Here is a 144,179-nt window from a genome sequence, read left to right as displayed (position 1 = left end):
CCTCTGGTACTCCGGTCTCCAAAGATTTTCTTCTCCTTTTTTGTTAGACTATATATCTAGCCTCCAAAGGGCCATAATATCTTCCAAGAGAGAAGATAGGTCAGACCTCAAATACTGTAGGAAGTTATAGAAGGGAAGAAGATAAATAAGATTACTGGCTTTGTGTTTAACCAGTGGATTTCAATCTTCCTAATGCTGTACCCTTTAATACAGTTCCTCATTTTGTGGTGACCCCCAACCATAAAATTACTTTCATTGCTACTTCCTAACTGTAATGTTGCTAGTGTTGTATGCCTATAACAGGTGCTTTACATCTTATTTCCCCAGCTCCTCTGCTAGAGCTGGTGACAAGTCAGGCTCTCTAACAGTACACATGAATTACAACCTCTGTTAGCAGACTTAGAGTGCAGCTAGACCAGTGGTTCCATTTTCCATCACATTATCACTGAAACATAATTGGGTGGCTTTGGCTTGAATGGCATCTTGGAAAATATCTGGTCTGCTGGGACAGCCACCTTGTTGGTAGACACTTGTAACTGTCAGAAAGTTTTCTCTTATATTAAGGTTCCTTCTCACCTACAATAGTTACTGAATTGATCATAGTTCTATACAGCCATTAAGGAGTAGACAGTATCGTTATACCTCAAGGAAAACAGTAATGAAACTAGTGTCTTTCCATTGTGGACATTGCCCTCATCAAGGAACATGGTAAAAGACTTCATGTGATGGAGTTATACCATAGCACAGAGAGGCAGGAGTCATTGTCACTAAAGGCTGCTCTGGGCAGAAAATGCTGAGGTAGCAAGCACATCGACTGGGTTCATAATGGACAATCAATTTGGTTGATGAATGGATTGGACAGGTCTTAGGCAGCTTGCTGTCTAAATGTGATTCTGCTAATCACAACGCCTGATTACTTCTGATTGATCATGACACAAAACCCAGATGTGGAAATTCACCCAAGGTGGTTAATAACTAATTTTTTTGCAATCTGGAGAAGAACTCCAGGCTCAGCAAGCCTTGGGCCACTGTTTCACACTTCTGAGCGTGCCCTGGGGAGCTGCTGATTTGGACTTGTAAGATCCTGATTGCTGAGTAGTCCCGTCAGTCAAGGCTGCATAACAGGGCAAGGTGTAAATAACAAATTACAGACTTGTATCCAACTTAGAAAAGCCCAGTCCTTACAATGATCATAAGAATAATGGGAAAAGACTATTAATGAAAATGCTTAGGAAGGACTTCGCTATTGTCAGCATACAGTGCTTTTAACTCAGACTCACTTGACACTCCTCATATGAGTAGAAACTCACAAAAGTTAATGAAACATCAATAAATGCCAGATTTGACCCCAGAGTTCAGGAGTAAGTCTAGAAGCAAAAATGAAAAATGATAGTGTTTCCTCTGTGCCCTTAAGGTCTTTGCATTTCCCCTATATACAAATTGCATCTCAGTCATAATAGTTTGGGGCAAGAAAAATGGCTCAGCAGGTAAATGTGCTTGCTTCTAAGACGAAAATCTGCGTTTGATCCCTGAGCCCTACAGAGTAGAAGGGAACAGTCTCCCAGCTTGTCCTTTGATCTCTACTCCTGTGTTATGGCATGAGTGTGTCCACACCCCTTATGCATATAAAGTAATAAATTAATTAACGCACACAAAGTAATAAATTAATTTCAAAAACACACCTTGATAACAGCCATAAGGAATTGATAGAAGGCCTTGTAAAAACTAGTGGCACATGGCACATCCATCTCTGCTGCTCTTCCTCCTCTGGACCCTGTGGACCACTTTTGTGGAGGTCAGAGGGCAACTTTCAGGCGATGATTCTCTCGTTCCACCTTGATACAGGACACGATGTTTCTGTTGTTGTACCTTGTACTACAGTATATCTGGCCTGTGGGACTCCAGGAGAGTCTCCTGTCTCCACCTGTCACGTCCCCCACAGGAGAACTGGTGTTACAATTGAAAACCACTACATCCCCTTGTTTGTGAGTTCAGGAATAGAACTCAGTTTACCAGGATTAAGCGGTGAGTATTTATATCTGCTAAGCCAACTCACTAGCCTGAAATTTGAGGTTGTCTTTTGTTTTTGACAAGATCTACCTCAGAGTCCCAGGTTGCTCTCTATTTATTATGTTGCTCAGGCCTCACCAAAGCCTTCAAGCTTCAGTTCTCAAGTGCTGGGATTACAGACGTGAGCTACCACATACTATCTGAAGGTTTAACAATAAATGTATTATAGTGTAAGTCAGAGAACAGAGATGGCACCCAGATTAGGCTTTGACTCAAAGTCTTTTCAGAGATGGCTGGTGTATGATCACATGCTTACTCCAGTGAGGAGGAGTATAACCAAATACATAGAGAGAGAAGCTTCTGGGAGAAAAATTGAGTTGAACTCTTAGGAAGGTGGGAGAAGAACACAGAAGGTAGGACTGCAGTTAGCTGCTTCCCCTATTGAAAGTGGAAGGAAAGCAGCTAAGAAGAAAAGCTTGAGTGTGTTGTTTGGTAGGTACACAATGTTCTGCTCTGACGCCCCATGTTATCAATGAAGCATACACGAATGCTATCTGCTAAGAGCAGGCAGGTACAACAGCTCACTAGGCTGGGGATGAGCTCCCACCTCTGTTTACAGCTAAGAACTTTGATCCGGAGTTTTCCTGGAAGAAGCCACTGACAGACTCTTTTAGTAGAAGAGAAGTAGAGGGTGTTGTTGATTTCTTTAGAGCTAAAAGATAGAAGGGTTAAAGGGACTCCGGAGACTAATTTTAGGCTTTTCTCTCAATAAAAGACACCATTTAAAAATATTTTATCCGGTATATCAACATCTCATCCCATCAGGACACAAAAAACTGTGGGCTCAGAACCCAGATTCCCTAGAGATGTGGCAAATAGGAGATGACTGGGCATCTCCTGGGCTGGAACTCTTCTTTAGGACTAAGAATGACCATAATATGAACACTGGGCACAAAACAGTGAGGCACACTTCCAACCCTCCTGCATCTTCTCTGTTTCAGCATCCACAGGTGGGTGAGAACCAGAATGCTGTCCCTACATACCTCTACTAATAGATAATATCATCAAAGCCCCTAGTAAAAAGAAAGTGAAAACAAGAATGCAAAGCCAGGCACGGTGGCACATGCCTATAACCCTTGCAGGACAGGCAAAAGGATCAAGAAATTGAGGCTAACTTTGACTATACAGGATGTTTATGACCAGCTTGGCCGATAAGTGGGAACTATTGCAAAAACAAACAAACAAAGATCACAGAAACAAGAGCAAATGGGACAGATGGAAGGATCTGTCTCTACCTGTTTCAGAATCTGCAGTGCAACCTCCCCATGCTTTCCTGGGTCAGAGGTTCTCATTATTTCAGTAATGATGATCGGATTCTCTTCCACAGCTGGTGTGTAAGGGGGAGCAGTCGGACACATGGGTTGATGGTGAGACACTCCTGGATTTACTCACTGGGAAAATATAAAAGATTCTCATCAGAATATGAGTCTCACATTTGAAGTTCTGAATAATATGCCTAGTTAACAAATGCAAGTAGGTATTATAAGAGAGGGTTAAGATTTCCATTGTGCCTCTTGTTCTTGCTCTTGTTTTATGAGCCAGAGTCCCACTGGGTTAGCCTGGAAATCTTGATTTTCTTACCTCAGCTGCCGGGTGCTTGGATTACAAGTCATAGTGACTCAAAGTTGAATGGTGTTCAACAACTCCAAGGTCATGCTGACAGGAACCCAGAGACTTATTTAAAGGCTCAGTTGGGGCCAATGATTTGCCATGGAAAATGCTGCCTGTGATTCTTTTATAAGAATCTGGAGCCCCGTGGCTCCAGAGCAATGACTGTGGCTCTGGGCATGTTAACACAAAGTCTGTTCCTTCCTAAAGTTCCAGTCAAATTTCTCAGGTGGAACTACTGAACAGCTCAACAACTCTCTGTGTGAGCAGAAATGGGCAATCTTTGCAGAATTGCCTATTAGCCTCAGTTCTGCCTGAACAATAAAGAAGATGGTAGCAATGGCCGACAGCCCACATCTGATCAAGGATGTGTCATACTAGTTCCTCTTCATAGGCAAAGGGAACGTGTATCCCTTTAATGCTTTTTCCCTGTTAGTGCTTTGAAAATCCCATTTTACTCTGAAATAATATAGTGCTTATATGGGTTTATAATAAAATACTTAAGTATAGGTTTTTCTCTAAAAACATATAGCTTTTACTTCTCTCCCTGACAAAGACTGTATAACTGGTTGTTCAGCTACCACCCTCACCATTAGGTATATATACTTGTGTTCAATTCATAATGGCTAAAAAGCATAAGCATATTTCATACGATTTCTTGCTGTGTGGGCTTATTTGTTTCCTACTGCAAACTAACAGAATCCGGTGTAATTGGAGTCAATGCTGAAAGAGATACAGTGCTATAGCCCTGTATGTCACTAATGCGCTCTGTGACCTAGAGCAGATGACTCACCCTCTCTGGGCTCCAGTTTCTTTCACTAATCAAATACAGATCCCTTCAACTCTCCGCTGCTTCCACCATGCATCACCTGGTCTACTGCAGGAGGTTGCAGGTCTGCTCTTGAAGCTCTGTTCTCAGTCCAGTTGTTGCCCAAACCTAAGTTCTCATGGATCCCATCTTCAGCATTTCCTGACAGAACACAGCACCCAAGCTTCCCTTTAGGATCAGGAAGCCCTTCTAACTGGTCTCAGTTCACTTCACTTGAAAAATCCTAAGGATGTAGGTCTCACCTGACATCTCCTAGGATATAGGTCCAGCCTGGCATCTCCTGGAATGTAGGTCTCATCTGGGATCTTTCAGGAAGAAGGTCTGACCTGGCTGGCATCTCCTAGGATATAGGTCTGGCCTGGGATATCCTGGGGTGTAGGTCTGGCCTGGGATATCCTGGGGTGTAGGTCTGGCCTGGGATATCCTGGGGTGTAGTTCTTACCTGGGATGGGATCTCCTTGGATGTAGATCTGACCTGCAATCTCCTTTCCCTTCACCTTTGAAATAGTTATTCACTCCTTAGATTCTATTTTCCTACACACCTATAAATTGAACCAGGAAAATTTCATAGAATATTTTCTAATCTATTTTCTTTTTTAAATTTTTATTAGATTTTTTTATTTACATTTCCTAGTCTCCCCTCCAAAAATTCCCTATCCCTTCCCCACTCCCCCTGCTCCCTAGCCTACCCACTCCCATTCCCAGTCCTGGCAGTCCCCTATACTGGGACATAGAACCTTCACAGGACCTAGGGCCTCTCCTCCCATTGATGACCGACTAGGCCATCCTCTGCTACATATACAGCTAGAACTACAAGTTCCACCATGTGTTTTCTTTGTCTAATCTATTTTCTAAGGTACAATCTTTATTTGGACTTTGTATTTCTCCCTAGGGCAACAGGAAAATCGGCTTTTTTTTTTTTTTTTTTTTTTTAGATTTTCCTTTCCTCTCCTCTTGTCTCTGAACTTCCTGATGGGAAAATCATTGCTATCAAGTAAGTGAACAGCACGACTTTATGAACATAGTCCTTCCTTTTAGTTCTGTGACACAGGAAGTAATTTCTAACTATGAAATAACTTAATAATATTGTGCATTTATAAAATACGATAAACTATAAAACATTCGTGCTAATATAAGGAAGGATCTGTCATTTTTAAATCATAGGTAAATATGTACTACTGGGTTTTATTTCCTGTGCCTGTATGGTAAAGGCAACGGCAGTTTGTATAAATGACAACAAAACTGAGTATCAAAGATGCATTTAACATTGTACTGCTTTAAATAAAACCAGAATAATCTTTAAAAAGAAAACATTTGAGTCATTTCCAAAAGCATTTGATTTATGTAGGAGTTCTGACTTGATTTATGGCTGTTAAGCAGAAAAGAAAGATAAATAACAGAGAAACAGTACATTGCTGCTTTAATAAAAATGTATGAACTACTTTCCATATTAATCACCTATTTCATGGATCAATGACCCTGAAAACAATAGCTAAAATATTCAATTATTAAAATGCAGCAAAAAAATATTCATTCAACGTAGTTTTTCTTCTTCCCAAGTTTGTTTGGTTTTGGTTTTGGTTTGTTTGGGGTCCATCACTGAGCACACCCTGGCCAATTAGCATGCTTTAAAAAGGCTTGTTTGTATAAGCTAAGCCTAATAAATCAGGCATCCTATGCTATTAGGTTTATGAATCTTGTGTAAAAATTATTGGGTTCTTCATTTACATGGTTATATTCCCCATGAACCAATACAATTAACCTGTATAGGCATGATGGAATTCACTCAGTATGTATGTGTTGAGAGTCACTAAGTGCCTGTGTTATTCTGAATTTTGAGTGTGACAGAGAATAGCATGGAGCAATACAAACTCCTGGGAAGCCCACACTCTATTGAGAGAGACAGAAAATAAATTGATACTAAGATGATTTCGCAAAATGATAAACACTATGGAGAAATGAAAGGGAGGTGGTGTAGAAGGGAGAACAAGGAGCTGTTTCCTACTAGAAACTGTCAGTTACATGACAAGAGTCAGCCATTGGGATATCTGAGAGAACATCACTGACTTAAGAAATAGTGGCAGGGTTACCTCACTCAGGATGATATTTTCTACATCCATCCATTTGCCTGAAAAAAGTCATGATGTCCTTGTTTTTAATGGCTGAGTAGTATTCCATTGTGTAGATGTACCACATTTTCTGTATCCATCCTTTAGTTGAGAGGCATCTAGGTTGTTTCCAGTTTCTGGCCATTATAAATAAAGCTGCTATGAACATAGTTGAGCAAGTGTCCCTGTGGGATGGTGGAGCATCTTTTGGGTATATGTCCAGGAGTGGTACAGCTGGGTCTTGAGGAGGACTATTCCAAATCTTCAGAGAAACCTCCTAATTGATTTCCAACAAGGTTGTACAAGTTGGCACTCCCACCAGCAATGGAGGGCTGTTCCTTTGCTCTGCATCCTCCCTGTCCTTTGTGGTTTTAATCTTAGCCATTCTGATGAGTAAAATGTAAGAATCGGTTTGATTTGCATTTCCCTGATGACTAAGGATGTTGAAGATTGCTTTTTTTTTTAATTATAAAATGTCTTTATTTTTGTTCTGCTTATAGATGAGGTGTCAAATTTAAATAGTGGTTTAATAATTATTTTTTACACTCTACATTTTATTCCCTCCCCCATCCACCCTATGGCTATTCCACATCCCACACCTCCTCCCCGGTCCACCCTGTCTCCACATGGATGTCCCCACCCCCCACCCCACCTGGCCTCTAAACTCCCTGGGGCCTCCAGTTTCTTGAGTGTTAGGTGCATCATCACTGAATGAACACAGACCCGAAGCCCTCTACTGTGTGTGCCTGACACTATTACTGAGGCTATGGAACACTTGTAAAAAGGGACCTAGCATGACTGCACTCTGGAAGACCCAACAAGCAACTGAAAGAGTCAGATGCAGTTATTTGCACCCAACCAATGGACAGAAGCAGCTGACCCCTGTTGTTGAATTAGGGAAGAATAAAAAAATCTGAGCAGAAGGAAGATCCTGTAGAATATTTCTTTTAAGTCTTTTTAGCCATTCAAGATTCTGCTGTTGAAAATTCTTGGTGTATATCTATACCCCATTTTTTAATTGGGTTGCTTGGATTGTCATTATCTAACTTCTTGAGTTCTTGATATATTTCTAATATTAGCACTCTATCAGATGTAGGGGTAGTAAAGATCTTTTCTCAATCTGTTGGCTATAGTTTTGTCCTGATAATGGTGTCCTTTGGCTTACAGAAGCTTTTCAGTTTCATGAGGTCCCATTTATTAGTTGTTTACCTTAGCCTGAGCCATTGGTGTTCTGTTCAGGAAGTGCCTCCCCATACCAATGCATTCAACGGTATTTTTCACTTTCTCTTCTATGAAATAAAGTGTGTCTGGTTTTATGTTGAGGCCTTTCATCCATCTGGAATTGAGTTTTGTGCAGGGTGATAAAAATGGATCTGTTTGCATGCTTCTACATGCAGACATCCACATAGACCAGGACCATTTGTTGACCATCTCCCTATTCCATTTGGCTGCTTTGTCTAAAATCAAGTGTCCATAGATGAGGCTACCCGGACTTAAAAGGCCATGCATGGTATGTACTCACTTATAAATAGATATTAGCCATAAATTACAAGATAACCATACTATAATCAACAGGCCCAAAGAAGCCAAATAACAAGGAGAGCACAAGGGTGAGTGGTTGAATCTTTCTCAGAAGGGGAAACAAAAGAGATATGGGGTTTGACATCCAGAGGGGCTTCCCAATGCCTGAAGGACTTACATGAGGGGGTACAGGGAGGAGTAAAGGGCTGATATTCGGGTGTAAAGCAGTGTGGAGCCTGTAGCCAGGGGACCTCAGGAAAGGAGCCTGATGACTCTGTGTGTTGACCATACTAAGGGAGTTTCAATTTTGTTGGGATTTGTTTGGGTTTTGTTTTGTTTGGACTGTTATCACTAAGCATACCCTGCCTTATTCTCACACTTTTAAAATGATTGTTTGTATATGCAAGACCTGAAAAAACAGGTATCCTACGCTAAACAACCTTAATCAAGAGCATATAATCTATCTGTGTTGTTGGCAAAGGACATTTTGGATATTGAAAGGAAAGAAGATTGCAGGGGGAAGAGCAGGAATAAAAACAATTCCAAGGCTAGCTTCAGATGAGCTGAATAGAAGCAGTGGGCACAGTGAGATGCTGTCAGATCGGGGCTCTCTGCTTGCCTGGGATGAGTCAGATCTAAGGTTACCAGCATAACTATTAAGTGAATAATGATGTTCTTTGCTGAGAAGATTATGAAAGGATATGATTTCGGAAAGGGAGAAATCAAGGATTGTACTGTTGGTAGGCAAAGCTTCAGGGAGTTATTAGACAGCCAAAGGGAAAAGTGATCAATCAGCCAAAACTATGAGAATTGCACTCTAAGAGTACATATGATTGACAGTTCATTTAAGACCATGTATACTACTTTGCCACAGATATTTAACTGTGTTCCCATTATTTTCTGTTAATCTCCTCCCAACACCACTAGCAGAATCTCTTCAGAGAAAGGCACAGCTCTTTCTTCACTACATTCATCTCCTCCCACCAATGACGCTAGGTAACAGTGATCAACCACAAATTCTTTTGGCTTCTTGAAATAGAGACATGTCTAATTAAAAAAAAAAAAAAAAAAGAAATAGAGACATGTCTTCATTGTCACTGATAAATGAATCTGAGTCTCCTGCTGTGCTCATCAACTCACCTTGATTAACTCCTTGCTGGTTTTTAAGGCATCTCTCCCTTTACCCAGGAAAGTGGGAAAGGGGGTGGCACTGTAAATCACACATCGAGGATCACAACAGAGCGAGCAGACAGCACAACTGGGACAGCATGCACAAGACTTGCTCAAGTTCCTGACAAACAACATCCCAGCATGGAGCATGGAAGGTAAACATGCAATCCCATCCCTAGCTAAGCAGCTACTGGCATTTGATAGCTTCTGGGCAGAGGGATGGTCAGTTTCTTCAATTATGTGACCCCTGATAGGTCAACCACATGCCAGGGCAGGCCCCACTTCCAAGGACAAGCAGTAGGAGAAATCTCAAAGTTGGATGGGAAAGGATGGGAGAGTGGAAAGGGTAGTTACAAAGGAGTTGTGGAGGTAATATATCGTTGTGTTCAAAATATATCGTATAAAATTCTTAAATAATAAATAAAATATTATTTTAAAACATAGAGTGTGTTTACATTATCACTACTTACCACAGAACTTAAACTGTATCAAAGTTAAATAAATACTAGTAGAATTAATGAATCAATGACAATATATTTATATGTATTTTTAAATCAAGTTTATTATCATGCAAATCAACCATTTTTCACAGGTCAAGCTGCACAAACGTGTGTACTTAATTAGGTAAATAAGGTGTGTGATGCTCATTGGGTAAATGATGGTCAGTCACTGGGTATATTGCTTACCTCTGGCTTACACAATCTGAAGCTTAAGTGAGCAAACGCGGCTTCCCTCCAAAACGACAGCTTTCTATAAACAACTGGAAATGGAGAATTTAAACCTACCTGAAAGCTCAGATGCGTAGAAAAATATGAAAGGGCTAGAAAACCATGTCTGGACCCACGCTGACCTTGCCCTTCTTGTCTCTGGTAGATGACTTACGTGATCACACTTCAGTACTCAGTAAAACACAAGAAAGGGGAAGGCTGAACAGCATGTCTCTTGAGCAACGGGATTCAAGCCCGTCCCGTGACAGAGCAAGTGAGAACATGTCATCCTGCCTCTCCAGCATTGCTTAAAGAGGCGGGCAGATGTGAGAGACAGAGGACCATCTGTGGAGCTGACTGTTGTGTGGTGTGAAAGGTGGGAATGAGTCTGGGCAGCAGTGAGGACAGACTTGGTGCGTTCCTCTGACAAACCGATGGTTTTCTTTCCTTTGAGGAAAACCCTCCATTTACATGGCCCCTGCTTTCCCAGCGTATACCTCTGTTCATAGTTCCTTTCTCCGCACTGTGAGAATAACATCTGGCCCAAGCAGTTTTGAAAGAGAATCGTTTATTTAGCTCACAGTTTCAGATGTCTGTGGCCAGGAAGGGCTCAGCATAGCGGCACACACCATATATAGGAGGAAATGTTCTGCAGGTTCTTTTGACATTGTAGTAAGATTCAAACGTGTGACTCGTTGAGATGATCCGCTATGAATTTACCCAAATCAACCATCCCACATAGGCTGTTAGCCCATGACAAGCCAGCGGGGCTTGAGTCTTTTAAAATTCTATTGCACAAGATTCCTCCTTGAAAATAAAACTGAGCCTGTTATTGTGAAGTACATTCATAATCTCAGTACTCGGAAAGGAAGGCAAAGGAATAAGAATTCAAGGCCAACCTCAGGTAAATAGTGAGTGTCCAAGTGAGCCTGGGCTATATATACACGACTTTGTTACAAAAAAATAAAATAATTATACATATTTAGAATTAAGCTGGTTTTGAAATGTAAGAACAAGTAAGTAATAAAATACTTCAACAATAAGGACCTGCTCTTCTTCAGTTTTTTATGTTCACAGCCCTGAATGGATAAATGAGTGAACAGTCTACATTAAATCCTGCTGCCTTTTAGATTAGAATTTAAGAATTACTTTTAAAAAGGCAGAAGCAAGAGACTGAAGGGATTTTATTTTGCCCTTTCAAGTATGGAATGTATTTACAACTGAATCTTGCTTAGACGGGAAATGTCTTCACCTGTGCAGAGGCCGTTTTAGAATCCCATGGAAATGGCCTTGCGTGAATCACCAGGCCTCGCTTCCACCTAGACTGCTGCAGCCCAGGAAGAGCTGTAAGTGGTACCAGTGAGCAGAGGCATAGTTATTATTATTATTATTTTTTACTGGAATTGAACAACCTTGTATTCCTGGAATTGCTAGGACAACATCTTTTTGGATTGGATTTTATTTTAAAGCAAAAGCAAGAAGAACATCATAGGCAGAGGCAGAAAGAGCAGAAATCATGTAAGACAGACAGCAGAGCTGGAGAGAACCAGACACGGTAATCACTGGAAAGTGGCTTTTCATAAAACCAAGGACAGAAGGCATTTAGCATATGCAATTCACTAAAATTTCTTGTTTTAAGTTTCCATAGCTTTGCCCATTTGTGCTCATTGATCAATATTCATTTCAATTATATCTACTTAATGCTTACAATGGGCCACAGTGCAAGGCTTTGGGCATACCAACGGCTCATAAATAAGACAGGCAGATATTTGATACAACATAATGAAAAATAAAGGCTCACATTGTCTTCTCCCATTTGTTATGTAACCCATTAAACTATATTTCATTATATATTGCCAGAATATACCATCATAAACATAGATTTTAATTTTCAACTAGCAACTGATACGTAATCTATAGGTGACTAATATGAAAAGCAGCACAATTTTTGACTGAGTAACTTGAATGAAGGGCTACACATTCTCTGCAGTCCCTTATTTTCAAAATAATAAGAGCACTCCATATGCTGCAAATCTGAGACCAGAGGAGCAAAAGCAGAGAGAAATAAGACTCCACTTCCAGCTAATGGGCCTTGTCAAAGAAGAAGAAACAAGTGTAAAATCAAATTCTAGTAAGCTTGGACATTTCCTACCTCAAAACAGAATTATCAGAAAATAAATAGTACAAGTGTCCCTTTTAGTTTAGATCCCCCTTGGGCCCAGGTCCTATCTTTTTTCTTCCTGGCTCCCATTAGGTGGGCGTTTTCTCCACCACACACTTCCCAGTGTTCAAGCTCAAAACCAAAGCCAACCAGCCAGGGGCTGCAACTTCTGGAACTGTAAACAGAGCAAACCAGGACCAAAATCAGACTACTGAAAGAAGTAAATAAAACAGAAGCAAGAAAGACAATGAGGAGAAAAGTGTGTATTTGATCTATAAATAATTCTATTAATGTTTTCTACATATATGTATATGTGCTGTGTGCAGGAAGTACCCACACGGGCCAGAAGAAATGTCCAGTACCTATGGACAGTAATGAGCTCCCATTTGGATGCTGGATACCAAACCCAGGTCTTCTGTCAGAGCAGGGAGGTTTTTAACTGTGCTGCCATCTTTTCAGATACCAGCCTGGAGGGGCTTTAAATGTCCATTTTACTGTGCATGCTTCCAAGGAGTTAGATAGCATTGCTACCTAGCAGAATCGTCTAAGACCAGTTTTCTATGCTGCCTACTTTAAAATTCTGATAACAGTGACAGAACTAGATACACCTCCATTTTATCTACTACCAAGAGACCTACACTAAATAGGGAAATGTAACAAACTCCTGATGTAGATTAGACATAACCACAGACCTCTTGTGTGACGATGGGAAAGCCTTCTTGCTTCCCTCCATATTTGACGATAACAAATGTTATCAAGAGGATGGGAGCCAGAAGGTGGTGCTATCAGTATTGGTGACAGAATATCTAGACAGAGTAATAATGAGAGAAAGCCCTGGGGATATAACTGTCTAAAGTGGTTTAGAGAGAGGATGATCTCATGTGTAAGCTGCCAACTGACACATCTGTATCATTGGAGGGGTGAACTTTCTCAGTTAAGACTTGGCCTACAATTCCATCCAAGAGACCATAATCTCTAAAGCAAGTCCATGCTTGATGAGCCTGGGGGATGCATTATGAAATTGTAACAGGAGAGAATTTCTCTAAAAGCATTTGTCTTACTTCCACAAGTCCACTGAGTTCAGTGATGCAGCTGGAGAATCAATCATCTGCTAGGATGCTACGCAACTGATTCGAGGGAAAGACTATGTGACTGGTATCACCTCTTTGCAATGGCACTGGAACCACTATTGTCACTGCCCACGTGCTTAACCAGAGTTGCCTTTTGATGCCTATTACTATAGAAGTAACTATAATGTTACAACAGTTAAATTTCAGGTATTTGGAGGATATCGGTTTTTTATTTCCTGCTAAAATGGTGAGTTTTGTTTCAAAATGTTACCAAATTTTTTCCTCTCTGCTAAAGAAAATGTAATGAGCATCCCTGTCTCCGTGGGTCTTGTTTAAGGAGGCTTCAGTGATGTCTATAAAGGACTCCATCCTCCTTCCAGATTCATAGATTGTAAAACATGGACAGCTGCTCTCTGAGCATGTGTTTCAAGGTTCCATTGAGAGGTTGAAAATGTGTTCCACATCCTGATTCTTACATAATTGTAATTATTTTGTTCTTACCATCCATTCATGCCATCGTGTCAAAGGGCAGCTTCAAACTGCTTTAATGTCAGTCCATAGTAGTAGCTCTCCATCTCTGTAACTGCCCCGTCCCTTCTCTTGAGTGGATATTAGGTCACCTCCACCTCTTTGCTACCATAAATGTTACTCAACATTTATGGATTTCATTATGCACCTGTGTGAGAATTTCCCGGTTTCATCTTCTTTTAACTACCCATTAACGTTATTGTGTTTCTGGTTCATCTGTTCTCAGGAAATCCTTTTTATTCTAATTGTCTTTTCCTGGTTGGTTTTAGATTTTTCAAATAACTTCATACAATTTGTTATTCTAATTACAATGTCAAGGTTCTGAATCAAATGCAGGACATAACTATTATTTTTTTAGGATCCTAAAGGAATGATTAATACTTCTTGTGCTGGTTAGTTTAAATGTTACCGTGGCACAACATAAAATCAATCACCTGGGAGAAGATGCTTAACTGTAAAACTACTTATATCATGTTGGCCTGTGCCCATGTCTGTCTGGATTGTCTTGATTGTTAATTGGAGTGGGCAGATCCACCATGAGTGTGGGTGGTGCCGATTGCTGGGCTGGGTCTTGAGCAGTCTGGGAGTGAAGAAAGCTGGCTGAGCAAAGCAACAGGTGAATGGTATACTACATTTGTCTCTCAGCCCCTCAGCCCTTGGGTGTGGATATGATGGACTAGCTGCTGGACTTCCTACCTTGACTTCCCTCCAGTGACAAGACAGTAGCTAGGAATTGGAAGCTGAATAAAACCTTTTCTCATCTAAGCTGCTTTTAGTCAGGTTTTTCTTTTTCTTCATAGCAACAAAAGTGGAAGTAGAACCCTTGTAAACTGTCTCTCCGTTAGATCGGTGGAAGTGCTGGCTTGCAGGATGCCACCTCAGTCTTCAATTGCAGTATGGAAAAGGTCCTGACCAAAGCTCCTAGATCTTTAAATGTCTAGTTCCTCCTGGGTGCCTTCACCATGAGTGCACCTTTGAAAAGCTCTTCAAACATCATCCCTTGATTATGCAGCTGTTTAAGCATATAGCCAAGTGTGTGCTTTGAGACATTAAACATGAGAATGAGGTCAAATAGAAGAAACAAGACTGCCAGAGAGACTTGATGGATCCATTAGGTGAGCATCCAGAGAGCCAGTGAGGTGAGAGAAAATATAACGTGGTGACCTCCAAGACTGAAACAGGAATGCTTTAAGATCAAGAAATAAAAAGTCAGTGAGATTCCTAATGTTAAAGGAATCCTAAATCTTTTGAGACTAACTGGAGTGTAGCGTAATGGAAATAATTTACATGGAAATGCTGGCAGGCATTAGAACATAAATCTGGTGACAGGGATTTCTTTTAAATAAAACTAAAGCAAATTCAATCTTTTTCAAGTAGATATATCCTTAGCACAAAGGAGAAACACTGAATTGACCATGGCCTTGACATTGGACTGTATGTCTTTGATTAAATTGAGTTTTAGTAATGTGGTCATTCCTATTGTTTTGTTTTGTTTCATTTCTCACTAAAGAAATATCATCCTGAAAAGGTTAATGTAAGCTCTTTCTAGGTTTTAATATAATTTTCTACTAACATTCCCATTTTCTGAAAGTTGCTATATCATATTTCTTATATATTAATAGCAGTGCTACATTAATTCTACATGTATACATGAGATATAAAAATGGGACAATGATGACAGTAGATATGTCCCAAACTGCAAACAAAGCAAAGCCTTTCACAGTCTCTAATCTCTACATTAAGACTCAGCCAATACAGAACCTCTTGTTCCTGGACAGATAGGTTTCTGTCCTGGGAGAATAAATTCAAACTTAATGAGCTGAGTTTGGTTATACCAATAGAGAAGTCAGAGAGTGAGGCAATTTGGGGGCTTTTAAAAAAGCTTAGGGCTGGTGAGATGGCTCAGTGGGTAAGAGCACCCGACTGCTCTTCCGAAGGTCAGGAGTTCAAATCCCAGCAACCACATGGTGGCTCACAACCATCCTTAACAAGATCTGACTCCCTCTTCTGGTGTGTCTGAAGACAGCTACAGTGTACTTACTTATAATAAATAAATAAATCTTTAAAAAAAAAAATAAATAAATAAAAAAGCTTAAATGTTTAAGATGTTATTCCTTATTCCTGACCATCATTCAAAGGGTGATGATTCCATGAATTTTAAAAGGTCCCATTGTTCTTCATATCTATTGCTCTTTATTAATACTTTTTAAATTAAATTTTGGGACTTGGGAGAGATGACTCAACAGGTAAGAGAACTGGCTGATCTTCCAGAAGACCTGGGTTTCATTCTCAGCCCCCACATAGCACCTACACAGCCTACAAATGTCCATGACGCCGGTTCCAGGGAGCCTGACACCTCCTGCTGATCTCCACAGGCACCAGGAAAACACCCATACACAAAAAATAAAAATAAATAAAATCTCTTTAAAAATTCAATCTTTTAAAGAACCACTGTGTTCATCAGACATCACCAAAACGTCTTTGGCAACTTAGAACTTCCCCTTTCCTTTAAAAAACAGAAATGTCATAAAAGGTTGGGAGAATGCAGACTTCTCAGGGGATATTAGAACGTGTGTGGCACTGGAGTAATCGCATCCTGTTCCTTGGTTTTCATATGTAACTCTTCTTAAGCATAACTACCCTGAGAGATAACTGAATTTTAAGCACAATTCTGTTTCTTTTCTCCCACCATAATTTCTTCTTCATACTCTCACTATGTTCCATAGAAGAGAGGCATTTCTCAAGCCCAGCCTTGTGATGTTAAACATCTTTGTAGCCCAAGGAGACCATTACACATGCCATTTTCAGGTAGTTAAAGTCAGTGACCCTACTGGGAGCACTCCACATCTCTGTTGCTGTTGGACTTAGGTAACGTTCAAATCTTTGTTTTGATAAAACCAAAGGATCCAATGTCAGCAGAGAGAGCACCAAAAACAAATGCCTGATTAGCGCAATTATTCAGAAGGAATAAATGAAGCACCGTTAGATAATCATCTTCCATTCCCCTCCACTTATTCAAATAAACAGCTTTCTGAGCACTTAAGTCTATTACAGGGAGTAATGTGGGTAGAATTGTCAATGAGCTCGGTCTCATTCCAGCAGTAAGTAATATTCATGCACAGATACAAAAGCAAATGTTCCTGCTTATTATTCTAGGCTGCCTCCTTTCAGGATCTCAGGCCTGCTGTGGATGCTGAATTGCCACACGCAGATAACCTCAGAGCAGGACAGAAACAGCTCCCCGAACAAAGTCCTTCTGGGGGCAGTGAAACTTTACCCAAGAACCCATTCCCCCAAGCGTGTCATGTCTTATGGCGACTCCTAAAGCTAATCTCCATTCACTCCTGATGCCAAGTGGAAACCACATTATGGACCTCAGACCCCAAAATATATGACCAAGCCACTTATATAACTGCCACCAAACAGCATAGGTAATCCCGCCCATTTTTGGTTAAACTGTTTGGGGTTTTTGTTGTTGTTGTTGTTTTCTTGTTTTTAGTTTTGGCTGTGAATTCTAACACACAAAACAAACAAGTTTCCACTTTTCATTTTCCTTCTTTTCTGTTTCTTCTTTTTCTTTTCTTATATTGGTTAAAACACAAGCGTGCTTTTCTAGGAGTCTGGATAATCTCACTTGTTCCCTGAGCCCATCTCTGTCCACCATGTGGCTGTTTGCCAATTCAAAAAAGGCCTGACTTCCTCTTTGCCTCCTCTCCATCTTTCCTGAATCTGTAGAGATCAACTCCTTGCCGGCCCTGTTGTTTCTCTTTCAAACTCTAATAAAATTGTCCTTTGGCTTCAAAAATCTACTTAAGCAAAATGCAAACAAATTCAGAGTTCTATCAGCAAGATGAAAATACTGTGCAGACCGCCATCAAGACTAGCCTCAGCTAGACAACTAGGAGAGGTTCCAAGGTAAGGCCATGCATGAGCAGACAGCCATTAGGATCTGTCTGCCTCAGCGAATCAACTAGGAAAGGTTCTAATGTAAGGCAAGATCCAGGAGTCTCCCCCTACCTCCCGCATCTCAGACCCTCTAGTGACACATTGCAACACCAGTGGAATTACCTTACTTTCTGCTCCTAACAAACTTTCAAAGCCATCTGAGGACAATTTACTGCACTAGTGGCTGTGGGGGCTAATAAGTACCAAAGATGTATGTTGTTGGCTCTTACTTCCAAGGAATGTAGGAGGCAGAAGGAAACGTAGGCGCAGAAGAGGGAGGAAAGACATTTGGAGCTCACATGGGGTGATTCTACCTGTAATACTAAGAATTGACCCGTGTAATAAAGGCTGCCTCCCTCGCCTCCCTCTCACCATACACAGTGGGAAGCTTGCAAACGGAACCAAACTACATTTGTCTCTGAGAGTCATGACCCTTGACAACGCTTAGCACAGTCCTTTGAATGTAATTTAAGAGTCATTGAAATTTATTGTTTGCCACTGCCATCCACTATTCCAAATGCATTCTGTGCAATGAATGATTTAATATTCCCCATGAGTAAGGTCTTAGCATCTCCATTTTATGAGCCAATGAAACCAGCGTGCAGAAACCTTCAGCACCTGTCCAAGGCTACAGGTGAAGTCGCTGGTTTGCCGCCTTCTCACTCTTGCCTCTGCCTCACTCTGCCTCTAATTGACATTCACTGCAATAAACTCTCTAAATTATCTCTGCTTGCTACACGGCAAATGCACAGTGTTGACTACTTGTTATGTGGCTGATATGGTGCTGGGTGCTTCTGCACACGTTTTCCTGTAGAATTCTGGTTTTCTTACTCTTACAAATATGGAATCGTAACTGAGGAGGTACCGAGTATAAATTAGCAATATCACCATCCATGAAGACTCCCTACTCTCTCCTTTTTTGATGCTTTGATACAAGCAGAAATAACACAACCATTTATATAAAAAACAAAACAAACAAATTATTTCTTTCTGTTAGATTAGCCAGTAATAACTGACATCTTGGAAAAACCTATCCATCTATATTTTATTATCTGAATCTATTTTTTTAACCAAACCTAGCTATAGGATATCTCTGTGTGTGTGCTCTTAAACCTGTCTCCAGAAGTTATTGTGAGGTATCTTAAATTCTCACATCTGTAGGATATTTAAAAGAGCAATTACTTCTATTGAATTGATTTTCTCTGCCAGTGAACTTCCTTAAAGTGCCAGATCTGCTCTCAGCAACCAGCACATGAGCCTTGATCTGATCCTCTGGCTTCTGCCTCCTATCACCCGCCAAAGCCTGCACTGGACAGTTCCACAGATGAACGCAATAGGTTCCCCTTTGAGAACTCTGTGCTACTGTTGGGTAAATAATACTTCAACCATTAAAATACTTCAACATGACAGTATGTAACCCATGCTGTTAAAATGCACTTATGTACACACACACAAATACCTTAAGAAACCTTAAGATATGAGAAAATTATAAAAATAATTCAAGAAAAAGAGCAGGGCCTAGATTTTAAATTCACAAAGAAAAGTGAGTCTTCCCGAGAGTATTTCAGGCATGTTATCTCTATAGCACAATATTCTAGAAGTGCTGCTAAAGTAAAAAACAAGAAACTGGTAGATGAAAGAGGACAAACCCAGATGTAAGACCTCTTCCCTTTCATCTGCACCACATATTCAGAAATTGTTTTGTCTCTACCATTTCTGGGCTTTTATTTTGCAATTTTGCTTCTATCAAAGTTCATACTCTCAGAAGGTAAGCAAGAGACAAAAAAAAAAAAAAAAAAAGAAGAAGAAGAAGGAAAAGATGATACTAAGCAAACAGACCAGGATTAAAGCCAAGGGACACCAGAGATTAAAAGGCCACAGCAGGGTTTGTCTTTTGCAAATGCAATTTCCAACTGGAATGGACATAACCAGTGAAGGCCACATAATGCAAACTTCATTCCTTATCAGATTGCTTCTAAATTATATAATGAAAATCACTGAGGAAAATGCTTGTGTGACCAAGAGCTTTTTTTTTTTATGTGTGTGTGCCTTAGGATACCATAGCAACCATCAAAAAGGACCAAACATCAACAAAATTTTAAGTTGGCCCAAGAAATGAAGGTGTGAAATGTTCCTTGGGATAAACGAGGGTGTCTCAGGAGTTAAGAGAGCTTTTGGTGTTCTTCCAGAGGACCTACGTTTGGCAACCACATCTCACAACTACTTAGAACTCCTACTCCAGGGGATCCATTGCTCTGTTTGGGCCTCCATGGGCATCTGCACAAATGTGCACATACCCACACATAGGCAGACACATAATGAAAAATAAAAATAACAGTGAGAGTTAAAATAAAACTTTAAATAAAAGGTGAAGAGAAGATGGCATAGACTCATTACAGTTCTGAAGGACCAAGAACCAGGTAAGCTACTGGAGTGATTTTCAATGCAACTCTAACAGTAAATGCTAATGTCATATTCAAAGAGACCCAAACAGAGAAGTGAGGGCTGCTTTACTCCTTCGTTTATTCTACTCACACAGTCTACTAGAGAGAGCTCTATGCACTCTAGAAAGGAAAATACAGCCTCTTAAGTTACCCTCCCTAATACATACCGAACAATGCCTAACCGAGCAGCCGGCTATTAACGGTCCAGTCAAATTGATACCTGGAGATAATTCTCACCCTATGGATTCCTGTGAACAGTGTCAAGAAAAGCTTATAATTTCTATGGCCTTAAAAGCCCATCAGATGTGCAATAGCTGCTGACTTGATTTGCCTACTGTCAGTTCCTATACCAGTAAACCATAGTCAGTTTGCTATTCTGCATGAACTTTTAAGCGTACGTTGCATGTTGTTACAAAGCCCATAGTTTTCTTCTTACTTAATGGCAGACACACTGAGGTATCTAAATGTTAAACTTATAAAGAAAATGCTGTTATTTTTGTTTTGTTTCAGGGCTGCCTGCCATGGTTTGGCTGAGAAATGTCCTAATGGAGGGAAGGTCTATCTATGGAAAGGTTGTTTGTGAGGCATGCTTGAGGTGGAGAGGGGAAAACACATCAGCTTTCTAATCGCACCACACTTGCCACAAATCTCTGGAGTTTGAGTTCTTCCTCTGGGAGGAAGGAAGCTAGTTTGAGTGCAATAATAGGACTCTCACGTTATCTTACTAACAGTAGCGGGCTTCAGCAGCCTGGACAACTGAATTCACAGAGCGTGACTTCCCGAGAGTCATGGCCTCTGCTGCTGCCCACTGAGGTGACTGTGAATAGGTTCATGAAGGGTCCTGAGATTTACAACAGCTAACTGGCGAGTTCCTGGCACTTCCAGATGAAGTCAGCATTGATAGCTTCGCTTTCCTCATTTCCTTATCCCTGATCATGAAACTTCTACTTCCTGTATGAAATGACTTATTCTTAGCATGTATATACTGGCTTCTCTTTTTTTATGTGTGACCTAAACAGGCTTTTTACACTTAATTCTCTTCCAACTGAGGTTATTAGCATATGTAAAACCCACTGTTGCTTTATTCAAAACAGGATAAAATACTAAATCAACTAAACCGATGTGCTGGTTGTAAAGATTGTGCAAAAACAGACTGAATGAACATCTTTCCTTTCTTTTCTTTCAAGATTTATTTTATTTAATGTACACTGTAGCTGTCTTCAGACACACCAGAAGAGGGCATCGATCCTATTACAGATGGTTGTGAGCCACCATGTGGTTGCTGGGAATTGAACTCAGGACCTCTGGAAGAGCAGTCAGTGCTCTTAACTGCTGAGCCATTTCACCAGCCTGGCATTTTTCAAAGAACTACAAACAGACAATAAACACATGAAAATATGTTTCACTTCTCCACTCAACAGAGAAACAATGGACTCAAAATTATGAGAATCCATCTCATTATAGACAGAATGGCTACCAACAGAAAACAATAGGTTTCTAGCTGGCATAGAAAGACAGGAAGTGAACTCTCACATACTGTAAGTAGAATGTAAAATAGTTAAGCCATTGTGAAAATGAGTATAAAGTTTACATACACCCACACGTAAAAGCTAAAAACAGAACTACCACCATTAGATATAGCTAAACAGTGCTCGAGTCTACACTGAGAATAATAAGGTCGCCTGACTCTGAAGATGCTCTAATGGAATGTGTTAAGTACCCATGGGCAGGTGGCTGGATGCAGAAAATGTGCTATATATATTTATATTGCTATAGAATTTTATGTTGAGGGAAAACATTTGAAGCTATAGATCTCATATTAAGTGAAACAACCCAACCTCCAAAAGTTAAATGTTTTTGTTTTTTTCACTTTGTGAGATCTAGGGTTTGGGGATGAAATGGAAATGAAAGCAAAAGAAAAATTAATAGGCAAGGAACGGAGGCTGGAAGCCTGATGTGCTTCATGTGCTTGCAATCCAAGCATTTGGGAAGTAAAAGCCAGAGAAGAGTCCAAAGTCAGCTTCAGCTACATGGAGCTCTGTGCCAGCCTAAGCTACACAAGGCCATCTCAACCAACCAACCAACCAACCAACCAACCAAACACACACACACATACACACACACACAAGCACACACTCACACACCACAAACACACATACACACACACAAACATACATACATACACACACACAGACACACACTCACACACCACAAACACACATACACACACATACAAACACACACACACAAACATACATACATACACACACACTCACACACCACAAACACACAAACACACACACACACACAAACATACATACATACACACACAGACACACACTCACACACCACAAACACACACACACAAACATACATACATACACACACAGACACACACTCACACACCACAAACACACAAACACACACACACAAACATACATACATACACACACACAAACACACACTCACACACCACAAACACACATACACACACAAACACACACACACATACATACACACACACACCACACCTACAAACACACAAACAAGGTTAATGGGGTAAATATGAATATCATTAAGTAACTACACATATGTATATGATATGGCAGCAAAACATCTTACTTTGAACAACTAATATATACTAGTTTAAAAAAATCTGAGGGAACTGGAGAGATAACAGTGCACAAAAGCACTGGCTGCTCTTCCAGAAAACCCAGGTTTAGTTCCCAGCAACCACATGGCCAGTAACAATTCATCTATAATTCCAGTCCTGGCCTTCTGGCCTCCCAGGACATCACAAGAAACATAAAATTAAAAAGCAAAAAAGCAAAAAAAAAAAAAAAGTAAGAAAAAGAAAAGAAAACCCACAAAACCTTCCTGAGCTGGAAAAGTGGTCAGTGGGGACAAAGACACTTGCTCCTGAGTCCGAGTTTGATCTCCAGAAATCACATAGTGGACAAAGAGAAGAAACCCCCACAACCTGTCTTGACATTGCCACTCCAGCCATGGTTTACCCTCAACATAATACAAAGGTTTTTAAATGTCAGCATCATTATTTGGGAGTCCCGTGAAATAGAGCGAGAGAAAAGGGAAACTGACAGCTTCTGAGCCATCCTCTCTAGGCATGCTTTGTGCCCTTGCTTTCCCTGCGGTCTAGAAAGTGCAGTCCATCTGTGAGCCTGACCTAGGGTGTGACAGAACAGCTGGCAGACACTCTATAAACTTGCTTCCTCCTCTCAAACTATGTAGGACCTGATTAGGACAAGACTAAAGTTAAAAAAATAATAAGTTTTCTCCTACTACAAAAATACTCTACTACACACCATGTGCCATTACCAACAATCCCGTAAATATGACGGAAATTTAATTCATGCAAACATAAGAATTCGGTAAAAGTTCCTAGCACTGTCTTTACAGACTGCCTTCTACATAGAGGTGGGGGTGGGGGTGGGGAGCAGGAACAAGTAGGAGAGAGGGAGGAAAGAAAGACCTGACCTTTATTTCTTTTGCAGAGTTGTTCAAAAATACATTCTAAACTCTAAAGACTACCCTTAGTAATAGGAGAATCTAACACAAATCAGTTTTCCTTATTTATGGACATTTTTCACAGTATTGGACTTTTACCAGAAAAGGCCTGTATATTGTGTTACTTCCAACAGCTACTTTTTCAAATGTTACTTGTTTGCCTTGTTTCACTGAAGTTGAAGAATCTTGCCTAAAGCCAATTTTATTAAATTAATTAGAAAGAGAAAAATCAGTGCTGAGGGACAAAACCATCACGCAGATCTTAGTAAATGGCTTTGTAAAGGGCTTGCAACTCTATCCTGCTCAGCCTCCTCGGACCTACCCTGCTCTGCCTCCACAGACCTCAGGAGCCCTAGGGAACTTAAATTTTCTTTGAAGTCCACCAGATAGTAAATACTTACCTCGGGTTTGAATCACTTTCTGATTAGATTAATAAATTGTTCATAAACACTTCCTAGGCATTATGGGTTATGACCAGTGATTGAAGGTAAAATTTTGGCAAGCAAGTCAGGTGTAGTAGCACATACTTTCATCCCAGCACTCAGCAGGCAGATCTCGGAGTCAGTGGCTAGCCTGGTCTACATAGTGAGTTCCAGGCCAGACAGAGCTACATAGTGAGATCCTGTTAAAAGAACAACAAAACTCGGGTTTGGGGGCAAGACGATTTCTGCTTTAAAAAAAGAAGGGATTGCCTGTTAACAGCTGCTGCCGCATTCTGTAGAATGAGTTAAATAGTAAAACAGATATACAAATAATGACCTGAGCTCAACCCCAACTTGACTTTGGAGAAGCTGGTATCTAAGCTGAATATCGAGACAGAACTCTAAGAAAGGATGAGAAAGGAAATGGCTCCAGGTTGCAGACAGTCTTGTGTGGTTTGGATCTCAGAACTTCACATCCTTTCCCCTAAGTTGCTTTTGCCCTGGTCTTTGTGCCAGCAACAGAAAGTAGAGTACAGGCTTTCAAAGCTGAGATCTCAGTTCCCACCACAGTATCCTCTTAGAGGCCCACTGGAAGTTACGTCTTGAAGAAACTCCAAGAAGTCTTGACCTCTGCACATTTGGGTAAATCTGGGAGAGGGTTTCCTACTGTTGATTCTTAAAAGCTTACCTGTGTCTAGGAAACAGGTTTAAGGGCCATAGGGACGTCTGCAGCAATAGCTGTGTGGCAGCAGCAGCACTTCAAGTGTCTGCTAGCGCTGTCCCAGTGCAGCCAGCCCACAGACTCCCATGGCTGGGCTACCTACCACTCAGTCCTTTCACACATTTCATTTTGGTCCTGGCACCTCACCTAGAAGCCATCTTCATAGAAAATTCAGACCATCCTCTGAGATCCTACCATGGTATTAAAACGTCTATCACTGAAGAATGTTCATAGACCAACCTATTAGACTAGCCTCCTTGATCAAGGCCCTTTCAAACCCTGTCACATTCATCCTCTATGGCTCCTTACAGGGATATGCTACATCTTGCAGCATCAGGATTATGTGGTTTCAGTGAAATTCAAGGGTAAGTCTAGAACAGAAGACTTGGAGGGAAATATACAAAGGTGTGGTTGTTTGGAGGGTGATGCTGTCGTGTCTCCCAAGAACTGACTCTGCAGTCTTCTGAGTGTAAGTTACTAATAGGGAGAAAAGCTTTGGAGATGGGGTGGAGGGATCCACTTAGATGTCATGTCTGAGAATGTCCCATTCTTTTTAAACCATGGTTTAAGTAAACCGTTAGCTTTTCTTCCCTGAGTCCGTTGGTCCTGGCTAGATTTTTATTAACCAAAGTTAGAATCTTTTGGGAAGAGGGGACCTTAATAAGAAAAGGGTTCCCAACAGACTGTCCTGTGGGCAAGCCTATAGGGTATTTTCTTGATTAATGATTGATGTGGTGGGCCCAGCCCATGGGGGGGAGGGCAGCATCAACTCCTGGGCAGGTTGTCTTGAGTTGTATAAGAAAGCCAGCCGAGCAAGCCAGGAGGCAGCTTCCTTCACATGGCCTCTACTTCAACCCTTGCTTCTAGGTTTCTGCCTTGAATTCCAGCCCTTACATTGATGATGGATTGTGATGTAGAAGTGCACATTCAAACTCTTCCTTCCCCCAGTTTGCTTTTGGTCATGGTTTTTTTATGCAGCAATAGAAACTGTCACTAAGACACTATTTGTCAAGAAAGGAATTACAGAATGAGAAGTTTGCATTGCACCATATACAAGATCTGTTGCAGCAACGATGATGCATGAGCATACAGCATACACTGCCAGAGCCCCCTGTATAACACAGGGGAGGAGGTGTCCAGAGAGAAAGCACTTTCTGGCCCTATGAGTCTGGCTTTTATACAGTTTTTTATATGGTGTGGGGCAGTGCTGGGTTCCTTTTCTTTTTCTTGAATAGGACTGAGCAGAATATCTGACAGTAGGGACTTGCCTGGATGAGATATGGGACCTTTGAAATTCCCAGAAGCCACCTGAGCCAGCATGAAATCTGTGTGCAGCAACTGTTCATTCCCTACTTCTTCCAGAGTACTTTCCTGTCATGGGGAGTGAGTTGATCAGCCTCATCCCATCTCTCTCCCAACTCCTTCATGCCAGCTGTAGCGATGAACAGCTTTGCTCTACCCACCACCCAACCACATTACACTCAAGCCTACAGCAAGAGCCCAAGTGACCTTGGATTTGTATTGGAAACTCTGAAAGCATGCGTTAAGAGACAACATTCCCCTTTTAAATTTCTCAAGTATTTTATCACAGCAACAATAAAATCTAACCGATCCTGTTAATGTGGGTTGCTGTAAAAATAATTGGCCTATGAGGTAAGACACGGAGTTACCTTGGTTACAGGTAGGTTGAGTTTTAGATACCCAGGGGACATCTCAATTAGAAACTAGCTTTTTGTTCAGTATGTCAATATTATAGTTCATATCTGCATTTTGATACAAGCTATAGCTCTTTCTTGCTAAGTGTGCTCTTTTAAGATTGGCTTCGCCAGACTTTTATTTACAGCTTCTAAACTTTGAATCGTTGCTATTAATGTCCTTATTCATTCTAAGGAATACTAAGAGATGGGTTTCTATCCCAAACCTCGGCAGCCCTTTATAAATGCTGCATACAAGGTTTCACAAAGGCCGTCATTTGGCCTGCTTCTCGGCCCCATGAGAGATCATGTCTAAGATCTGTCAACAGGTGGTAACCTACTAAGAAGGCTTTCATTTGGGGCAAGGGCCATATATAATTAACCTTTGCTACAGAAATTCAGGTAGCATGCAATTAATGACATCCACTAGTCTAGTAGAGTCCCATGCAATATGAACAAGTTACTACTCATCCATACCACTGCACAAAGCACTGTTTAGCATAAACACTGTAATTGTGACTGAGGGGGAAGTAATGCAAGTTGTGCAAAAAATCAAATATTGAACCAATACAAATATGTCCCCCCAAAATCAGCTACTCTGTGACTTCTCAACACTTGCCTAAGTTTTAGCTTTAATATTGTAAGGATTGATACAAATTAATGGATAAATTTAGACTATTTTAACCTCATCAGTTTATTAGCATACATAGACAATTATAGTGATAATTTTCATAGTTGATAATATATATTTTATATTTCAAAATATTACATTTGTTCAACTTACTGTACAAGCACTTCAGGCAGGATTTGCATGCATAGAATTTAAAATATTTGAAAATAATTTTCCACTCAGCTTAATTTGAAAGTTTTTACACATTTAACATTATGTCACCATGGATCTTCAAATACTGTGTGGTTGATAGTTCTCTAATTGTTGGGTTCACGCCAAAGTAAAAAAAAAAAAAAAAAAAAAAAAAAAAAAAAACAAACCTGTGAGAATATTTGTAATAACTTCTTATTTGAGCTATTCCAAACATTTCTATGAAAAACTAAACGTGTCTCTTCTTCCCATGGGTGGCCTCTCAGCAAATGAAAGCATTCACTGCATGTTTTCTGAGTGGATGATTTGCAACAATAGCCCAGCATATCTGTGCTGTGAACTAGCCACAGTGCTGAGCGAGACTGTCTGAAGCAGTGACCCGCACAGGGAGCACACAGCTTCATGGGGAATGGCTTCTTTAGCAGTGAAAAGGTTGGCACTCATTACTCTTGTAACTCTGCTAGAAATTTCAAATTAAGCTGAGAGGAAAATTATTTTCAACTATTTTAAATTCTATGCATGGAAATCCTGCCTGAAGTGCTTGTACAATGAGCTGAACAAATTTAATATATTGAAATATAAAATATCTGATATCATCTATGAAAATTATCACTATAATTGTCTATGTATGCTAATAAACCGATGAGGTCAAAATGGTCTAAATTCATTAATTATTCTTTAGTAAAAAAGGGTAATTCTTTGAATCTACCAACATTTCTACTGGCACTTGAAAGGGATTTTGTCTTTATAAACTTATTTCTCTTTCTATCTGACACTTTGATCTCATGAAGATGGAAAACCTAAGACACTGCAACTGCTGTTGATCTGGCAAAGAAAAAGATAGTCTCAAAAGATGAGAGATATTTGTGTGCGTGAATTTTAATAAAAACAAAACACACATTAGTAGTGCCATATATTTAATGTTGAAGAATTTGAAGTATAAAAATTAAACAACACATGATTTCAACATTTAAAAAACATTAACACTTCTTATGTAAACAATGTAATGAATATCAAAACATAAATGAATTATAACTATAAAAACCTTAAATATATTAACAGCAAAGTTATAATTTATTTCTGTAACAAATATTAACTAAAATATTTGCTTACTTTCAAGGACCACAAAGGTTGACTGATTTTTCATTACTTCTGCCAAAAATTTGCATCTTAATCTTTTTTGTCTCATCATTTCTTTCTACATAATAGTTAGATGCTTCTGGTTACATAACTGTTTCATACTCCACTATAGATAGCGATCCTTGGTAATCTAATCTAGTACAACCACTGTCTTTAAGTACTTTCAATATTTGTAAAATGCTGTTTTACAAAGTTGTTATACAAAAATCATAAACAACAGGAATCCTTTCAAGCTCGAGAATTGGAAACCCCCAAAGCTTAAAAATAACAGCAGTAGTTTGCCATCACTGAGTAACTTTTAATTGCATTTCTGCAAATCCTACCACTCTTGTCATTCTGTATTATAGCTGTTTAATATGTTAAAATATTTGCTTTTAAAGTCAAATGTGCAAACCCAATTCTAAAATACAACAGTATGTTAATTTCCACGCCTTATACAAAGGGAAGTTTATATACTATATCCAGACTTTCTTCAGAAGAATGAGGCCTGATTGGAGATATACAGTCGTTGTCCAACATGGCTGCCATTAGCAAGTGATATTGTTGGTGACAAGGGATAGCTTGGATAAGAAGAAGGCCTTGACGTGTAAGGAAGCATGCTGGGAGTCCCAGAAGAGAGGATAGTGCTAACAGGGGAAAGACTATTTATTGAGCTGCGACGGAAATTGAAGTCTGTAAATAAATATATGAACAGTTATGCTGCACATCTTTGTGGACACAAATTTAATTCAAAAGACAAAACATTCAAATGACAATCACGTTTTAACATAATGTTCTAACATTTAGATACCTGATGCTACTGTAATGGTGGTGAATTACTATCTCTGCAGTGCAAACACCAGCAGTTACATCAAGTAAGGGTTCTTTCCTTAACCGACAACACTGTTTGGACAGTCTTACTACAGTGCATTTTGGGTATCTTTTTCTTTTTAACACAGAAAAAGAGAACCTCTGATTTCTCTTTAATCAACAAAAAGTTTCTCTTAAATTTGGATCTGACACCAAGGGTAGATCATGAAGAAAAAAAAAAAAAAAAAAGAACAGTAAATTCAGTTTCTTTTCTTTTTTCCTTTTTTTTTAAAAAAACATATTAGGTATCAAACCAGCATAAGAATTTGCCCTTGAACTTCTGATATAAACTAACTGTCCAAAATTTCATTATTTAAATGCTGGCACAAACATTCATACAACCAAACATCAATTTAACATTAGAGTCTCACAGTTACCACAAAACAGTAAAATGAATCATCTCTACCAAAAGAACGTCAAAAACCATTATCAACTTAATAGTATAGAACATTATCCAAAATTAACCAAATTATTAAAACAATTATATTTGAAATATTAATTTCAAACAAACGTTCATCTTATGCACCAATAATTTCCTGTTTCCTTAATTGTAGTAATTCTGTAGGTGTGTGTTTTATTGACCAAATTTGTAGATCCTGTACTTTCCAAAAACTCAACTATGCTCTTTACTATAGCATAAGTCAAAGTGGTTGACTGTGTCTATAAAATGATCATTTTTAAAAGTTGTGGTATTGTTGAAATGGAAAAAATTGAATAAGATCATTTACTATACAGGTCAAGCTTTCAGCCTCCAATACCATGCACTATGAGGTCTACAACACATGAGGATTAACTTAATGTTTAACGAACAGGAGTGAGACCAACTGCAGGAGAATAAGCTCAAGCAACATCAGAAAGGACCTATTTAAGAAAAAAAAATAAAAAAGTGAAAATCAGTTGTAAATAGGTTTAATTGCTAGCATTGTAAAACTCTAAATTTAAATGAATGGTACCACAAGGTCAATAAAGCAGCTTGTTTTAAGAAAATATAAACATGTTTTGAAATGTCCAAAGCAATGGTCAAAATATTTTGGGTATTTTGAAATGAGAAATTACTTTGAAATCATTTGCCTTTCTAACATCAGCTTCATTTCTTCTTTTAAAGATTATGCTTTACCCAAGGGTTAAATACTAAAATATTATCTGAAACATTAGATCTACTATGTATTAATGAAGACTTAAAATCCTGCTGAAGATTATTATGCAAATCCAGTCCCTCAGCGTCACACACTTTTAATGCACTTGGCTCTTTAAATTTCACCAATGTAGTGATCAACAGCATGATTTACATGTGACTTCAGTAGACAGGAAATATACTTTTCAAATAGATATCATGCTTGCTTTGAGTTTACATCCATTCAAGAGATAACGGAGCCTACTTATAAAATGGGAGCTCAGAAGATATTTCCAGAGAAGATTTAAAAGCAAGCTCAATAGCTGGCTATTAACATAACACTTAGCATTTCTGGCAGTCTTCTACCATACAGCGTTATACAAACAAACATTACCTGCTATATTCTCATTTTTAAAACTACATTAAATCCCAAATTAAAAGTTTACTCAAAATATTTGTATAAGATGGTATGAGACAATTATTATGGGAATTGGGCAAGAGAAAGCCTTCATTCACTTAGATCTTGTAAAGATTTTACAAGCACTTCATAAGTGAACCCCTATTCTTAAAACCACTATGAACATAAGTATTTTCAGAAAAAAACATTTGGGTGATAAGAAAACAGAACACATGTCAAATAAGATAGTCAAATGTAAAGAGAAACTCTATGGGTGAATAAACCTAGGAGTAGGTACCCATTCCTTATATATAATTTACATGTAGCAAACAGAACGCACAAGAAGAAAATTGAGCAAATGAGTTAAATTTCCAAGCATGTTCGTATTCAACCCCACCCCATACCAGTTTTTCCTCTTCAAGTACATTCTAACTCTTCAGTGCCCTATTCCAGACCCAAACTGGCCTACATCCCCTTTATAATGAGTGCTAGAGAGCCAACTTCAGAGTTTAAATGTTATACTCATGTAATTCCTGTCTGGATACTTAAAACAGAGGTTCAATTTCCAAACAGTAAAAGGCATACACCTTCATTTAATTTTGATAAGTATATAAGCTACGTTATCCACAATGAACAGATTTAAAAAAACAAAATCAAACAAAAAACCACCAAATCACCTGTCTCTTCAGTTAATGGTCCTATAGACAAGCTCGCAGTCTGATTTCTAGCATCTTGGATTAATTCATCTGTTTTTGGATTTCGTTGTTTTAAAAATAATTTCTATTTCTAGCTTCTTTTGTTCAACAAAACCTCTAAGAGTCATAATACGTATTTGAGTAATTTCTTACATTTCATTGTTGAGTATTACTTGGTGGTTAAGAATATACCATGATTTTTATGCAGTTGCCTGTTGATGAATATGTAAACTTTTCTAACACAGATCTCTTACAAATAAAATACGCTCTATGCTCATTCTTATATAAACCTTTTGTGACAGTTTCTCTCTGCAATGGTAAATAGCTGAGAATAGAGCTGCACAGGTACGGGGTAGAGATTTATGCTCCTGCGTTCTTCATTTTGTCCACTTTATATTCAAATAGTAAAATTTGAAACTGCCTGTTGTTCAAATCTTCTACAAGAGTTGGAATGCCAGCACATACAGACATACACATGGGGTGGATGGTGTTGGACACGTGTTACTCTGACTGGCTGGCCTGAAATTCACTTTGTAGAAGAGACTAGTCTCAAATTTGCACTGATCCACCTCCTGCTTCTCCCTCCCAAATGTGATAACAAGTATGCACTAGCAAACTGGCCTAGCAGTTTTAATTACATCTATGCCAGTACATGTGATATTGTATTTCACTGTGGTTTTAATTTAAGATTCCCTTATGATTAATAATGTGCTCGTTACATATTTATACATATATTTGTTCAGATATGATAAATCTCTTGACATAATAATATTATGTATATTAGTTTTGTCTTTCAACTATTGATTCTAATAAACTTTTTAATAATCTAATTCCAAATTGAAAACTGAGAACAAGCTGAAACTTTACAAATCTTTAAATCAAATGATTTCAATTCATATGAATGACAAAACACAACAGTTGATTTAGGTAAGACAGATCCATAGGTTCACAAGTAAAGAGATTTAAAAAAAAAAAAAAAACAAGTTAAAACTTTTAGAACTCCTATTTCCTAGGAAAGTACCGTTTACGTTTGGCCAAGCTTTTAGAGCAATCTTAGCAGGAAATTTGAAAGAAAGCATCTCAACCTACCCCCAAAGGTCTCCATTTTTAATGGGCAGGAGTACAAAAGTCAAATCAATGGTGCTATTCTCCTAAGTGGGCTGGATGTGACTTGATCTTAATCTATTTCCACAACTTCTATTCTCAATGCATGCAGCATCTTATTTCCTTATGTACTAAAATTTTTGAAATTTCATTTGCATTTGTAGATCAACCATGAAATGTTTTAATATAATAGAAATTTCTGTTTTTCTCTCCCCTCTCTCCCTCCCCAGTGTCTCCTGTATCATACCCAGGTTGTTCTTTCACTTGCCATTTACAAAAGGATGGACTTGATTCTGTGTCCTTTCCCTCTTCTTCCCCATTATGGTAAATTATAAGAGAACATGACCAATAAAGTCCTCTAGAGACCAAAACTTAGCACAAAAACAAAGGGATGAAGGAGGGCCACATGTAAAGAAATCATGCCCTGGCACTAAAATTAGTCCAGCTGCTTTCCTTCCAAAGAAGCAAGAAGACCAAATAAACCATATTGTAAGTTGTCTATTTGCTCTGTGTACTAAAAGATCCTAACAGCAGACTCCTCCTAATGCTAGTTCTTAACCATCAGGACAGCAGCCTCTGAGAGCAAAAATCCATGACTGATGCTGTACCAGTCTATGCTTCAGCTCACTACATAAAGTGTCTGGGTTAGAATGAAGAAACAGACTTAGATTAAATAAAGGCTACAAATCTTCTCAAGGTTCATGTTTGCCAGTAAACCAATCTCTCAAAGTCAAGCTTTAAAATCTAAGACACTAAAAAAGGTAGTTCTAAATTGCACTGTGTTTTTAAGATTTAGGTAACATTTCGGATCTGTAAGTTTAGAAACTGTTTTGCTAAAATCTGTGAGGATAAATTTACAGTCTAAGATTTAAGTGTCAAGAACAATAAACAGATTTCTCATAGGCATTAATAATGTTAGATAATACTTGTTTATTGCTTAGTATATGCCAAAAATAACCATACAAGATCAAACAAACGAAACCTTTCTAAAAGCACTGCAAGCGCTCACATTACTCCCTTTGAAAATGGTGAATTAAGGTACACAGTGGTGAAATAACCTACCCAGGAACACAGAATTATGTATACAGGGGCTGATTCCTTTACATGTAAAAAAAAAAAAAAGTTTTGGCAAATCACACACTAACATAAAGTCCCCAACCCCCATCTAAAATTTTTTCTTGTAGCCTGGTGAGAAAACTAAACAGTAAATTGTTATAGAAATAGAGTCAAAATATTGTTTTAATAATGTGTAAAAATAGTCTCATTCTCAGCTTATATTGAGAAACCCAGATAATCAAAACATAGTATTCACTCCATATCTGATTTGAACTATTTAAAAACCTAGTGGTTCATTTTAGATATCAGAACATTGTCTTCCTCAAAAGTTTGAAAGCATCTGAATTACAGAAAGCCATTTAATGTTATTATTTTTTCCTTAATGAGTCTATTCCTAGGAAAGCTATTAGTGCAGCTAGTGAAGTACAGGGTTTAAGCAGATAATTCTATGCATTTCCCCATGTAGTCATGAAATGATTAGCTTAAAACTGATTTCCTGAGAACTAAATATACCACAATATTCCTAAGAGATGTTTTCTTACCTGCTTATTTCCTCCAAATTCTTCTACACAGGTCCAGGCTGAAGAGACTGTGTTCCCTGTCTGTAAGCAGTGAAGACAGAAAAGAATTGAGTCTTTAGATTGATGTTATCCCTATCTTGGAAGTGCATGGAATCCTTGATAACTTTAAAACTTTTTGACTGGTAAATAAGAAAAAAATGGAGAAAAGGGGACAATTGGCAAACAGGTGTCATATCTGGACTCTGAAAAAATGAACAAAGAGAACAGTATTCTGATATCTAAATGAAAATCATGAGTTAGCACATCATCAGAAAAATAATTTCTAAATCAATTAAGTTCTTACTCATCAGTGTATTCGAAAATCCTATGCTGCAAAGATAAAGGATTTAAAAAAAAATAAGTAAGGCTGCATGACTTCAAGAAAGATGAGAAACTTAAGCAAACTCAGAAATTATCAATGTCTTGTAGGTATAATTATTTATACATGAAGTATCACTTCCTTCCTGTTTTCAGAAGAGATAGATGACCAAAATAATATTAAACTTCAAAAGCCTACTTGGCACGTCAATTTCCCGAGGAAACTACTAAAAGCACACATGGTCCCAGTGTCACATCAATTCATTTTGGCTGTCATTTCATATGCCTGGAACCTTCCCATCAAGAGTATACATCCAACTCCATGCTAAGAGACTGCATACAAGTACACACAAGTAAAACATGTCTGATGGGCTCCAAAAACACCACATAGCTTTAAATAATACTTTAAGTACTGTATAAAAATGTCATAATAACTGTTTACCACAGGATGAACTAGGTTAGGTAACAATCAATTTTGTTTTAAAACACAAAACACCTATCTAAAATCATTGGCAACAGCTATGAGGGTAATGAATTATAGAGTCATGATCTTAAGACACATGCACTTGGGAGGCAGAGGCAGGCAGATTTCTGAGTTCGAGGCCAGCCTGGTCTACAAAGTGAGTTCCAGGACAGCCAGGGCTACACAGAGAAACCCTGTCTCGAAAAAGCAAACAAACAAACAAAAAACCAACCAAACAAACAAAAAAAAGAAAAGAAAGAAAGAAAAGAAATATCCCTTTCTTTGAGAAAAGTCTTCGTCCCTGTAACGATTGGTCAATTCTCCAAAGGGAGATGTCAAACAGCAAGAAATTCTAACACAGAGAAATGAGCTCAGAGGTAAGGAAATGGAGAAGAGCTACCCTGGTAAGACGGACCTTGAGACTGTACTGAACTGAAGAAGACAGCAAACTGAACATAACTGAACTGACGAAGTGTTTCAATTCTGGTTAGGAGTAAGGACATTTTGTGATGTGATAAAGCACCTCCATAATAAGGAAATTACACCTCTCTGAATACAGGCAATGTCGGGTAAACTTTAAATTATCTATAATTTTTCATTTGCAGTATCTGGCATTCAATAAAAACTAATAATACTAGAAAATAAACTATCACCTAAAGCCAACAGAAATAGCAGTCAACAAAAACAGATCTCTAGATAGTTAGACAATAAAATTTCTAACCTGGATAATAAAATAATTATGTCTTGACAGTGGCACAAAAACCCACATGTAGATAAACGGAAAAATACAGGACCCAGAAATAAGCTCACTCTTAACAGAGGTGCTTGCTAGTGTGTGTCTGAGGAAAGACAGTGATGAAAAACTGGAGAACTGTTATAATATAAAACTAATCCACTTCCATACTGCACAAAAAATGAATGGGTCAAATATATAATGCAGCTAAAATGTCTAAACTATAGGGGAAACATATCAAGATATAGGGATAGGAAGTGACTTTCTAAATAGCTTGGGATGGAGTGGCAAAAACTGTCAAATGAGGACTGAAGTTGAGATCCTCAGCACACACATCAAAGCCTAGAAGCATGTAATACCAGGGCTCCAAAACTGAAGACAGGAGGCTTAGGGCAAGCTGGCAGAGCAAGGAGACAAACTGGAGAGCAAGAGGCCCTGCCTTAGTAAATAAAGTACAGACATCATCAAAACAAGTAAATAAAGTCAAATATAATTTCAGAGCTGAGAAATACAAATCATTATCTCTTATCTGCATGCTAAGAAAGAAATACACAGATTAAACTTACAATAGAGTAGGAAGTACTGAAATATCAGATGTTAAGTAGAATCAGGCAAGCAAAGGAGAAATGGAAAATGGTAGTGTTTGAAGAGAGTACTAGACATTTCTAAGACAAGTAATAAAACCTGTTAGTGTAACAAAAATAATCTTTCAAATACCAAGTATATAAAACATGAAGCTAAAACGATTTCATCAGTATATTCACACAAAATCAATGTTTTCAGATGGAAGTTTTACTTTCAAGGTTTAAAAACAAAACTGATCATTGTTACCTGGTTCATCATATGGTATAGTGTGAACACATATGCCACTAATTTATGCTAATGTAACAGTGATTCTTCTTACAGTACATGTGTGCAAGTATGCCACACATTTATGTTGATGGGACACTGTAGAATCATGGGGAATGTGGCATTTTTCCATAATTATAAACAACTGGAGTGATGAGCTCCTTTGGTGGGTAAAGGGCAGTTTTGTAATCCTGTTGCCTGAGTTCAGATACCCAGACCCCTTCAGCATCTGGATGCCATAGCAAAAGCTTCTGTAACCCCAGCGCAGAGATACGGGGAATGGGTGGCAGAGAGACAATAGCATCACCACCCAGCTTGCACAATAGCTAGCAGAAAGCAGAAACCATCAAAGACCTTCAAGGACCCTAAGACAGTATCCAACTCCTGAAAGCTCTCATAGGACCTCCAAAGGCATGCCGTTCTCATCGCCACACTCACATATACATCATACGCATGCACATAAAGTAGACATGGAAAGAAGGTAATATAAGAGTGCTGAGAATAAACAATAACCCTGCCCCAGAGGCTCCAGAGACTGAGTTCTTCACCTCTGTGTGCAGTGAAGCAACTGAACGGAGGTGTAGATACTACCTGCAGTTTCACTAAACTTGTGAACAAAAAAACCAGTTCTACAGATAGTAGTTTTCTATCCCTCTCCTCTCTTTTTGTAACAAACAAGCTAAACAAATTAATTTCTTTGTGTAATTGGTGAAGGATTTTGAAATGTTTCAATTGCTTGACACATTTGATTCTATAATGAATTTAATTTCATTTCCATTAACAGGAAAATCAATAAATATTTAAATCTTACAAAATGTAAAAAAAAAAAAAAAAGAGTGCTGAGAATAAGTTTAGTTTGGTAAAGTGCTATCCTTGCATGCACAAGACCATGGTCATCTTTCTCTGCTACAGAGGGAGTTCGAGGATGGCCTGGCTAGACAAAGATAGACAAACTCTTAGCCAAACTAACCCATCAAAATTCTAACACAATTTTTTATAGACTTTGAAAGAGCAATTCTCAACTTCATATAAAACAAAAAAAATCCAGGATATCAAAACAATCCAGAATAATAAAATAACTTCAGAAGGAATCACCATCCCTGTCCTCAAGCTGTGCTACAGAGCAATAGTAATAAAATCAGGTATTGGTGTAGAAACAGACCGATTGATCAACAGAATCAAATCAAAGACCCAGAAATAAACCCACACACCCATTTGACACTTGACTTTTGGAAAAAAGAAAGCATCTTCAACAAATGGTGCTGGTCTAACTGGATGTCTACAAGTAGAAGAATGCAAGTAAATCCCTATCTATCACCCTGAACAAAATTCAAGTCCAAGTGGAACAAAGACCTCAACATAAAACCAGATACCCTAAATCTCATAGAAAACAAAGTGAGAAATAACCTTGAATGCATCGGTATAGGAGACAACTTTTTGAATAGAATACCAATGGCTCAGGCTTTAAGATCAACAATTGTTAAAAAGGACCTCATGAAACTGAAAAGCTTCTGTAAGGCAAAAAACACTGTCACTAGGACAAAATGTCAGCTTACAGATTGGGAAAGGTTCTTTAGCAATCCTATATGTAACAGAGGGCTAATATCCAGAATTTATAAAGAACTCAACAAACACCAAAAACCTAAATAATCCAATTTTAAAATGAGGTTCAGAGCTAAACAGAATTCTCAACAGAGGAATCTCAAAAGGCTGAAAAACATTTAAAGAAATGTTCAAAGTCCCTAGTCATCAGAGAAGTACAAATCGAAATGACTCGAATACTCCATCTTATACTTGTCAGAATGACTAAGATGAAAAACTCAAGTGATAGCACATGCTGGCAAAGATGTGTAGGAAGGAAGGGAAACACTCCTCCATTGCTGGTGGGAGTGCAAATTTATCCAACCACTTTGGAAGTCAATTTGGCAATTTCTAAGAAAACTGGGAACAGTTCTACCTCAGGACCCAGGTATACATAACTCCTGGGCTTATACCCAAAAGATGCCCACAGGAACACCTGCTTAACTATGTTTACAGTAGCTTTATTTGTAATAGCCAAAAACTAGAAACAACCTAGATGTCCCTCAACTGAAGAATGGATATTTATGGTACATCAACACAATGGAGAACTATTCAGCTATCAAAAACAAAGATACCATGAATTTTGCAGGCAAATGAATGAAACTTGAGAATATCATCTTGAGTAAGGTAATCCAGAACCAAAAAGACATGTATGTGCTATGCACACTCCAGTGAAATCTGCTTGGCAGGCCGAGAGGCCTGGAAGCACTCACAAGGCAGGGAGTTTCAAGGAAACACAACCTCCTGGAATCAGGCATTCTCATAACCCGTGTACTCATACCCTATCCCCGCATTAGTCTGGTGTATGGATCCACTTGCTCTCTTTTAGTATTATTTTATTATAAGTGCCTTTAAAGATTGAATTCTGATATAGCTAAGCCTTTGCCAGTGTTCCAACATCCTAGAATAGTCCTTGAGCTGACCATGGGCTTGGAATTCAGTAAGAATGTTGCCTATTCAGTGACATTCAGAATTGCCTCTAGTATTGTAAGAGAAATAGTGAAAGAAATCAGGCTTTACTATCTACTACATAGAGTTAGAAATCTCAGGGCAAGCTTAGCAACATAAGTTTAGAATTCTTATTATAGTTATGTATGGCAGACTACATTAGTTATTAGTAAGAAGTCCCCCCACACTATCACTTAGAATAAAAGCCAACTCGCTCCCATATACAGGAATTTACAATGGTTTAGGAAGTAGATCAGGCTGTGGTTTTAGAGTATTGCATCATTCATGAGGTTAGCTAGAGCAGAACTCCCTAATTAGAACCATTACTTGGGTGTGAAATCCCTTGCCCTAGGAGAGTAAAGACCTCACACCTGGCTTCTAAGACTATAGCTGACCTTAGGTAGAGCTGACTTTGTCTCAGTTGTTTTATTGCCCAGTTCCTGCCAGTCTTTGTGTTTACATTCCTCTGTTTTGTGTAAGAGTCATTAAGCATCCCGTAACCTCATTTGTACCTTGCTGATGTGTCACCTAACTTCCCTATTTTCTTCTGTATAAAAAGTTTGATGCTCAATTTGAAAAATTACATTCAGATTCTACACAATCTCGTGTGTTGCTTCTGTTTGTCATTCATTCACCAACTCCTTGTCCACCTGCAACCAGAGACCCGTTCTACACAGACAGAGATCAAAAAGGGTTTGCAGCATGCACGGTATATACTCACTTATAAGTGGATATTAACCATAAAATACAGGATACCCATGCTACAATCTACAAACACAAACAAGTTAAACAGGAAGAATGGCCCAAGCAAGAATGTTTGAATGGTTGTAGGAGGTAGATGGAAGGAAGGAACTGGGTGGGAGAGGGAGTGGGAAGGGTAATGTGGGGGGGGGGGGGGAGATCAGGATCAGGTGTAGGGAGAGACAGAAAAACTGGTCAGATGGCCATAAGAATGTAGAAAAATCTGCAGCTAGCAGGGATTGGGGACAGTGAGAAGTATCTCAAGAAGTACCAGAGACCTATGATTAAGGGAGGTTCTCAAGAATCAGTAAGGGTGACCTTAGCTGAAACCCACAGCAGTGGGGATATAGAACCTGACAGGGACACCAACCCACCCTCAAAACTTTTCACCCAAAATTTATCCAGCCTAAAGGAAATGCAGAGATGGGGATGGAACAGAGACTGGGGGAATGGCCAAGCAATAACCTGCCCAAATAAAGACCCATCCTATGGACAGGAACCAATTCCTGACACTATTAATCTTAACTTGCAGACAGGAGCCTAGCATGGCTATCCTCTAAGAGGCTTTACCCAGCAGCTGGGATGCAGAGACCCACAGCCAAACAGTGGATAGAGCTTGGGGACTCTTAGGGAAAAATAGGAGGAAGAATTGAGGGTCCCAAAGGGGATAAGAACTCCACAGAAAGACCAACAGATTCAACTAACCTGGACCTTTGGGAACTCTCAGACTGAATCACCAAACAAAGAGCACACATAAGCAAGACTAACCCCCAATTCCCTGCAAATAGGTGGCAGATGTGCAGCTCAGTCTTCAGTTGGGTCCCAAACAACTGGAGTAGGGGCTTTCCCTAAAGCTGTTGCTTGACTGTGGAATCTGTTCCCCTAACTTGGTTGACTTGTCTGGCCTTAGTAGAAGAAGAAGCGCCTAGCACTTGATGTGCCTGGGTGAGAAGATACTGGGGGAATTCATTCTCTTAGAGGAGAAGGGAAGGAGAATGGAGAATAACTGTGGGAGAGCAGAACTGGGAGTGGGGTACAGAACTGGGATGCAAAATGAATAAATATAAAGATAGATTCCCAACTATAAAAACTATTTAAACTCTATTGGTTATTTTCCATGCAGGTGTGGAATGGAAATACAATACAGAAACTACTTTCTCTCCATAACACCCTTGATATCTACTCAACTGGAGTTTTATAATTTAGTTTAAATCTTTAATTTCAATGAGAACAATAGAGAAAACTAACTGGGACTTAAATTTAAATCACCATGAATTACAACTATGCTTTTAGCATAAAAATGATAATGACAATTCTTATGTTATCATTTAAAGGAAAACCAAATACTATGAGGAGTATCGCAATTTAGTGTCAAGTAGTAGACTATGATTTACAGGTGTGCTAGTCCAATTTAATTCACAATTTATTGGGGTCATTTCTTACTTAAAAGTAGAAATTGCTAATGAATATATTCTGAGAAATATTTTGAAGAGTTTTTCAGTTATCAATTGACTGGTGAAAAGAAAAGGAATGCCAAAAATTCAAGAGTGGAAAAATATCACAGTCAAAACCAGGAACTGGACCTGTTTTTTGTATAATCAGAATCACTAAATGTGTTACTTTTAATTTTGTGTTATGTAACAGAAAGATAAACTAAGTCTAGCCTTCAAGCACATATTTATTCGTATTCTCCCCTCTCCTCTCCTCTCTCTCTTTCTCTCTCTTCTCTTCTCTTCTCTCCCTCCTCTCTCTCCTCTCTCTCTCCCCTCTCCCCTGTCCCCATCCCCGTTCCTCTCTCACACAAACATACACATGCATGCGCGCATGCACACACAGAGATAGTATACAAAAAGCTGTCAATTATTTCTTCAGTTTAAACAAATGTTAGTGGTGTTAATATTCCAATTACATGGTTTTAGCTTGCTTTCTATTATAGAAAAGTGCATGATCAAAAGTAACTTGGGGAGGAAAGGGTTAATTTCAGCTTGCGGTATCAATCACAGTCCATCAGGAAGGGAAGTCAGGGAAAGAACTCACAAGGCAGCAACGGAGAAGCAGGAACAGAGAAGCAGGAACTGAGGCAAAGACCATGGAGGGCTACTTCTTATTGACTTGCTCTTCAAAGCTTGTTCAGCCTATTTTCTCATACAGCCCAGGACCACCTGTCCAGAGATGGCACAACCCAGTGGGCTTAGCCCTCCTTCATTAATCATTTATCATGAAATGCCCAGTAGCTAACGTAATGGAGGCATTTTCTCAAATGAGGTTACCTCTTCCCAAATAACCCCCACTTGTGTCAATTTGACAAAAAAAGAAAAAAGAAAAAAAGAAAAAAAACCTAAGCACACATGCACACACATGAGGCATGTACACAGCCAGCCACACACACACAATATAGACATGCAATTTATTTAGTATAAATTACATATTAAATTGACTATATTACTCTAGACCACATTTGTTGACCTATATATCAAAACGTGTTTCCTGAGATGCTTTTAAAACTATTAGAACCATAATCCCTCGTTCTCCCACTATACAAATTATATATGTCCATTTTATGTATAATATACACATATCCAAGCCCTTATGTCTCAATATGTGTTCAAGATTGCTAATAACTAAAACACCCATTTTGTGATCATTTTGAAAATTATATGCTGATAGAATTTCTACTTCAGTGGAATATACACCTCACCCAGTACTAGCCACCACTCACAACTATTCATATGTCGGAAGTTTCTTGCAAGGAGTGGTGTACTGCTCAGAAAAGCCTTATCATGCTGTTTGTTAGAGGAATAAACTTTGGAGTACAAAAGTGATTGGATGCTTTAAATAGGGCTTAGGGGGTCATCCTAGTAGCAAGATGGAAGACAGTCCTGAGGGAAACTTGAACTGTGGAGGCCCTGTTCAAGCAGTTTCATAGGGGAAGATTATTAGTAAGTGGACTAGAGACCGTTCTTGTGATATTTTTGCAAAGAATACATCTATTACTGCCCTTGTGCTAAAAACTTGCCTGAGGCATAATAGAAGCATTTTGGATTAATGGTTTTGGGAGAGAGATTTCAAGATAGCCTAATATCGACTGTTGTCACTCGGTTATTAGAGGTCACTCTAATGTATATGTATAATGACGAGCAAACTGGACAAAGAGAGGTACAAAATGTACAGTTATGTACAAATATGAATATTATAAACCAAACAGTCCCAGATATTTCAACTATCCACCCTCTGCTTCTTATTACAGTCATCAGTCAGTCACTAGTTGTCCAGGTTTACCTAGACTGTGGTACTCCAAGCAAACATGCCACATACACAATTATGTAGTCTAGATATCATGCAATTCTCCTGTTTTGCTTTGGATTATATTAATTTGAGACTGCAGAACAGAATGACTTTGTTCTGAATTTGCTTTAAAAAAAAACAATCTAAGCATTTGCTTGCTGGTTTTCATTCTTTTCCACTTTAAGTATTTAATAGTAAAAATGCACAAAATAAGAAATGCATATAATAAAGTCAGACAAGTTATATAATCTAGAAAATGTAAACTTACATTCATAAATAGGAAATTTAAATAAGTTCCTTTTATAATAAGTTTCAAAATTCTCCTCTAGGCAATAATCATACCTAATTAAAAAAATCATCGACTTAACTATGATTGTTAAACATTCTTGCTTTTTAAAGGGGATTTGCTATATATTTATATAGTCAATGGGACATTTTTAGTTTCACTTGGTTTTATTTTCCTAATCACTTTCTTAATCAACTTATATATCGATTACAGTCTCATACTCATGTCTCAAGCTTAAATATATATAATTAGGAGCTGAGTAGAAATTTTTCATCACATTATTAACAGAATTTCATAATCTCAAACTGAAAACAAAATGCACTGTTCAATAAAACATTCAAAAAAAGGCTTAAGAAAGTGGGATAATTTCCCTAGTCCAGAATAGAGTACTTGTCATCACTGAGCAGTTTTCCAAGTCTTCAAACATGTATGAGAGCCTGGTCATCTGCCTCAGCCAATGTTGGCTAATGCAGCAACTCTCTAGCAAAAACCACACAAATAAATAAATAAATAAATAAATAGCCCTTTAAACATTATTTGTGTGTATGTGAGCATGCATGTACACATATGCCTGTGCAAATGCAGATGGGCCAAAATAGAGCTTTTGGAGCTGTTACAAGTGTTCACCAAACACTAAGCTCATTCCGTGGATGCTGGAATCCCAACTCTTGTTTCTTGTCACTGCATAAACACTCTTAAGATCTGAGCCATCACCTGACAGACTAAAAATGCTGGTACATAATTGAGAAAAGTAACAGATATCTACCTATATATTATTTCAGAATGAGAACTAAAAACAAGTACACTAAGTGTATCACAAGCAAAACACAAGAGGAAGACCTTTTCATATTTGTAAAGCCCCTATCAACTAAGGAGTGCTTTACAGAGCATATAATCATATGCTGGAGGAGAAGATGGCTGAGCCTCCATGGAGGAAACGAACCCAGGTCCTCTGCAAAACTAACAGCTCTCCACTGAGAGAGCACCCAAGTCCCACGTTACACTATTTTAAACACATAACAAAAGGCTGGTTCCACGAACAATTACAAAATTAGCAGGCAACATAATTACAACCAGTTAATGTTTTGCAATGATTGTGGGCCTACACACTTTTTCTGGGCAGAAGGGAACTGTGCAGCAGACAAGGTTACTAAGAATGAAGGCTAGAACTAAGCTATCCACTCAGTCCCAGTCTAATGAGCTTTTTTATGATTTTAATTTTTACAGTTATGCGTATATTAGGTCTGTGCATGTGGGTGCAGTGACCTTGAAAGTCAAAAGAGGGTGATGATGGATCCCTTGACGTTACTGTGAGCCCCCTGACAAGGGTTCTGAGGCTAGAACCCTGGGAGCCCTCAGAAGAGCAGCAAGTACTCTTTACCTCGTGCCATCTTTCCTACGCTCATCCTATACACTATTTTGTCTAAACTACAGAGAGACTTGTATGCAAATCATTATATTATCAGTGTGTTATCAACACAAGGAGTACTGGGTTAAATCAATACATAATATGTTATACTATTATAATTATATAACTATATTTAATATTAATATATTTAATATAATGTTTATATTATGTTATAATATATTGTATTTAATATTTAATATCAATATATTTAATATTATATAATTATAATATATAACATATATATTATGTTATCCAGCAAATTATTTCCATAAAATATGAACCACTGCCTATATAAAAATCCAATGCAGGTGTTATAGTTCAAGTATAACTTTCTAGGAGACAAATAAAGGCCCACATGTAATTAATGCAAGTCTACCCAATAATAACACTTAAAAGAACATGTCCTTGTAACTCTATAGACAATCCCGTTACTCTTGAGGTAATGTGTTACCAGGGCTTGGATAGAAAACACCTCTACAAAAAGAATGAGTTCTAGGGTTGGTGAAACATTAAGACACTAGCTACTAGGAAGTCTCTCTGATTTTAAACAAATGTCTATAAGCAAAGGTATATAGAATAATTTTAGAATATTAGAAACACAAAATGGATTTATATAGTAAGAAATGTTCATATTCCCAGCATTTGGGGGATAAATACAGAAGGACCAGATATTTAAGACCAATCTTAACTAAATAGCAGTTTAAGGCAAACTAGCACATCATAAACCCTTTATCAACAAGAAAAAAAAAGAATCACAAAATAAATTCTTGTCAGTAAAAGCCCTTACTGTGACATCTGTCTCTAGTCACTAGTCCACTGACATTATATTGCCTCAGCATAAACTGTTGTTGCATATTAAATAATAATTAAGCAGAAATGACAGGCTGAAGAAAGCTATTTTTCATGTCTCATACTAGTATGTGAGGCACAAAATCAAAAAGAAAACAAAGAAACTTAAAATAAAAATATCATTAAAAAAACACACAACTCATTTTAAATCATGTATTTTGGCGACATCATGTGGCAGAACTATTAATTGCTGTTGACATCCACCATGTGTTGTAATCTACTTGAATATTTAATATGAGGGAAATTTTTAAACTATTATATCAGTTAAATGGCAAAATTAGAAAATCAATGATCAATACAAAGATAGCTATTGTTGAAAATAAGTATATTAAAGCAAGAATTTTAGGAATATGTTAGGCAGATGTTAGAGGCACAGGCCTTTTGTGCACACCCATAATAAGCACTAGGGGAAACAGGAATGTTACCTGCGATTTGCCCAGAAGGCAGCCAGTGGACATGGTTTACAGCTGGGTGACATTTGTACTGTCTGTGTGGTCAGCATCCTCACCCAGAAGAACCTATCTTTTTGAAAGGTGTTGCATGTAAAAGATGACACACACATTTCACAAAGAGTTTCAATTATGTGCATATTAGGCATATTATTGCAGCGACCTTGAAAGTCAGAATAAAGTCTTAAACTTTACTGTGCATATAGGACTGAATTCATTATCAGCAGGGAATTTTTCACCTAAAATTAAATACTCTGGGTCAGACTCCTGAAGTTTTAGCCAATCCAGGCTACTTAGACATTCGGAACAATTCTGAATGGTTATTCTGATGGCCAAGGTGGCTGCAGACACACACACACAGACAAACACACAGACATGCACACACTGTACAAAGATACTAAGAAATTATACCATAAGATATTAAGCTAACTTAATTTATAAGCAAAATAACAGAAAAACACTTTAAGCAGTTAATAAATATAACTATACAACGAATATAGCCTTGATATACTTTAACACTAGCTTTCTAATATTGTTACAAAAAATGTTTCTGAACTTCTACATCATTGTTTATAATCTTGGTCTAACTATAATTTACAGGAAGCTGGGCAGTGGTGGTACACACTTTTCATCTAAGCATTTGGGAGGCAGAGGTAGGTAGATCTTTGTGAGTTCAACACTAGTCTGGTCTACAGAGAAGGCCTTTCTCAGATAGATATGATGCATGCATGGACTTAGGGATGGATGGTCAAACAGACAGACAGACAGGTGGGCGGGCAGGTAGGTGGCCAGGCAGGTTGGTGGAAACTTCCGAGAAGTAAGTAACCGAAAAGCTGCCCCTTCACACATGAGCTGAATGACTCACTCACTTTCACACTGTTATATGAACTATGAAAAAATATATGAATCACAGCATACAGGAGGCAGAGGCAGGAGATTTCTGTAAGTCTGAAGCAAGCCTGGACAACACAGTCTGTTCCAGGTCAGCCAGAGTTACCCAGTCACACATAAGCTTTGAATTGGGTTAGCTCTTACGGAAACAAAGCTCCTGATTTCAAATGTTCAGAACGCAAACATGTGTGTTGGCAGATACACGTATGCTGAGGTGCTATCTTGCTGCACAGATATTTGAACATGCCCTTTAATAACCAACTATAAATTTGTGAGATAAAAAGAATCCTTAGAAGCCCATGTATGGTAGGACACTCCTTTAATCCCAGGACTCAGGAGGGAGAGGCAGAAGTATCTCTTGTGAGTTTAAGACCAGCCTGGTCTACATATCAAGTTTTAGGCTAACAAGAGCTACAGAATCTCAAAAAATTCTGAGAGCCCACCAAATAACCCTGACATTTTGAAGTCTAAATGCCAAACCACTCCTACAACATCTCTATTCAGTGCTGATGCTGAATGAAACTGCAGGAGTTTGTGCTTTGGTTTTAGTCCTCCATTAAGCTGCTTCATTCATATTAACTGCAGAGTATTTGTGGCCCACTAATTAAAACAAGTGCTAGCAAGGTAAAAATGATAATGATTAAGGTCCCTCAAAAAACTAGTCCCTCTTTAAGGGCCAAAGACACATAGTTGAGTTAATGAAATTTTGGTCTTATCATTTGGTCATGTGACAGTTAATTGTGGATTGTGTAAAATGTTAGAACTAATGGCTGCTTCTCATTTAACAAGGTGAATTTTAAAGCAAATTCAACTATTTTATTCTTTTAAGTGTCAACTTGAGATAGTATGAAAGATCTCTACTTAAATCTAGAAGGAATATATTCTGAAAGAATTTTCCTCTATTTACAATTATAGCTTTCATTATATTATAACCATCATTTTAATTTTAACTTAAATATCTATTAGAATTATTTTAATAAAAACTAAAGTCTTCTATTTCAAAACAAATTTATTGACAAATTCTCTAAATCTAAAACCCTGTGTATGTCTTATACTTTGCCCATCAATCTGGAAATAATCGCTCATGAAAAAAAAAGCTCCAATTATCTTTCAGGTCCAAACTCGCAATAGTAATACTTTTTCCTCAGCATCTAACTAAAGTTGTGTGACATAGAGAAGTCAACACCTAATGTACCTAATGTGAAGACAAAAAATAAAATATTTACCAAATTCCATTCAACAATTAGAAAAAATCGTAAACCCTGTGTGTCTTTTCAAATCAGATACAAGACATACCAACTGCAGATTAAATAGAAAAAAGCAGTGATATTAAAACCATGAACACTGAAACATAAAAGTTTCTACAAATTGGAATTATCTAAAAAAAATTACTTGCTCAGAGAAAAAGTAAGTATATACTGTAAACTGTTTGAAAAAGAAAAATGAAGGAGAGTTCAAGAAACTGATATTACATCTCTGAATTTCCTCAATTCTTCTTAAAATCTGCCAGAGATCCCCAAAGCAAACCTTCCCAAAGCTACCTCAAGAATCTTTCCGGCAGAGAATCTCAACCTGTTTTTAAAAACACCAAGTGGTCACACAGGAAAACAAATCTGCCGCTGGTATGAGAGCAGCAAACCTTGAAACAAGGAGAGGCGCACCTGGCCTGAAGTGAGCTGTTGGTACACGGCTTGATAAGGTCATTCCTAGCAACATGTATGACACCTCTCTCTCTCCTGCCTCTCGTTTTCTAGCAAAAATTAAATAATATTTAAGTGTGAACAGAGTCACATTTAAAAAGAACTGATAGTCAATTATCTCACAGGTCTCAACTGACCAAACATTAAGTATAGAACCTAGCCACATGCCTGCATTTGACCCATTAAGTTTGCTGACTTCAGGAGACTGAACTAGAAAGAGATCAAGTTTCAAGGCTAGTATGAGCCAATACAGCAAGTTCCTATCTCAGAAACCTACGTACATAAATAGGTAAGTTTAAAAAATATATCCTTCTTATTTTACATGAAATAAAATCTAAGTATTTTTAAATTTTAAAAATAAGCATTGTATTTTTAATAATAAGTAAATCAATGCTAATCTCACTGGATGACTGAGGTGAGGAAAGTTCTTCTGATATGAGCATAGTAGCAGGCTCTAACTTTGAAGTGAGAATAAAAGGTTCTACTAGCGATTAACCCTCCTCCCAGCCCAATTTGGCCTCTTTCTACCAAAGGTATCTTACTTTCATCAGAAGAGAGACTGCTTTAGTTAGAACAAAACCTCCATCTTTAACTACTACAGTTCTTCCAATCAAGTCTCTTGAAGTGAATAGCAAGGCTTCTAATACTCACTCAGATGTCAACTATCCCTAAAGACCTGCACTGATTTTGTTTTTGTTTCAAAACAAATGGTCATTTAAACACATAGCATCTTTTATTCCTATTCAAGCTTTCAAATGAAAAATGGGGACAGCAAGTCCAAGATTATATGGAAATTTTATGTATATTAACAGCACATTCTTGAAGAGATGGAAAAATAAACAGTTAAAAGATTGTTTATATCACATTCAAGATAGCCAAGGCTCACCTGGCCACTGGGTTTAGCTTGGTGGTAAGTAGATAGCTTAGCAATGTCATTTTAAAAACCCCCAAGACAAAACTGGATAATGATGACTGAAAAAAACCCACCAAATTGATAAGGTTAAAGGAATATCAAAACAAATTCTAATAAAATTAATATAACCAAAAAAATTATCTTTAAATAACTCATCCTATCTAAAAAATTAAATTTCTGAAGTGCTTTTTAAAAATAAAGCCAAAAAATGGATTAATCTATTAAAAACTCTACCTGAGTCACTCTTAGGAATCAGTAATAACCTCTCAAGCCTCAAGAAAGCAGTCTTGGAAGACTGAGAAGAGTATGAGGCACACTGCACCCACTATCACCTTCTAGAACACATCAGTGCCACCAACCAGCTTCAACTGTGGCATAAAACCCTTCACTTTTTACCTAAGGGAAAGCTGTGCTACTCAGGAAGGCCCAGCCCTGTAAGAACGGCCATTAAGGATTCAACAGTAGTAAAGGAAGGAGCAAGCAAGAACACTGGTACCTAACTTCCACAAGGTACACAACTCTCCTGTCTACACACATTTCCTGACCCTGCTTTCACATGTGCTTTCTGACCAAGGCCTCCAAGATTCCTGATCTACATTTTCCACTCCCATTCTCTCCTGTCCCTTGCTTGCCTGAACAGTATTGTCAGCAGCCTCCATTTAGACTCTAGTCAAGCACAGTAAGTACTGCTGTACTGAGTCCCCTACTTACACCCTCAGACTCGGTTACTGTGCCCTAGTAAGCTCTAGGGTTTACAATATATTTTTTGAAAGCCTGAAAATTTAACACAGGGCCATTCATCTGGGAAATCTATATCTCAGCCCAATTTTTCAAATAGATACTAATCATATTCTATTAAATCTTCTCCCTGAACAGAAACAAAAAGAAAATGCATAAAATACAAACTTCTGTTTTTTAACTAAAAGTTCTGATACAACACTAATAAAATCCAAAATAAGTGATTTAAACAATCTACATGCACACTTTAGCAGGTGTCTAATGTGCGGCCTGTGGAATGCATATACACCAGGGTCACTATGAATATAGCCAAACATAAAACTGTGAATGGACTCAACGTTGAACTCTGTTTTGAAAATGTTTCACCTCAATTGTGCAGCTCTCAAATGTGAATGTCGTTTATGACAATACTGTGTCAAATGTGAAAGGTTAGACACATCTGCCAGAGCACTGGCTAATTCTATGTCAACTTGACAGAAGCTAGACTCATTAGGGAAAACGGACTCTCAGCTGAGAAACTGTCCCACCAAACTGGGCTGTGAGCAAGCTCATGGTACATTTTCTTAATCTATGATTGCCGTGAGAGGGCTCGCCTAACTGTGGATGGTGCCACCCCTAGGCTGGCAACCCTAGGTGCTATAAGAAAGCAGACTGAACAGGCCATGTGGACAGAGCCAATAAACAGCATTCCTTCAAGTCCTCTGGCCTTCAGGTTCCTACTTGAGTTCCTATACTGCCTTCCTTTGATGATAGACTGCATTGTGGAAGTGGAAGTATAAACCCTTTCCTCTTCAGGTTGCTTTTGGTCATGATATTTGATCAGAGCAATAGAAGCCATAATTAAGACACACAGCTAATTTTATCACTAAACAAGACAAATTAGGGATACTCTACCTTTTCTCAGATCAATAATAGTGAAATGTAGCCCTAGGACTAAATTTAAAAATCATCCCTAGAGGGGAGTTAAAGGTGATTAAAGACCTTCTGACCCCATGACTCCACTGGAAATCTTATCCTTATGTTGCAACTGGATGGGCAAACCCTTGTCCATCTAAAAATGTGCTATAAACATAGTAATAATTAGGACAACACTAAAGGGTTATAACGCCTTTTTCCTTAGAGTATCAAGCAAGCATATTTTATTTATATATCCTAATTCTCAAGTCATCCCACCAACATGTACGAAAATGCAGTTGTTTAAAAACATGAAATTTGAAGAAAATTGTCATCAATATCTCTTGATGATGCTTTTTGCCTTTCATGAGTCATAACTACAAATTTCCAGATTGGTGAGCATAAAGGTATGTCTACACATGACCTGCATGAAAACATCTGTGATTTTTATGAATCTCTAACCTTTCCCACCAAAAATTCATTGTGTAGACTTCACCAAAGAATAAGGGCAGAATTAAAAAGTGTCCTTAATTAAAATTTGCAAAATAACAAATTCTGTAACATATATCAGAGTTTTTATTAAATGAGGATTAGCCATTAAGAAATAATAAAATAATGAAAGAGTCTAAACCTTATAACCAAACTAAACTTTCCTCTAAGTTAGTAATACTTAAAAAGCAATATGTAGAAAAATTATACAGAAGCCAAGTCTCAGACAAATTATGAGTTTTGAACTTGTGGTCCTCCTGCTCTGGTCTCAGAGAACTGAGATAAAATTTGAAGACTCACCACTAACGTTCAGAGTTCAAATCAAGGACTGTATATCTACCACAGTATTCTCTAATGGCAACACGCCAAGTACTTCTAAACTTACCCAAATGAAGCAGTGTAAACTGAGCTGCCAGCTCCTTTGCGTCCTCCAGCGTTGTGCAGAGTTTATCTGGCATGAAGTAACTCTGAGATCCATTTGCGATCGCAGGAATAACTATCTTGTACACCAAGAGTACTTTCCCATCCTGACTGGTTGTTGAATATAAATAATATTCTGGTGGTGCCCAATTATTTTTGTTGCAGTAATAATCCAAATGCATCACTGCAGAATTAAAATGATTGGATTTTAAAGAATACATACTAATTGGGGTCAGCTTTGTTCCAGGAAAGAAAGGGTAAGTACATCTTTCAATCTCAGGGGGGCTGGGACTATGCTGACCATTGAGACGAGTGGGGAGAGTTGGTGGCTTGCCTAGACTTTTGGAGTGACTCTCTTCCTTGTTAGCATATACAAGTAGGTTTTCAGAATTGGGGCTGATCTGGCCATTAAGATGCTGTCGCCAAGTATTCTCCTTATTTACTGGCTTTGCCAGGGTTACCTCAATACTGGCTCCATCAATGCATTTTCCATTCATAACAGACATAGCAGCCACTGCATCTTCTCGGTTGAAAAAGTGAACAAATGCATAATCTCTAAGTTTCTTTACGCGTTCCACTGCACCAGGCTTGAACTTATTGAATTCTGCTTTAATTGTTTCCTCTGTAGTTGAGATCATTAGATTTCTTACATACAGAACTTTAACTCTCTGCATGGTTTCCTCATCAACTTCTTTCTCTGGATCAGCCCAATCTACCTGAATGGTGTGGCCCCAGAGTTGAAATGTTCCTGAAAAAGAAATGCATGAATTAATTTGAAGGTAACTAGAGCAAAGAATGCCAAGTCTAAAGAGCGACATATAATAGTTTGTCCAAGTAAACAGAAACTCAAAAACATTTCAATAAATCTGAATAACCATCTGTGCCTGTCCACAGCAAAGTTTTTATTAAAGCTAACCCAATGACAGAACTTATGATGGACTTTAAGAGTTGGTAAAAGAAGACTTTAAATATGTAATAGTTAAATAGTGCTCTCTGGATTTCTACTAAACATAATTAACCAAGTTATATACACATTAAAGCATCAGTTAAAGTATAGACATGTTCAGGAATTAGCAAATGTAACTCATTTTGCAGGAACAATTTCTTGTACCTTAGTCATTTAATTTACTTCCTCAATAAAACAAGTCTTTATTCCTCTTCATGTGGCATTATATAGCTTGCTAATAATGTTCTAAATTTTACTGATGCTTTTTCCAATTTATAATGGGATTCCTATGTAAAGTGACCTTTGAAAGGTCTGTCTTACCTGGAATCAGCTTTCTCCTGGCCATAGCAGCAGCTCTGTGGGACTCATACTCAACAAAGGCAAACCCACGGTTCTTGGTTTTGTCAGTTGCACTTGGATAAACAATCACATCCACAACACCTTCGGTAACTTTCTTCATTTCATCCAAAATTTCTTCCTTTTTCTTTTCTTTGGGAATTGCTCCAATAAATAATCTGCAATTATCCAAGCTTACACACACACCAATAAACTTCCCTGGTCGAATCTCATAATTGTTAAGAATCCGGATGGCTAATTGGGCTTCTTCTTTAGTAGTATACATCACAAAAGCATAACCTCTATTTTCACCACTAAATTCCATCATCAGTCTAAATTCATATATCTTCCCAGCTCTTTCAAATACAGGAACCAATTCATCTTCATACATATCACGAGGTATTTTTCCAACGAAAACTTCACAACCTCTAGGGGGAGGTGGACCTTCCCAACCTGAAAAATAAAGATAAACACAACTAAAAAATAAATTCTACAAAGCTATATTCATAACTGAATCACTTGCTCACTCAACAAATTGTCTACAAACAGTAATATAAGTATTGAAGTACAAAAATAAATAAAGTTCCTTCCCTTCTGAAGCTTACTGTAACAAAACTTTACAAGAAAATATAAATGGTAAAATTCTGTGAGAAAAATAAAGCTATACAAGAGGTGATGCTATTAATAAAATAGATAAATCTCTGAACACAAAGTTTATGCAATGACCTAAGTGAAACAAAAAGTTAAGTACAATGATTATCAGGGAGAGGAGAAATCAAGAGAAAACGACAATACATATGCCTGCCTGCTTAAAATGTACTACATGGAGGAGAACAGTGGCAAGGGACACAGCAGCTGAGGACACTAAAGGCAGAGTTCTGTGGAATCACTGTGAGATGCTGAGCAAAGGAAGTGCAGTCTCGGAAAGGGGAGGCACTAGGTCTACTGGGAATGGGGAGGCACTAGGCCTACTGGGAATGGGGAGGCACTAGGCCTGCTGGGAATGGGGAGGCACTAGGCCTACTGGAATCTGGCTAGAGAAGTGCTATGCCTCTACTTACTGCTCCTTCAAATTCCTCCCCACGTGACTTGTCTGTAATGCCTTGAGCATACTTTTCCCCAATGCTCTGAATCATGATTTAGTTGTCAATCCAAAACAAGTTATTTCTCAACCACTTCTTAATTAAGAGCAACATTTTAAATAAAATGTTTCAAAATCATAAATTATGGCTGAAACTGGTTAGGGTGCTTGTGGGGATTACACCTCATCTAAATGACTACGTTAAAGACTTAATTTAAATGTGTATAAGCAAAACCCCACCTGGAGGAGGACCACCAAATTTCCTTTGCCCGTTTTCTTGGACCATGTTGTAGCCAGTCTTTTCCATGAGAGCCAGCAATGCGGCTTCATTCTGAGTGCCAGTGCGTACTTTACTGCATCCATTTGTACCATCAGTGTTTTCTTCATTCATGGTTGCAATTCCTAAAACAAAGTCAAATAACTGTAAGCTCATAGCACAGCTCTCGGAGTCTGGGAAGCATTTCTTTGGATTGCATGAAGCCAGAGAGTTGTGGCTGACAGGTATGGTGACTAATCATACCTTTAAGGTCTGCCAAAGCAGTTTCCAGCTCCACTACAACAGAAACAGAAAAACAATTGTTTTCCAAGCTATTCTTCTATTAAGCAGTGCCTTTAGATAATCTAAGTAGGAGAACGGGAGGAAAAGGAGAACAGAATAAAGAAAGAATGAGAAATCAGAAGTGAGAGTCAGGTAAAAAGAAACCCACTAAAAATACAAAATACACTTCCATCAATGAATCCAAGGTCACCGCCAATCTACACAGCCAGGGTTTTAAATACTTCTGTCATATGGGCCAACTGTATGTGAGTACAAATAACACACTAGTCAGATACACATGACCTTCATGTTCTCAGCAGTCTTCAAGAGTTTCAACAATTTACAGAACAGAGCCTTCCTTCATATCTGCCCATCTGTATCTACTAGAAGTTAATAGTAACACATAATTACCAGTCATCTGAGCAGCAGCAGCAGCTAATGTGATCACATCCAATTTTCATCAGCGTAAGAGACTTTTATTAGCTGGATGACTAGGAACACTCTTCAGCATCCTATATGGAATGTATATATTTATGTGTATGACTTCATGTGTAGTGCTGAGTATGCTCACACATATCTATACATATGGAAGCCAATAATCAACCTGGGGTGTAACTCCTCTGGGGCTGGAATTACAAGCACATGCCACCATGTCCTGTTTTTGGTTTTTGTTTTTTCTTTAAACTCAGATCAAACTTAGGTTCTCATACCTACATGACAAGTACTTTTTCAACTAACTTAACTCCCTACTCTATTTTAATTTCTAAAATTACCATATTTGTATTTCCTAATGATCAACACTGTAGTCATCTCTCACATAGCATTATTATAAATAATTACAAAAATTTTAAATTCATATTATGGAGAATACACTGAAAAATGTCTTGGCGGCAAATATAATCTTCCTAATTATAAAATGGTATACCACTGTGGTATAGCATTGTTAGAACTCCATTTAGTCCTTGGCCATACCACCTGACCATGTCCAGTCTTGTATAATCTTAGAAGCTAAGCAAAGTTGTGCCTCGTTAGTATTTTTAGATGGAAGAAATAAAAATTTTAAGCCAGTACACCTCAAATTTAACCTTTCTTCCTATATAACTTTGACAACTTAATTTCTTTACACATTATTCATTTAAACTTGCCAACACAAGTTCTCACAAGACTTCTTTTTTTCAAGGTGGACTAACACTGTATGTAAAAGGGCTACTAAAATATTCATAATGATCAAATAAATGCCTTGATACATATTAGAATGGCTGTACTTTTTAGGTGCTCATAGTATTGACATAGGTTGCACTGTTTTACAAAAACAACTTTTATTTCTCAAAGTTGTGTAGATGTGAAACAACAAATACAAACTCCGACTGACTACATGCCCTGGAGCACAGGTTCACAGTGGGTTCTGGAGAGGATGGGACTGGAAAGGATGACGCCAGTTTACTCTAGGGCAGCAGAACACATCATATATACTGCATACCCCATATTTATAATTCATTAACGGCAGCAAAATTACAGTTATAAAGTAGCAAAACAATTTTATGGTTGGGACCTCACATTGTGAGGATTTGTATTTAAAGTTGCAGCACTAGGAAGGTTGAAAACCACTGGTCTAGAACACAGCACTCATCTAGTGCTTCAGAAGCAAGCATGGATCTATAGCACTGGTCTAGAACACAGCACTCATCTAGTGCTTCAGAAGCAAGCATGGACCTATAGCAAGATGGCTTGGGTTCATAGCCTTTCTTTTCACTCACTAGCTATATAATAAATTATTATAGTGTACCTCAGTTTCTTCACCTGCAATATGCTGGCAACCCTTTATTATTCACAGAAATATTTTATGAAAAATAAAAGGTAATGTTTGACAAATAAATCAGCTGATGACTACGTAAAAGGATTAGGAATCTTTTTTATCTTAAAACAATTATTCAGAAATTCTAATTTTTTGCATATATTGAAATAGTTCTTGTTTTGTTTTGTTTTGTTTTTTGTTTTTTTCGAGACAGGGTTTCTCTATGTAGCCCTGGCTGTCCTGGAACTCACTTTGTAGACCAGGCTGGCCTTGAACTCAGAAATCCGCCTGCCTCTGCCTCTTGAAATAGTTCTTATCAACACGTATATGCAAATAACTATAGAAACTAGTTATTCAGTTTACCTGTACAATAGCTGACTTCAAAACAAAAGTGCAATGCTAGTTATAAACAGGCAAAGAACAATACAATGTTTACTTTTGAATGTTTATTATAAATACAAAGGCATTAATAACTATCCTCTCTAATCCCTACAGCTAATAACAGTTATATGTCTCTATAATAGAAGAAAGAAAGAGAAAGAGAAGGACAGAGAGAGAGAGAGAGAGAAGGAAGGAAGGAAGGAAGGAAAGAAAGAAAGAAAGGAAGAAAGAAAGAAGAAAAGAAGAAAAGAAAGGAAGGAAGAAGGAAGAAAAGAAACAAAGAAAGAAACCCAGAGCAATTCTACTGTCCGAGATCCAAGAGCCAGAAAGTGGTATATACAGAATTCAAAACCAGATCACCTTGATCTCAAATTCTTACCCTTGCCAAGAAAATTATTCTGACATACAATATCTTGTATACTGAGTAAAAGTAGTTACTGAGTACCAACCGTGTCCCTTATTTCTGGAATATAACAGTAAATTATCACCAAAACCTCTTGAGGCTTATATTCTAGTTCAGAAAACAATCTACTCATAAGTCATAGAATGTATAAGAAGGACAATGTTATCAGGGGTTTAGGATAAGGATATGTGGCAGTTGGAGGGTGACAGAAGACAGGTATGACGGTCAATACCTGCGAGTGGTGATCCCTTTGGGGACTGAATGACCCTTTCACAGGAGTTGCCTAAGACCACTGGAAAATACAGGTTTATATTACAATTCATAACAGTATGAAATTGCAGTTATGAAGTAGCAACAAAACCTATCTTATAGCGGGGGGGGGGTCACCTCAACATAAGAAACTATATTAAGGGGTCAAACCATTAGGAAGGTTGAGAACCACTGCTCTAGAACCACCATTGAGACAAATCTCTGTATCCATTGTGAAGATTTCTCTGCATTAATCTCTGGGCACACCTGTGAGGGATTTTCTTAATTATGTTAACTGGCTGATTATGAAGTGGGAGGTTCTGCCTTGTTTGTGGGAGTGGCCCAAATATCAGAGGCTCTGAGAAAAGAGCTTTTGCTTTATGCCAGACTGCATTCACATCCTGTCCTCAAGACCCTTTACACTGATGCTATCTGTCACTGCTGCACAGTCCACTGGCCTTCCAACATAGACCAAAGATGAGTGGGTCTCCATGAATCCTCCAGGTGTTCCTCACCAGATTGGGACTGCTGAGTCATATAGCTACATGGACTGAGAAGCTATGGACCACCAGACTGTATCATGTAAGCCAAAATGATAAATATCCTTTGGATCTACATTCATTCTACTGGTTCTGTTCCTCTAGAGAACAGTGTACAATTTTAAACAGGACAGCCAGGACGGGCCTCATGGAGAAGAGAAATTGGGATGCTTTCATCTAAGAATCAAAGAACCTACTCATGTACCTATAGGTAAGAACACCACACAGAGAGAGACAGAGAGGCAGAGAGGCAGACACAGACAGATAGAGACTGAGACACAGAAAGAGACAGAAAGGGAATGGATAAACCTGTTGGGCATGTACAATAAATACACAGGAAAAGAACACAGGAAAGTAGGGGAACATGCTCAGGACAGTAACAACCACCAACGCACATTTGCCTTTTAAGCTGGGTAACCAAGTGATTTCATATGGAATTAAATGAGAATCACTGAAAATTGTGAGCACAGAAATAATTTGTCCAGTCTTATTGACTATGTAGGTGGAATGATGAAGGCGACAGAGATAAAATCTGAGGTGCAACATCTAAGAATCAGTCTTGTTTAAAGGTACATCCTAGAGAATTTTCAGACTTCATGGAATGAGAGTCAAGATCAAGGATAAGAGCAAACTCTGAGGCAGAGCACTAAAAGAGGATCACTGACCAGATTTTATGGATGGATATAGCTCAGTTTTGGACATATTCAATTTGAGTATCTATTAAATGATCAATCTAAAGTCTAACAAATGTTTAAAGGACAAATTTGAGGCCCCCAGAAGTAGTATGAATCATGTTCAACTATAGTTTCTGTTTATTACGTGAAAAGGACAATATCTACTCAATTCCAGCAAACTGTTAACATGAGGAAAAGTACCTTTGTATTAATTGTCAACTTGTCAGTCTCCAGAGTCACCTGAAAACTCAATCTCTGGACGTGCCTCTGGAGGAATCATCTGGATTGTGTTAACTGATCTACAAATCCATCTCAATTTTAAGTGGATTGTTTGAAGTATGGACAATGAACTGAGAGGATTCACCTCTTCTCTGCTTCCCGACTACAGACGCAATGTTACCAACCACTGCAAACTGCTGCTTCCTTCACTTCCCTGAAAGATGGACTGAACTACTGACATGTGAGCCAAATAACTCCCCCTTAAGCTGATATTGCCAGCATACTTTATTACAGCAATAGATAAAGAACCTAAGCTACTCCAAAATAGCAAATGTTCTGATTTTTTAAAAGTTATAAATTCATATTCTTAATGTAAATTTTCTAAAATTTAAAAACTGGAAACTATAAAACATTAATAGACCTCTAGAGACCAAACAAAAAAGCCACAGATTTCCTATTGCCCAATCTTTGAGCTGTCAACCCTTTCCCTAGTACCTACAGCAGGCACTAAAACATCACTTCTTGAAGATCCCAACAAAAACTTTGGAAAAAATAACACTTCATTAACTGTTTGGAGTTATACTTCAAACCAACAACTTTCTTATAACAATATTTGGCAATGTCTATGAAATTTAAATTACACGTGTACTTAGTAACCCAAGAATGTAAGCTACAGACAGACTTGCCCAGATATACAATGATATGCACAAATTCAATGATCACTGTACATAAAAGCAATAACTTACAAGTAACTGTCAACAGATTACATAAACTGGATTAGAAATCATCATACAACTATACATGGCATGTTGGTGGGGTATTAAAGAATGGCATGCCTAGAGCAGGAGACATGCTCAGTGGTTAAGAGTGCACGTTGCTCTTCCACTGGACCAGAGTTCAATTTTCAGCACCTACATTCATCTGTAATTACAGTTCCAGGGGATCAGATGCTTTCTTCTGACTTCTCTGAGTATGCATGTTATATACATGTATACATGCATACATGTTGGCCAAATATACATAAATTTAATTTTAAAACATTTTCAAAAAAGAATATCATGTCTTTGTGTGTACTGAATATAGAAAAACTTGAAAGAACCCTCTATAGAGAACAAGGCATTCATTACATTGTACATTGTACATACTTCCAATTGTAAATGTTTGGATTTTAGATAAGCACGTATATATTCAGAGACATAAAAATTATGGAGCAACTTACAAGAAACTATAAAAACTGCCATCATTGGTAAAAAAATACACCTTTTCTTCTCACTTCTCTGTGGATTCTTTTTAAAGAACTCTCTCGGGCAGATTTTCTTTATGTTTGTTTTGAGACAAGATCTTGATACCTCTGCAACCCAGGCTTGCCTTCAACCCACAGCAACCCTCCCAAGTGCTGGGATTGCAAAGCATGGCTCACCTAATTAGCTTCCTAATGCTCCTTAAAGACAAACTCCAACACATGTGCAAAGTCACAATGGACTTCTCTGAGTTTCCCTTCCCAACTTCATTTCTTATGTACCCAAAGCAATGCATACTTATTTGTGGCTTCTCAGATGTGCTACACTCTCGTCTGTCATCCCTGATGGTCACTGACACCATGAGCAAGTGTCCTCTACTCCCTCTGACTTGCCCACTAGTCTCTCCAAGACAAAGCTCCAACTCGAAATTAGGTACTCCTCAGAGTGTTGTGATAACCAACCCCTCCTCTTCTTCCTCTACACTCTCCCTCCTCCCTCGGCCTCCCCCAGACCTTAAGGTACAGTCTTTATTTCCCTAGTGCTACATAGTACCCTGACACATGATGCAGATTCCATAAAGAAATTGAAGAGACATTATGACTTCACATGACTTGGATGATAGTCCATTTACTCCCTTTTAATAATCCTGTGAGATAAATACTATTTTTGCTAATTTAAAAATCACTGAAACAAACACAGGTAAAATTATGAACTGTGAGACAGATAACCACAGTAGGTATTTGTCTATGAAAATGTTCCCTCACTTCAACATTTCTACCCACTTGCATCCTATCCATCAAATTGCCTACTTTGTCAACTTTCCTTAAGATATTACTCTTCATATTTAAAAAAATGATTCAGGGAGACAGCTCAATCAGAAAACTGAACCTGGGTTCTATCTCCAGAACCCATATTTTAAAGAGAAAAAATGTAATAGATCTCTGAAGCTGCCTAACCAAACATCTCCAGTTACCATTCAATGAAGAAACTCAGACTCAAAATAAATAAATGGTGGTCAGTGTCTGAAGAAACAACACACAGAGAGAAAATAGCTTTCATCTGTCCAAATAAAATCAGAAAACACTTTTAAAATCTTCTAGTCTGGCCTGACCTGGTAGCACTTAACTTAAATCACAGCACTCTGGAGGCAGAGGCAGGGAGAGCTCTGTAAGTATGAAGGCAGTTTGGTCTAGGACAGCCAGGGATATTCATAGTTAGACTCTGACTACAAAATAAATAAAAATTAAAAAGCAAACAAAAACTAAAACCAAACCAAACAAACAAAAAAGGCCATCTAGTCTGAGCAGTGATTAAAAACAGAAATCTACAGTGTCTTACTCAACACTGTTCTATCATGACACAGAATAGCCACCCACGAACATAATTTGAATCTGAATATTCATCTTTAAATGTCTATGTGAAATTCTGCAAGGAAGGAATCTTGTTACTTAGCCCAGGCGTCCTTGAACTGCCCCAGCCTCTCAATTGCTGGGATTATTCACACAATAATGCTACATTTTAAAGGCATCACTAACAGCTCTCACCTTCCTCCTTTGCTTGTCTCAGACTAGGAGACACCATCTCATCTCTCCTTTACCAATTTTAGGTTCATCTAACTTAAACAGAAGTAGAAAAGATCTTGATCTTGTATCAGCACTAACTGTGTGCCCTTCCCTATAACCCAGGGATAGACTGTCTATGGCCTGTACCTCCAGCTCCAGTGTACCTGATGCCTCTGACCTCTTAAGGCAACAGTACTCCTGTGCACACACATCATACACAAACAACATACACTATATATGGGCCTATTTATCTTTCAGTTTTGTATTGTCTTTCAAAAAGAATGCAGTGAAAAAACAGACAAGTAACTATTTTTTCAAAATATATAGGAAAAAATTACTTATCTAAAGGACTTTCTTCTATTTGTATTCTAACTCAAACTAAAATGTCATCTGCATTATCACAAAAATTTCTCACACTATAAATATGGGCATTATATAAAGTTTAAGCCTTTAAATTATGTGTAGTTTAATAATTTAAGACACAAAACCCCTTTTATACAAAGCATATTATATTTTCCTGATTTGTATCTTGTGAATATTAAATTCCAAGTTTGTTGCTTCAGGTGTTACTGAGCTGCCTAGTGCCAATTCTGAGCAATATTTATTTTAGTGAGATAGAGTACTTTAGACACTGTGTTTGAAAAAAAATTTTAAAGATGTGGTCCTAGGCATCTAAAATATTTTATAAATACAAGTTTAGAGATGGATCAGTTCAATTTCATTTTAAACTATTTCTATTGTGTTTGACTGCAAAGGTGAGATAGAGTACTTTAGACACTGTGTTTGAAAAAAATTTTAAAGATGTGGTCCTAGGCATCTAAAATATTTTATAAATACAAGTTTAGAGATGGATCAGTTCAATTTCATTTTAAACTATTTCTATTGTGTTTGACTGCAAAGGTGACATGTTTAAAACTTTTAGTACTAGGTATTTCACGAACGTAGAACTGACTTAAATTTAGGATGATAAAAAGAATCCAACTATTTAGAAAAATCATTTGTGGTCACAATGTGCAGTGGGTTACTGCACCTGAGAACTTAAGTTACACCTCTGAACCCCACCAGGGAGAGAGGCGACTCCTGAAAGTTGCTCCAACTCTCAGGCAAGCCGTTGTTTCAAATCACTGCAAACAAATAAATACTAAACACAAAAGCGCCGTGCTCTTTCAGTTTATGAGAGATACCTATAAATGCTTTCCTAACTAAAGACTATCATCTATAGTGTCATTTGAAGTCTTATTAATTTGAACACAGAAATCACATTTCTCCTTATCTTTTTACCTTACCAACCAACAGATACTAAAGTTAACAACATTAAAATTTTAAATTTACACAAATTACTTATTTGCAATCCTTTCTTAACTTCTGGTACCTCTTAAGTTTTCCACCAACAAAAACATAATACCACTGAACGCTTAAAGCATAACTTCACCCATACACAGTTGAATATATATTCTTGGTTTTAATATTTCTTACATTATAAGGATGTTTGCACCTTACATGAGCTGTTTTATAATTTTGGCATTAATATTTTAAAGTCCAAGACTCTGATATGAAAATTATCACTTAAAACATGGCCACACGCAAGAAATAAGGCATTAGTTGGTTATTTGGCAAATACAGTGCTAACAAGAAGCGAAGGTCCTCAGTGGCACAGTTAGTGATTGAGACAATATTTTAAACAGGTATACTTAAAAACCAATCTACCTATCACAGCGCTAAGCTTGATTCTTAAGACTACAAAGGAAGTTTCTCAAGCATCTCATTGCCCTAATCCCTTGAAATGAAAACTGCTAGTTATTTAAATTAGCCTCTTTCCACATGCATATTCATAAATGATGGGCTATTACCACCTTGATGCTACCTATAGTGCTTCCTGGTTTTAACCTAATTCTAGAAGGCTAAATGGGGTGCATTTTCAGAGTCCCCTGGGGTCCCCTTCTCATAAATTCACCAGGAAGCCAGTCCATCAGCATTCACCGGGCCCCTGCACCGGCTCCGTGGTCCTCCCTCACCCCAGGCTGCACTAAGGAGTGTTATCGGGCCCGTCGGGCAGTTGGCTCCCGACAACCACTCACGCAGATCCCCTAGGCAGCCCGGCCGCTTCCCAGTCGGGGCGGCGGAAAGTTCGAGGCCCGGCCGGCTAGGAACTCTGGGCGGCGCGACGAGCGGACGCAACGGCGTCGGGAGGCCAGGGAGGTCGGGAAGTGGCGGCCAGGAGCCCGAGGCCCCGGAGCTTCTGCCGACTGGGCAGCCGCGCAGGGAGCCCGAGACCCCCGGAGCCGCTGTCGACGGGGCGGCCGCGGAGGGAGCCCGAGACGCCCCGGAGTCGCTGTGGACGGGGTGACCGCGCAGGCCAGCCCGCGGACACCGCCCGACCGTGGCGCCCGGGACCCCGCGCGAGGGCACCCCCGACTGCGGCCGTTGGCAGCGGTTTGCCGGTCACCCCCGCAGCTCCCATTCCCGCCTCACCCCGTCGGGTCTTCAGAGGCCAGACCTAAAAATCCCTGGACCAACGAGCACAAACCGCCGCCAGAGCTTCGGAGCGGCGCTGCGGGCGGAAGCGGGGGTCAGAGGAGTCGCCGCGGGGCCGGACGGGGCAGGGCGTGGCCAGTGGCGCTCGTGCTGTCCTCGCGCCTCGGGGCCACGGGCTCTTCGCCTCAGCCTAGCGTGCCTCACGTGGAGTGGCCCCACCTCGACCAATCAGCGGCCGCCGGTGGGGGCGAGGAGGCGGGACTGAGGCTTGAGGCCGGAGGAGGCACCTGCGACAGGCGAAAGGGACTTGGAGTGGCACGCTCGCTGGCCAATCGGGAGGAGAAAAGCCAGACTGGGCGAGTGAAGTTTGGCGCGTGGAAGACTTGAAGGCGTTACTAAACAAAAGTTACAAAGTGAACTTGCAGTGCTTCCCTTAAGGGAGATGTAGGTAGGTTGAGAAAGTTCTTTGTCTGGCTGGATGAAGTTTGCAATTCTTGATTGAACTCCTTGTTTGATGCAAAACAGTCATGGGGACTTTTGTAAATGAGGATGGGAGGGGTGGCTCCTTAATTTCTGATTCCCCTTAAAACAGATATGATGAGACTGGGATCATAAATAACGTTAACAGAGTTTTAGCTCTTTTATGTTTCTACGTGCCAAAAGCAGTTCCAGGGCATCTTCGTCCGTTCTCACGGGTTTTTTTTGTTTGTTTGTTTTTTGTTTTGTTTTTGTTTTTTTTAACCAAGTTATAGCATGTTTTACAGACAGGGAAACCGGCTCAAGAGAGCTGTAGGCGTTTACACAACGTGTGCATCAAGCGGCTTGTGATATGTACTATCCCAAAACGTGCCCCCAAGGAGAACGCTATGCACAATACCTGGAACGCGTTGGTAACTCCGAAAGCAGCCATTCCTAAACTCTGCTCTGCGCAGTGTTTTCCAAACAAGTTGAAATCCTGAGCCACATCTAATACACTAGTTTGGCTTTGTTTTTTAAGATTTTTTTTAACCTCAAAAACTACAAGAGGAAGGTTTGTTAAACACTTTCGTTGTTTTCCCCCCCTCCAGGAAAGAAAGGTTCTTCATATTCATTTTCATGTCTATGAATTTTACAGACTTGATTTTACAGACTAGCTGATTTTAAGCGTCGTTGTAGGAACCTGTAGAAGCCAGTAGGTGGCGATATTTTATTGTAAGGTGTGAACGAGGTCTTGGAGGTAGCCTGGGGGATTACTTAACATTTCCAGTGTGTTCTCTTTTCACACCCCATCCCCAGTATAAAGGAAACCAAGTGAACAAGAGTTTCATAAAGGTCATTAGAGTGAGGCCTTAGAAACTTGCTTTAGAAAGACAATGTTAAAGACTCAAGTTACAGGGTGCGTCCTTTCCCTCAAAGTCTTAAAGAAGCTGAGCAAACTTTATTAGCAGATGTATTTTTCATTGACTGCTATAAAAGACTTATGTCTTCTGCAACCAAAAAAATAAAGGAATAGCCTTTATTTCTTAAGTTTCCAAGAAGAGGGCATCTGAAACCTTTTTGCTACGAGAATTCTTTAAGAATAGACTGCAAAGCCGGGCGTGGTGGCGCACGCCTTTAATCCTAGCACTCGGGAGGCAGAGGCAGGCGGATTTCTGAGTTCGAGGCCAGCCTGGTCTACAAAGTGAGTTCCAGGACAGCCAGGGCTGCACAGAGAAACCCTGTCTCGAAAAACCAAAAAAAAAAAAAAAGAATAGACTGCAAAATAGAAATTTTTAGATGCTTTATGGGGAAAGATAACCCAAATGAAGAAAGATGTGAAATGTGGGTGTTCTTTTGACTGAAAAGAAGCCAGAATCGGGATAAGCCTTTGCTGATGGAGAAAACAGAAGGAAATCTGTCAGCAGCTCAAAGGGAAATTATGCTATCTGTGGGAATGGAAAGAAATGGTTAAACAGTGGAAGGGGCCAGGAGAAATAGTTCAGCATTCAAGAACCAACCCTGGCTGTTCTTCCAGAGGACCCACATTCAATCCCAATGGTTTTAACTGTCTGTAACTCTGCCTCTAGGAGATAGGCCACCTCTGGCTTCTGTGGGCACATACCCACATGCACACACACACACACCTTTACATAGTTTAAAATTAATAAATATCCTTTAAAATGGAAGGAATGTATAAAATAATTGGTTAGAATAGCTTGGATGATTGTAAGTCTATTTTCCCCATATAAAATATAAGCTTTGGGATTATTTAGAGGTTAGGTTCATAAATGTCCTATAATATACAAACTTCCAAAGGTAAAAAAGTAATGGGAAGTCCTTATAAAATGTTTTCTTTCCAGTTTAGGCCTGATAGAATTAAAGGTGAATTTTCTACATAAAGGTCAGTGTGTCGCTAGAGATTCCTCCATCTGTCTCTGGTCATCATGGCAAAAATCGAAAAACATGGCGACTGCCTGTGTCTTTCTAGAAGTCTTAGCAGTAGCATAGAACAGGATAGTGGTACAGGAAACAGCCCTGCTTTGCTGTGGTTACCTCAGTCAAGAGGATATCCTCTCAAAAGTGTGTGTTTTGTTTTGTTTTTATGATGGCGTTACAGTTACAATTCCAGTGCACTGGCCCACTCTCTCTCTCTCTCTCTCTTGGTGGTGTGAGACTTTCTACAACCGAATGTCTAAATACCATGAATGTCCCATCACTGAACCAGGAGCAATTATCAAGAGGACTCTAAGGGAAGGTAGGTGCTTCAGCGATGACTTTTCTGGTGACAGAAATGGGGTATCTTTATGTCCTGTCTGTATTGCCCTAGGATCGAGAACCTTGCTTTTATGGCAGCAAAACAGAAATCAAGATCTTTGTATGTAGATCAATGACAAGGTATCAAACCCATTGCCAGAGCCTCAGTAAACATCAGTTCAAATTGAAGGGAGTTCTGATGAAGCCAGACTTCTCCGGTTTATACTAGTTACTAGTTACTATCAGGAACATGTTGCAAAGACTTCTCACTGTGATGGACAGAGGAAAGGGCCTTGGACCCAATATGCTGTTCAGAGTCATGCCTCCGGCTAGCCTTTGTTTAGCTAGACTCCCCTCCAACCACAGCTTTGCACTGCCACCAGGGACCAAACACTGTACAGATGAGCTCACTGAGTAATATCTCATTCATACTCAAACCACAACAAGCTTCTATAATAAGCATTGTGAGGGGGTAAAAAACCAAAGCCTGCTGTGCAGGAGGAACTATAAGCCTGAAACTGCTGCTCGGAAGATGGAGAGCTGCAGTCTCTAGGTTAACCTACTGAGTACATCCACATGGTCCGCTGACCAGCACAACACACTAGAGACCTCAGGATCCTCGCTGGAAGTTAGGAGCACCTACTTACAGTCAAGAAACTGCAGTCTGACATCATTTGCCAATGGTTCCACCCAATCAGGATCCTCTTATTTTATCAAAAAAAAAAAATTCCCCCCAGGGAAGACCCAATAAAAGAGCCAGGACACATGAAAAAATATGGTAGCACAATGTAACTAAATTATCAAGAAACACACAAAAATTAGTGGGTTGAATAAATAATTAAGAAACTCCCAAACTTTTTTCTCAGTAGATTTTACTCCTATAGAGCTAGAAATAATTTTTGATAATATATCTCCCTTATTAGATAGTGGTATCATAGAAGAAAACCAAACTACAATGGCAGGTGTTCTAGGAATTTAAGTGGAACCAGCAGGCCATCTGGATCAGCTTTCTAGCAAGACCCTGTGCTTTGGTAAACTACCCTTTGAACCCCGCCCCCACCCCCAAGAGTGCTGACATTTTGCGTGGGTGGCATGGGGTGGCGTGGGTGGCATGGGGTGGCGTGGGCTGCGGCAACGTGGGGAGTGGGGAGATGCCTGGAAAGGAATGACAGTTCTGACTGGTATGAGCGGGAGCTGTTCCTTAGCAAGATTCTCATCTGAATAACAGGACATGTAGGAGGACAATGAAACACCTTTTGTACCTTAAGCCCAGAGCCAGCCCCTAGAGCGAGAATTTGAAACTGTGGGTTGTGGATGCAGAGATAAGGCAAAGGGTTCATGTGCAATGCACAGCCCAGAGCATAACTTTCCTGCTTAGTATTCCCACAAACAGCCCAAACTGTATCAGTCTTAGTCCTGTATCACAGGCAGAATACTGGCAAAAACCACACAGGGCTGCCCTGACAAGGGCAGCCTTGTTGCTGCCGAGGTCTAGTGGTTCACATTCTCCTTTACAGTGATCAAAGGTTCAACGTGTGCTTTGTGGTTAGATACTCAATATGAACTTGTTGTACATAGAGGAACAAAAAGATAAGAACGCTGGGCTGGAGAGATGGCTCAGCAGTTAAGGGTACTTGTTGCTTCTGGAAAAGACCTGATTCAATTCCCAGAACCTCTATGGTAGCTCACAGTCATCTGTACAATCATGTTTAAATGTATGTCTCTAGAGAATTATAAGTGAAAAGTCTTTCATATTTGTTTATAGACATAAAAAGTAATTGTAACAATGAGAGAAAATGGCATTTTGGAATGTTTTAAATTTTACTCTGTGTGCGCGTGTGTGTGTGTGTGTGTGTGTGTATGTGTATAAATGAGTATATAAAATGTGTCAGAATACAGAGTGGAAGCTAGGTGAGTACTTGAAATGCCTCAAAAGAATGTGTCATTTTATTAATGAGGACACTAAAGACAGCTGTAATGATACAAGGTATAGTCACCAACTTCAAGCTTGCAGCTACAGGTGTGTGTGGGTCAGTTTGATCTTGGATTATCAGTATTTCAAACTGATGCTATAATCACAGACTGAGATAGGGCACAGAGGCTGTTATCAACCAGGTGACTGTACTCTGCAAAGTGTCTTTAGAATGTGATGTTGGTTTGTCTTGTTTTTTTTTTTTTTCCTGCTTGCTGGTACCCTTCAGGCTGGCATTAAAGAGAAGCCAAGAAGACCCATATGAAGCAGAGAAGCTTGTGTTCACAAGAATAGACTTCCCTGTGTGGCTTTCCGGCAGGACAATCCCAAATATTCTGCATACCTTTCTTCCACTCTGCGTTCTGACACATGTTCTATGTGCAGGCATGTTCATCTGTAAGGCCTTTCCCTGCACAGCTGACTATGCTGTCTCTGCCCTGACTTCCCAGGAGCAGCAGCGTATTGAGTGGCTTGGTCCACAGTGCTAAAGCTTTGAGACCGGACTGAGCTACAGAAGGATAATGTGACCTCCTGCCTTTATGAAGTGGACATTACTGCTGGGTCTTTATTTGCAGGCCTTTTATGTCTTTCTGACTCTAGGGAAGATTGAACTACTTTGTTGAGTAAGAATGGAGATGGTGAATACCATTGTCTTGTTTGTGATTAGAGATGTCTCATTTATTTTTCCCCTTTTTAATGTAATATTGGCTATAGGTTTGCCATCTGTAGTCGTTAGTGCACTGTGATCTGTTTCCTTTAGTGCTAGTTTCAGGACTTTATCATGAAGGAATATTGAGCTTTCTCAAAAGCCTTTTCAGCATCCACTTAAGACAGCCCTGTGATCACTGGCTTTGAGTCTCTATTCTGGCTTGCATTGATTGATCTGTATATATTGAACCATGCTTGCATTCCTAGGATGAAGCCAGTTTGGTCATTGTGAATAGTCATTTTAATGTATTGTTGAGTTCAGTTTGTTGTTGAATTCTTTATTAAGAATGTTAACATTGATGCTGATTACTGAGATTGACCGATAATGTTCTTGCAACCATATGCATATTTTGGGGGTTTTTTTGGGGGGGTGGTTTTTTTTTTTATATCCTCATCCAGTCTTATCATCAAGACAGTATTGACTTCCTAGCGTAAGTAAGCCTTCTTTCCCTTCAGACAGCTGGGATTAGCTTTACTTTCAAACGCTGAGATTCAGTGGGGAAGCCATCAGGGCCCGGCATTCTCTGGCCATGAGACTTTATTTTCTACATCAATTGCCTAACTCCTTCTAGATCCTATTAAATTGTGTATATCCTTTTGATTAAATTTTGGGAGGTCATATATGTCTAGAAATTTGTCCTGTTCATTTTGATCTCCTAATTTATTTGAGAATCGGGTTTTGAAAGTATGCCCTAATGATCCCTGAATTTCTTTAGTATCAATTAAACATTCTCCCTTTTCATCTATAATGTTATTAATTTTGGTCTTCTTTCTCATTGAGTAAATTGATTAAGGTTTGTCCTACTCCAAGATAAATTGTCCTACTCCAAGAACCAAGTCTACGTGTTTCATTAGTTCTTAAGAATTTGAAGAACATTATTTAATTATTTATTCAAGATATTTCTGGTTTTTAATGTAGGCATTTGTACCTATAACTTCCCCCTTGGAACCCTTGGAACTATTTTCCTTGTATCCATATGTTTCTGTATGTTGTGTTTTCATGTTCCTTCTGCTCTAGGGATTTTAGCTCTATCTCCTGATTTTTTCCCCAATGATTCATCCATCCCTCCGGGTACTGTTCAGTCTCCCATGTCTGTATATTTCCTGGAGCATCACAATAATATCAATGTGATTACCCTGTGATGAGACAGAGTAAAAGAAGCTATTTCTTTTTTGGTATTTATTAAGAATTGCCTTATATCCAAAAACATTTTGGAGAAAATTCCTTAAAAAATTAATGTTCGGAAAAGAACCTGAAGAGAAAACCTCCAGTAGTCAGACAGGACCCCAGTGGATTCATGGAGATGCCAACTCACCTTCAAAATTTTTGACCCCAAATTGTTCCTGTCTAAAAGAAATGGAGGGTCAATATGGACAAAATGGAGCAAAGACTGACTGAATGACTGGCTAGTGACCTGCACAACTTGGGAACCATCACGTGGGCCAGGTACCAAACCCTGACACTACTACTGATGCTACGTAGTGCTTGCACACAGGAACCAAGCATGGCTGTCCTCTAAGTGACTCTACCCGCAGCTGACTCAGACAGATGCAGATGCTTGCAGCCAAGCATTGGGCTCTAAGACTTTGCTTTTCTTTGCAGGCAAGAAGTAGATGGGGAGCTATTTTTAATCCACTCTGCTAGTTTGTTTATCATTGAAGAATTGAGATCACTAACATTGAGAGTTATGAAGTATGTATTAATTCATGACATTTTGTTGTTTTTTTTTAAATGTTTGATACATTTCCAATTCTCATTTGCTCATTTACTGATCCTCTCTTCTTTTTCGTGACCTCATGATGTTTTTTTGATTTTTTTGTTTGTTTGTTTGTTTATTTTTCAGTGTGTAGAATTGCTTCAGGTATCTTTTCTAGTGCTAGCTTAGTGGTCATGAAAGCTTTCCGTTTGTGATTACTGTGGAATGTTTTTATTTTTCTTTCAATTGTGAAGGATAGTTTTGCTGCATCTTCCCCTGAATTAAGAAAATATTCTGCCTATTATTTGGGGGGGGGGTTGTTTTTCATTTTTTCTGCCTTTTGCTTTTGTTTTGAGTCAAGGCCTTTTCATGTGGTTCTGGCTGACCTGGAATTCACTGAGTAGAGCAGACCAATCTTGAATGTGCAGAGGCCCACCACCCTCTGCCTCCTGAGTGCTGTGATTAAAGGTGTGTGCTACTCCACTTGGCTCTGGCTATGAGTTTGCTGAGCGTGTTTTCTCTGTCGGTAGCTTGTACGTCTCTCCCTTCTGTGCCTGTGAATTGTAAGCTTTGTCTGTTAATTGTGCACTCTAAATCTTTCAGGTCTTGCTTATTTCTACTCCTCATTAGTTCATCTCTTTTGTCTGACTGCACGAATTTCTCTTTCCTTTCTTAACGCCCTGTGGGTGGGGCCTTCTGATTTTTTTTTTAATTTGCTGAGCTTTTCATTTTCAAATTTTCAATTTAGAAGTTACTGTCCCTTTTTACCTTGTTAAACTATCTTATAATTACTTCTTTTCATTTCTTTGTCTAGGATTTCATTTAGTCTCACTAGAAAATTTAACTGTGGAGTCAGTCATTGTTGAATGAGTATTATTGTCTTCATTTTTTTATGTCCTGTTTTCTTCATTTGGGACTTTGATACCTGAAGTTAAGTCATTTGTTGTATTTTTAATTACTCTGTAATTACCTACCTGACTGTTTTGACAAAATGTCTCCAAATAGCAGCTTATGTAAGGAAGCAAGGGTTTATCTTCCTTTACAGACATCGAGGCAACAGCCCATCATGGCAGAAGACATGACAGCAGAAGCCAGGTGGCTGTTCTCATTGTGTCCTCGGTCAAGACTTGGAGTTGTGAGTGTGCTCAGCTTACCTTCTCTGCTTAGTCAGCCCTGACACAGAGCCACATTTCCAGTAGATCTTCCTACCTCAGTTAACCTAAGCTAGATAATCTCTCACAGACATGCCCATACATTTGTTTCCATGGTGATTCTCAGTCTTCTCAAGCTGACAATCCAGGTTAACCACCACAATTCATGGTCCTTCAACTAGAGCACTTGTACTGTTTAAGTGGGGTTCAGTTGTCATCTGAAGGGTGGTTTATGATGGGCTGGGGATAGAACTCAGTAGCAGAACTCTCAGTCTACAGGCTCAGGCACTGGACATAGTCTCTTGTACTTTTCCAAGCACAGAATACTAACTGTAGAAGCAACCTCAACTGGAGGATAAACCCACTAAGAAAATACTCTGTAGGAGAAGAGAAATAAATGCCATTTTCTCAAAGGTCTCAGGTGGGAGCTAAAACATAGGTCAGTGATTGAGTGTATACCTAGTACAAGTCCTGCTTTCTAGCCTCCTAACATTCACAGGTACACACACATTCAAGGACGCACCTAACTTCCACTCTGCACTTTGACACATTTTATACACTCACTTGGTGCACACACACACACACACACACACACACACACACACACACACATATTTAAGGAAAGATGCCTACACTGCATGAGTAAGTGTTCAGAAGAATAAATACTAACAATATAGAGAATCGAGACTACTCTCTACAAGGATGCCCTTGTAGCCACTTTTGATGGTCTAGTGAAGAAGCATCTCAGCAGAGGACCTGGGCTTTAAACATTCTGTAAATTCTTAGCCAATGTTTTAATGCCATGTTTTATGTATTTCTACCCCATCTTGTCTTATGCCTTAAATTCCTTTTTTACAGAAATAGTTATTATGAAGTTTGTTGTTTTCATAAATCTCCATCCAGAATATGTGTAAAATGTAAACAGAACTTGTAGTCAAGTTCCCTGACAGTCATCTGTGTGTGATGTGCCAGAGGCAAAGTAAAGAGGTGTGTGTGGTGAAGGGCATCAGGGAAAGCTTGAAAGAGCAGACATCTATATCAGTGTTGATTGAGCATGTAGCAACCCTTTTGGTTTCATGCAGCAATGAGACACCTAGCCACGTTAGGTGTCTGGACCAACATAGACACTTAAGAGCTCTAGTCCTTTTGCCTGACCAGGTCCTTGGAGCAACTTCAGGCTGAACCATACTTACTGGACAAGAGGTGTGGATGTGATAAATTTTGCAACCTGGACTTGTGTGACTAAACACAAACAAGGAGATTTTGTCAGGAACACTTACACATTTTTTTTTCAAAGGAGAAGTAGGAAAGCTAGGAACAAGATAAAGATTCTTTCAAAGCTTACATGGCTTGAGTCACAGTAGAACAAAGGAATAAGAAATGCCCAGTTTGGGGACAAAGTACCCAAGATTTGATCTTCCATTATGCTTTCCAAATTTTTTTTAAATTTATAAAATATCGATATTCAATTGCATCAGTTATTATGAATATTTATGAGACCATGCTGCTCAGCAAGTTTCCAGAAGAGCCAGAATTTGAGTCTTGTGCTATTTTGATTTCTGTATTCCAGGGAAGAAAGTAAGAGATTTCACTCGAGGTATTTAAATGGCAGCTTGAGTCCAGAGTCTCATGAATCGTGATCCTCAGGCCCTCTTACCCAGTAAAAATGGATTCAGGAAATACATTGTTTAAAGAAACTGGTAAATTGAGAATGTCAGTTTATTCAACTGAACCTCTGATAATTATCAGTTCTTTCATATCACGGAGTGTTTGCCCCATAAAAATTATAAACTCACAGTTATGCTCACAATCGTGTGTCTGTGTACGTAACATTTTTTTCCTTAAAATTTTATTTGCTTGCATGTATGTATCCTTATAAGTGGGTATCAAATGTGTGTAGAAGAGGGTGTTGCATCTCCTGGACCTGGAGTTACAGACAACTGGGAGCTCCCTGACAAGAATTCTGGGAATCAATCTCAGGGAGAGCACTGAATGGTCTTAACCACGGAGCCATCTCTCCAGCTTCTGATGTATGCTTCTTAATTAAAGACTAGGAGGTCAGATTTTATTAATCATTGAGCAGAGGTGAGAAATGAAGCTGAATACTGTACTGCATTTTTTAATTCTGTGGCAGTGTGAATAAGGTTCCCATATTTGAGTGCTTAGTCGCCAGGGAATGGCACCATTTAAAAGGATTGTAAGGATTAAGGGGGGTAGCTTGTTAGAGAAAGTGGAGAAAGTTGGGGGTAGCTTGGAATTCTGGCAAAGAAAGGCACATTACCTTATTAGACAATAATTAATCTTCCTATCTCCAAAGCTTCTGGTGGACCTGCCTGTATTAGTCAGGGTCCTCAAAAGGAAAAGAACTGGTAGAATGAATATGTATATTAAAGGGGGATTTATTACAGAATGTAATCTGCTTAGTCCCAACAATGGCTGTCACAGTGAAAAAGCTAAGAGTCTGATCACTGTTAGCCCATGAAGTTGATGTCTCTGCATGCCCAATCTGGCAATGGAGTCCTGGAGGATTCCTGGAGAGCTGCTGATCTTCAGTCTGTCATGTTTCCTGAAGAAGTTGGATTTAAAATCACCCATATCAACAGGGTAGAATATTTACAAATGATAGTGAGGACCAGCAGGCAAAAAGCAGGGTTTCCTTTCCTTGTCCTTTTATGTAGGTTGCCACCACAAGATGTGGCCCAGATTAATGAGGGTGCTCTTGCTTCAAATAATCTGACTAAAATAATCCCTCACTGGAATGGCTAGCAACTTAGGTTTTAGTTAGTTCCACTTGCAGTAAAGTTGACAACCAAGATTAGCCATCACACTGTCTGTGTGAGGGGTGGTCCCTTTGCTGGGGCATTGACTGCCCCCACTGAATTACCCTTTTATGTTTGGGAGAGCTTGTAATATTGGGGCTCTACCTAGCTAGAGAATTAGCTGACCCAAATGGTCCTCCACAGAGCCCTCCTCAAGATGATAAAACGAGGACCTAGAATTAACAAATGGTGTTGTGAATCTAAGAGCAGTAGCAAGCTGAACAGGGGGAAGGGAACATTCCCTGAGTTTCAATCTCCTTCTATGGCTGTGAAGAGACCATGGCCAAGGTAACTCTTAGGAAAGAAAGCATTTAACTGTGGGCTTGCTCACAGTTCCAGAGGTCAGTCCTTTATCATCACAGCGGGGAATACAACAACACACAGGCAAGGCAGGCTGGGTGCTGGAGTAGTAGCTGAGAGCTCCATCCTCATCCACAGGTAGAGACAGGAGGTCTGGACTAGGCTTTCTAAAACTCAAGGCCCACCTGCAGAGACACACCTCCTCCAACAAGGACAACCCTACTCCTGCAGAGTCACATCCTGTAATCCTTTGCAAGCAGTTCATCAACTGGGAACTAAGCATGCAAATGGGGCTACGGAGGCTGTTCTCTTTCAAACCACTACACTCTATAATAGTGATTCCTACACACCCCACTTGCCTATGTATCCTTCAATAATTACCTATAATGCTTACATTTCTCTTCCTTGCTTACATTTCTCTTCCCGCCCTAGCCAGATTGCTCATTCCTAATAGTTACCTGAGGCTGTGAAATGTTTAAGCGCTGCCCCTACTGACTTCAACCTCCTTAAACAGAGCCCTCTGCAACATTGTCTCCTGATTGTAAGATCTGAGTCAGAGTTTCCCAACAAAGATGAGTAAAGGCTTAGGAAAGGATGAACACTTCTTTCTTCCTTTCTTTTATTGAGTTGATTTTTTTCTGACATAGTATATTCTAATTATGGTTTTCCCTGCCTTTGCTCCTCCCAGTTCTCCACCCCTCCCCTTCCGTCTGTATCCACTCACATTCTGTCTCTAGAGGGAAAAATCAGGCTACTAAGTGATAATAATAAAATAAAGTATATTACGATAAAACAAAATAAGACACATCAGAATGGACAAAACAAAAAAGCAGAAGGAAAGGAACCTAAGAGAATACATGAGAAGACACCAGAGACAGAGTGGGTCACACACTCAGGAATTCCACACAACACTAAACTTGAGGCCATAATATAAACATACCATATATATTATATTACATTAACTCATTATATATAACATCATAAATATTATATATACACATAGTAAATACACAAAGGACCTGGTATTTGCAGGCCCTGTGCATGCTACCTCAGTCTCAGTGAGTTCATATGTACTTTGATCATGTTGATTTAATCCCAGCACTTGGGAGGCAGAGGCAGGTGGATTTCTGAGTTCGAGGCCAGCCTGGTCTACAAAGTGAGTTCCAGGACAGCCAGGAATACTGAGAAACCCTGTCTCGAAAAACCAAAAAAAAAAAAAAAAAAAAAAGATCATGTTGATTTAGAGGGCCTTGTTTTCTTTGTGTCCCCATCCCCTCTGGCTCTTAAACTCCACTCCACAGGGTTCCCTCAGCTCTGAGGAGAGGTATTTGAGACATTTCCATTTAGGGATTGATGGCCCTAGGTCTCAAACTTGTGTGTATTGTCTATCTGTGCATCTCTATGTCTGTTCCCATCTGCTGCAGGAGGAAACTCCCCTAATGATGGCTGAGGAAGGCATTGTTCTGGGGGGAATAACACAATGTCATCAGGCTTGGTTTTATTATGACATTGTCTCTCCCTCCCCTCCCTCCCCTGCCTCCCTCCCTCCCTCCCTCTCTCCCTCTCTGCCTCCCTCCCTTTTTAGACCAGCATTATTTGGTTTTACCCTGTGTCACTGGACTATCTGATGTCAGGTCACCTAAGCAGGGCTGGGTGTGTGTTCCATCTTATGGAGTGGCCCTCAAATGAAATCAGGTTGTTCCCAAAAGCTTTATGCAGCCATTGCATTAGTGTATCCTACAGGCAGGATACCACTGTCAGTCAGGGTTTGTAGGTTAGTGTTTCCAGTTTCTCTTCAAATAACATGCAGAGTCAGAGTTCTGTGCCAAGGACACTAGAACACAGGCACTAGATAGGCACTAGACCAATTTTCCCATGTTCTGTGAGGTGTATAGGTATTGTCTTAAGCAACAGGACTTTGCAGTCAGTTTATGGAGAACAATTGATAGTCTTGGCAACAACCTGGGTTATCTGAGGACTCTCATGGGACCGCTTTGGCCAATAACTCAATTAGATGTAACCCAATCCCAAGACAGAAGCTTCATTTGGTTACAAGAGATGGGCAGTTGGGGCAATGCCTCCCCCAGTATTTGGTGATCTCATTTATATTGCCTTCACTGTATTAGGTTCCCAATACTACCCCTCAAATGGCCCTTAATTTTAGTTTTCTCTCCCTGTATTACCTCCATCATATCCCTTGCCTTCCCCTCCCTACTTGATCCTCTGTTTCCAGACCCTCATTCACTCATAAGTATCCTATTTCTCTAATAAGGTCCATCTGCCAGCCTAGTTCCTAACTCTATGCCTAACCTCTGTGTCCATGAATTGTAGCTTGGTTATCATTAACTTAACAGCCCATATCCACATATAAGCAAATACATACTATATTTGTCTTTCTGGGCCTGGAATACCTCATCCAAAATGAGTTTTTCTAGTTCCATCTATTTACTTGTGAATTTCATGATTTTATTCTTTTTAACAGCAGAGTAATAGTCCATTGTGTACATGTACCACCTTTCCTTTATCCATTCTTCTGTTAAAGGGCACCTAGGTTGTTTCCAGTTTCTGGCTATTATGACTAGAGCAGCAATGAACATGGTTGAGCAGGTGTCTCTGTGATAGGATGAAGCATCCTTTGGGGATATACCTGAGTGGTACAGCCAGATATTGAGGTAGCTAGCCCCCATCCTCCTGAAGAGCCACCACCCTGATTTCCACACTTGCTGTGTAAGTCTGCACTCCTAACAGCAATGAGCAGGCGCTCCTCCTGCTATGCATCCCTACCATCCCTTGTTTTATTGACCTTAGCCACCTAACAGGAATGTCTCTTTATTAAAGCATAATTTAAACACCAATTACTCGTAGAGCTTATATGGACTCTACTGTCTTATGTACTCTTGCATGGCTTGAGCCTTTATGTTTACTGTACCCTGTGCCTGGAATGGCCTGAAAATGGGAGATCCTTTTACTTCAATATTGATAGTGTTATAGAGATCTCCTCTGGCCTCCTGTTGGGCTCCTACCCTTGTGTTCCCTGATGAATGGATTTAGATGAGACACAGAGCACAGCGGAGAACATGGCCTGTATTTACTGGAGAAGAAAAGGAGCTAAGAGTAGGCAGTGACCACAGCAGCCATGGCAGAGGAAATGATCTCACAGACTGAGTGAGGACAGGAGCCACTGACTATCACATAGACCTGAATGTTTAGGTAGATGTTATACAGCTTTCTAAAGGCTCTGAAACAGACAGCTTTCCTCGGGGCACTCTCCTTTCCAGATCACTGACCGACCCAGTAGGATTAATTCTTTTGTTCTTAACAAAACTCTTTGGAAAGAGACAATACTAGTCTTTATTCTTTACCAAGGCCACAGGTATAACTTAGATCCCAATCTTTTAAGCAAAAACATATAACAGAGTAGATCACTTTTAATTAAAGAAAAAGTTAATAAAAAAGTCTTACTTTACCAGGAGAAAATCGCCTTTCCTCAGGGCTTCAACAAAGCCTTGCTGCCTCCATGTTCCTTTCTTTCGAAAGATGTTCCAAATTCTGTCAAAAGGCACTTGTAATACTTTCTTTTTTCTCAAAATTAATGTGTTGCCAGGGACAACTGAGGTGTGGGTTTCAAAACTCCTGAGAGTGGCCAATCCTCCATGACTTTCAAGACTTCTTTCTAATTTTTATTGTCTTAGGATTGATTTTCACTTTTAAGTGTGTGTGAGTGTCTTCGTGTATATGCATCACATGCATGCCTGGTGCCAAATGAGATACAAAGGGGATGCCACAACTCCTGGAACTGGAATTATTGGCAGTTATGGGCTTTCATGTGAATGCTGAGAAGAGAACCCAGGTCCTCTGTAAGGCCAGCAAGTACATCTCTGCAAACCCTGGACTTCTAATTTTTAACAAGATCCTTAACAATAGTGTCACCCTTTTGCCCTGAAACAACCCTTGTCCCCATCCTCAGAATTGTGAAACCAATATTGCCACCAGCAATTGAGTATAAAGTGTTATTTTATTCTTCACCAAGAAAATGATAAGTAACAAACTTGGAATCAACTTCTCAACCCATGCGGTGTGTGTGTGTGTGTGTGTGTGTGTGTGTGTGTGCGCGCGCAATATTATAGACATTGGGTGAGAAGAGGGGGAAGAGTCATCTAAACAGGGGGGAGGAGGACTTAATGTCTTACTGGGAATGTGGAGATTTTGTGGAAATTTGTGCAGTACCTTCTTTGCTAGCTGTGTTAATAGTGGACTGTGTTCTTCACTATGTAAATGAGATTGTAATGAAGTTAGGTGTTGTGGGATGGGGACTCTGACAGCATTTTTAGATCTAAAGGATCAAATGACCAGTTGACATGAAGAAAGACTTGCAACCTACAAGCTTCTATCCTCAAAGATAACAAAGATTAGGGCGGGCAGAAATTCAAATAAATTACCTAATCAGTACTCAGAGTAACTACATTCTTAACCCCTTCCTTCCCTGGTGTTCAGGAGGCAGAAAAATGCTGAGCTGTGTTCCTATTGGTGTTTTAAAACCTGTTTCCATGTTATTCTTTCTCATTAGACCCAAAAGCTAGAGAACTAAGATTCTAACTCTGTGTCATTGGCCATGTGTTATAAAACTAGCCATGGAATCCCACCAACCCAACTTAGACCCTATTCTCATCTCACTTACAGCCAGATACAGCTCCAGGGTGCATTGGCAGCATTAGAAATCTGGCTGCATAACTCTAATGAGTTACAGTGATTAATTTTTTCAGATGGATGAAGGATTTATTGTTTAGTCTCTCATAATTAAGGTAGGCTTAAAGATGTGGGTAACAAAGATCCTATCAGTCCACAGGAAGATTCACATATACTTTTCATTTTGACTATATATAAAGCTATATTAATAATAGCAAAATATCTTAGGCAGTATTCTTAAGGTTACTGAGTTCAAAAAAAAATTGCTGTTTACCCTTAGTTATTTAAAATTGAAAGACAAGAAAATGATATGTAGAGCTGATTTTATTCAAAATACATGTGTATCAATATAAACTTAGTTTAACTAAAATATCTAAGTTGATTAACACCCCAGATAGATTATATAAAATAAAACCTCTGCCCATGTGCTTCTTATCCATAACAAAGAGTGCCATTACAGTAACTCCATGTTCCTGAAAAGCAGCTTTTAGTCTTGGACATAAACAATATGAAATAGTAAACAGGGAAGTAAGAAATAGGTTCTGATAAAATTAAAACAACAAATCCAAACTTCCTTACATGTCCTTAGAAAGGAGCACACCTAGCAGAGTGAATATTAGGAGTGTATGCACAGTTGTAAAGTTAATTTATTTTGCAGTAATCAATGGCTTCTCAGGAAAATCAAGGAGACATGATATTCCCTAACACTCCATCAGAGTCGTTCATCAGTCAAATCTAAGTGCTTCAAGTTGGTTGGCACTTCTCTGACATATTGCTTCCTAGGCTTGCAACTGTAGACCCTTACTTGAACTTGGGTCACCAGGCTTTGCAGAAGGTATACTTCCTCACTGAGCCATCTCACCATCTATGCCAGTGATTCTTGACCTGTGGGTCAGGACCCTTTGGGGCATCTAACAAGTCTTTCACGGGGGTCACTTATTAGATAACCTACATATCAGATATTTGCATTATGACTCAAAACAGTAGCGTAATTACAGTTGTGAAGTAGCAATGAAGATAATTTTATGGTTGGGGGGGGGGTCACCACAACATGAGGAACTGCATTAAAGGATTGCAGCACTAGGGACGTTCAGAACCACTGATCTAGACACTTATCTGACAGACCTTAGCTAAATCTCTCTCTATCCCGCCCCAACCCCATCCTTCTGCTTTATTCTTGGAAGTTTCCTTTCTATCCTCCAATTCTCTACTGCCTATCCATAAAGTCCAAACTTCTTGATCTACAAAAGACTTACACATTCTTAGCCTTGCTTTGTGTTTCTGTATGTCTAGTCACCACCCTTGCTCAGCAGCCCCTAGACCACTTGCATTTGCCTGACATAGAATACCTCAAGCTATTCATGATGCATGTTGTAGGCAGTTACCATTCATTCCCCATGCCATTCCCACATGTGGAATGCCCTGTCCAAATTTGTCCAATCATTGTATTCTCAGTACCCCTGCCTGATTTTGGTTTCAGCAGGTAAATTTAGTCCCTTCTCTCTGTGTGCCTTCAGTTAGCTCTATTCAGATGTCAATCACTCAAACTCCAGTGCAACTATGCCTATTAGACCAGATACTTTAGGCCACATCTCATATATCTTTTCATTCCATACACAGCCTACTCCCTGATACTTGCATGAAGTCATCTTAAACCCAGCAAGTCCTGTGGCCCCCATCTATACAAAGAACACATCAAGAGATGAAAACATCATCAGACATGACTTAGCTATCACTGTACAAGACAGAACAGAAATACTATACTTGGATCATAATATAAGCTTTGACTGATAAAGTCTAGAGAAATCCATGACTTGCCACCTCAGGTTAGGAAACAAATGCTTGGCCTAAGGTTTCCTCCATAACCGACGTTTTTATTTCTATCAAATGGGAAAAAAAAAAACCAAAAGAGATTCTCTTATCTACAAGTTCAACGATTCTGGTGTTGTGTAACATTTACCAAATAGACCCTTCCTTCTTTTCCTGTCTTCCCAAGGAGAATAGAATGATGTCATGTTACAAAATTACCTCAGTGGGTCAGCTTCCTGGTTATCATTGCCTCCTTCAAGTAAAGTGCCTGACTCCTGAGGCAGAATTGCTTGCTCTTCTGTCTGTATTCCCCACCACACTAAATACATGCTGTGATAGCTGGATAAAAGTAATATTAAGCCTGGAGTGGGGAGCATACCTTTAACCCCAGCACTTGGGAAGCAGAGGCACACAGCTCTCTTAGTGAATTCCTTCTAGGCAACTCTCACCTGTTGAGTGAGAACCTGTCTCCAAAAAGTGTAAAATAATACCAGAACATGGCGTTGCAGTACTTAAGTGCTTAGCACAGAATGAGCATTCAATGAATGACAAATGAGTCTTGGTCTAATGATCTGAAGAAAGTCAGGATTACTTATGTTAATTCTAGCCCCAAGAATCCCCATAGTGTGTAAGGAGGAACCACTATCTGTGAACACAGATTTAGTTTCACACAGTATATCCTATTACCTACAATACTGATGTCTGGAGGGGGCGTGCTATAATGAATTCATGTAAACAACTTCCATGGTGACGAGGAAAAAGGCACTAACCAACGCCTGTCAGATGCACAGGTACTTCAGGTAACTTAGGTGGTTGGAACAGGCCTATATTCTTTGATTTTTCCAGTCAGTGTTTTACTGATATGAAACATTTAAGCAATTAAATGTTTAATTTGGATATTAAACAAAGCTTAATTATCATTATACTCCAACTAAATTTGTTGTAGGAGAACACTGGGTAATGAGACCTCAGTTAAACTAAACTGTGATCTTTACTTTGTTCCGGTTGGCTCACTGACTATAACAAATCCTCCTCTCTGCCTTAAGAGTCACTGTACTGTGATTCTTTTGTTGTATTAAGACTGGGTCTCCTGTAGCCAGACTGGGCTTGAACTACCTATGTAGTACAAGCTGGCCTTCGACCCCTCTGGGCAATGCAAACAGGTCTTAAACCCTCTGTGTGAGCAGGCTAGTCTTGAACTCCCAATCTTCCTGCCTCCAGATCCCAAGGGTTGTGATTACATGATTGGCTATTCTGTGATTCTTTTTTTAAGTTTTATTTTTAATTGTGTGTGTGTTGCCTGTGTGTATGTCTGTCTACCATGTATGTTGTGCACATGGAGGCCAGAAGAGGGTGTTGAATCTTCTGGAATTGAAGTTACAGAAGGTTATAAGCCACCAGGAGCTGCTGGTAACTAAATCCTGGTCCTCTTCAAGAGTACCAATAGCTCTTCAGTGTGGAGTCATCTCTTTGATGCCTGTTGTGTAACTTTTGACAGTTAACAGGCAACAGACAGTATTGTCCTGCAGCCCACACAGGTCTGGAGCTCTCAATCTGCTGCTTCAACCTTCTAAATACAGATGTTGCATGTACCTCCTCTGGTAAAACAGTTCAGTACCAGAAATGTGACTCCAACATGGGTCATTTTTCGTGACAGTCTTGGAGGCATGCTTTTAACACTGTTAGGTCTCCACTCTGACCCAGTGGAGTGAGGGAACACACCTTCAATGCTTGACATTACTAGTTTTCTCAGGATAAATTTTTGGCCCTACCTATTTAGGCTTTAAATACTGCTGTGACACACCTCTATTATGTTCATAAATGATACTTAACGTGCAAAATTGACTGTAAAACAAATCTGACATTTTTTTAAAAGGACATTAGTAAATTTAGCTTTAGAAGTAACTATCCAGTGACAAATATATCTATACACATATTCACATACAGACTCAAGGGCACAGGAAAAGACACTGGGCTTGATTTTATGTTTGTAGATCCTCATTAATAAATGGCGCTAGTGTAATAAAGCAACCAGAAATATAGTTTACCTATCAATCTATGTGAGTGCAGATATTGGTGTATTTATATGACATATATGCATATCTAATACCAGAATCATTTCAATCCTATATTCGTTTACATCTTTTAAATTGGTCATACAGGCATACAAAAAGCAAGGAAGAAAAAAATACAGTATCAGGCTATTCAAAAGTAAATATAAATAGCTACTGTTTGTCACTGTTTCTCCATTGCTAGTAACTGCTTTCTGAACAGTTATTCACAGTAAGCTCTTTTCAACACTGGTTTCAAAACATGAAAATAATATTCTTGACTTACTTAAGATTAGATTATTACATAAAGAAAGGCTAATTTTTAAAAAGACTAATTGGTTTCTTTTTAGCTAATTTTCAAACATATATTCATCCAAATGAGGGGAAACTTTTACTTTAATGTCAGTCATTAAATAAGAATACATTACAATAAAGTTAGTGATCTCAATGGATAAGCCTAACAGCAGAATGATGACAGGAGGAAAAGAATAACCTACATAATCTCTGTGGCTGTCACCTCAGGTGCCACTGCTCTGGGCTGCTGACCTCTGACGGGCTGTCTGTCACACGCTTCCAGGGGCTCGTGGTGCTCTGCAGCAGAGCTGCCTGAGAGGACTCGGAAAGGCTTTGTTTGGCTTACATGGCAAGCACTTGGTATGATTCTTAATCACTTTTTTTTTTAATCTACAACACAGTGCTGTGGGCCACATTTTTAACAACAATGCTTATAATGTTTTGTGCTCTATAAATATAAACACATTTCTACACAAAATACATACACATTGACATGTGGACTGGAAGCTAGCCAGACATCATCCACAAGCAGAATGGGATACAGATTGCAGGAAGGGTCATGTATGATGCCAGGCCAGTGTAGACAATAGATGCTAATCCCAAGACAGCCGAAGCAAGACTGCTTCTCTGATCACGAATGATTATCTTCACGGTGTCATAGAACTGGAAAACAAGAGTTAAGACTGTTAGGAACCATGGCTAAAAAGAACCACATATACCGCAGACCAAGTCGTCTTCCCAGTTGTTCTGTGTCCACCAGGAGAACTTCAGGAAAGCAACTTATGAAATAATATGTAAAATGTTATAGAAAACTATAGAATGAGCCTCATACAAGTTACTCAGCAGTAAAGATTAAAGACAACATTAAATTAATACAGGTTTAAAAAAGCAGAAATTACCCAATTCTCTTACTTTACTACTCTAAAATTTGATGATGCCAATCATATTTTTATGTAAATCTTAAAGTCTAAAAACATAGTCACACTGAGTTGCCATGTCCTCTCTCTCATCAATTATGTGTCACATAATTGGCTCCTGGAATAAAGACATTAAATATGTTCCTTGCCCCAGTGAATTCATTCTACTGTGTCACTTTTTCACATAAAAAGCAATCTTGCTTGACATTGGTGTCCTATGTTTAGGTGTCTGACTGTCATATTTGTTGTGCAACATCAAATAATACATTTAACTAGTCTAGGCTTTCTTCTTCGTTGGAATACCAGGTTAGCCCTGGAGATAAACTAAATCTTTCAAGTAAAAGAATAGTGTTTGGACTGGAGAGATGGCTCAGTGGTTAATAGCACTGACGGCTCTTGCAGAGGTCCTGAGTTCAATTCCCAACAGCCACATGGTAGCTCACAACCATCTGTAATGGAATCTAATGCCTTTTTCTAATGTGTCTGAATACAGCGACAATGAACTCACATAAATAAATAAATCTTTTAAAAAATAATGGTGTTCTATGAGTTGCATAAATATATTATAGTGATTGTTATCACTGCTGTATTTCTTGATAGTTATCTTTGTCATTGCTAGAATTTAACAACTCATTTTCATGTGAGTTTTGCTATTCATACTAAACTCAAAATCCATTTCTAGAATATTGTAATGTATATGAGGTGAGGTCTTGCTTTATTGCTCGGGTTGACTCAGAGCTCTAGGGCTTCATGGAATCGCCTATGCTGGGAAGGTTTCTAAAGTCTAAAGCTTTCTAAGATTTATTTTAATTTTTAATTTTGGGGGGGGCAGGTGCACATGAGAGCATATGCTCATGGAGACCAGAGGATCAGAAACACTCCCCCACACCCCCCTACTCCCACAGATACATCTGAAGCTAGAGTTGCAGTCATTGTGATATGCCCAAGGTGGGTGCTGAGAACCAGACTTAGGTCCTCTGCAACGGTTGTAGGAACTCTTAAACTGCTAACCATCCTGAAAAAATCCAGCCCTGGTTTTTAAATTCTTTGTTTTCCTTGCTTTGAGACAAGGTTTTACTATATTCTCTCTGGTTGTCTGGTGTGGGAAGCCACATGTGCCAGCTGCAGAGTGGCACAGGCTACTGCTGGCCACCACGCATAAGTTTGAGCAAACAACCAATGCTTACTTATGCAGTAAAGTTTTTCACCAAAACACTGCCTGGCCCGGGCATGATAATGAGGCTCTGCAAAGTACTAAGAGAATAACCAATCAGATGTGAGACATGCAAATGAGGTATGATAATGAGGTACTGTGAGATAATGAGAGAGAGTAGCCAATCAGATGAGGAACATGCAAATGAGGCATAGTGCATAACCAATCCGGGTGTGAGACACGCCTCTCCTAGGCCTATATAAGCAGCACCAGTTCTGGGCTCAGGGTCTCTTCGCCTCTACAATCAAGCTCTCCCAATAAACGTGTGCAGAAGGATCCTGTTGCAGCATGGTTCTTGCTGGTCGAGTCGGACGTGCGCAAGAGTCTGGAACTTTCTATATAAAATAGGCTGGCCTTGAACTGCAAGTACCTCCTGCCTCAGCCTCTAGGGGGCTGAGGTCAAAAGGTGTGCACCACTTTGCCTGGCTGAATTTCTAAATTATTGGTGAATACAATAAACAGGTTTAATACATTCAAGGACCTCTGAGGACTTGTCAGTTGAGGACTAACTACAGATACAGGAGTTAGGCGTATAGGATGCCATTACTGATATAAGTGTATTCTGTGCACAAGTAAATAGCCTAGTGATGCATGTGAAATGCCATTCAACCAAGTCTGCCTGTGTATGTTTTAGTCCACTATGTGAATGTAAGGTCTCTCTATTCATAGTTTTACATAGTGCTACATTAACATAATAATATGTAAATTTATTTAATATTTGCATAACACTTACATTATATCTAAAGAAAAGTCCGATAGCCTACTAGCCATCCAAGTATTCTTTGTAGGACAAACATCTAATCTTTCTTTCTACTGAACTAACAAGATATAGAGTAATGAGTGCTTTGTCTCAAAGTGATTAAAATCAAACTGAATAAGGATGTGAAGACAAGCTCAGTGGCTGGGGTGCTTACTTACAATGTGGGATGCTATAGGTTTAGTTCTCAGCACCATGTGCGTGAAGTGTGGTTAGGCATATCTATAATCCTGGCACTTGGGAGGTAGAAGTAGGGATATCAGAAGTTCAAGGTGGTTTTTGCATATCTAGAGGCAAACCTAGGCCACAGACCCTTTTTCTCTCTCTTATGTGTGTAAATGTGCATGCATGTCTAAATGAACAAGCACCTCCATCTCTGCCTTTGTCTCTCCCTCTATGTCTTCCTCACTTTCTTCCTTTCTTTCTCCCTCTGCTCTCTCAGTCCCCTACTATCTATCTACTTGGCCACCAGCCCAAGAAAGATGGCAATGTAGCTCTGTGGGTAAGACTTGCCTAGGACACAGGAAACACTAGGTGTGCTCCTCAGCATTGCATACATTGGATGTGGTGAGGCATGACTGTGGGAGGAAGAAATAGGAGGATCAGAAGGCCAAGGTTATCTTCAGCTAAATTAGGATTCTGAGGTTAGCCTTAGCTACAAGAAGACCCCGTTTTGTTTTGTTTTGTTTTGTTTTGTTTTGTTTTGTTTTGTTTTGTTTTGTTTTGTTTTGTGTTGTGTTGTTTTAAGTAGAGAGTAGTAGGTGTCAAGAAGTTTTCTTTTGCAAACAGTGAGTCACTTGAAAAGCGAATATCTGCATTCATTCTGGAAATAACAAGTCAGGCAACAGACTGTTAGTAGAAAAAGCATAACAGTAAAAGTTAAAGCCAAATGGAATTAAATTTTACAGTACAGTGATGCTCAGTGTCAGTATAAAATGCCTCAACTTTGTGATTTCTAAGCATGTATAAAAGCAGTGCTGGAAGAGGCGAGGAGAAAGCATCAAAGAGTAGAAAGAGTGGGGAAAATACATGCCGAATCCTGGTCACAGCATAGCCACCAACTCTCAGCAGCTATGGCTCCCTGCATTGGAGCTGCTTTCACTGAGCCAGGACACCACTCCTGCATGGAGTAGGAGCAAGTCTTCAAGGGTCTTGGGAGGTCCTACCACTTCCTGAGGAGACAGTGGCAAGTTAATGGGTACCTAAGGAGGAGAGTCCATTCCATTTTTCACTGGCTAGTTGCCTAAACTTCAGTTAAGTAACCCCCAACCCATGCTCATACAAACAACTCTAACTGTTGTGGTGGCTTTAATAAGAATGTCCTTCATTGGCTCATATATTTGAATGCTTAAGAATAGGAGGTGTGACCTTGTGGGAATAGGTGTAGTAGCTCTGATGGAGGAAGTATGTCACTGAGGGTGAGCTTTGAGGTTTCAAAAGCCCAAGCCAGGCCCAGCTGCTCACTCTTCCTGTTTGCAGATCTGATTGTAGAACTTTCAGCTACTTCTCCAGCAACGTGTCTACTTGCTTACCACCATGCTCTGCTCCTCAATAATACTAGACTAACCTCTGAAACTGTAAGCAACCCCAATTAGGTGATTTCCTTTATAAGAGTTGCTGTGGTCACAGTATCTCTTCACAGCACTAGAATGCTGACCAAGACACTAACGAAACTCAATGACTCACATACACAAAACATCATGAAACTAGGAGGGTAATTTGTAAAGTAGAAACGGGTCAGCTGGAGAAGGAAGGCAATTTTAGAAAGAGGAGTATGTGATCAAAATACATTGTATGCATATATGAAATTGTTGATAATTAAAAAGAACAACTTACAGAATAAAAGAGCATTCTCTCACAGACATAAAGTCACTGGTTCAGAAATTGGTTAAATTATTTATTAGAGGTGTGTGTGTGTGTGTGTGTGTGTGTTTGTCTGTGTGCTCAAACTCCTATGCATGCACCCATGTCAGTACTGTAACACCTGAGTGAATTCAACTTTAGGAAGTTGGTTTCCTCCTTGCACTGGGGGATTCAGAGCTCAAACTGCAGGCATCAGATATGAGCAGTAATCACCTGTACCCACTGACTCTTCTCACTGGCCTACTTATGTGCACTGTTATTAGCAAGAAATTTTCACCCAAGGGAAAGTGTTGAAGAGATTTCTTTTATAAAATTTTATTTTAAAAAGAGTTGGCTTTGCCATGCCAAAGTAAGATACAATACCTGTGAAAGACTTCAACAATCAGGCCCAGAAACAAATAATAGTTTATGTTTCTAGAAATTCAAAAGCATGGATCTGGAGAGATGGCTTAGCCATTACCAATCTGTGCTATCCTTGCAGAGGTCTCCGCTTCATCCCAGCACTGACTGGATGGCGTACGATCTGCCTGTACCTCCATTTCCCAGGAGGCCACATCTCTGGCCTCCAAGGGCACCTGCACTTGTGCACACATACATGTAGGTAAAGCAAAAAATTTCAAAGTAGAAAAAGTTTGTAGAAATCATGTATAACTAATGCCTCTTTTACTTAAAAAATGTTCTTAGAATTAGAACATTTGGGTGAGATTCCCCCCCCCTCCCCCTGAGGAAATCTAGTCTTCTAGACTGGGGCTAGATTGTTTGTTAGGCCATTCAAAGGGAAACACAGAAACTCAGTTTCACTAGAGACTATGAAGTTTCATTAATTATAACACTTCACTGCTGTGAAACATACCATTTCCTCAAATTAGAAACTACCCAAGTAATTCTTTCTGAGATTACTATTTTACTGCTTGTAGAAAGCACTTGTACCCTTTTTCTGTTGAGATATATGATGCAATGCTACACATGTGCTATGAAAGGGAAGCTCTCAATTTGGATAGGAAAACTACTTTTTCTTATAGCAATAATTGGCTTAGGTTTTAGCTACATCTGACGGGTCTCCTTTTGGACACTTTTGGAGCCAGTGTTTGTGAATGTAGAGAAGTTCCCCTATAAACAGGCCTGCGCTAGACTAGGGGAGATTCTGAATCAGTGCATAGTATCCTAATTGTGTTTTATTTACCATAGAAAATGATTCCTAAGCCGGGCATGGTGGCGCACGCCTTTAATCCCAGCACTCAGGAGGCAGACTCAGGCGGATTTCTGAGTTTGAGGCCAGCCTGGTCTACAAAGTGAGTGAAACCCTGTCTCGAAAAACCAAAAAAAAAAAAAAGAAAGAAATAAAAGAAAAGAAGAAAAGAAAATGATTCCTAGAATAAGTTAATTCTGGTTCAATTTTTAAAAACCTGTCAAAAATTTAATATGCCTACATATAAAAGCTCAATAGCTTTATTCTCTGCTGGGTCAAAAAATTACTCAAAGTATAAATGAATCAAATCTAGGCTGTAGGTTGTGATGACCTGTTCATTTGGTTCAAAAATGCACCTAAACATACAAAATAACACAAAAGTTTGTGTGATTGACCAGAATTCCATTAAGAATAGCAAATGCTAATACCCCCTTAATTATAGTCAAGGCTAAAAAGCATCTAATTATTAATGGAAGTGCAGAATTAAAACTTAAACTATCTTTTGTGAGTTCATCTATTTTCCCCCCTTTGGATTTGTAGCTTATTTCTACCACTTGTGTCCTCCCACCCCCAAGTAGCCATAAAATTTACCTTCCAGAAAAATGAATTGTTTTAATCTTTGGGGAACTTAAAATCCAACCTACCTTTGGCACTAAAGGCTAGGAGATGCTTAACAGTGAAGGAGAACAGGATATGGGGATTAAAATCACTTAGGAAGAAGTTACACACCAAGGAAAAATCTCTCCGAGTCAAACTAGAAATAAAAAGTGTCTACCAGGAATGTCTCCTAGCAGGAATTTTGAGCCTATTTAAGTAAAGGGAATTCACTCAGTGCATCTAGAAGAAGAGAAAACTGGACACCTTCTTGCCAATTACACTTCGTGGGAAAAGTTCCAAGTCCTTCAGTCTCTTGCCCCTGATCATTTGAACTACCTTGTGTGTGCAGACCAAGATGACTAGTACAGCAGTAACAGGCAGCACTTTGGAATCTCTGGAAGCAGTCCGTGTGGCCACACCCTTTTATTGCACATTTTGAAATAGCCTTTCTGCGAGGCAAACTGCCCTTTGTTTACCAGATCTCCCCTAGAAACACCAGAGCTTTCCTTACTTAATCTACAACTCCTAAGAATGGTATGGTGGAGGAGATGTCCAAAAAGCTCCCGGATCCCGACCCCAGCTCCTGCAAGTCTCCTCCTACCTTCTCAGCCTGCGGACTGATCCGAGAGCCATATCTGCAGTAGGTCACAAAGTGTTCGCAATTGTTCCATAGTAGGCTGTATGGAGTCAGTCCCAACTGCTGCTCAGCTCTGCGTGCCACCTCCTCATTGAGTAAGGACTTCTTCTTGAGAGTCCCATCTAGGTGATTGACTAGGATGTCTGCTCCGTAGGCAAAGTCCTCTACTGTGTCCACACGGATGCTGGCCACCTTGCAAATGACTCCAAGGAGGAGACGCTTGTTGGAGACCACCTTCTGAGTGCGTTCCTTGTCTTTGGTCAGGGCCAATAGGATGTCAGGCATTAGATGGGCGACACGGTTTTCCCCCAGGTAGATCCCATAGTGGATAAAATGGGTCCGTGACACCTCCAACACGTCGCCCCGGACGAAAGAGCTGATTTCATAGGGACGGTTCTTCCCTGTGCCTCCTCCCGGGACGCTCACGCTAAAGAGCTTGAAGTTGGAAATAAGGAGCAGTTTCTCCAGGAGGAGGGACGCAGCTTCCAGCATTGGGTTCTTCATCCTAAGGCAACCAACCACTGGCTGCAACTGTTCTGTACAAGATGAGCTCTCCGGACCGCCGCGCTGCAGCGCTGCTCACCTGCGGAGCACCGCGGCGGCTACCCAGAGCCAGGAGAAATCAGAGAAGCCAAGTGCCTGGCTCAGCCACCCAGTGCAGGGGGTCAAAGAAAGGAAGTAGTGTCGGTCGGCTGTGGGAACAGTGGCACCGGCGCTTGAGGAGCTGAAGAGGTAGTGTGCCTGGGGGGCGGTGCTCTGGGTGCGCTCTTCGCTGTGGCTCTTATAGAGGTGAAGAGGGCGGGCCGAATGCGGTCACAGGCCGGAGAACACGGATTGGGCACAGGCGTTCTGCACCCTGACTTCTCCTCGAGCGCTCTGCTTCACTAGGGAGACCTTTAAACAGCCAGCGTAGGAGAGATGTCAGAGGCGTGGCCGCGCGAAAGATCCTGCACCTGCCAGGAATGGAGCACCTTTCTTGGCGGTGAGAAGCTCCCTCTGTAAAATTTCTGTGTGAGACCAGCTCTAACCGTTAATAATACCGTGGCCCTCGGCTTACTAAAGAATTTGCTTTGATTCGCCAAAGTGCCGGCTCCGCCAGATCCTACTTAAACTGATCTTTGCCGATTTAAACACGCAAGCATCCATGAGCTCTCAGGTGGCACGCGGAGAAGTGGAATTGCTCTCTGTTCGTCCAGTGCCCCAGCGCGGAGGATCGGAACCCAACAGTCTGGACGCTCCAAGGCTCTAGTGCCTGTTGAGCGCGCGCCTTCCAACGGTCATCAAAATAATAATTAAAAAAAAAAAAAAAAAAACAACGCCCTCCAGCAAAGCAGGAGTCAAGCCAAGTTTCTTTGATGTCAGTTCCCAGCTTCGCTTCACACAATGACTGGTAGCTTTTGGTAAAGAGCTCCCTGCCGCCCAGGGAGACTTAAAGAGAGAGGACGTTATGGTTCTGCAGGGCTGTGCGCGATTGCAGCAGAACCCAGGCACAGTCGAAGGTGGTGGGGGAGCTGTCTAAGGAGGCTGCTGGGGCTTTGCAGAGCGGGGCTTTGAGTGACCAGACCCGCCTGAATTTCTGTGCTAATGCATTATGTAAATGAGTAAATTACCCCGGACAAAGGCCACAAGCGCCACAAAACTAAGAAACCTTAAGTTCCAGGTTATATCTCCTCTCTCTATCTATCTATCTATCTATCTATCTATCTTCTCTCTCTCTGTCTATCTATCTATCTTCTCTCTCTCTCTCTCTCTCTCTCTCTCTCTCTCTCTCTCTCTCTCTCTCTCTCTCTCTCTCTCTCTCTCTCTGAGACAGGGTTTCTCTGCAGTCCTGGCTGTCCTGGAACTCACTCTATAGACCAGGCTGGCCTCGAACTCAGAAATCCACCTGCCTCTGCCTCCCAAGTGCTGGGATTACAGGCGTACACCACCACTGCCCGGCTGAGATCTCTATCTGCCATGATGGAACCTAGACCAGGCTGAGGCCTGAGGCCATCTCTCTTTGGAGTCCTGAGCCTTTGCTCCCTGACTGCTATAAGCAATCTGTCCATGTCGCTACACTTTTGTTAATTTGTTCACTTCACATATGATTATAAATCTCACTGCAGCACACCCCACACCTCACCACTGCCTCAAACGGATAGAAAGAAGAAGTAGGCATGATCTTCCATCAACCCAGCCACAACCATCTTTTCCCTTACCGTCTACCTGCTCTGCCATACACTGTCCCCTTCCTGGAGGTTCAACAAAATCAACCAGTACTTCTTTCCCACACTATTGTCACTTGTAGTGCTTTTTCTACTTGTCTTAAGGCCAGTGGTCCTCTTTCAACGCATTGTTTTTACTGGGATAGGGAGAAAGGGCTAGGAGAAGTATACAGATTATTAGGAAGCTGTGGAGAGCCGTGTGTGCCGCGAGCAATTGCCATTATAAGATGGCGCTGGCCTCCGCTGTGCCTAACTAGTAAACAAGCCTTGTACGCAGGTGCGAGAGTGAACTCACTCCTAGTCACTACCCATTCTGGGGGCGTAATAGTGGGGTGATGGGCAAGCAACGAATCAGGAGCTGTCACGCCACATCAGGTGCTGAAACGTCATGGCTGAGGGCTATATAAGCGACCCCATTTTCTGGGGTCGGGGTCTTCCTGAGAAGTAAGCAATAAAGCTTTGCCGCAGGAGATTCCGGTTGTCCTGAGTGTTCTTGCCGGTGGGGACAAAAGCTCGGGATAGGAAACCACCCGAGTTCCATCTGAAGAGTCCATGGTAGGTGAGAGCCACCTGCAGAAGGTTCTCTGAGCTCCACTTGGGTGCTATGGCCCTCACATGCAAACACAGTAATAAAAGTTTATACTATTTCAAGAAACTTTGCAAAAAAGAAATAGGCTCGAATGGAAGTTATTTTAAGTGGGGATTCTATGTGGTTTTATGAACAATAAAGGGGGTGAGATGGGGAGACAAAAGCCATATGACAGTGAAAAACACCTTAAGTGCTGGGCATGGTGACTTGTGTCTTTAATCCCGGCACTCAGAAAGCAGAGGCAGGCAGATCTCTGTGGATTAGAGGCCACATCCTGAGACCCAGGTCAGCCAGGATGACATGTTGAGGCCCTGTCTCAGAAATAGGAAAAAAGAAAGAAAACCAGTGGGAAACAGTGGGTTAGAAACTATAGACCTAGGTAGAATCAGGGCTAAGGGCAGGCAGGGCTTTGTTGGCCTGCCAGGAACAGAGGGAGGAGATACAAAGTGTAAGGCTGTGGGTGGAAAGAATCTGGAACTGGAGGTGTAGCTCACTGGAGCACATGTGTGAGGATCTGGGTTCTGTCCCTAGTACTAGAAAAACAAAACAGAAGATACCCACTCCCATCTTGTCCTGCAGCTTCTGAAGAAGCTATCAAACCTACTGAGTGGTGCCATCCACTAGGGTGCAGAGACCTGATCGCCATGCTAACAGAAAAGTGAGAGACCCCTGAGCCGTGTCTTGAGAGCACTTGTACCTTGTCCACATCTATTAGATCGGCCTTTATAAGCTCTTTCAGTGTTGGTTGACAGTCTTTAGGACTAAATGAGTTTGATGATGAGGTGTGAGTGGGAAAATCATATTAATGATAAAAAATATAGAAAAGTTGGACCCCAAGTCAAAATGTATTTATTTACTTAGAGACAGGGCCTCACTTATAGCCCTGGCCTTGAAGCCACAGAGATCTGCTTGCTTCTGACTCTCAGATACTAACATTAAAGGCATATAGCACCATGACCAGCAAAGTTTTAAACAAAAATTATTATGTAAAATCACTATAATGTTTTATTGTGATACTTAACTATAGGTTAAATATAATTAAAAGTAGATTTCTATGTATCATTTAAACCCATGTAATATTAAATACTGAGCAGCTAAATTCATCAATCACCTTAAGAGACAAAACCTGAATTGCAAATTTTGCCAACTAAAAGGACTATTTAGTCTTATCTTCAAGGAAGCCCACACTCAGCCTCATGATGGAGCACTAAATGGAAATCTAAACATTGTTTATATTGAAAACAAATTTTTCAATATATTCATTTCAATATATATTTCATTGGTTTTATTGAAGACAAATTTTTCATACAATACTGATTTCATACATTCTGATTTCAGTTTCCCCTCCAGTAACAAGCCCCTCCCCATCTACCCTTTTACTAAGATCCACACCCTACTGTCTTCCTTAGAAAACAGAAGAAAAAAGTCAAATAAAAAGCACAAGACACATATATAAATATAGAGACATGCACCTTTTATATACAGGAATCCTATAAAAACACAAAATATGTAATATTTACTCAAAGATCTGTAAAGTTAAAAAAAAAATGCTGTCACAAAACATTGAGATAAAGTCCGTCCAAAACTGCCATTGAGTTGGTTTTGTGTTGGTCCTATTACTGGGTACAGGGATTGTTAATGTGGATCTGCTTAGGCTATCTCTTAGTCAATTGGCTAAGGGTTTGTCAGTCTTAACTTATTTTCTCAGAAAACCAGTTCTTTGTTCTATTGATTCTTTGTAAATATTTTGTTTCTATTTTCCTGATTTCAACCCTGAGTTTGATTATTTATTGCCACCTTCTCCTTTTGGGTGCTATTTCTTTTTATTCTAGAGTTTTCAGTTCTATTAAGTTCCTAATAAGTTTCCTTGTTTGTTTGTTTTTGATTTTTATGTAGATACCTAGTACCTTTGACCTGAGTTTTTCATGCATCCTTCATTCCTATTATTCTTAAATTGGGTCTGTTCTAAATCTCAGATTTTCTTTGACTGAGGTATCAGCATTCCTTTTATCTTATCTTCACTGTGTAAGATTCTCTCTTCCTTCTCCTGTCTTCTGTTTCTGAGACTTGCCTCTGAGGATCCCGCTTGACTTCCTACAGTTTTCATTTTGTTTTCCATCAGTTTGGGTTTTCTTCATTGGTTCTTTTTTCACCGCCATGTCTTGAACATTTTTAAATTTCATTCTATGCTTTGTGTTCCATAAATTAATGGATTTATTCATATCATCTTTTAAAACATATAGCATATTTATTACAGCTATTTTGAAGTCCCTGCCATGGGCTTTGGCTAAATTGCATTTTTCAGGGTCCACTGTAGAAGGATTGCTTTGCTCTAATAGAGATATAATGCCCTGGCTGTTATTGTGAGTCTACACAAAGCCCAGGTGAATAGACATTTGGATTTGGGCTGATTATAAGTCTAGATGCTGATATCAGCTCTTGTGTGTGTTAGATGGGTGTTCAATTCTTTGGTTTCTGTTGCCCTCTCTGTTTCTTAAAATATATTAGCTATGGGCTGTCTCCTGAGACTTGCTATAAGAGGCTACTGAGGATCTCTAGGCAGACCATTTTTCCGATACTCTGGCCAGTGTAGCATCTAAATACTTAACTCAGAAACAAAGCACATGAAGTGAATGTCAAAGCTGAACTCACTCAAGATGTTCAATCCTAAAATGGAAAAGACCCAATCAATAGAGAAAGGAAGACACTTTTTTAGTCCTTAATTTCCATATTAGATCTCTTAAATATTTGAAAAAAAAGTCCAAAGAATTCCCACACTTTACCCTTCACCTGTATATATGGACACATGTGTGCACGCACATTTTTCCAACCAGTTAGCAAGTTGTAGCTTGGATGTCCACTTGTCCCTCAACCCTGCACTGTATATAATCATACTTTTATAATTATCAAAGTCAGAGAACTATCAGCAGTATTATCATGTAAACTTCAGGCTTCCTCAGAATTTCCTGATTGTTATAGTAATGGCCATTACAGGAAACAATCTGAATGGAGCCTTGCCCATCCATTGTTACATAGCTGATGTCCTCTGCTTTTGTCATGGTATTTTCTCCTGGAGCAAAACAAAACTTGATTTTTTTAAACACACATCAGTGTGGGTTTGATGTTTATTCATGCAGACCTTCAGGTAGTACTTTATGTCAGGAATTCCACAGGAGTGCTTGCATGACCTTTTGAATGTGTGTTAGCTGTAGATGTTGATATTTCCTGACATCCAGGATATGAGAAAATATCAGTGCCTTGGAGTCACCAAGACAGGGTTGGCACTCTCAGTCAGACCCCAGATGCCTCTCTTTAAGGTGTATACATGTGTCCTTGAGTATATATGTTTCTATATAGCGTATGTACCATGTGTGTGCAAGTGCTCACAAAGGCCAGAAGAGGTATCAGATTCCCTGGAACTGGGATTTCAAAGGTCACATTTAAGAGCAACTTCCAAAGATGTCATTTTAATAAGAGATTCATTTTAAATAAAGAACCTACCTTTTATGTTGCTATTTCATTTGTAACTGGTGACTAGCAATAGAAACTGACTCATTTTTTTCTTTTATATATTTAATCAAGTGGTGTGTGGACTTAATAAGACAACTGAATGAGTATGGAACTGAGATGAAGCAGACTTTCATAATGTTGGAATTAAATTTCTGACAGTTTTAAACTCCTGTGTTGTGTGTGTGTGTGTGCGTGCGCGCGTGTGCACAGGCACTAACATGCTGTGGAGGTTGGAAACTGCTGGTTGATTCTCACTTCCCACCATATGTATTCAGGAGGTTGAATTCAAGTCATCAGGCATCATGGAAACTACCCTTATCTGCTGAACTATCTCTCCAGTCCCACAACTGCAATTATATGTAAAGATGTGTGAGCTTGTGAATGACAGCTACTACAGAACCTCCCTATCTTATTTTCATTTCCTCACGTGCTAGAAATACCACCCCAGAGACATGAATACTTGAAATTCCAGGGTTCTGTTTGTTTGAAGTAGCATCAAACTCATCTAGATATTCTTCCTCTTCAACATATGAACCACTTGCAATACGAAGATATTTAAGCAGAGAAGAGCACAGAGAAGAGCACTTGCTGCTTTTGCAAAGGAGCTTGGTTTGGTTCCCAGCACCCACATGGCAGCTAACAACCAACAGCCATCTAGAGTAGGTAACTTCAATGCCAAGCATTCTGACCATCCTCTTTCAGCTTTCTTGGACACACACACTCACGGGGCGGGGGAGGGGTCGTAAAACACGTATACAAAGAACATTTTTTAAAAAATAAAAAGGGGAACCACGTCAAATATCTCAGTTCAATATCAGAGCAAAGTGTCAAGCCCACATGTAGGTCCCATCTTATTCAACTCTGCAAACATCAGTATCTAACTCTATAAGAACAACTAGTGCAAAGCAGTGTATTTCCAGCTTACAGAGGGCAAGAGTGACAGGCATTCCCTTGGTATGGAAGAGTGATACATGAAGGGGTCAAGCCATGGATCTGTGAGCTTGAATTGCCTGGACTGCCTGGGCTTGAATCTAACCTCAATCCCTGGGACTGTATCAGATTCTTTCATCACTATGTGGTCTCCTCCGACCCAGAAGCACAAGTATTTTGGCAGGAAGAACAAGTGAATAAGTGCTGAAAACCCATCACCAAATCATCCCAAGAAATGGTTCCTATTGATTCAACAGATTAGCTCAATACATGCTCAGGTCCTGTTACACACACTGTCAAAGTCTAAATGGCTTTAAAATCCATTGCATTTTTATATTTGTATGAGTGGCATTTCTGCATACACAAGTATGAATAGCACCAAATTCCCAAAGGGGCCAGAGGAGGGTATTGGATCCCTTGGAAGTAAAATTACAAATGGTGGTGGATCCCCATCTGTGGGTGCTGGGGATCAAACCTGGATTCTCTCTACAAGAGCAGCCAATGTTCCTAACCACTGAGCCATCTCTCCAGCCTCTCCCACCATGATCTTCAGTGTTCTTGATGTGACCTTGCCCAGTGAGCATAAGGAACTAAGATCTAGGCATGGCTTCATTCCCCACTCAAGATCTACACTGTGTGTTCACTTTCACTATTTAACTGACAATAAACAGACGTGTGATCTTATGCTGGCAAAACAAAGTGGGAGATATTTAAGAAGCTCACATAGTAGAGGAGATAGGACACAAACAATCCATTATAACAGGGTAGGGGTTCATGTACCAAGCAACAACTCTGTCATCTATAGCATGCATATTCCTATGGGTGCCTCGGTTGTTCTTTTATTCTTGAAAGGATGACATAAACCTCATTTGTCTCCATTTAAGGACCAGTCCTGATTTTAAAAAGAAGGTCATAAGGCATAGATCCAGGAACAGACCATACGTCCCAGGAACTAGGCCATAAGGCAGCAGATCCAGAAACAAACCATAAAATCCAGAAACAAGGTCATAAAACCCCCTCCCAAAGAACTCTGGGGATAACCACAAAAATTGGGAAATATCTTATCTCAGAATGGGCCGCCTGTACTGGGCACCCCATCTCATCCTATGGTTAAATGTTCATGACATAGGAATGCAAACCACTGACAACCTGTGACCCCCCCCCCCCCCCGCACCCAATTTTAATTACCTAATCCTTCTGGAGAGCTCCCCTCCCCCACCGCCTTTGGGTTTGCCATTTTGGAGAATGATTAACACCCCCACATGCTGGTTGTTTCTGCAGAATAAACACTCTTTGTCTTTTGCCTACTTGCTGAGTTTGGGGTCTTCCCGCAGAGAATTTTGGACCCTGACAATTCAACTAAACACCAATAACTCAATTATTTTCCCTTGAGTTCCTGCTTCAACTTTACATTGCCTCTCAACTATTAGTGTGAATCGATCCACTTCCATACTAAAAGTTGCATTTCTCTGTGATTTCATATGACTTGTTTTGTTTATTTGAACTCCTTACAGAGCTTTCAAGTAACATGCACTATGCTCTGCATCCTGCTGAATTTGTTATCTCCTGTCTGCTTTGAACAGCTCACTACATGCAGGTGCTGAGTAAACACCCACCGTTTTTCTTAAGAAGTACATTATACTAGAAGCAAGAGATAACTGCACAACAAAGTGTAAATAGGCTTCTTTCCGATTTAAAATGTGTAAATATTATTAAATTCACTTTGCCCCTCTGCCCCGGAAGAAGGTTCACACAGGTAGAAGAATGAATGGAAGACGCAGTAAGAATGATTTTGTAAGAAGTTAAAAGGCAGACGAGGGCTGTGGCTCAGGGGTTGAGTACTTGCTAGCATGTACAAGGTGCTGTGATTGCTCCCCAGTGCCACAAAATAAAATGAACAAAAATCTGCAGGCTCTCATCTTCCCTGTGAGCCTCACCTACTCCCAAGATATATGCACCTCCCGAGCTTGCTGTCTAGCAAAGACCTCTAGTTAAGCACTTTAGCCAGGTAGGCATTGTGAAAACCTGACAGAAAAAACTCAGGAAGATGAACTAGTGAAGCAAATAGGAGGAATGGATTGGGAAAAAGTAGGAAGTATGGGCAGGATAGAAGACAGGAGGTTCCCGTGATGTTGCCTGGTAAGACGTGCAGAAATGCCTGTTCACCCAGACAGCATATCAAAAGACCAATTACATTATTCCATCCAAGTCCATCTTGGTGAACCAATGACTTTAATGGAGTTGCTTGCAGTGTAAATGTCTTGGTCAGCTAAATTACCAAAACAAACAAACAAGCTCCACCCTCCTCCCTTCTTTGTGCTCTAGCACCCCTTCAAAACCACATGCAGCTAGCTCAGGGTTAGACACACCTGGAGGTGGGCTGCTAGCATCTGAAGTGAGGTCCTACTAACCATCTGCCCCCACCCCCTTGACTACAGAATGCTAATAGGCTTGAGTGTTTCCAGTGGGTAACCCCAGCTGCTGTAATGTCAAGATATCACAGTCACCATGCTATAACTACAGCCAACATTCTACTAGAAGCAGAGAGCTCTGTTGGAGTTTGGACTTTCCCTATGTATTGTAATGCTAAATACTGGCCCTCAAACCCTGGTTGCCCCCAGGGATGAGAGAGTCTTCCTGTACCCAAGTGACATACCCAAGGGACCTATGTAACCTTGCCCTTCAAGTCAGCCCTGATTGGTAAATAAAGATGCCATCAGCCTATAACTGGGTAGGAAGTAGGTAGAGGTTTTGGGTACCAGGCTTGGGGTCTGAGGAAGGTGAACAAGGTGGAGAGAGGAGAAGATACCATGGGGGTAAGAATCTTAAAAATGTAGCCATGAGAGCTGGCCAATTGGAGGTAAGAGCAATCTAGACTGGCACATAGCAAGTCATATTGTGAGATTGTTGGCAGCAAAGTAGATATAATATCATAGATGGTAAGATATCTGCCCACCTCTAGTGCATTAAAAGAGTGTTATAAATGTAAAGGTTGTGTGTCTTTTATCTGGGAACTGAATGATCAAAATCAGGCTAGAATCCACACTCCCATAAAGTTTAAATACCTACTACAACAGAGCTTACCTGGCCAGACATAGGAAAGGTGCATCTCAATGGTAGAGAGCATGAGTATTGTGCACCAGGCCCTGAGCTGCACCCTCAGAAATAAGTCAATGGTGGAGTTAGGTTCAATAAGAAGCAAAGGAACAAAAGAAACAGGAGTTTGGAGGTAATAATGAAAGAATAAAAGAAAAGCTATTGGAAGGTTTCCAGAATTGAGACCAAGAATGTGGAAAACAACAATAGCTGACAAATGGTGCACACAAGGGCAAGCAGCGACCAAGGAGAAAAGCCAGGCAAGGAGCCACATCAGCTACCCGCAGTTCTGGGTAATGCAAGGCAGTTCTTCCTAAGTAAGGCAATGAGATCCGAGAGCGCATGGTTTCTTCAATACTGTGTTACAGGCCTGGAATGTTAAACCACTCACTCTCTCTCTTACACACACACACACACACATACACACACACACAGAGAGATACCCCTAGCATGCAGTTACATATTGTAGGTATAAATAATTAACTAGAAAGTCTTGGCATTTATTATTTTTCAAAATGAATAGGTACTTTAATTTGCACATTAACACTGTTTGTTTAAAAGATTCATTCTTGAGTTACATGAAAAAATTAAGAAATTAAAAGCAAATATGTATAGAATGGTATGGCTATTAAAAATTCTTTAAAATTTTTGTTTCAAAATATAGACATACCTCAATGTTGACAAAAGCTCATAAAACCAGAAAAGAGTTGGGGCTGACCTGGTCCACGTACACACAAGGCGGGTCTTGTGTAATTACTTCCTTTAATGTTTTAAAGTTGGCTTCAGTGTTCATTAGAAACCAAACTTCAAAGAGGATTTCCTGTTCATGTTTGATAACTGAAAAGGAGAAGGTAGATTTCCATAGAATCTCACAATAGGAAGGAACCAATGAAGCTAAGTCTTACATTATAGTGAAGGTCAGGTCTATTTTTTGACTAAAGCTGGTGATGGCTGGCACCATACAGATTTGCTCAAAACAATAGAACAATACTCTTTCCTTCTTTGTGAAGTCTTCAAATATCCTAAGGGACAGATGTGGTCACTCTTCAAGTTGACTTGTCCAGGACATAATTGAGCTCATCTGGCTTTGGCGAACAGCCTAACCAAGCATTAAGCACCTCCATGATATCCAGATGCAGCCCAAGTGTCATTCTTAGCACACAGATGATGTCAGGACCGGATGCATCACCCAATGGGGAGGTTCCTAGGAGGATTTGCAAATCATGCCCTTTGTCCTTGGGAAATTTGAGCATGGTGAGGAGGGATACTGCAGAGGGCAGTGGATGGTGATGGCATTGCTGACCACACAGAAGCCAAGCTCTATTTAATAAAGCCAGAAATCATAATTTTAGATTTACATATTTCTTAGGATTTAAAAGTTCTGTCACAGATTCCAAGATTATACAAATACTAACGGTGCTCATCAATTTTAAAATGATGGTGCTCTGAGGTAATAATTAAACTCGGCAATCAGGCCACTAATGCTGGTTACTCCTGTTAATTAAAGCAGACTGGTCATGAGCACTAAGCTAGAGCAATACCAGGTAACTAGTGTAGTAGCAGATAATAGAAAGAGCTCCAACCCAGACCACCCTACAAATGAATGCTAAGTAGCAAGCAGGCAGGGTGGGGAACAGGAGGGAGGACCCTCCAGATGATAAACATATTCTACTGCTTTAAGTAATTAAGCTAAGAAGTGTCTTGAGTTTGAGCGGCAAAAGCTTCAGGATGCTGTTCTGCCCACGCGATGCACCCATCTTTGGAGAGGATCTGTAGTTGAGTACTACTTGTGCAAGATCAGACTTCTTTTGTGGCTGAATACTTGAGGGATAATGGCAATCTTAGGAGCAATGTATTTTATTCAAATATTAACTATCACAAAAGTAGAGATAGAATAGTAGCCTAATGTAATAAATTTGCTTTGATTGAGGCGAGAACAACATCCACCAGGTGATTAGAGCTGCCCGGCCAGCCTGGGATGTAAGGGAAAGGCCTGGCTCTCTAGAAGGTGGTAAATGAAGATTACGGTAGGAAAGGAAGGTCATGTGACTTGTAGACACTTTTACTAAAGTAGAATCTTTGCTAAGTCCAGATCTCCACCCTGGTGATCAAAAAATGGCCTTGGCACACCAGACAAACTATTTCTGAGTGCGAGTCCAGCTCTGAAGGGTTGCTCTTCACAGCTAGGCCATGTGCACACCTTCTCAGAACTAATAATAATGCCCTTTAGTGTATGTTAGGTCAACATAGTCTAGATCTCTCCAGTCTTATTCCGGACAGTTTATCCAGATCCCCATTACTGTCTCCTAAAAAAAAAAATGCTATATGATGCTAATTACCTTACTTCAGAATGGAGGGCTTGGTTTGTTGTTGTTGTTGTTGTTTATTTGAACTTCTTAAGAGAATACTAAAGTTAGACACATGAAAATAATTTTCCTAAAATATATTTATTTAATAACATAACTAATTATAAAGGGCATCCATGTGCATTGACTGTATCTTTAGCTACATAAAAATATAATTAGCAAGTAAATCTATAAAGAAAAAAAACATTTTACTATAGCACCCAGAGTTCCCACAAAATTAAATTTAAAAGTCAAAATTTCAACTAAGGACTTTATTTGTTTACTTATTTACACATTTGTTTAAAATATCAAAGTTTACCCCAGTGACATATTTTCTCCAGCAAGGCCACACACCTCCTAAGCCTACCCAGACAGTACCACCAACTGGGGGAACCAAGTCCTGAAAAGCCCAAGACTCTGGAGGGCATTTATTATTCAAACCACTGCACTCCCAGAACCACCTTGCTGGCTCCAGTAGCTTTACTTTCCATTAACATACCAATAGAACACTGTGAGTCCTATGCAGTAAATGACCTCAGTAAATGAACCTCAAATTACTCGATTTAATTATTCAACATGTTAAGCGCCCCAAACAAAAATTAGACCCCAAGTAAATACATTTATTAATCTAAATTAATATTGACTAAATAAATTGACTAAAAATGTTTTCTTATTGAAAAAAATGGAATTATCTTCATGGCTGCACACTGATTTCAGTGTTTGCTAAAGTTCTGTGGAGCTGTGATCTGCGCACCTGACTCTGCCCCGCAGGAGATGCTGCAAAGCTGGCTAGAGGTGAGCCAGCAGGGGCTCTGTATCCCTCACGGAGCTCATGGTGTCCAAAGGCAACTTTAATACAAGACCAAGAGACAATGGTAAAGAAGCAAGAAAGACTAGGTAAGCAGTAAGTGTGGAAGCAGACTGATGTTTCTGGGTGTCAGAAATAAGGACACTTTCACAGAGATGTTTATTTGTGTGCGATAGAAATGACAACTCCACTGTAAAAGGCAGACAAGGGGAGGAAGGGAAAACTGAAAGATGTACTGAGCTCAGAAACACGCATTTGAGGGGATGGGGATAGTTCAAGTTCTTTAAAAACACACTGTTCCAAGTTCTGTCAGGGGCTTTCCTCCTCAGGCTCACCTGTTAGCCTCACTTGCAAGTGACCTCTGTCCCCAGAGCTCAGGGAGTGCCCCTCCCCTGTTCACTTCTCCCTGGGATACCTGCCCACTGCCATCTTGGCACACTGATGCCCTTTCCTTGTTTCTCAAGATAGTAGTAGCTCTGGTGTGTTGGTTTATGGGCTCCCCCGCCAGCCTCTGCCTTTCTCTCCATCCCTCACTCTATCTCCCGTCCTCTCTTTCTCCCACTTCCACCCCTTCCCTCCCTTCCTGTCTTCTCTCTGTCTCTCTGTCTCTCTGTCTCTCTGTCTCTCTGTCTCTCTGTCTCTGTCTCTCTGTCTCTGTCTCTCTCTCTCTCTCTCTCCTCCTGTACTGGCTAGTTTTGTGTCAACTTGACACAGCTGGAGTTATCACAGAGAAAGGAGCTTCAGTTGAGGAAATGCCTCCATGGTAAGGCATTTCCTCAATTAGTGATCAAGAGGGAAAGGCCCCTTGTGGGTGGGACCATCTCTGGGCCGGTAGTCTTGGGTTCTATAAGAGAGCAAGCTGAGCAAGCCAGGAGAAGCAAGCCAGTAAAGAACATCCTTCCATGGCTTCTGCATCAGCTCCTGCTTCCTGACCGGCTTGAGTTCCAGTCCTGACTTCCTTTGGTGATGAACAGCAGTATGGAAGTGTAAGCCGAATAAACCCTTTCCTCCCCCACTTGCTTCTTGGTCATGATGCTTGTGCAGGAATAGAAACCCTGACTAAGACACCTCCCTCTCCATGCCTCCCTCCCTCCCACTTCTACCCCTTCCCTCACTTTCTTTCTTCTCTCTCTCCCTCCCTTTCTTTCTCCTGCCTCCCTCCTCATCCCTCCCTACCACTCTCCCACTTCTACCCCTTTGCTCCCTTCCTGTCTTTCTGCCCCTCCCTTCCTCTTTCTTTTCCCACCTCACTCCCTTACCAGTCCCTGTATCTCTCTATTTCTCTCTGACTTTTCAACACTCTCTTCCTTGCTCCTCATTCCTTCTTTCTTCTTATTGCTCCCTTTCTCTCCTCTCCACCTTCCTTCCCCCCATTCTCTACTTTCCCTCCCACTCTACCCCCCTCCCTCCTGACTCATTTGCCCCCTCTCTTGCTAGCAGGCAAGCACACACACTAGACTGGCCTAGAAGTATGGGGATTGGTGCTTACTCTCTGTGATCCTGTACCTTCAATGAACTTCACTGCTCAGCATCCGTCTCCCTCCCTGGAGCCTGCTCACAGTTGTTTCTTCAGCTCTATCACAGTGTCAAATACAGTGAGTAAGCAACATATATTTACTATCCTTGAGTGAATGCTGGAATGGCCAAAGTTGACTAAGCTGTTCTTTTCTCATTGATGTGACAAAACATGTGATCAAAGCAATGTAAAGTTTATTGTGATTGACAGGTGGAGGATGCAGTTTACTGTGGCAGTAAGGATGTCATCCAATCACATTGTATTCTGTCAGAAAAAATGATGCAGGGGCTAGCTTTCTCCTTCTCATTCATTCTGGGACTCCATGGTCTCATTTTTCAGATTCTTGGCATCATGTTAAAGATAAAAAAGGACCCATTCAGAAGCAGAGAGTGGATGCCCTGAAAGGAGCAGTGCTTACTGTGGCTCCAGGAGGATAAGTTTGGCTGCAAGGGGTGGATGGTAGGTAATTGTTTTTGTTTGCTTGCTTGCTTGTTTGCTTGCTTGCTTTAGTGGTTTGAATAGATTTGGCCCCCATAGAATATGCTTGGCCCAGAAAGTGGTATTACTGGGAAGTGTGGACTTGTTGGAGTAGGTATGGCCTTGTTGGAGGAAGTGCATCATTGTGGGGATAGGCCTTGAAGCTCCACCCAGTGAGGAAGAGACCCTCCCCCTGGCTGCCTGCAGAAGAGACAATCTCCTTTGGTTACCTTCAGATGGAGATGCAAAATTCAGCTCCTTCTCTGGCATCAAGTCTGCCTGGATGCTGCCATACTTTCTGCCATGATGATAATGGACTGAACCTTTGAAACTGTAAGCCAGCCCTAACTAAATGTTGTCCTTTATAAGAGTTGTCTTGGTGGGACCAAGCTTGTACAACCACTCTGGAAATCAGTCTGGAGGTTCCTCAGAAAATTGTACTCAGAAAATAGTACTTCTGGAAGATCCAGCAATACCTCTCCTGGGCATATACCCAGAAGATGTTCCAACTAGTAATAAGGACACATGCTCCACTATGTTCATAGCAGCCCTATTTATAATAGCCAGAAGCTGGAAAGAACCCAGATGTCCCTCAACAGAGGAATGGATACAGAAATTGTGGTACATTAACACAATGGAGTACTACTCAGCTATTAAAAACAACGAATTTATGAAATTCTTGGGCAAATGGATATATCTGGAGGATATTATCCTGAGTGAGGTAACCCAATCACAAAAGAAGTCACTCACTGATAAGTGGATATTAGCCCAGAAACTTAGAATACCCAAGATACAATTTGCAAAACACAAGAAAATCAAGAAGGAAGACCAACGTGTGGATACTTCAGTCCTCCTTAGGATAGGGAACAAAATACCCATGGAAAGAGTTACAGAGACAGTTTGGAGCTGAGACAAAAGGATGGACCATCCAGAGACTACCCCACCTGGGGATCCATCCCATAATCAGCCACCAAACCCAGACACTATTGCATATTCCAGCAAGATTTTGCTGAAAGGACCCTGATATAGCTGTCTCGTGTAAAGCTATGCCAGTGCCTGGCAAATACAGAAGTGGATACTCGCAGTCGTCTATTGGACAGAACACAGGGCCTCCAATGGAGGAGCTAGAGAAAGTACCCAAGGGGCTGAAGGGGTCTGCAACCCGATAGGTGGAACAACAATATGAACTAACCAGACCCCCCAGAGCTTGTGTCTCTAGCTGCATATGTAGCAGGAGATGGCCTAGTCAACTATCATTGGAAAGAGAGACCCCTTAGTCTTGCAAACTTTATATGCCCCAGTACAGGGGAACGCCAGGGCCAAGAAGTGGGAGTGGGTAGGTAGGGGAGCAGGGCGGAGGGAGGGTATAGGGGACTTTCGGGATAGCATTTGAAATATAAATGAAGAAAATATCTAATAAAAATTGAAAAAAAAAGAGTTGTCATGGTCAGGGTGTCTCTTCATAGCAACAAAACCTTAGCTAAAATGTCTGCTTGCTTGCTCACTTGTTTGCTTGCTTGCATTATTCAGTGACAGCCTTGGGCCTTTGCTCACTTTTCATGTGCATATTCTTTCCCATGAGGCAACTAATTTTAATCATGATCACCCAGTCATGCTACATATAAGATGATGATGGGGATTATTTTTATAAAGGTTCAATAACAGGACCCAGTTTTCCATACTACTCTAATGTCCCCAAAACTAGTCTAGACTGAACTGGCCTGCTGTCCCCAGTTCCTGGACACATTCCAGGATGTGTTTGACCAAAATACTACGGAATTCTAAATGTTATTAGGGAAGAGTGACTACTTGCTTTTCTCAAGGAGAGGTTTCTGTGCAGCTCAGTGCATGTGGGGGTCCCAGATGGTAGGAAGGGATATGAGTGTGGATCAAGCTAAGCAGGGTCACAGGTTGCTTTACAACCTACCATGGAATGATGCTGCTCACAGTCTCGGTGGATCTTCCTACCTCAGCTAATCTAATAAAGAAAATTGCTCACAGATACACCCACTGGTTTGTGTTCTGTAATGACTCTAGATACTAACAAGTTGACAATATTAACCATCACACTGAAAGCTTAACTCAAAAATGAGCTAGTAAAGACCTTAAAGAACATAGATGCTATGTTGGACAGTTAATGGTATTACTGGCCAAGAATGTCCATTCCTGTGATCCTTTGTATTTCCTGCCTTTTGTGATAGGGTGCTATCATATGATACTGTAACCACTATGTAGGGAGCAGAAGTGACATGTGTGATAGTTTTCTAACACCATGACAAAATGCTGCCGATAATCAAGTTAAAAGAACGAATGATTGTTTTGGGTCATGGTTGCCTTGGGCCTGTGGCTTGCCAGCACATCACCATCGAATGGAATGCCAGAGTGAGCTACTCACTTGAGATGCTTTGAAGGAAGAGAGGAGGAAGAGGAACCACCTGTCACTGTCTTCACAGTGGACATAGCCCTGACAGCCTAACTGCCACCATTACGCTCCACCTGCCAAGGGCTCCACCATCTCTCAGCAGCATAGTGTGTGAAGGGCCAAGCTTTTAGCACATGGGCCTAAGACAGACACTTCTACAAACCCAGCAAATGTGTAACTTCCTGGCCAGGGCAAGTACTTTAAAGCTTTCTCCATCTGTCCAGACTGCATCAGCCTGAGCCACTGAGTCTCTAACACTAGTGGTCTTGCTGCTGACTTGCAATGGAAATATAATGTAAATCACAATCGGGGCTGAGGCTTAGTCTGCTGAGCTCTGTGAGCTCTGCGACCCGAACCTGACTCACCCAGGAAAGAGTTCAACAATGTGGAAAATCTTGTAGTTGTTTCTTTTTCATCTGAATATCTTTTACTAGACTGTGGTGAGCAGCAGGAAGGCTGACTGGGAAATAGTGTTCTTAATGGAAGCATCTTTTACTGTTCTAAAAGCTACGGTGAATTAAAGGAAATAGTTTAAATCTCTGAAGGAGACTTACCAGACTAGGTGACTCAGACTCTGTGCTCAAAACAGGAGCAGGAAAATGGAGCTTTGCAACTTGGGTTACAGGAAAATGGTGATAAACATTAAACGAAAAGACTGCAGATGGTAGCTTTAGAAAAAGGCACTCAAAAAACAAAAGGGGGTGGGGGACAACACCTTGTTTAAAGCTGGGGACGATGGCATATCCTTGCAATCCTAGCACTCAGGAGACTGCAACAGAATAGCTGAGGGTTCAAGGCCAGCCTGGGCTTTCAGTGTAAGACACTGTTAAAAAAAGGGGGGGCATGTTTACCATCTCTAGCTGTTCTAAGCACTGTCTACACAGGTTCTCCACCTTCTTAATGCTGTGACCCTTTAATAAATCCCTTGCATTGTGGTGATCCATGCCTTAAATATATTTTTTTGTTGCTACTTCGAAACTATAATTTTGCTACTGCTATAAATCACAATGTAAATATCTTATATGCAGCCCCCAAAGAGGTGGTACCCCATAAATGGTCTAGCATATACTGTGCATTCACAAAGGAATTTCAGGTCACTCACACCTGTTCATTGCACAACTATTTTTTTCCAGTGCTGGAAATTGAAGTCAGAGGGTTAGTCATGCAAAGTAAGAGTTCTACCATTAAGTTCCAACCCCAACCAACCTCTAGTGAACACCTTCAAAGCACTCTACTAGATGCTATATACCAATAATAAGGTTAAAGCGGTCTTTGCTCTTATGAGTTCTTAGGCTCGTCGTGGAGATAGTCATATATAAAAACAATCATCAAACTATAGCACTATAAATATATGTCAGGGTTTTGGGTGTGCATGGTGATTGAACACCTATATAGCATGAGGGAAGCCCAGAATCAATCCTCTGGGGGGAGAGAGAGAGAGAGAGAGAGACAGAGACAGAGACAGAGACAGAGAGAGACAGAGGAGAGAAAGGGGGAGGGAGAGGCAGAGGGAGAGGGAGAGGGGATAGAGAGAAAGCAGGAACACAAAATATCTTGGAATGCATTGTGGTCAACTTGGGAGCGGTGGAGGAGGGCCAGTGTCTACTGTCAGTGTATGGAGGAGGTAAGGGAAAGGAAACCAGACATAGAGCAGTCACAATTCTGGACATATACAGATAGAAAAGAAATACTAAATTGAGTTTGGGGAAATTTAGTCATTTATTTGATGTGTCTTCTGTGGGAGACCAAGAGATAAACTGAAGCAAGAGTAATCTAAGTGATGTTTTGTGAAGGGCTAATTTGAAGAGAAGTCCAAGGAACCATAGGAGTGAGTGACAGCCACCCTTAGAGGTACAAGCTGGGTTCTGAGGAACTTGGCAGATCATCTATGGTAAGGAAATAGAACCAGTTGCCACAGGAAGCAGCTATGGATGCCAAGTTCCAAACTAAAGCCAGGCAGACGCAGACATTCCAGGGGCTACACATTTTACGACTTTTCTCTCATTTTGGAGTACTCAAACCCAGAAGGAGGAAAGGGGCCATTGAAGTCCACAGTGACTTGGCACTACTGCTTCATACCTGTGCTAAGGCAGCATGTCACTTGAAAGTGCAGGTCCAGAAAGGTGCTAACCCCATGCCTGCAGAGTTGCACAGGGAAGAAGGAAGCCCCAGGGTCCTATGTCCCTTTCAAGGGCACATCTATGGCCAACTTCCCTAACTTCTCCCCTAGGCTCCAATCCCTACCTGTGGTTCCATAATCTTACAGTAGTGTCAGGGCCTGGCGTTCAACACGAGGTTCCTCAGAGAAAGGAGAACGGTGTGAGCAGAGATGAAGAATCATCATGGAAAGAGGGGGAGATTAAAATCTTTGTCAACTTTGTCGACTTCTCTGAAGAGTCTGGGGAGAGCAGGTGGACAAGGAACCGTAGCATCAGGTACGCCGGAGGGGAGTCTGAGGAGAAGAGGCGGGCATAGTTACTAGGATTGCATCTGGAAGCCAACAAGAGAGCACGACAGTCCTGACAATTCTGGGCCTAGGAATCTTCTTGTGTGTGTGTGTATCGTATGTGTATGTGTTTGTGTGAGGTATGCACATGCACACATGATGCTCCACTGCAAGGAGGACGTTGGGAATCGTTCTTTGCTTTATGCCCTTGGAAAAGTGTCTCTCACCGAACCTGGATCGCCATGCTTTTCAGCTAGACTGGTTTCTGTCTCCACTGCCCCTGCCCTCCAGCACTGGGGTACAAGAACGTGAGGCCATGTGTACTTCTCCCATGGATTCTGAGGATCTGGATTAAGTCTGACCTGCTCACACAGCGAGTCCTCTGACCACTGAGCCATCTCCCCATTAGCCAGGGTATTTATTATTATTATCATTATTATTTTTTTTTATTTTCAGGGTTTTGCAGTGTATACTGTGAGAAACTCATATACTGATATTTCCCCCCAGGGATTGTAATAAGTAAAACCACCCAGTCTCATTTTCAAATTCTTGGGTCGAGAATCACTCAGCTGACATTTTATAACCAGACAACACAGGAGAATCAGATTGCTGTAGATTCTGACTTCCCCCAGGAACTTTTAGGAACCTTAGATCAGATTTTAATAATCATGAAAGCTTTGGTAAAGATACAGTAGTGGGAATATTCCTCAGTACCTCTCTTGGTTGTGAGCATACCGTTCTCAGTCTACCTCTGTAGTTCCAGTCTCAACATGAGCATTGCTAACATTCATGTAGCGTTTTAAATAGTTGTACCAACCTGGTGCTGATCCTAAGATCTTTAATAGGCTCTGTTCTACTAAACCTCAAGAAAGCATCTGGCTTTATAGGCCTGGCTCTTCACCCAAGATGGTGAGGGTGAAGCAGAGCCAGCTAAAGGAAGCCACAAGGAAATAAGAGCTCCTGGCCTCTTGGCAAGTTCTTCCTGAGGTCTCCAATGGGACCACCTACCTTTAACAAAAGGAGAAATAGGGTCTGGGAATGTGAACCTACACCTGACTGTAACCACAGACAAAGCTGTGAGAAGTCCAATGTGCAAACATCACTGTTGATGGATGTGGAAGACTTAAAACTGCCAAATAGAGAAACGGACCCAGATAAATGTGGCCTCTTATCAAAATAACCTCTGAGAACTGCTAATGTCTGAGAGCTGGACCCCTGGTCCTACTTATCAGGCTGCTTTATGCATAAAGTATGCCTCAGTACACCTTGATAACCAACTCATCTGATGATTACCTTGCCTTCATGGGCCCAACCTTGCTGACAAAGCCAATGGACTTCAACCTGTCAGTAGCTTTGACCTGTTTTTACCACAGTGTAGTGAATTAAGCTTTGTCAATTAATCTTCCATTGTGCAACCTTAGCCGATTTCAGACATTCCTCCCACTTAAACACAAATGGTCATCTGTCTGGTTTGGCTACCTGCTTGTCTTCCTCAAAATCTTGCATAAAGCTACTATACATGGTGCCCTGATCTATCTCTTGTTCATCAATGAGAATTCTCACACCTCAGCTCCAGTAACTATACATAGCACACTTGCAAATACGCAAGGCTGCCAAGGCCTCCTGTAAGATGGAGTGTAGCATGAATATGGAGCCTCTCTTTCCGGATGAAAAACCTCCAGAAATCATGCACAGATTCATCATTGCTCTTAGTCAAGCAGAAAACACAAATGAAGTGTTTTAAATCTTGAGCGGTGTTTAAATAGGTCCTCCTAAAGTCAAAGCCTTCAGGAAGAATTGCTACATAAAAGTGGCACCCTGTAGACCCCATGCAGCCTCTGGTGTTCTAAGTATTGACTGGAAAATATAAACTAATACAACTAGTTCTCTTAATCATCTGGTATTTAGTGATACTGTTAAGATATATGAATTGTGTAAGTCAACTTCCAGAAAATGAAGTTGAATAATAATGAAATGATGAAATAAAAGAAAAAATTGGGTAATTTGCAATTGAAAATAAATGTTTTTTTCTTTTTTTTAATTGGGTATTTATTTCATTTACATTTCCAATGCTATCCCAAAAGTCCCCCACATGCTCTCCCACCCACTCCCCCACCCACCCACTCCCACTTCTTGGCCCTGTTGTTCCCCTGTATTGAGGCATATAAAGTTTGCACGACTAATGGGCCTCTCTTTCCACTGATGGCCGACTAGGCCATTTTCTGATTCATATGCAGCTAGAGACACGAGCTCCAGGGGGGTACTGGTTAGTTCATATTGTTGTTCCACCTATAGGATTGCAGATCCCTTTAGCTCCTTGGGTACTTTCTCTAGCTCCTTCATTGGGGTCCCTGTGGTCCATCCAAGAACTGACTGTGAGCATCCACTTCTGTGTTTGCTAGGCCCTGGCATAGTCCCACAAGAGACAGCCCTATCTGGGTCCTTTCAGCAAAATCTTGCTGGTGTATACAATGGTGTCAGCGTTTAAAAGCTGATTATGGGATGGATCCCTGGATATGGCAGTCTCTAGATGGTCCATCCTTTCATCACAGCTCCAAACTTTGTCTCTGTAACTCCTTCCATGGGTGTTTTGTTCCCAATTCTAAGAAGGGGCAAAGTGTCCACACATTGGTCTTCGTTCTTCCAACTCAATTCTTCAATGAATTAGAAAGGGCAATCTGCAAATTCATCTGGAATAACAAAAAACCTAGGATAGCAAAAACTCTTCTCAAGGATAAAAGAACCTCTGGTGGAGTCACCATGCCTGACCTAAAACTGTACTACAGAGCAATTGTGATAAAAACTGCATGGTACTGGTATAGCGACAGACAAGTAGACCAATGGAATAGAATTGAAGACCCAGAGATGAACCCACACACCTATGGTCACTTGATCTTTGACAAGGGAGCTAAAACCATCCAGTGGAAAAAAGACAGCATTTTCAACAAATGGTGCTGGCACAACTGGCAGTTATCATGTAGAAGAATGCGAATTGATCCATTCCTATCTCCTTGTACTAAGGTCAAATCTAAGTGAATTAAGGAACTCCACATAAAACCAGAGACACTGAAACTTATAGAGGAGAAAGTAGGGAAAAGCCTCGAAGATATGGGTACAGGGGAAAAATTCCTAAATAGAACAGCACTGGCTTGTGCTGTAAGATTGAGAATAGATAAATGGGACCTCATAAAGTTGCAAAGCTTCTGCAAGGCAAAAGACACCGTCAATAAGACAAAAAGACCACCAACAGATTGGGAAAGGATCTTTACCTATACTAAATCAGATAGGGGACTAATATCCAATATATATAAAGAACTCAAGAAGGTGGACTCCATAAAATCAAATAACCCCATTAAAACATGGGGCTCAGAACTGAACAAAGAATTCTCACCTGAGGAATACCGAATGATTGAGAAGCACTTGAAAAAATGTACAACATCCTTAATCATCAGGGAAATGCAAATCAAAACAACTCTGAGATTCCACCTCACACCAGTCAGAATGACTAACATCAAAAATTCAGGTGACAGCAGATGCTGGCGAGGATGTGGGGAAAGAGGAACACTCCTCCATTGTTGGTGGGATTGCAAGTTTGTACAACCACTCTGGAAGTCAATCTGGCAGTTCCTCAGAAAATTGGACATAGTACTACCGGAGGATCCAGCAATGCCTCTCCTGGGCATATATCCAGAAGATGTTCCAACCGGTAAGAAGGACACATGCTCCACTATGTTCATAGCAGCCTTATTTATAATAGCCAGAAGCTGGAAAGCGCCCAGATGCCCCTCAACAGAGGAATGGATACAGAAAATGTGGTACATTTACACAATGGAATACTACTCAGCTATTAAAAAGAATGAATTTATGAAATTCCTAGGCAAATGGGTGGACCTGGAGGGCATCATCCTGAGTGAGGTAACACAATCACAAAAGAACTCACACAATATGTACTCACTGATAAGTGGATATTAGCCCAGAAACTTAGGATACCCAAGATATAAGATACAATTTGCTCAACGCATGAAAATACTTGTTTTAAAGAAAATAATATAATCATGTCAGTTAACATAACAATAATACAGACTTTTAGTATTTATATAGTATCATACACTTTATACATTTTATAGCTTTAAAAAAACCAAAAAAAACAAAAAAAATTTAATTTTCAGAAAAATTATATATTTTAGTATCTATATGTCACTTTGAGCAACCCAGAGAGGATTCTAAGTCACTCATAGAATTTCTCTGCTATATGACACAATTATATCAAGCTTTGTGACACAGAGTCACAGAGGACATAAACCATTATATGCAACATCTCTTCACTAAGTCTAATAACCTTCATTTTCCTCTTCCTGCATTTAAAAACTCTACTGAGATTTGTACTTTAATTCCATGGAAGACATGTCTGTTAAGCACTGTTTTTAATCCAGAGTCTTCCTAGCCCAGGTGTGGTGGTTTGAATATGCTTGTCCCAGGGAGTGGCACTATTAGGAGGTGTGGCCTTGTTGGCGGAAGTGTGTCTTTGTGGGGATGAGCTTTGAAACCTCCCTCCTAGCTGCCAGAAGCCAGTCTTCTCCTGTTTGCCTTCAGAACAAGATGTAAAACTCTCAGCTCCTCCATTACATGCCTGCCCGAACGTTGCCTTTCTTCCTGCCTTGATGATAATGGACTGAATCTCAGAACCTATAAGCCAGCCACAATTAAATGGCTTTATAAGGGCTGCCTTGGTCGTGGAGTTTCTTCACAGCAATGTCATGTCACTTTACCCATGGCAAATTTCCCATGTCACACAGCTTTCCCAGACTACAGGCTAAGTGTATGAACGACCCAATTTAGCATGTTTATCATCTTACATATTGACTTATGGGTGCCCCAAATGCTAAGAATGTAACAAGTGTACATAGTGTCTGTTTGGCAGGGCCAACTCATTCTGGTTTGTTTGTTTGTTTTGTTTGTTTGTTTGTTTGTTTTGAGACAAGGTTTCTCTGGCTGTCCTGGAACTCACTTTGTAGACCAGGGTGGCCTCGAACTCAGAAATCCGCCTACCTCTGCCTCCCAAGTACTGGAATTAAAGGCGTGCGCCACCACCGCCCAGCAGGACTAACTCATTCTGGAGAATAACAACCGTGTCTTCTAGGATGTAAACAAGAGGTAAAGCCCTAGAATCCAAATAACTATCCTTTTCCTGTTGCTGTGATAGAACACCTTCATAAGAGCAACCTAAGGAAGGGGTAATGTGGCTCATAGTTCCAGGGTACAGTCAACCATGGCAGAGAAGCCACAACTGCAGAAGCTTAAAGCAGCTGCTCACACAGCACACACAGTCACAGGGGCTCTTGTCACTAGATGTTGAGACCTGTGCTTTTTCCTTTTGAGCCATCCTGATTCCTGGATGTATACAATAGTACATATTGTTGTTTCACCTATAGGGTTGCAGACCCCTTCAGTTCCTTGGATACATTCTCTATCTCCTATACTGGGAGCCCTGTGTTCCATACAATAGCTGACTGTGAGCATCCACTTCTGTATTTGCCAGGCACTAGCATAGCCTCACAAGAGACAGCTATACCAGGGTCCTGTCATCAAAATCTTGCTGGCATATGCAATAGTGTCTGGGTTTGGTGATTGTTTATGGGATGGATCCCCAGGTGGGGCAATCTCTGGATGGTCCTTCCTTCCATCTCAGCTCCAAACTTTGTCTCTGTAACTCCTTCCATGGGTATTTTGTTCCTCATTCTAAGGAAGAAAGAAGTATCTACACTTTGGTCTTCTTTCATCTTGAGTTTCATGTGTTTTGCAAAATTTATCTTGGGTATTCTTTTGGGGTGGGGGGGTTTCGAGACAGGGTTTCTCTGTATAGCCCTGGCTGTCCTGGAACTCACTTTGTAGATCAGGTTGGCCTTGAACTGAGAAATCCACCTGCCTCTGCCTCCCGAGTGCTGGGATTAAAGGCGTGTGCCACCACACCCAGCTTATCTTGGGTATTCTAAGTTTCTGGGCTAATATCTGCTTATCAGTGAGTACATAACATGTGTGTTCTTTTGTGATTGGGTTACCCCACTAAGGATGATATATATCCTCCAGATACATCCATTTGTCTAATAATTCCATAAATTCATTGTTTTTAACAGCTGAGTACTACTCCATTGTTTAAATGCACCACATTTTCTGTATTCATTCCTCAGTTGAGGGGCATCTGGGTTCCTTCCAGCTTCTGGCTATAATAAATAAGGCTGCTATGAACATAGTGAAGCATGTGTCCTTATTACATGTTAGAGCATCTTTTGGGTATATACCCAGGAGTGTTGTTGCTGGGTACTCAGGTAGTACTATGTCCAATTTTCTGAGGAACCGCCAGACTGATTTCCAGAGTGGTTGTACAAGCTTGCAATCCCACCAACAATGGAGGAGTGTTCCTCTTTCTCCACATCCTTGCCAGCATCTGCCATCAACTGAATTTTTTATCTTAGCCATTCTGACTGATGTGAGCTGAAATCTCAGGGTTGTTTTGATTTGCATTTCCCTGATGATTAAGGATGTTGGACTTTTGCAGATGCTATGATAGTATATATAAGTGACTCCAAAAATCCCACCAGAGAACTCCTAAACCTGATAAACAGCGTCAATGCAGTAGCTGGATATAAAATTAACTCAAACAAATCAGTGGCCTTTCTCTACACAAAGGATAAACAGGCTGAGAAAGAAATCAGGGAAACATCACCCTTCACAATAATCACAGATAATATAAAATACCTTGGTGTGACTCTAACTAAGGAAGTAAAAGATCTGTGTGATAAGAACTTCGAGTCTCTGAAGAAAGAAATTGAAGAAGATCTCAGAAGATGGAAAGATCTCCCATGCTCATGGATTGGCAGGGTTAATAGGGTCAAAATGGCTATCTTGCTGAAAGCAACCTACAGATTCAATGCAATCCCCATCAAAATTCCAACTCAATTCTTCACAGAGTTAGGAAGGGTAATTTGCAAATTCATCTGGAATAACAAAAACACCTAGGATAGCAAAAACTATTCTCAACAATAAAAGAACCTCTGGGGGACTCACCATGCTTGACCTCAAGCTGTACTACAGAGCAATTGTGATTAAAAAGAAAAGAAAAGAAAAGAAAAACAGAAAGAAAAAAAAACCCTGCATGGTACTGGTACAGCGACAGACAGGTAGGTCAATGGAATAGAATTGAAGGTCCAGAAATGAACCCACATACCTATGGCCACTTGATCTTTGACAAGGGAGCTAAAACCATTCAGTGGGAGAAAAGACAGCATTTTAAATGGTGCTGGCACAACTGGCGGTTATTATGTAGAAGAATGCAAATTAATCATTCTTATCTTGTACAAAGCTCAAGTCTAAGTGGATCAAGGAACTCCATATAAAACCAGAGACACGGGGCTGGCCAGATGGCTCAGTGGTTAAGAGTGCTGACTGTTCTTCCGAAGGTCCAGAGTTCAAATCCTAGCAACCACATGGTGGCTCACAACCATCCGTAATGAAATCTGATGCCCTCTTCTGGAGTGTCTGAAGACAGCTACAGTGTACTTACATATAATAAATAAATAAATCTTTATATACATATATATATATATATATATATATATATATATATATATATATATATACCAGAGACACTGAAACTTATAGAGGAGAAAGTGGGGAAAAGCCTCGAAGATATATATGGATATAGGGGGAAAATTCCTGAACAGAACAGCAATAGTTTGTGCTGTAAGATCGAGAATCAACAAATGGGACCTCATAAAATTGCAAAGCTTCTGTAAGGCAAAAGACACTGTCAATAAGAAAAAGAAAGGCCACCAACAGATTGGGAAAGGATCTTTACCAATCCTAAATCTGATAGGGGACTAATATCCAATATATACAAGGAACTCAAGAAGCTGGACTCCAGAAAAATCAAATAACCCCATTAAAAATGGGGTATAGAGCTAAACAAAGAATTCTCAACTGAAGAATACAGAATGGCTAAGAAGTACCTGACAAAATGTTCAACAGCCTTCTTATCTCTTATCAGTAGTGAAGGGCTGACCTCGGGTAACAGAATCCGGCAGCTGCTACTTTTTTTTTTTTTTTTTTTTTTTGGTGTTTTCGAGACAGGGTTTCTCTGTGTAGCCCTGGCTGTCCTGGCACTCACTTTGTAGACCAGGCTGGCCTCGAACTCAGAAATCCGCCTGCCTCTGCCTCCCGAGTGCTGAGATTAAAGGCGTGGGCCACTACGCCCGGCTAGGCAGCTGCTACTTTACTGCCTGAAGCCAGAATAGGAAGGCTTGCAAGGAAAGGATGAAATGGAGACATTGTTTATAACAATTCAGATAGGCTCACTAGACATTGGTACCAGGACTGCTCTTGTTTTTATTACTATCGCCAAAACACAGTGGTCTACTTAGCAGCATTGATTAAAAGAGAGCTTGCTTATTCTTTGGGTTCCAGTGAAGAGCTAGTGAATGACACTGTGCCAAGGTATCAGAGAAAGTGCCAGAGAGATTACTCCAAGGGGAAAGGGAAGAATCTGGTGAGAAACAGGAAGGAGCCTTTCCAAAGCCCAAGAGGTTCTCTTTACAGGATAAAGCAGGTGCATTGTATGGCTAAGTTCTGTGTTCTCACTAACAAAAGTTCTGTGATAACAAAGAAAGCCTGCACCATGTAGCAAACCCCAAGGAAAGGAGAGCATTGTCAAAGGGCCAGTGCAGAGAGTAAGTGAACAGGAATTTTTTGAGATATAGACCTTCTGACCCAAGGATGTTTAGAACTGGCTTTGTTCCCCCAAGGGTTCATATTACAGCATATGAATTTGCCAGGCTTTGGATACACCCCTCATAGGCCTACATGTTAAAGGCTTAGCTGCCAGTCTTCAGTGTTCACAAGTGTGGCGGCACTAAGGAAGGAAGGTACATCACCAAGAACACACTATAAAAGGGCATTTGGAGTCCATGTCTCCTTTGTAACCCCTCTCTGTATTGATCTAACACATACTCCTTTCCACTGTGGTGTGCTGCCTTGCCACACGTCAGAAGCTGTGCAGCTAAGCAACCAAGGGCTAAAACCTCTAGCGCTGTGAGCCAAAATCCTTCAAGTGTCAGAAATGAACAGAAATTCAAACAACCCTGAATTATCCCCATATGCACATACAAACCAAACAAGACCAAAACACATGGGCACTTGTTGACCAAGTCACCAAGTCAACCTAATGACTTGGAGCCTATCCATAGAATCACATGATTATATGCAGTGTGACCAACTGCTTCAAGCTCCCGTGTCTTGCATACACAGGCAGTCTTCCCTCCCACAGATGAAAATAGCATGAATTCATTCAGTGCAATCATTTGAGTCCTCCAAGAACAAAATTCTAGTTCTAGTTCGCCATGACATATTAACTGAGTGCAACTTCATAATTAATATTCACTACACACACAGTCATGTATACACACAGAGAGAGAAATGTGTTGCCTGACTCCCAATGATAAACTGATGTGATATTGTACAGAAATGAGTTATTGACAGATACAACGATGCAATAAAGAGGAGACTGCTGCAGCAAGTGGACAATAAGTCCATTCAAATCAGTCACAAGTGAAGCTAAAGAAGGGAAAAGAGTGGGAGCACTGGCACTGTGGATGTTTAAGAGATCATAGCAAAGACCGAGTTCTCACACTAAGGTAAGTGACTGTAATTAAGGAGAGGAAGGACCCTGCAGAAATGGTGCTTCTCCCAAGTAATAACAGCAGACATCCACCACAGCAAAGGAATTCTCAGCAACATCCACATGGTGGAAATTAGAGAAGCGAAAGTGTGGGAAGCAGAGCTGATCACAGAAGACCATGACAGATCTCAGAGTTGCCTGAGGCCAGCTCCGAACACTGACGGACTTCCAAAGCCCTTCTTTCTTTCTCATGAAAATACCACATGTGACTATTTTCCATAGTAATTTACTTTTGTATGCCCTTCTGCTCTTCATGGGAAGGTGAGGTCTCCCCAAATTGGATAAGATTACTCCTGTTAATTCATGCTAAACCCTTAGAATTTCATGATGCTAAGCCTATCCTTAGCATATCCTTTGTGCAGTAGTAACCTTTTTATTTGCCTTGGCCAAGCAGAACTCAAGGCTCATCAGTTTTTCTCCATGAGCATCAGTTTAGTCACTGAATAATACACTTAACTGCAGTTAACTCACATGAGCCACACCCAGGCTTTAACATACCCAATCCCCACATCAGTTCTTCCAGCAAAGTAGTGTGCACATTTCCCACTCGTTTTTTATACCTTGGAGGGAGAATGAGTAAAGTGCTTTTATAGAGAACACAAGTCATCAAAGTAAACATAAAGATTTCATGCATCGTGGTAAACATGGTGTGTCCCATGTCACCAGTATAAAGGTGGTATCTTTGGGTTTTGTTTTGTTTTGTTTTGTTTTGTTTTGTTTTGTTTTGTTTTGTTTTGTTTTCAAAGACACGGAGGCTGGAGAGATGGCTCACATGTGAAAAGCTCTTCGTGCTCCAGCAGAGGACTCAGGTTAGGTTCCCAGCACTCACCTGGCACCTTGTAATCCATCATATATATCACAGGCTCCAGGGAGGGATCTAGTGCCCTCCTCTGGCCTCTGCAGGCACTAGCAACATGCAGTGACTTGCATGCATACAGGCGAAACATTTACACACATAACATAAAAATAAATACATCCATTTTTTACAAAGAGATGCAACATGTTTCCCATTATGTGGCTGTTAATCAAAGAAATGTTAATTTGTTTTGTTTTCATCTGGGATACAGAAACAAAATATTTCATAAGTAAGTCTGAACTTATAATTCCAACACTAATTGATAAATGCTGCACCCCCAACTTAGACGTTCTGTCTTTGAAGCTTTCTGGGTCTTCACGAATACCGCTTTGTGTGTTGTAAGATAGTGCACTCTGTAAATCACCTATTTTGCAAGCATCAAGGGCCTGAGTTCTATCCTCAGGACTAACTTGTCTTTTAAAGCTTGACTTAGTGGTATATGCTGGCAATAGCAGCCCTGCATGATGGATGGGGACAGACAGATTCCTAGGGCAAGCTGGTTAGGCTGCCTAGCCTATTCAGTGAGCTCCTAGCTATGGTGAGACACCCTGTCCCGAAAATACTCAACATGGATGGTGTCTGAGGAAGGGCACCCAAGACTGACTTCTGGTTCTCATATATCTACGATCTACGCCCACACACGTGTGCACCCATAGACACGCAGCAACAGGGTGGGGAGAAGAATGGCTTTGTCATCCCACTTAGTGTGCAAAAAGCCTATCCTGTTCCCACTGCTGTACTGCTTCTGGGCAAGCCCTCTCAGGAGGTCCTGTCTCTGCTTGCTGATGGTAGGGTGGAAGTGAGTTCCTGGCAGTCACAAGCAAATGAACCTAGTAGTCAGGGGCAAACAAGGTGGAAGAACTAACAAATATATCCCCCCAGGGATGACCTGGAATCAAAGGCTCTTTGTGTCTTGAGAATCAATGACTGATGGCTGCTTCATCTGTCATCTCCCTAGAAAAGCACTTCCAACTTGCTCTCCCAGTCCTCCGAGAATTCAGTCAGGTCTGAGCAACATGTATTCTCCAAGGCCAGGTCCACACAATAGAGCTGTCTGTGCAAGGAGCATTGTCATCTGTATGTTTATCAGGGTGTGGTGAATCTGGCTCATACACCCAAGGACAGTCAAATCACACAGTAGCAGGCAGCCTGCAAGAACATGCCTTTTAGGGTGATTTGTACGACTGAGTTGTTTATGTGGTTATTGGAGGGTAAGACCCCGACTTTTCCTTCTCTATGTTATAAAACCTACTACTGTCAGTGCATGCAACATTTGCCCTCTCAGTAAATGAGCAGATTAAAATGCCCCTTGCAATGAGCTTCTGATTTGTTTCATGCCTAGTTCAAACTAGGAGCACGTGGAATAGATAAGCTATAAATGCTGGCTGGGTAAACACATCTTTAAACTGACCCACCTCTATAAATGGTGGCCTTAAGCTTTTCCCATTCTGTCTATCCTGGTCCAAACGATGGCCTTTTCTTGCTTATGGATAGCAAGACAAAAGTAGTGGCTTAAACTGTGCCAATGGTGCTCCCTTCTTTTTCACACTGCTAGAAATAGGGCCTAGGGCTTCTTTACCCATGCTACACAAGTGCTCTACCACTGAGCTACGTTTCCAGCCCTAAACTATGCCACCATTACTTTAATATACAGGGGACTTCTGTGTTAACTGTTCTTCTTGCTATTGTAGATGTTGGAGGCAGGCCCTTAGTCACTAGGCCTTGCTTAGGGATTGAGCTTTCCAAATGTTAAGAAATACAGGGAAGCAGAGGTCTCTGCTTATTTGATAGGAGATTATCTCTCAACACAATCCAGGCACAGACAGGAGCAGCTACAAACAAACTTATCATTCAAGTTATTCCTGGTTTCCCTGAGGCCTATGAGTGACACATTGAAGTTCTTCATCTTAGTATGTAAGAGAAACCCTTTAAACTACTGACAGTTCATGGCTTCTGGGAGAGGGAGAGTCAGTTTGGGTGGGACCCCCGATAAGCTGCCCACACTCCAGTTTTCCCTTCTGTGCTAGCATGTCTTTTGGTTTTATACTTCTTCAAGCCACGTTTAGGCAAGCCACACCGTTGAGGTATCACAGGTATATCAATGGCAAAAATCATCTCTGTCATTTCTAGGAGACACATTCTCACAGCAGATTCCCTGACCCTCTGACTCACTCTTATAATCATTGTTGCCCCTCTTCTGCTATGTTTCCCGAGTCTGAAGTGCAGGAGTTGTGTTATAAATGTACCAACTGGGACTGGGCACCTTATGGTCAGCTGTTCAATGCGTTGTGAGCAGTTGTGGGGTTTGGTAATGGTCTGTGTCTGTTTGCAAAGAGAAATGCCTTTGATGAAGATACAATTCTCTGTAAGCATAAGTATTTAGAATGCAGTTAGGGACATGCTGGCTTAGTAAAGTGGCAGTAACGGGTTCTTCTTTAAGATCTATGATCTCGCCAACCAAAGGCTGGGTTTACAGTGCCAAGCCTGCTTTCCAACTTGTTGAGCAGACCTTAAGTCCAGCTGGAGACTACTGGTTACTGCCATGACGTAAGTGCCACTACTGCATGCCAGGCTCTCCGTCTTGTGGTTCATAGGCATCACCGCTGGGTAGGACTGTTGGTTCTTCCCCTCCCTTGGAAGCTCACATGACACCCTTGGTTACTATGAAAGCTTGTGCTAAAGGGGGATCCAGAGTATGTCCTCTGGATCTTGTGTCCAAAATAAATGAAGTCTTCACCAAGCAATACAGACTTGCGTTCAACCTCTGAGAAACAACCAAGGGCATCAGCACTAGCCTATATTGCCTGCATGAGCTCTAGGACTCCTTAGCCAACAACTCAGAAGGGTGTTTCTGGTACTTAGTTGTAGGGTTTTCATTACAGTCTAACGGCTCTTGTGGGGAGCATTGTCAGCCCAAGTGGACTAATTTCACTTAAACTTTGTGAATGCATGTGGTGTGTGTGTGTGTACATATATGTGTTGTGTGTAATTTTAAGTAAAGTTAGTGTGATTCCCTCTGTATTTATCCTTATTGTTACTTTGTCATCTTTCCCTTCCTTTTGCTCTGTACTGACCTTCCTCTTTCCCCCACTATATAGTAGTGTATGCTTATCAACCACCTACACTGAGAATTTGCTTTCATTAATTATTAGGTCAGAGAAATATGTGTCGATTCCATCAGATTTCTCACATAGACAATTATGTCACTTGTTTTACTTGTTACAGTTTTATTTGCCTACATTTTTAAATTTTGAGCATATATTTTTTTCTAAATTTTTCACTTTCCCGTCCTGTCATATTATATTGTCTAGAACTTTCAGTGTGTAATAGAGAATGAAGAGTGACACGGTGACCCCCTTGCCTTATTCCTGACCTCATCAGAAAAGCTCTCAAGTTTCTTAAAATCACACATTTTAAAAAACAAAATTTAAATTGCTAACACTCACCTACACCAAAGAATTCACTAATGAAGGCTTTATTTATTTTTCTAAAATGAAAGGATTATTTTTCTTTGGATTCTGCTTCTTGTTTTATTTAGCCTAATTTCCTTACTAAAATTGGTAATGGGAGCTGCAAGAGTCCAGGTATTATTGACTGCTTGTTAGCTCTTTAAATACAAAATATACAATGTTTTATGGAAGTATATTTTATATATAGTAGAATTCATAATACCACATATATAGTTTAATAGCTATAGAAACACAGATTAATACATTGATACTACAGATAGATTAATACTGGAAAAATGTACTTAATCATAAAACATTAACAGATTTTGTTGTGCTAAATTCACCTTGAGACCTAAATCAAGGGAAAATAATAGGTCACTCTTGTCTTATGAATATATGCTTTAAAATCACAAATTAAATTTCCCAATGTGCACAGTGTTCAACTTGAATTTTCCTTAAGAATGCAGTTGGGCTGAAGAGAAGACTCAGCAGTTTAAAGTGCATGCCACTAAACCTAATGGCCTTAGTTCAGTCCCCAGAACCCCGATGGAAGAAGGAGAGAACCAAGTCTCACAAACTGTCCTTAACATTTCCACATGTGTACCATGGCATATGAACACATGCCACACACGTACACTCACGCATATAAAGACATGTACCGCCCAATGATTTGTCAGAAAACAACAGCCACAAACCTCCCACAACACTGAGAGAGAGAGAGAGAGAGAGAGAGAGAGAGAGAGAGAGAGAGAGAGAGAGAGAGAGAGACTGATGCCTGGCCCTTAGAAGCAGCTCTCTCACCTTTCCTAAGAGCCATCCAGGGTCCTGATTTTAAGTTTTTACTTATTGTTTTGCCACACATTAACTTTGCTCTGCCTGCTTTTAGTGCCTGCTTTTAGAACTTTACATTAAGGGAATTGTAGTACCTGTTGATTTGTGCCTGACTTCTCTCAGTCAACTGAATGGTTGTAGATGCATGCGTACTCCTGAGTGAAAGTTGATGAAATTTGTTAGTTTTTATTACTGTGTACTGTTCTAGCGAAATAACAGGCAACAGCTGCTATATCCATCCTAATCTTAGAGTTCAACAAGCCACAACATCTAATTACTTTTTTTTTTTTTTTTGCCTATACAGCCTCCTTCCAGTGAATATTCGGAATGATGTTTTTATTTATTAGGTTGAAGCAGTTGGTGTGCTTTAGAAAATGATCATAGAACATTGGGTCGGGCAGCTCTGTAGAAAAACATGGAAGCAGCTGAAGGTGTTCCTCCCTTTGTTTGTATGCTTCTGGAAGCCATCAGAGGCCATCCATCAAACAACCTGGCCTGTCTTTTGTGCTGTCACACAGGGCTGGAGCATATGGGAAGAATTAATGTGGCAGATGAGAGGAAAATAAGTACTGGTATACAAAGACAAAAGGAGTTCCATCCTGTTTATTCCATTAAGTCTTAGCATTTATTTTTTTTAGACATATGCCATATTTAGGTTATAGAAAAGAAAATGTTCCTTTAAGCCCCGGTCTCAGCAGAGGCTGGGCAGACCTATTGCCATTTCATCTCCCTTGAAATGGAAGATGCAATCTTGGGTTTGAGCTGAGCTGCCTGACATGTGTCAACCTCTAGAAAATTAGCAGGTGTACCACACAGCAGCTTTCAACATGCTGTGAAAAGAAGTCTCTGGCATGTTCCAAGTCTGCCTAGAAATCAAAGCCCTGTTTGCCCCCCCACCCCCGCCCTGCATCTTAGACTGAAAGGTATGGAGCCCTCTAGGCATGCCCAGCCAGCTCACAACGTTGACCAGAGCTGCCCAACCCTAGACAACCAGGACTGTGATAAGACAACCTATTACTGTGAACCACTGACTGGTCGAGAATTTTGTCATTGTGGCCGCCAGAATTCTTTTGTAGTTACGATCCATTAGTGTACAGATTGTTCCACTGGGCACTCCTGTCACTAGGAATGGACTTGGCTCCACCGACCTCACTCTCCATTTGTCCTAGAAAATCAGACCCATATTTCATGACATTTTAGTTGCCAGTTCTGAATACCTGGGAGGCACTTTTCAGATATACATGGGATTTAAGGAGGATTAACAACAATAACCAAAGTTAGCAAAGTTAAAACCTAGGATAAATTTACCTGTAGCTATAAAAACAGATGCACCTGGAGATGTTGTCCGTCTTCCACTGCCAGTGGGAGTGTAAATTGATTTGGACCCTTAGAAACCTTGGAAGTCAGTGGACGTTACTTTGTAGAGCAAAAGCCCTCATCAGTAATGTGCACAGGCTCACATCAGAAAAGCTGATGGCCTGCTGCTGGGTATGTTCAACATATCAAAAGTCTTAGCAGGACCAGTGCCACGCCTGTGAGGAGTAAGCTACTTTTAGAAAGATCGGGTATACTATATGTCCTGAAATTGAATGGCAGTCTCATCCAAAAAGGAATTTCTCTATACCTTCCTTGACTTTAAAAGCTCAAGCAGAGGTGCTGGAGAGCTCGAAGGGCTGCTGGTTGAGATGTAAGAACACAGGCTGTTCTTGTAGAGGAGCCAGGTTCAGTTCCCAACACCCACATGTTGGCTCAAACCCAACCATAACACCAGTTCCAGGAATCTGATGCCCTCTTTTGACCTCTGCAGTCAACAAGCACACACATGTTGAGCAGACATACATGCAGGCAAAACATCCATACACATAAATAAAATAAAAATTAAACAGGTAGCAGAGCATTAACTAGGTGACAGTCCTATCTATAGTCACCTAAGAATACAGCATAGCGTGGTTGACATAGATACTAAGTATTTTTGCTAGCTCATCCCAGATGCTATATCTCTTCAGAGACTCAGCTACTAGAAAAGACAAGATTAGATTTGTTTTCTGAGAGCTTTGTTGAGAATCTCCCTGGGATTGGAGAGATGGTTCTGCAGTTGAAAGCATTGACTGCTCTTCCAGAGGATGTGGGTTCAATCCCTAGCAGCCACATGACATTCACAACTGTCTGTGACTCTGCCCTCATCATGCTCCAGGCATTCACATGGTACATAAACGTACATGAAGGAAAACCACCCATACACATAAATAATAAAAGTGTTCACCTGTCCTCATCACAAACAGCACACCCTGACAGTTTCTGACTTACCCATATCACACATGTCTACCAGCCTGCATTCACAAGCAAGTTCCTTCTCTTTTTTAAGTGACACATTTGTGGTCACTGATACCATGAAATAACTACTAAACTGAGATTTCTTATACTCCTATCTCACATCACAGTAAGGACAGCACAGTAATGTCTTAAATGTATACAAAAGTAATTATTGATGAATTCAAGATAATAAATGATGTGACACGATATGATTGTTATGAGGATGAAATAAAATAAGTCAAAAAAGGCCAATTATTAGATACTGAGCTATTGATGTATTCAATGATTTACTTAAAGCACTGTTGGCGCGGCCTGTCTGCCAAGCATGACTTCACTGCTACCTGGAACAGAATGACCTGGAGAAATAGCTGAGACAATGAGCTGTTCCCTTAACAACCTGCTGACTGACATGTGTGCTCTGTAAAATCTTGCCTGTTTGCCCGCCCCACCTTGTGGTTTTAGAATATGAAATGAGAGTGCAAAATGGACCCAACATTGATGCCTTTCACGAACTGTCCTGGCTTTGGTCCACTGGTGGCATCTCCTCTCTTTCGCTCTCGTTGTGGGAGTACTTATTCCAGAAAGATTCCCACAAGAATATAGCAGCTGACAGTACTCCCAAGACAAAATCCAAAGGCAGCTCTGAACTTTTCCATTCATTGATCATATTACTATATCAATTAAGAGTAGATAAATTATACTTTCAAGCCTTTAGTCTCCTAGGTCCATCTCAAGTTCTCAGTAGCTACATCTGTCTGTCTAATGGATATGGTCCTACTGAAATACAGATAGAGTCATACACACTTTTCCAGAAAGTTATGTTGAACAGTCTTGTCAAATTAGGAGAAGTGGAAACTACTAACAATGGAATGAACAAGTGAGTGGCTTGCTATACAGCAATGAATAGAAACTTAGATATATATCTGAACACAGATAATGTGTGTGAAGCAAGCAAAAGAATCTTCATTCTGGTATCATTTAAATACCCAAATTCCTATTGTGTTTTAGGAATCCATTTTTAGAAAAATCATCGTAGAAGTGGTAAACACCAAACTTAGGCTAGCAATTACCTCTGGCAGTGAGAGACGGGGTGCAACTGAGGAAAGAAAAGTGGGGTAAGTGTGAGCCGTACTGCTTCTTTCTCTCAGGCCTAAGGGGGCAGAGAAGAATCTCTTACTTGGCTGGCATGGTGGCACACACCATTAACAGAAGCACTTGAGGGGCAGAGGTAGGCAGGTAACTGAGTTGGAGCCCATCCTGGTATACATAGCCAACTCTAGCCTAGCCAGGACATAAAGAGGTGGGAAGAGGTGAGGAAGGGAGGGAGGGGAAAGAGCAATCATTCCTTTTTTGAAATTAGTATTAGTATTTATATGTTAATACAAATTATTTTAATTTATCTTTCATATATATATTAAATATAATAAAAATTTTAGGGGGAGGTGGGGTTGAGCTTTTAATCACAGAAGCAACTTTTGTTCCTTCTCCCATCTTTAGTTCCAAGCCACTCAGTTAGTGTTTGCTGACTGGTCAGCCTACATACTAGATCCTGGAATGTTGCAGTTTCAGCTCTCAGCAGATACAGTATGGACACACCGACCTTTCCCCCACCCCCCACCCCCCAGGTTCCAAGAAACACTAGAGTTTCAAATTATGCATTCACCTTAGAAACACCTGTACAGGCCCTTCATCATCAATGGGACAGCAACAAGCAGTAAGAGAGTTTCCTGCCCTTGGGCTTGTCTCTGTGAGTGGGACTCTGTATGGGGAGGCAGGCTTAAATAAGATGGAATGTAAGTACAAGATCAAGTAGGTCAGGTGAGCTGGAAGGGAGACCTGAGGTCCTAGAAGGCTTTAGACACTATGAAGTGGGCCCTTTGGTGACTTTAAGAGGGCACTGACACCAGGTGTGTCAAAGGAAAAGAGAAGGTCCTGAGACAGCAGCATTCAGGAAGGAAGGCCATTGAGTGCTGCAGAAGACCAGAATAGCAGCCCTAACTTGGCCCAAACAGAGCCTGCCTGGTCATTTGAAGGGCTTTGGCTTTTGCTGTAGGTGAAGGGCTTTGGAGAAGGGAATGGCATCTCCTGCTTATACGCTTAAAGAGTCACTCATCTAAGAATAGAGCATAGTAGGGGAGTTGAAACAAGGCAGAAGACCATTGAAGCAATTCCAGCCACAGGTAACAGCAGCTAAAACAAGAGAAATAGTAGTGTCATTTGTATGTGTGTAGTCACCAGGGCAATCTGACTGCTGACTGTCAGTGTGTATGTGTTTGTGTGTGTGTGTGTGTGTCTGTGTGTGTGTGTCTGTGTGTGTAGTTAAACATACATACATATTCCTGGAAGGGATGTAGTTACTAGAATGGCTTATGACTAATAGGGTCAGGGTAATCCAACCATGGCCTGTGCCCTGGGAGAGGCTGAGGACTCCACAGCTGTTCAGTACACAAGGCTACATGTCTCAGCAATCCCAAACTGCTGCTAAAAGCCTGAAAGATTCCCAGAGGTGTGCTGGTCTTCAGCCTATGTTAGCCTGAGCTGAAGCCTAATGATACTGAAGATACAACAGCACACAGCAACCAGAGCAGCGGGGTTGATAGGTCACCACAAGCAGCAGAAGTGGACAAGCATCTCTCTCTTTTCTTTGGGCCTCCTTAGATTTTATATGTTGTTGTAAGATACAGCCCACCCTAGGGAAGGGTCTTCTCCATCACTAAATCCTTCCTGGACATGCCCTCACAGACCCACTGCAGAAGCATGCCCTTTAGTTGGTCCCAAATCTCACCAAGTTGACAGTAAGGGTGAAACATCACACACTGACAGAACATGGCCAGACATAGTTTGAAGATAGCAGCACAGCTATCCTAGATGGACTGCACACAGGCCAAAACAAAACAAAATCTAAGAGGCTTAGGGACGCCTTGGAGGCTTTCAGTTCTGAGCTGTCACTACTGAAAAGAGTGGGGCCCAGCTGGATGGGGTGGAGGTAGGGTCAGTTGGTGTCAGGTTAGGTTTGAGATGTCTGCCTGACAACCTTGTGAAGGAGAGCCCATGTATGTGAGTGTGGGGTCCAAGATAGACACAGGAGCTGGGGAAAGAAATTTTGCATGGTAGTTGTATTTAAAGTCAAGAAGAGTCGATAGAGGGAGGAAGTGTAGGAAGTAAAGAAGGGACCATGACCCGTGTCTGCCGGTGACGGCTAATGAAGTCAGGAAGAGACAGGGAGAGCCATCTGAAGAGGCAGGGGTACCAGACATCATGGAAACACCCACACAGAAGCCAAATGGAGAAAGTAAGAGGTGATTACAAATGCCAAGTGGTCGGAGGAAGACAGTAGTGGGCTACTGCCTTGAGGACAATGCAGACCACAGGAGACCCTGTCAAGGGCAGAAGGAGTAGATGGGAAACCCTTGCTCGGGGCCTGGGAGGTGAAAGAATAAACAGAAGACTTTTGAGGCCTTTTCTTCCTTATCTGCCTTGGAAAGAAAGAGGATTCCATGAACTACTGACACCAGTACATACTGGAACTCAGAAATCCAAACATAGCACAGCTTATCTCATCTCAACAGACTAGAACATGAAGCAGCTAGGTTCCACTAAATTATAAGAAGCCTGTTCACTCTCTGTGTGCAGAAAGAATTGCCCAGTGGCAATGTACTATGAAGGAAGATGCCCAGAGGAGGAGACAAGTTTCCTCTCATTTTATGTGCCATTAAATAAGTATCCATGTCAATGAATCAAAATCTCCCCGTCCGGAAGTGGTGGCTGCAGAAATTGATTAGCTAAGTGCTGTTATGGGACTTGCTAGGAAAGTCTCTTATCTCCCGGGACTTTACCCTCAGTTCACCTGCCTCATTCACCATGGATAAGCCCCTGGTAGCTTTCAGTTCAAAGTTACTGCTTAAAATACACAGCAAAGTCACATCTAGGGTGCAGGGGAGCTAATGGACAAGGCAGAGCAGGGGGCTGGACTGCTGGTTGATACAGTTGTCTTGCCCCCTCCTTCTAGAACCTGCAGTAAACCTGGGGTGGGAGGAGTTAGTACACAAAAGCCTCACTGTGAGAGAACTACCATTGGATACCCTCCAACTGCTGCCACGGAAATCCAAACACAGAAAATCATTTCCTTCTTATGAGATTGGTAATTTCTTATAAAGCTCCAGGACGATAAAAAATAATGGGAGGAATTAATTTTCTTATAGGGCCACTCTTAGCTCTTCAGAAAACATATTTAAAATTCAGAGTCCCTGCTTAATAAGCAGTAGTGAGCAAAGAAACAAATAATTTCACAATGAAGAATTCTTTTAGAATAGGGGCAAATTATTACTACAACTCAGGCAGCTAAGACCTGAGAAGACAAATAATTTTCACCACGTTTACTAAATTCAGTTAGATTAATTTGATTTGGTCTCCTTAAACTACTGGGTTTTTTGTTTGTTGTTTTGTTTTGTTTTGTTTTTCGAGACAGGGTTTCTCTGTATAGCCCTGGCTCTCCTGTAACTCACTCTGTAGACCAGGCTGGCCTTGAACTCAGAAATCCACCTGCCTCTGCCTCCGAGTGCTGGAATTAAAGGTATTTCTGGCTTTTTTTTTTTTAACTCTATCTTAAAAGAAACAAATATGAATATATCTAATTTATGGAATCAGCTGTTTTAAGACCCACTGAAGACCTTTCTCTTGTGTTACAGAAAGGCCTTTTTTTGGGGGGGGGAGTACTTGCTTTGGGGGTGCCCTTTTTGAAAAGAACTTTGTTTCAGTTTGCAGGCTGAATCAGAAAATCTTAGTTTTCTCTTAAAATATAACCCTCTCACAAGTTATAAAATAGAAAAAATGACTAAATGTGTCTGCTCCTATATGCCCTTTAGCATATTTATAATTTTAAAAACCAAGAATATAAAAAACTTTTATTAACTGAAGAGTCAAACTACAGACTCCGGATAAAAGACAACTGCACATCAAACCTAATGGCAAACAGGCTACAGGTGTGGCCCAGTGGCCCAGTGCTGGCCTAGCCAAGGACACACAAGGCCCTCAGGTCAATCCCTAGCACGTGCATCACAAGAAACCTATTGGGATGAGCATGCTTGAATGTGGTATGTGTATACAGAGGCCACAGTCACTGGAGTGGATCAGAACTGGTCTCTGTAATCTCAATAGACATGCTTCTTCTATTATTGCTGACTGATAAGCAACGGTAACGGGAGATACTAGTCAAAATGCAGACAAACAAGTATCATTTGTCCTTCTGTGAAAACAACTAATCAGAGATCCTAAGCTGGACGAGAATTATCTCCGTGGAAGCTGCTGGTGAGGAGGAAGGAAATAAACAAAGGTCCGGGTATCATCTCACTGCAAGGTGAAAGAGGCGGCAGAGGCATCCCCAGCAGGATGTGGACCAGAGCAGATCCTAAGAGACGGAGCCTTGACAAGCAGAGCGTAGAAACCAGGACCTGGCTTTAACTTGGATACAAAGAAATTCTCAGAACGCTTCCTAGCAAAGGATCCTGTGACTGTATTCTAAACCTCTGTTATGTTTTGAATGTGAAATGTCCCCCATAGACTGGTGTGTTTAATGACTTGGTCTCCAGTTGGTGGCACTGTCTGGGAAAGTTAGGGAATCTTTAGGAGGTGGAACCCCATTGGGGGAAGTATATCACTGGGGGGTGGGACTTCAGGTTTTATAGACAGGCGAGCCCAACATGCTTTCTCTTGGTGCCTCTTGACTATGGATCCACTGTTACCAACCAGCTTCCTGCTCTTCCCTAACTGTTCACCGTTCTTCCTGCCATGATGGAATCTATCCTAGAACTGTAAAGGCAAGACAATAGTTATTTCTCCTTTCATATGTTTTTGTCAGAGAATTTTATCACAGAAACAAGGGGGAAATAATAATATGCCCTATAAATGTGAGGGCTTTTTTCTGTTGAAAGTGTGAACTACATGTATGTGTAGACTGCAAGTTCAGTAAAGGAGTATGCACTAAGCCCAGTGCACATGCTAAAGTTCCAGCAATTTCAGAGACACCGAAAGCAAGGTTCTTAAAGTTCAAAGCCAGCCTGGGCAGCATAGCACCTTTCCTTAAAACAAGGCCGGCAGACCCCACCGGGAATGTATTACAAGAGCGTAGCTGTGCACTCTACCCTACTGCCAATCAGTTCTGAGTTCCACCAACAGCAACTTGGCAGATGTGCACATCCTGCATCTGGGGAAAAGACTGAGGCAATGAAGGCAGGTGTAGACCCATAGGATTTACATGTCCTGGTTTGAAAAGTGAAGACACTATATGAAGGCTGCCTTTAAAATGAAAAAGGACAGCTGTATCGAAAGGTTTGTTCCTGCATAGACTGTCTCTGGAAGGATGTAAAGGAATGAGTTCACCTCCTGGAGGAATGCACAAGACTGGGACCTGTCGTGAAAGCTCACTTCATTCTTATGATCTTCTGCTGTGTTGTTTGTATCCTGTGCCATGTGCATACATTACTGCTATATATATTAGAAGCACAGAGTTAAAACCATGCATCTCAGCTTGTTTTATGTACATGTTTCTCTTTGCATGCTCACCTGCCTGCTCAAATGGCTCTACGTTGAGTCTGCTGGATAACCTCCACCCTTAAATCCATGGACTGAATGCCCTTAGGCATTCTCAACTTCTCTCAATTTTTTTCTTATGTCTGCTTGTTCTGTGTTGTTTTTTTTTTTTTTTTGCTTGGAAACAGGCTCTCATGCAGCCCTGACTCTCTTGAACTCTTTGTGTGCCTAAGGATGGCCTTGCACTTGTGACCTCCCTTCCTTGAACTCTCCAGTGCTGGGATGCAGGCATGTGCCACTATGCCCAGTTTATAACGATGCTAGGATCACATCCATGGCCCCATATGTGCTAACACTACCAATGGAGCTATGTCCTCAGGCACTCTCAGCTACTTCTTCATTTAACAGAAGCTAAGGCATTTAAAACTGTTCAGAGCTTCATGGGAACGCTTCTGTTTGAACTCTGTCCTGCTGATAAACTTTCTATCTCAGCCAATAACAAACCGTATCTTTCTGACTTTTGTTTACCATTCTAGTTCCCTAAACTTTCCTCAGTCATCCCACGTTTTCCTTGTCCAGAGAATACTGTGCCAAAAACTAAAGAACTAGTGTATAATGTTTATGAGAGAGAGAGAGAGACAGAGAGACAGAGAGAGACAGAGAGACAGAGAGAGACAGAGAGAGAGAGAGAGAGAGAGAGAGAGAGAGAGACCCTTGAATGAGCTTTGAAAGTAAAGAGCATTTCCAAGAGCTCATGCCTGAAGGCGGGTGTACCTTGGAGAGGATGAGTCCCAAGTTTAAGAGAGACAGAACTGTGCCCCGCATGCCTTTGGCTCCCAAATGCTCGTCTTGCCCCATGGTCTCCGCCCAGAATGTGAAGCAGGAGACACCGTCTGTGCTCTCACTATTGACATCTCATTGTAGATGTTAATCTGGAGCAGAGTCAGCCTCGTCATCAAACTCCAGGAATCTGAACCGAAAAGGGCTGCACACAACAGCAGTTTGCATCTACACTTAACCTGCAATCTTGGTTCTATTGAGTTTCAATTATGTGGGGTTTATTATTATTATTATTCTGTTTCCTGTAAATCCAAAAGATAAAACAAAAATTGTGGTATTTTTTTTTTCCAACGGAAAGGGGAGAATGCAGTAAGCTGTTAAGCCGAGGACCTTTCCTAAAATGTCTTCCAACACTTTCTGTGATCAGTCATAATATTTATATGTACTCAAGCACTTTGAAATCTCAGGCTGTTTGAACCAGCTGTCACGTTGGTGTCAAACTACGGTCATTTTAATGTGAAACAAGGGTCAATGGTGGGGGCCGGGTGTGTGGGTATGTCTTCTTCCTTTCCTATTAGTGAAATCACTTACAGCTATTGAGCTTTGCTTCAGGGCCCCAGCAGTGAGTTCCTGATGCAGATGCCTGTTATCTAGGTCACATGGAAGTTTATGGCCGTTCACAAGGAAAATATGTAGGAAAAATAGTGTTGCGCTGATATTTAAATAATTATCAACAACCAGGTCCACACACAATCCAGTTTTGTGTATGTATTTTTGGCATTAACTGAGACACAGTTATATCTGAGCCTGATTTCTAATAATGTATAAGACCAATTTATTTCTGCCTTTTTTAATATGATATATCTAACTGAAGATGCATGGTGACTTTTTTTTTTTTTTTTTGGTTTTTCGAGACAGGGTTTCTCTGTATAGCTCTGGCTGTCCTGGAACTCACTTTGTAGACCAGGCTGGCCTTGAACTCAGAAATCCGCCTGCCCCTGCCTCGCATGGTGACTTTTATTGCCTAGTTCAGAATCTGTAAAAAAAAATAAACTTTTAATGAAAATTTTTCTTTTTGGAGTGAAAATAAATTATTTATGCCTGAGGCTTATTCTCCTTGTCTACTGTTTAATTCTCTTTGTTTACTGTCTATATTGCTGACTTGCTTGGAAATTATTTTTAAACTTTTGACTCCAATGAGAAGGGAAACTCACCCACACGGTCAGGATTCTGAACTAAGCACAATCCTTCACAGCGTCTTGCTGTGTAGCCCAGGCTAGCTAACAACTTATAATCCTCCGGCCTTACCTGACAAGGTGTGGGAATTTCAGACATATACCAGCACCCAGAGCCAGAATTAATTAACTATAGGAGTTATTAAACAGTAATGCTTTGAATTCTTCATTCCATATCATGAGAAAGAGCATTGCAAGGCATCCCTCTGTTTCCAAAGTGAGCAGCAGCTAACTGGATGCTCCATTCTTCCATTCAGTTTGTTTTTCCTCTGATTCATTCATCCATCCAAGGCACATAAGTTACTGACCACCTACTGTAGGCCAGACACTGCACTGCTCAGTGTGGGAGAGTCAACACTGACGGAACGACACAGTCTGCAAGCTCACATTGTAATGGGAGAGACAGGCAATAAACACAGAAATAGCACATTGAGGTGTTAGTAAGTTTTAGGACAGAAACAGTGGGCTCAGAGGCCAGAGAGTGAGCTAGAGTGGGCTACTTTAATCATAGAGTGCAGAGGGCCTCTCTACGGAGGTTACTTTTGAACAGAAGAGAATATCCTGGGACTTAGAATAGAGCTCACAGGAAGAAGGGACGGAGGGAGAACCAAAGACCTGGGCATGGCGTGGTCAGGGAACAGTGGGTTTGGGACAGGGAGGGGAGGAGAACAAAGACTTGGGCATGGCACTATCAGGGAGCAGTTGAGTTGGGTGGAGACAGAGAAAGGGACAGGTTCCCCAGGCAATGTCTGTATTAATGGCAGTAGGATTCCAACACAAACTCACTCCAGTTGCTGTATATAAGCAAGACAGGGTGCCACACAGAGAATAAACTCCAAGAACTAAAAGGGACTTTCTGAACGTCCCAGCAAAAGAGAGTGACTTGGACACAGTCCTGCATAGCTCAGGTAAGGACCCAGCCTTGAAGTCAGTATGAGGAGAACTCTTGATGTGTCAGACCAAGCAACCTGATGTGTACTTAACAGTGGCTTCCTATGTGTCAACAAAAGCACCACCTTGCCTTACTCTAATAGCCCTGTTTTACAAAGCACATTCCTGACACCACATGATCACAGAGGGTCAGATGGGGGCAAGCATGTGACCTATTGGAAGTGGCTGGGAATCTTCCTGCCGTGACTCAGTACAAATACCAATATGTCAAAATAGCAAATCAAAGCCAGGAAATCAAAGCTGTGTGGTAGAACACTGCCTAGTATGTGAAAGGCTGCAGGTTCTACACTTCACTACACACACACACACACACACACACACACACACACACACACACACACCAGTAAAAAAAAAAATCATCAGGTCTTTGGTGGATCTTACAAAGAATCCAAAACAAATAGAGTTTCTCTAAATTTTGGTTGACTATAAGTGGAGTTCTAAAACAGCAATAGATTAGTCATACTTTTCATTTCTCACTTTGAGAACATTTCATACTGAACATTTCTCACTCATTAGCGGCTGTCTTTTACCTAAAACCTAATTTTCTTGTCAGAATACCAATGCTAAATAGCTCAGTTACTTTCATAATGAGATTTTTTTTCATGAGATTCACACCCACCCAGGTCCTACATCATAGCTTTAGTCACTAGGAAAAATACTTGCCGGGAAGAAATTAAGTTAAATAAATATAAAAATGTTTGTGTTTTACAGCTAATATTTAAAAGTTTAAGTCTGAACATTTTATTTTTAAAAGACATTATGAACTTCATTTCCTAAGGATCCTGAAATGTTGGCTGGGGGTCTAGCTTTGTTGATTCAGTGCTTGCCTCCTAGGCATGAAGTTCTGATTTCAAAAACCCATACGCCAGGTATGGTCGTGCACATCTGTAATCCCAGCACTCAGAAGGAGAAGGCCTGGGGGTCAGAAGTTTAAGGTCATCCTCAGGTACCCAGAAGGATCAAAGCTAGCCTGAGGTACATGACAATCTGCCTCAAAACAAAACGAAATGGTTAACCCTACAGATGCTAGAACTTACATTCTAATGGGGTTGGCCATGAAAGACAATTCAGAAACTAAATGTCAAGTGATGGATGGGTGCAAAGGGTAGCAAAAGTGGGGTGGGAGCCCTAGGGAAAGAACTGCTGTATTATACATAAGAGAAGAAATCACTCAGAAAGAGAGATTGCTGACAGAAGTACTATGACAGTCGCATGCTTGATATGAGTGGAAAAGCAAGACATGGCTGTGTGGAATGAGGAGTATCTGCAGAACTAAAGTCATGGAACTGGGTGAGGGGCTGATGAATACTCCTGTCTTTGCTTCTGAGAGTTCTTAGGGGAGGACATGAGATCTGACTGGTGCCACAAGATCATCCTGGCTGCTGTTTTAATGTGTGTGTGTGTGTGTGTGTGTGTGTGTGTGTGTGTGTGTGTGGTTTGCAGATGTACACACATGGGCGGTGGTAGAAACACTGAGTGCTGTCAGAGACTCTTGCAAAGCTGATTGGATGGATGGTGTAGAGCTGGTGAAAGGTGGTTAGATTTGCGTGTTGAAGATAGTCAAGAAAACCAGCAGTGGTCAGTTACAGATTATGAAAGAGACAGAGAGGAAATTCTCTTCCATTACCTCAGTAAATATGATGCAAAACCATTATCTGAGATGAGAGGAGTCAGAGGCATGTAAGGAAGGTAAGAAATGGTGACTTAGCCCTGAAGTAGATGTGCCCCTGAGCCAGAACCAGAGCTGTGAGGCCCAAAACAGCAGCCACGGTTTCAATCAGGCACTATTAGAAAGTCAGGTTTGGTGGCCAGGTATAAGCACCATAGTCCAGAGGGTGCCCAGTCAGCTTTGATGTAAGTAAAGTTAAGAGGACTGCGTTCAGCACCAAAGGCCAGAGCCCAGGATAATGGCACACATGTTGCAGAGAAGTCTCACGTCCTTCTTTTTCCTAATTGGAAATGATCCCAGCTCTGAAAATGTCAGCTGTTTCACTGAAGCAGTGGAGGCCAGTGCTGAAGGCCAGGACTCAAACCTGACTTTTCATAAGACAGGTGAGAATAAAGAAACCCTGAACCTGGGATGCCAGTGGGAGACTGTGGGCTAGGCCAGTACAGTGAACCTGGGATGCCAGTGGGAGACTGTAGACTAGGCCAGTACAGTGAACCTGGGATGCCAGTGGGAGACTGTGGGCTAGGCCAGTACAGTCAACCTGGGATGCCAGTGGGAGACTGTAGACTAGGCCAGTACAGTGAACCTGGGATGCCAGTGGGAGACTGTAGACTAGGCCAGTACAGTGAACCTGGGATGCCAGTGGGAGACTGTGGGCTAGGCCAGTACAGTCAACCTGGGATGCCAGTGGGAGACTGTAGACTAGGCTAGTACAGTGAACCTGGGATGCCATGTGGGACACTGTGGGCTAGGCCAGTCCAGTGAACCTGGGATGCCATATGGGAGACTGTGGGCTAGGCCAGTACAGTGCACCATGCAGCATGGCCTTCCCACCAGAACACGCAGCATCTCACTGTCTTACTTAATGGTAAAATGTACACAAAATTATTTAAGTCACCATTACCTTGTTTTATTTATTAAAAGATTAAAGTGTCATGAAAATGTAAAAGATACCATATAATCCTTCAAGAAGTCTGTTCCTGGCTAAATATCCTCAAGTCTCTCTCTATGGTTGGCAAATGGTTTCAATATGCATGTTTTCTGCTCTTATCTGTTCTGTTATCTACATGTTTCAGAAGTCCAGTTCCTTGATAAAGGGCTTATGTTTGTACTTAGAAAAGCTCACTGACCTACAGCATCCCCTTCTAGGAACAACAGTCCTAGGGTTTCCACTTTTGCATAAGTTAAATTTTCTTTATGGAGTGCCTGCATCTCAGGCACTGAGTTATATTTTATTAGCAGTGCTGACATACTCTAAAACAGCTGCTCTGTTTATGAAAATATCTACTGATGGCAGTAATGGCTTTTGTTGTAAACTCAAGTGTAGGCTCTAGTTGGTTGAGTGAATGGATAGATAATGTAGATGCTTCCTGGTGCTCAGCCATAGTCAAAAATGGAGGACAGAACAGTTGATTGTCAGGATAAGAAGTAGGACTTTGTCAATGACAAGAATAGTCAATGAAAATGTAATCAGTGTAGTTAGCCCAGAAATACCTGAGATACTGGTCCTACTAATTATATGAAAATAAGCTTTAGATAGCTTTAAGGAAAATGTGTGTGTGTGTGTGTGTGTGTGTGCGCGCGTGTAAATGTTAGTGGATAATGCATGTTTATCACCATTATATTGTTTCAAATTTTCAGAAGATTTGACATTTTTCAAGATAAAAAGCTCTGAAAAAGCACAAGAGTGAAATCTTCAGCATTATCATATGTAAATCCAAGAAAGTATCTAAAACCAAATGAGTAATGATTTATATGGTATAAAACAATAATCAAGTTAATGATTAAAGAAAAAAAAAAGGAATTCCACTGGACAGAACCCAAACTCAAGAGCTTTAACAGAGGCATTTCCAACCCTGAACACTGTAACATTCAATAGGGAACAACATTCTGGCAGGCTACAGGCATGTTCCCTATGAATCTCTCATTCCTGACATCCTTGGGGTGCCTCAGGAGTCACTGTTTCATCCTCAATTTCTCAAATCCGCCACAGAGAGTATGTTCTGATGTTATCTCAATCAATTTTTCCATTTCTCACTTCACATACAAAGCCTCCCTTCAGCTTTGAAGAAAACATACTCATCAGATGGGAAGCCCTTCACACCTACCACCAGCTGAGGTTTCCCATCTGTGATGTACTGTGTAGATGCTGCTCAGGGAGCCACCTGCCATTTGCAGCACTTTGCTTCATTTCTGCATCATGAGCTTGGCAACGCTTTCTCTGGCCTGACTCCCTTGCAGCTACAGGAGACCATGTGAGAGGGCAAACACTAGTGCCCACAGATTGCTTATCCTGTGGGAAAATGAGTCTTTGCTAAGGAACCTGTTTTCTGTTCTTTGTACTGGGAAGCACTTCTAACTAGTACACTGTGGAAGCCATGCTTCCCCCTCTTTTACAATGAAAGTCTGCTTCCAGACTGTGAACCCCATAATCTCCCACTCACTCAGAGGCCTCCCCCTAGGCTCCCATCTGTATCTTCAAGCTCTTGCTCACTTCTGGTAACTTCACAGCATTACTGTTTAAATCCAGTCACCCCCTTCCCACATTAAGTAAAAGCTGAACTTGTCTCAGACCTCCCATCATCCTCCGGCCACTTGCTATCCTTACTCTTTGTTTCACAGACATTCTTAATGAAAGCTCTTCACATCCCCTGTCCCTAATTCCTTATTTCCAAGTCATTTCTCAAGCAACAGTGTGTCTGGATTCTAAGGCTATGCCAAGGCCACCAGCAACATTCTTGTTACAAAATCCAAAGGGAAGTTCTCAGTTTTCATCTCATCTGCCCTTTACATAGCATTTGACATCATGATTATTTAATCCATTTTGATATTATTTCTTGGAGATCTTTTTCAAAATATATTTCTCAATTACATTTAATAATGGGATTTTGAATCCCATTATTTTAGCTTGGCATTGAAAATTCCCCATGTGGCACGGCATTAATCAAAGACTGTGGATAAAAGCCCTAAGATGGGGAAGACTTTCACTTACTTTTAAGTACCATGGAAAAATAACATGGATGCTATTAAGCAATCAAAATAATTTTCTCTCCTAACCAAAAAACAGTTGCATTCCCTTTATTACAGTGGATAAATTTTATTTAAATAAAAAACAAATTATAACCCTTTATTAACTATATATCATGCATGCTGGCTATTTGTAGAAAGACTGATCAAAAAGAATATGTTTAAAATCCTAATTATACCCATAGGGATGGATTTCTTCACATGAAAAGGAGTGTGAAATGCACTCAGGGGCTTGACTTGACACACATGTAGAGAATCCCGTGAAATCACCTGATCTCTAATATTCATTATATATGCAGAGGCCAGCAAATAATAGAACAGTTTCCAAATAAACTCTTACATAACAGCATTACAAGAATTCAGAATAACAATTGAGACATGCAGATCACTGCCGGGATTTACTGCAATTGGTTTTCATGCAATTGGTTTCATTGGTTAACATG

The 144,179-nt window shown here is 40.5% G+C and overlaps 2 protein-coding genes and 1 long non-coding RNA gene across 5 annotated transcripts; 1 reads left to right on the top strand and 2 right to left on the bottom strand.

Moving 5' to 3' along the window:
* Positions 1 to 28,418: 28,418 nt before the first annotated feature.
* Rbm46 (RNA binding motif protein 46) lies at positions 28,419 to 64,816 on the bottom strand. 3 transcript variants are annotated; one of them, XM_021158996.3, is made up of 6 exons: positions 64,650 to 64,814; positions 54,817 to 54,978; positions 53,481 to 53,948; positions 52,179 to 52,961; positions 34,241 to 34,300; positions 29,510 to 30,193 (listed from the first exon to the last, which is right to left on the bottom strand). In XM_021158996.3, exons 2-5 carry the CDS (start codon positions 54,965 to 54,967, stop codon positions 34,245 to 34,247), a joined length of 1,458 nt encoding a protein of 485 aa, XP_021014655.1. In that variant the 5' UTR covers positions 54,968 to 54,978; positions 64,650 to 64,814; the 3' UTR covers positions 29,510 to 30,193; positions 34,241 to 34,244. The 3 variants fall into 3 exon arrangements, with proteins under 3 accessions (XP_021014654.1, XP_021014651.1, XP_021014655.1); XM_021158995.3 differs by lacking the exons at positions 29,510 to 30,193; positions 34,241 to 34,300 and adding an exon at positions 28,419 to 29,155 and having other exon boundaries at positions 64,675 to 64,816; XM_021158992.3 differs by lacking the exons at positions 29,510 to 30,193; positions 34,241 to 34,300 and adding an exon at positions 28,419 to 29,155.
* Positions 64,817 to 64,924: 108 nt separating this feature from the next.
* Positions 64,925 to 105,475, top strand: LOC110291652 (uncharacterized). The gene is made up of 3 exons (XR_015046717.1): positions 64,925 to 65,100; positions 67,228 to 67,365; positions 105,416 to 105,475. It is a non-coding gene; the product is annotated as an uncharacterized LOC110291652 (long non-coding RNA).
* Lrat (lecithin retinol acyltransferase) lies at positions 81,004 to 93,285 on the bottom strand. The gene is made up of 2 exons (XM_021158886.2): positions 91,989 to 93,285; positions 81,004 to 85,514 (listed from the first exon to the last, which is right to left on the bottom strand). The coding sequence occupies exons 1-2, from the start codon at positions 92,526 to 92,528 to the stop codon at positions 85,359 to 85,361; spliced, it is 696 nt and encodes a 231-aa protein (XP_021014545.1). The 5' UTR covers positions 92,529 to 93,285; the 3' UTR covers positions 81,004 to 85,358.
* Positions 105,476 to 144,179: the final 38,704 nt, after the last annotated feature.

Source organism: Mus caroli, unplaced genomic scaffold (genome assembly GCF_978045245.1).
Source record: "Mus caroli unplaced genomic scaffold, Mus_caroli_1 scaffold_3, whole genome shotgun sequence".
NCBI lineage: Eukaryota > Metazoa > Chordata > Mammalia > Rodentia > Muridae > Mus > Mus caroli.
This window is presented reverse-complemented; position numbering and strand designations above follow the sequence as displayed.

What these genes read in the sequence shown, in the direction of transcription:
- Lrat (XM_021158886.2), bottom strand. Translation starts at nt 92,528, where the DNA reads ATGAAGAACCCAATGCTGGAAGCTGCGTCCCTCCTCCTGGAGAAACTG. An exon ending in TCAGTCCGCAGGCTGAGAAG is followed by an intron (nt 85,515 to 91,988) that starts GTAGGAGGAGAC and finishes CTTGTTTTCCAG; the next exon opens with TTCTATGACACCGTGAAGAT.
- Rbm46 (XM_021158995.3), bottom strand. Translation starts at nt 54,967, where the DNA reads ATGAATGAAGAAAACACTGATGGTACAAATGGATGCAGTAAAGTACGC. An exon ending in CAGGAGAAAGCTGATTCCAG is followed by an intron (nt 52,962 to 53,480) that starts GTAAGACAGACC and finishes TTTCTTTTTCAG; the next exon opens with GAACATTTCAACTCTGGGGC. An exon ending in GTTTACACTGCTTCATTTGG is followed by an intron (nt 29,156 to 52,178) that starts GTAAGTTTAGAA and finishes ATTTATTTACAG; the next exon opens with ACTTCAATTTCCGTCGCAGC.